General features: G+C 42.5%; 2 protein-coding genes and 1 non-coding gene across 5 annotated transcripts; 1 reads left to right on the top strand and 2 right to left on the bottom strand.

Moving 5' to 3' along the window:
• Positions 1-4,585: 4,585 nt before the first annotated feature.
• TERF1 (telomeric repeat binding factor 1) lies at positions 4,586-41,765 on the top strand. Of its 3 annotated transcripts, XM_066378885.1 has the most exons (11): positions 4,759-4,885; positions 5,763-5,850; positions 8,851-8,946; positions 18,323-18,444; positions 20,955-21,041; positions 22,917-23,066; positions 23,784-23,896; positions 27,665-27,724; positions 29,553-29,644; positions 32,545-32,651; positions 40,926-41,765. In XM_066378885.1, exons 2-11 carry the CDS (start codon positions 5,820-5,822, stop codon positions 41,100-41,102), a joined length of 1,035 nt encoding a protein of 344 aa, XP_066234982.1. In that variant the 5' UTR covers positions 4,759-4,885; positions 5,763-5,819; the 3' UTR covers positions 41,103-41,765. The 3 variants fall into 3 exon arrangements, with proteins under 3 accessions (XP_066234980.1, XP_066234981.1, XP_066234982.1); XM_066378883.1 differs by lacking the exon at positions 5,763-5,850 and having other exon boundaries at positions 4,586-4,885; XM_066378884.1 differs by lacking the exons at positions 5,763-5,850; positions 8,851-8,946 and having other exon boundaries at positions 4,586-4,885.
• On the bottom strand, positions 5,900-6,029 carry LOC136401650 (small nucleolar RNA SNORA17). Its single transcript, XR_010750667.1, has one exon. It is a non-coding gene; the product is annotated as a small nucleolar RNA SNORA17 (small nucleolar RNA).
• On the bottom strand, positions 41,199-74,030 carry SBSPON (somatomedin B and thrombospondin type 1 domain containing). Its single transcript, XM_066378886.1, has 6 exons — positions 73,721-74,030; positions 59,483-59,677; positions 50,393-50,483; positions 48,728-48,904; positions 45,560-45,685; positions 41,199-41,937 (listed from the first exon to the last, which is right to left on the bottom strand). The coding sequence occupies exons 1-5, from the start codon at positions 73,932-73,934 to the stop codon at positions 45,568-45,570; spliced, it is 795 nt and encodes a 264-aa protein (XP_066234983.1). The 5' UTR covers positions 73,935-74,030; the 3' UTR covers positions 41,199-41,937; positions 45,560-45,567.
• Between the last annotated feature and the right edge of the window lie 51,331 nt (positions 74,031-125,361).

Here is a 125,361-nt window from a genome sequence, read left to right as displayed (position 1 = left end):
GATAAATGCCTGCAAATGGCTCATCAAATAAGAAAAGGGTTTTTTTCAATCTCTCCCTTCCTGCACCTGGCTAGCTATTTACCTGCTTCCTCACAGATATGGGGGGAAGGATGGGAATCCAAATCTCCTTCCCCTCTTCACTTACAATACAATGCTATCAACCATCCTGACTTGGTGTAAATCACACAAGCACAAAAACCATATCCACAAAATCTCTCTGCACACCTAGCACAAATTAAGAAAATGCTCTTTAAGCTTTTTAGTAGAAGGAAGCCTCCTACACAGTATGTTTCTGAAAGCCAGGAAACTTTCACATTTCTTTCCTTAAAATATTAATATTAATTTTGTAGCTTTTGGTACTTTACTATAACACCATGTGGAAGAAGAGGCCACATGAAGAAAATCTCCAGCTGACACCATGAGAAGAGAGAGGCCCAGCCGGCCCACCAGACCCCCTGATAAGGTACAAGGTATGTGACCAAGGCTCTGTTGGGCCCTCCAGTCCAGGATAGCTGCCTCACTCAGCACCACATACAGCAGAGAAAGCTACCCCATCACAACATGTCTGAGTTCCTGACCTACAGATTTGTGAGCAATAAAATGGTTGTTGTTGTAAGTCCCAAAGTTTGAGAGTGATTTTTTTTTTACAGAGACAGAGAGAGAGTCAGAGAGAGAGATAGACAGGGACAGACAGACAGGAATGGAGAGATGAGAAGCATCATTAGTTTTTCATTGCGCATTGCAACACCTTAAATGTTCATTGATTGCTTTCTCATACATGCCTTGACTGCAGGCCTTCAGCAGACCGAGTAACCCCTTGCTCAAGCCAGCGACCTTGGGTCCAAGCTGGTGAGCTTTGCTCAAACCAGATGAGCCCTCACTCAAGCTGGTGTCCTCGGGGTCTCGAACCTGGGTCTTCCGCATCCCAGTCTGACGCTCTATTCACTGCGCCACCGCCCAGTCAGGCGAGAATGATTTTTTTTATACAGCAGTATATAGTTGATACATAAATACTGTGATGATGATTATAATTATGGCCTGAGGAATCATGCTACCCTGTATCTATGAGGCCTTGCATGTGATATAGCTACACCTCCTATCAAGAGTCAGAGGCTTGTGACTTCCTTTGACCAAAAGAATGTGGCAGAAGCAAGTCTGGGCAAATTCCAGAGCCCAGGTCATAAAAGACATTGCAGCTTCAACTTTGACACTTTTGGAACCCGGAGATCACCATCCTAAAAAAGCCTCGTCTAAATTAGTGGAGGGTGAGAGGCCACATGGAGGAGACAAAACACTCCAGCTAATAGCTAACACCATCCGCCAGAAGTGAGAGAAGCCATAGGACCCTCTACCAGCAGATGACTGTGGACACATGAGTAATCTCAGGCAAGACTGTCCAGGTTACCACTGACAAGATGAGCAACATAAAGCAAGTTACAACACAGGGGTGATAATAGTGAGTACCAAAATGAGTTGTTGTGAGCATTCAATGAAATCATCTATAGAGAATATACTCAGTAAATGTGAAGTTTTTTCCCCCAAAAGCATAAGATTTGTTTTTATGAAAAGTCTTTACAAGTTTTTAAATGAAGTCATATCTTTTAACGTCTTTTTATAAAAAAACAAACGAACTGAGAACAAAAAGTCCCCATTCCATAGTCCTTCAAACTTTCTTCGGGGAATTGTCAAGGAAGTGCTGGAGGATTCTAGACAAAATGGTCTAGGGCATTTTTACAGGACAGAGCTGTAAGAGGGAATACTACTAAGTAATTTAAAATATTTTGGGGGGAAAAACTTTAAGCTCTGTATTAAAACACAAAATTGCTGCTTCCAATTGCTTCTTAAACTAGGATTTTTAAAACTTCAGACTTCCAGCCCTGGCACAATAGTCCAGTTGTTTAGAAAGTTGTCCTGATATGCCAAGGTCACAGGTTCGACCCCAGGTCAGTGTACATAAAAGAATCAACAAATGAATGCATAAATAAGTGAAGAACAGATCAATGTTTCTCTCGTTTCTTTCCTTTCGCTCTAAAATCAATCAGTAACTAAACATTTATAAATACTTGTTTTATTCTGATGCTATACAATAGCAACATTGATATACTAGAGAAAGTACATAAACATGGCAATAATTTAAGTGTTAATTTTGACTTTTCACTGTATTCCAGTGAATAGAGTGAAAGATTTCACTGAGGTGATATGGCAGGAAAAACACAGAAAGAGAATTAGCAACTCTAACAATTAAACAACAGTCATTGAAGATTGAAAATTTGATGAAAAGATGTTATGTCTATTCATCATGAATTTGTACACTGGGAATAATGGGCAGAATAAAGGTAAATGGTCCAATTTCTTGGATCATAATGAAAATAGTTTATTTTAATTGGATTAGGGTTTTTTTATTGCTTAAGTATTATTTCATACAAATGAGATTCAACCAAATTGTCAAGATGGTAAATTCAGAGTGAAGCATCTTTTTAAATAAGAATAAATAAGATGAGAATTCTCTACAGCCAGGGACAACACCATCATTCTAGAATATTTTTTAATAATCATCACACAAAATAATAAGAAAAATAAATGTTTACTCTCAGTTGTCTTAGTCAGTTCAGGCTACTATAACAAGATACCAGAGTCTGGGTAGCTTAAACCATGGAAATTTATTTCTCACAGTTCTGGAGGCTGGGAGTCCAAGATTAAGGTGCTATCTAGTTCAGTTCTTATGTTCTCACATGCCAAGGGGTGGGGGGAGGAGGGGAAGGGGTAGAGCAGGGAGAGGAAGCAAGTTCTGTCCTTAAAAGTTCAAATTACAGATTCAAGAGATAAGAAAATGACTTATTTTTTAATTCATTAACTTTGGTGATGGTTTGTTATGCAGCAGTAGGAAAAAAATTATTATAAAAATTTGTAACTTTTGATATGTTATAATATAGCAATTCTGAGTGAAAATAAAAGCCATCTTCAATTTCTTACAGTAATTTTCCCCTGGGGCAATTTGCTACTGAAAAAAAAATTCCTATTAAGCATTATAACTATATAACATATAGTTTGACTCTTTAAAAATAACATTCTTACCCTGATGAGTGCATTCAAACCTTACACTTATTTCAGAAGTGTTATGAAAGGGTCAATAATTGTGTTTTTATATTCTTCCTATACAATCTTAGAATTCCAGTTTATGTTTACTGTGCTATTTTCACCAGCTTAAGAACTGTATAAGTTCTTCATGTAGAAGTAACTTTATAAGTGAACACTAATGTACTGTCATTAAAAGAAGGGTCTCGCCTGACCAGGTGGTGGCGCAGTGGATAGAGCGTCGGACTGGGATGCAGAAGGACCCAGGTTTGAGACTCTGAGATCACCAGCTTGAGTGTGGGCTCATCTGGTTTGAGCAGAGCTGGACTGAAAGTTGCTGGCTCAACCAGGGGGTTACTGGCCCTACGGTCAAGGCACACATGAGAAAGCAATCAATGAACAACTAAGGTGTTGCAACAAAAAAATAATGGTTGATGCTTCTGTCCCTGTCTATCCCTCTCTCTGACTCTCTGTCTCCGTAAATAAATAAATAAATAAATAAATAAATAAATAAATAAATAAATAAATAAGGGTCTCCTGGAAGAGCCCATTGCCACTCAAAGACTATCCTCCACACACATGCTACTATCTTTACCAGGTAAGAAGGCATTTGAGAATAAAGTACAGAAATGTTTTATCAAGCACATAATACAAGATAATCTGATAAAAGAGTCCCCATTTCTGTCTTTCTCTCTTCCCTCGCACTTCCTGCTCCAGTCAAGTGTCCTCAGTTATTTCTACCTACTAGCCTCAGATCAACCTAGACAGAAAGTAGTATATGTATATATAATTGATAGGTTCTCAGGCCCTCATCCCACCTCCTGTTTAGCTCTTTTGCATATTGGAGTTGCAGGCTGGGTTAGTAAGAACGATTTTCATAGTTGTTTTTTTTAAAGATTGATAATCTTTGCAAGGTTGAAGTATGCTATATATTTTCTTTCTGCTATATATTCTACCAAATATTTCATTGCATAGCGACCTCTACTGGGAAGAATATCACAAGGGCTGACAAAATAAGCCAATTTAGTGAGTTTAGTCAAGGCATTGTTTGATTTAGCAAGGCAATGCTGGTCAAATCTGTTGTGTAAAATTGTTACAAACCAAATGTACTCTGAATATTTTTATTTTTAAAAAGATTTTATGAAATATTTCAAACTTATGAAGTACAGAGAATAAAATAAACGCATACCTGCCACTCAACCTTATCAAATCTTAACATTTTGCTGTATTTACCTTAGATCTTTTTTGCATAAAACAATATACAGTATATATATATGCTGTATATTTTCAAATATATATATATATTTGAAAATATAAAAAAGCCCCCGCTAGACGGGCCAGTAATTGGTTCGTGCTGTAGGAGGCAGCAAGTTTAGGCCAATCAGAAGCCAGGTTCAAGCCCATCGTGGTGATTGGTGAATTCACGGCGGAAGAGCCCTTTTGGTCACCGCCTCCGCCCTCCAGCACGAACCAATCGCAGCCCGGCGCTCGAAGTGGCAAAACCCGCGCCAGCTATTGAACATGGCGGGATGCGGTGCTGGAGCGTTCCCGAGCTGCAGGGGCCTTGCAGACGGGGCGGATGCGGGCCCCTCGGAGGAGCGGCTGTGGGAAATGGCGAGAGATGATCAGGAGCAGTTTGACTTCCAGATTGAGATGGGGGTCCCCGAGAAAGAAAAGGACGCGGGCCTGGTGGCGGAGGCCGAGGCGGTAGCTGCCGGCTGGATGCTGGATTTCCTCTGCCTGACTCTGTGCCGGGCCTTCCGCGACGGCCGCTCCGATGACTTCCTGCGGGCCCGAGACAGCGCGGAGGGTGAGTGCCGGGCTCCCGGGCGGGAGGCTGCGCGGCGGAGCGGGAGTGGGCGGGAAGCCGGGCGGCTGGCGGCGGGGGCCTGGCTGGCAGCGCTGTCCCCCTAAACGACCCGCAGGACAGCCTGGGGACCGCGGCTCGGGTGGAACCGTTGGCTGGAATCTCACATCCTCCTACTGTGAGCTCAGTTTTTCTCCGATTCTGTTTTTCTGAGAAAAGTAAGAATAAGACCCTCTTTAGAGGTGATACGGGATTAAATGAGTTAAAATGTACAAAAGCGCACCTAAGGCGGTGTCTTAATTCCTTTTCTCTCTTTTGGCGCTTATCTCGGTTTTTCTTTGGACTCAGGTGTTTTCAGTTACCTTGTGAGCTACCTCATTCGGCCTGTAGCTCAGACCTGAGGGCTTCAGAGTCCAAGTCACTGTCTTGAAATCTGCTGCCTAGACATTTACAGCCCGTGACTGGTGAACAAAGACATAAATCCATAGAGAAGACCAGCCTGGCTTATTGAAAGGTACCAGGAAGATGTAGTCCGTTTGCCTGCGCGCATCAAAGCCCATTACGACAGGTTTCTTTTTATAAAGTGGCCCAAGCCCAAAGACAGATGAGCTTAATGCTCAGAGACCTGGCTCCGGATGGCTTCCAGGGGATGGGTTAGATAGGGGAAACATTTTTAACCGTGGTAGCTAAAGGAGGTAGGGTCCTGGGCTCTATTTGACTTGTAGGTGCTTGTAGAGGGTGTTTGAGGAGTGCAGCTGGTCCTGATGTCAGCCGAGCTTGGGTTCCTCTGGTTTCCCTGCTTTTCTGGGCCTGGAGCTGAAACACACTGGAGGCCTAGCTCTTATCTCTACTTTGACTGAAACTCTGTTTTTGTGGTCAGTGCTTTGTTCCTAAGGTTATTTGGCGATGACCACAGCCTCATTGTCCTGGCGGCTTAATGATTAAGGGAGTGGAGTACAAGGGAGAAGGTGAGTGAGGTGCTGGGTGAAGCCAGTTTTTGTTTTTGTTTTTCCTCCATGTGTCAGACTCTCCATTATCCAGATGGTCAGGGCCAGAATGCTGAATGTAAACAAGCTTCTCTTCTCTCTGCCATCTGAAGATGCAAATATGACATAGCAGCCACATCTGCAGCACTTCTAGGGGCAGTGAGGCCAGTTTGAAACACAAGAAAAGAAAGGAGAAAAGATCCTATTCAAGAAATGAAGACAGATGCTCTGGTATTTATTGCAGAATTAGCACTCAACTTATTGCAGCTAGATGTAGCCCAAGCTAGTGTGTTTTTTTCCAACATAGTATTTAATAGAAAATTAAATAGTTAAGAAACCCATATTGACACATTTCATTTTCATGCCAATCCCATGAGTTAGGCAAATAATCTTAGTTTATATAGAGAAGTAAATTGTTAAGCAACCTGAAATATTGACAGCTTTTAAACTCTTTTAAGGGAATTCCCAGACCCATACGTTATGATCCAATTCAAGAACCTTTCCCCATTCCTTAAGTGTGGGCTTTTCATGGAGATTTTCTTCTGAAGAATACAGTATGGAAGGGGGAGAGAGTAATTGTACAGTAGAGAAATCTGACAAACTACCTCATCTAGGTAATAATCAAGGTCACCATCAATAGTGATTGTTGACAGTATGTCCTTGATATGACGAAAATGGAACTACCTCTATGGTCTTCCTCACCAAACCCCTTAACCCCAGTCTAATCATGAGGAAAAAAAAAAAATCAGACAAATAAGGCAATCTGAATAATGCATGAACCTTAGGTAGTATATCAATGTCAGTTCATTAATATATGCCATACTAATGTAAGATGTTAATAGTAGGGGAAACTGGGTGGGAGGGTATGTGGGACCACTACTGTCTTCACAATCATTCTGTAAGTTTATAACCATTCTAAAAAATAAATTCATGAAAAACATAAAACCCCTTTTCAAGGTTCTAGCTCAAGACCCAAGAAATAATCTAGGCCACTTCCATTTTATTCAAGTTAAGGGTACAGAAACCCAGAGAGAGGAAACTTTTTCAAGTTGCACTGCTAATCAGTGGAACATAAGCAAATTGTGAACATAGCTTTGCCCCTGTATTCCAATTTTTGACTGAAAGGACTCCCTTTCTCTTATAGAATTTCTTTTACTATACTTTTTAATATTGTAAAAATATACTACTTGAAGCTTTCGAGAAAATTCTTGGTTCTTTCATTCCAACTTAGAATTGTTCTCATACCCTCTCTCTTAGATGATGCCTTTTCCAGGTTACTTCTAACCTGTCTCCTACCATGAGAAGCAGTGTGGGGCTGTGATTAAGAGTATGGACTCGAGAGTAAATTGTCTGAATTTGATTCCTGGCTCTGCAGCCTCATAGCTGTAAGACCTGAAGCAAGTACTTACCCTTTTGTTACATCAATTTCCTAATTGTAAAATGGCGATAATAGTAGTGTTTACCTGATAAGGCTATCGAGAGAACCAAGTGAACTGACATGTATAAAGCAAGGTTTCCCAACCTCAGCACTGTTGACGTTTTGACCTCCTAATTCTTTGTTCTGTGTAGGCACGAGGTGAAGTGGGGGTGGGGCTGTCCTGGGAATTGTAGGATGTTCAGTAGCTCTCCTGACCTCAACCACTTGGTGCTGTTAGCATTCCTTCCACTCATGACAAAAGGCTTCAGACATTGCTAAATATTCCTTAAGGCACAAAATCACCCCCACTAGAAAATGCCTGGTGTAATAAAGTGCTTAGAGTAGTGCCTGGTGTTAAAATAAGTGCTCAAATATAGTTATTGTCACTGGTCTTTAGATCTTCTCTAATGTATTTTTCTGTCAGAAGTGTTTGAAGTCACAGGTATGGAAAAAGCAAGTAGGCAGGTTCAGTCAGAATAGGTTTATATTGTTTTGCTTTTTGCTGAGCAGGTAGGAAGACCAATTTGTGTCTTTGACTAAAACCATCGTGAGGGACTGGGACAGGCTGGCTATCTCATTATTCAGTCATCAGTCCCTAATGCTGGCTAGAAGGAGGAGGTGTTCAGGAAATGTTGAATGTGTTGTTTAAATTTTATTTAAATTTTGTGCTGTCTTTGAAGCCTATTATATATGGCTATATTTGACTCAGATAATTGCTAGTATAGTGTAAGATTATGGCATTTTAGAATTGAAGAAGTTTACTTATTTGTCTTATCTGCTTGGAGGCTTCAGGACTGGTGTTTTTTGGGTTGTTTTTTTTTTCCCGGTTTTTGCATACACCTTGTAAGCCCTAGGTGTGAAGTATAATAGTACCTTTAGGTCTTGAAACACAATTTCCTCAGAGAAGCCTTCCCTGATATAATGTTTGTTATATGCTTCCCATAGCCTTCTATACTTAGCTTTTTCATTTCCTCCACATTTTACTTTAGTTGTTCAGTCATTTGTCGTTCACTGCTACAGGGTTATAAGCTCACCCAGATCCAGGATTATGGCTTACCATTGTATAGACTCACTGGCTAGTGGGACATCTGGTTGGGCATTCAGATATTAGGGAAATAGTATAAACAAATGTGTTTTTTAATGCCCTGGCTGGTAAAATATAGCTTTGTAAACTGAACAGACTCACACTTAACTGAAACCTTGACAGAAACAATATAAAATTTTTCCTGTAATATTAGGAATTTTAAGGACTAAAACAAGCTTCCAGATAATGACTTGACACATTTATAATTTGAATCTAAACTTCCCTTTTTGTTAGTTTAGCGTGCTACCTGTGAAAGTGCTTTTAAATATTATTCTACATGTTAAACATGTAGTTTTATTTTAGTGTTTATTGCTGTTTTTCTGATTTTTTCAAAATTATAAATGAAAGCATATGGCTCTAAATTTATTGTAATTTTTGCATGATGTTTATAATATGTTTTCTCAATAAACCACATAAGCACTGTTTGGTCAGGGTTTTTGGTTTTGGTTTTTTTAATGTTTTAATATTCACTTTTTTTCAGCTATTATTCATGGATTACCCAGTCTGACAGCTTATCAGTTGAGAACTGTATACATTTGTCAGTTTTTGACAAGAATTGCAGCAGGAAAAACCCTTGGTAAGGAGGTGTTTTTATCTTATATTGGGAATATTGCAGTCTATGTGTCAAGGTGAGGCAGTGTGGAGAAGCAGATAGAAGCTGCTTTTTGTTGATGAGGATTTGCCCACATGTATGAGTCATGGACAGCTCCACACAAGCATGGCTGAAGCAAGTGAAAGAAATCCAGTCCATTTTCTTAGAGCATCCGCTTCTGCTGCTGCTGCTGCTGCGGGGTTCCCTGCTCCACAGACTCTACAGTGGAGCTTCTCATGTAAATTTGTGTGGTGACTTTTGTGGAAGCCTTTTGCTTGAACTTCACTTATTTATATAAAGGAATCTGGTTTATAATTATGGTATCTTTCTCCCCTGTTCCCAAAGTTCATTTTAGATTGTAAGGGGCATTCCTAATTCAGTTTATCAACAATGACTGATATTACAACATGGTCATTTAAAGGACCTTTTGATGCAAAATAATTACATATTGATATTGTAATTATCAAGGTTTATAAAAGACTTTCCCAATATTCCCAAGAAATAGGCAGTACTTACATGAAACTGCTTACTTACTGACATGTTGTATTACATAAAATCCCAGTGTGGCCCTGGCCTGTTGGCTCAGTGGTAGAGCGTCAGCCTGGCGTGCAGGAGTCCCAGGTTCGATTCCTGGCCAGGGCACACAGAAGCACCCATCTGCTTCTCCACCCCTCCCCCTCTCCTCCTCTCTGTCTCTCTCTTCCCCTCCCGCAGCCGAGGATCCATTGGAGCAAAGTTTGCCCGGGCACTGGGGATGGCTCTATAGCCTCTGCCTCAGGTGCTAGAATGGCTCTGGTTACAACAGAGCAACGCCCCAGATGGGCAGAGCATCACCCCCTGGTGGGCATGCCGGGTGGATCCTGGTCGGGCGCATGCGGGAGTCTGTCTGACTGCCTCCCTATTTCCAACTTCAGAAAAATACAAAAAAAAAAAAAAAGAAAATCCCAGTGTGTTGGCCACTCTCATGGCCCTCACTAGTCCAGCTCTGGCTCATGTATGCTTTGTGTTGGGGTGAGGTTCAGTCTGGACTCAGTGCCAGGCCCACCGATGGATAGGACTAGAGGCAGAGAGACGGAATGGATGTGAGGGAGACGGTAATCTGGTCCTGGGCTGAAGAAGAAAACAGGCTGATGTGGCCACAACTGGAGAATTTCTGACCATGCAGACCATAAGTTAATGTGCTTGTTAACAAGTTGTTTTACAATTAAATGTGAGAAAATACTCTAAAGTGCCCGGCTATGCTTCACATATAGCAGTTGTTCAGTGTATCTAGTTTCTCCCCCTACCTTTGCTCCCCCAAAAAGGGTGGAGAAAATCCAGACATTGTGTGTCGTCCCAAATTTAATCTTGAAATTCACCAGGATCCTGTTTTAGGTGTGTCTTTTTTTCCTTTTTAATTGAATTTATTGGGGCGACACTGGTTAACAAAATACATATTTTAGGTGCACGATTCTACAACACATCATTAGATATAATAGGCCAGTTTAGTTATCAAGAATAAATATATTTTACTGTAATAGACTTAAGCAAGACAGCATTTTAAATTTTATTTTAATTTCTATATTGGATTTTCAACTATACACAATCTTCTGCATTTTTTCTAGTGGTTACTTAACAGCAGCACTGCCTGATAGAAATGTATTGTGAATCTTGTGTGTAACAGGAAGTTGTATAACAGCTACGTAAGTAAAGTAGGAAAATGAAGGGCTGAACACGATGCCCCAACAAATGACATCCAGAGAACAGCAGGTGTAGTGTGCTGTATCAAAGTAGACTTCAAGACAAAAGAGGTACCAGGAGACAACAGTGGACCCTTTACCATGATGAAGGGGACAATGCATTAAGTAAATTAGAAAAAAGTAGGTGGGATATAATTTAACCCAATATTTCTAAAATAAATGTGTCAACATTCTCAACATATTAGTATATTGTAAAACATGTTGATGAGATTTTTTACCTCCTTTTTTTGGTGGTTTTTTGTTTTGTTTTGTTCTGTTTTTTTGCAGTAAGTCTTTGAAACCTAGTGTGTATTTCATGCTTAAAACACATCTCAGTTAGGACTGGCCATATTTTAACTGCTCAGAAACTGCATATGACTGGTGGCTACCATATTAGCTTTAGTCTCCCGCCACACAGAGCTTTAAAATATGGCAAACGTGCCTGACCAGGTGGTGGCGCAGTGGATAGAGCTTCGGACTGGGATGCAGAAGGACCCAGGTTCGAGACCCGAGGTCGCCAGCTTGAGCGCGGGCTCATCTGGCTTGAGCAAAAAGCTCACCAGCTTGGACCCAAGGTCGCTGGCTCCAGCAAGGGGTTACTCGGTTTGCTGAAGGCCTGCGGTCAAGGCACATATGAGAAAGCAATCAATAAACAACTAAGAAGTCGCAACGTGCAACGAAAAACTAATGATTGATGCTTCTCATCTCTCTCCGTTCCTGTCTGTCCCTGTCTATCTCTGCCTCTGTAATAAAATAAAAAAAAATAAAATATGGCAAATGTTTTGAAGAGGAAATGTTGGCTTCTCCTTCATTGGGACTTTATATCTCTCTTTTTAAAAAAAATGATTTTAGAGAGAGAGAGGAGTGGGAGAAGAGAGAGAAATAAAAAAAAAATTGATTTGTTGCTCCACTTATTTATGTACACATTGGTTGATTCTTGTATGTGTTCAATCCCCTGCATGACATGGGATCGAACCCACAACTTTGGCATTTCACGGTGAACATCTGCATCTCTAGGAGATTCCCCTACCTTTCCACCCAACTTTTTCCACTGCCCCAGAACTCGGCAAATGTCCTGTGGGCGAAAATACCCTGTGTTTTCAGTTTTCCTTTCCAGCCCACCAAACTAGCCCCAAGAACACCACCAGAAGCTTTTCTCGTGTCTCTTACCCCCAGTAAGCTCTCCCTGCATGGAGTAGACTGGATCCTCAGCCTGAACAGCAGACGAGTGCAAGGAAGAAAACAGCTATGGCCGTCAGCTCACTGCAGGACTCTCGCGCGAGCTGTAGCTCATCAAGTTCTCATTGCTGCCACAGCTGCCCCATGCCTGGAGCAACATAACTGCAATTTATCCCATTTTTTCTAGTTGCAGTGAAAGTGTCTTACCTGAAAGTGAAGGTCTACACTATAAATTTTTTTAAATTAAGATCTAATGTCATTTTTTCTGTGTCTCACAGTTGTAAGAAGGAAGGTAGATTAGTGAGAAGGGTTAGATAATGTCAGTCAGGAAGACTTACTAAGGAAGATGAGTATGAACAGAAAGCAAGCAGCTGTGAAGTGAATAAGCACGAAGTGTTAGGGCAGTCGCCTTTTGCACTTTGATTTCACTGCTTTGCATGTACTCTGTTCATACCAGCCATCTTGTTATTCCTGAAACACATCTTTGTTGAGACACAGTAAGTAGTTTTTTAGGGTTCTTCTGGTGTCTGCTTATACCACTTGCTAGCTGTGTAATCTCTGTAGATGTCAGGTTTAATAACAAGGTTAATAATACTGTGTACTCTGATAAATTATGGACAAAGGAGCTACTGCATGTTAAGTACTTAGCACAGTGCCTGACACATAGTAGGGCCTCAATAAATGTTAACTAGGAGTGTGCATATTTTTGTGCACCTCTGCCTTCTACTCTTTCATCTTCTGAAATGTTCTCTTCACTTGACTATCTTCTCTTTATTCTTTTCTTTTTTTCTTTTTGCTCTAGAGAGAGTGAGAGGGACAGGAAGAGAAAGAGATGAGAAGCATAAACTTGTTGTGTCACTTTAGTTGTTCATTGATTGCTTCTCATAAGTACCTTGATTGGGGGGCTCTAGCCAAGGCAGTGAGTGACATTGGGCTTCAAGCCAGCAATTTTGGGTTCAAGTCAGTGACAGGGAATCATGTCAATTATCCCATGCTCAAGCTGGTGACCCCACACTCAAGCTAAGATGAGCCCGTGCTCAAACCAGCAACCTTGGGGTTTCAAACCTGGGACCTCAGTATCCCGGGTCGATGCTGTATCCACTGTGCCACCACTGGTCAGGACTCCATTCTTAATGTCATAGTTAGGATAGTTTCTCTTTCATGAAGGGTTCTCTTCTAGTAACCCTTAGAGCTCTGTGCATCAAATACACCAGCCTCTCCTAGAGAGCTCTTAGAAAAGAGATGCATGGCCTCTACCCTGTACTAATGAAGTCAATCTCTGGGCTCCTCAGATGATTGTGAGGTATAGGTAGGGTTGAAAACCACTGCATAATATAAGGCAAATGTAGGTTTACAGTTGTGAGTATGCAAAACAGTTTATTCATGTATTATTATTTGTTGGTTATATAATTTTTCATAAAAACAACTGTAAACTGACTTTCAACCATCCTATATAGTTCTAGTAAAGTACCAGTTAGATTGGTTTGTCTTCATGTCTTCCTTTGTAGCTAGCATGTATGTTCTATAAGGGCAGAAACTTTCTTCTTCATGTTTGTATCCTAAAAACCTACCACAGAGCCATAAAGACATTTAGAATATGAATAAACATTTTTATATCTAAAAAGTTGATTAAACAATCAGGATAGAACCCCAGGAAATAAAGTAGGAAAGGTTGAATCTGCTGATATTAAATTGCACAGTCCCTCTAATTTTACAAAGGAAAAAAGGATAAGCCATTTACAATCCTCTTGAGTATGTTTATTTTTACATAGTTGCTGTGGAACTACTAATGTACCAGGAACTATAGGGATTGAGAGGAATATAAGGAATATACTATGTTGTTCCTGTACTCAAAATTAGAAATACAGTCATGCTTTTTAGAGTCAGGTTTTCTGCCTTCAAGACTTAAATGTTTATAGGACTGTTCAGATAAGTATAAAAGACTGCAAAGCGTGACAAATAGGAATGGTGGAATTTCCCAACACTTAGCTAGAGTAACAAGGGTTTCAGGAAGGTAGAGTTTGCTCTAAACCTAGGAAGATTGATGGATTACATCAGCATGTGAAAATAGTATTCTAGACAAAACAAAATCATTAGTTATGAGAGGAATAAACTAGTTTACCTGGATAGTATAACTTTTTTTGTTGTTTTTATTTATTTATTGCCTTTTGAATAGTAGAACTCTTGATTTCCATGCTTAACTCCGCAAACGTGCTTCTCACCCAGGCTTCCCATGTTAGTAAGTGGCAGCACCATTTATCCAGTTGTTTAAACCTGAGAGTCCCTGGTTTTCCCTCACAGTCTACATCCAACAGCAAATCCTGTTTGTTCTACATCCAAAGTTCTGAAACAGGTGTTTACTTCCCACCTCCATCATCTCTGATGACATGCATCCCACATGTCCACTGCTCTTAGCAGACTGGCCTCCTGTCTGTCTTTTGAAAACCAAACTGCCACTCGGGGGACCTTAGTCCTTGCTGTGCCCTGGGGAATGTTTTCTGTAGATCTCTGCTGCTTCTGCTTCACATTATGCTGACCTCAGCTCCTGTTACTTCCCCAGAGAGGCCTTCCCTAACCACCCTACTTGAGGGTCTCTCCCGCATCACCTTGATTCCTAGTACCCTTTCTTCCTTACTAGCACTTATTACTCTGACATTAAATTGTTTGTCTTTGCCATTAGCATTCTGAGCATCCCAAGAATATGGCCTTATTCACTGAGACATTCTCAGTTCTTAGTCAAGTGCTTACACATAGTGAGATAGTGAATGCTCAGTATTTACTGAGTGAATGAATCACTGGGGAAAAATTATTTTTTCATTTTCTGTTGCATGAGGTTTTAGAACTTTTTCTATATATTTCTGTATTGCTGATTCCAAATCTGAAGTCCATTTTTTGGTGCATGCTCTAGTTTTTATGCAATTTTAATTTCTTTTTGTTACAGTTAATGGCATGCATTAGTTTTTAAATTGGAGTTAAAGGGCAATGACTCTTGGATTGAACATAACCACAAGGCAAATAATGTTTTACAAATATCACTTTTACATAATTTTAGTTGTTTTTAAATGTAAAAAATTATCTGATTAAAACACCCTCTTATTTTGTTTTAAGATAGAATCATGGCTTCTTTGAGTAGGCGTAAATGTAAGAATAGTCCTGACACCTTCTGTTATATATGTGGCTGTTACACACTTCAACGTCAAAGGCGCAATATTTCATCATTTGTGACACGTGCATATATTGCCTATTTTCAAGTTCCCCTTGGTGATCAAGACAAGAATTGGGCTCCTCATATTGTGTGTCATAATTGTGAGGAAATGCTTCATGACTGGACAAAAGGAAAATCCAAAGGAATGCCTTTTGGTATTCCCATGGTTTGGTGTGAACCTAAGGACCACAGCAGTGACTGTTATTTCTGTCTGATCCATACAAAGGGCTTTGGCAAGAAAAAACGGCATATGATCGCATAATCTAATATTCCTTCAGCAATACGACCTATCCCACACTGAGACACTCCCGGTTCCAGTTTTCAATGGTTTTATTTCTTCTAAGGATGAAGAAAGTGAACATGGTGATCAAGTGTATTTTGATAAGATGCATGAGGAAATGGTTGTAGAATCTGAAGGGTCTTCTTCTGATGCCAAGCAGTCATTAACCTCTCAGCAGTTTAGTCAACCTGAATTGAATGACTTAGTAAGAGATTTGGGCCTATCAAAGAAAGCAGCTGAGTTTATTAGCCTCCGGGCTTCAAGAAAAGAATGTACTTCACCGGTTAGCTAAAGTATCCCATTTCAGGAAACGTGAACAAATTTTTGTGGACTTTTTTTCCGAAGACAAATACTTTGTTTACTGTCATGATATCAGTAGTCTTCTCAGCCAGCGAGGTGTTACCACTTACAGTCCAACAGAATGGCAGCTATTTCTTGACAGCTCTAAGCGGAGTCTGAAATGTGTTCTATGCAGCGGTTCCAATTGGTTATTCAACTCATCTGCGAGAAGATTATAATGACTTAAAAGTTGTCCTCGACTTTCTGAAGTATGAGGAGCATAACTGGATCATTTGTGTGGATCTTAAAATGGTAAATTTCCTGCTAGGACAACAGAGGTTTCACGAAATATCCTTGCTTTCTGTGTTTGTGGGACAGCCGAGCTCGGTAGAAACTCTGGACACAGAAGGAGTGGCCGAAACGTGAAGCTCAGGAAGTAGAGATTCAAAATATTGTGAATGAACCTGTAGTTAATCGAGACAGGATCATTTTTCCCCCATTTCATATCAAACTTGGCTTAATGAAGCAGTTTGTTCAGGCTTTGAATAGAGAAAGTGAATGCTTTCAACATATTATTTCTGCTCTTCCTGCCTTGTTTTTTGAGAATATAAAAGCAGGTGTATTTGATGGACCTCAAATTTGAACCCTCACACGTGACGAATTTGCCAGGAAGATGAATAAGGAGGAGAAAGCAGCATGGCAGTGTGGCAGTTACAAAGAACTTCCTTGGCAACAAAAAAGCAGAAAACTATGAACTTCTGGTTCAAAGGATGCTGTTGGCTTTCTGCGACATTGAATGTAACATGAGCATTAAGATTCACTTCCTGAACAGTCACCTTGATAAGTTTCCCAGAAATCTTGGAGCTGTTAGTGATGAGCAGGGAGAACGCTTTCATCAAGATCTGAAGACAGTGGAAGAGTTTTATCAGGGGCGATGGGACAGAAATATGATGGCAGACTACTGCTGGAGCATCAAATGAGATTGTCCTCAACAAGTACACAAATGCAAGAGCTACAAACGCAAATTTTTGCCTGAATAGAATTTAAATAAGTTTTGCACAAATTTTATGATTAAAATAAGTGTTTTAATATTTTCTATTTTGAAATTGTAGACAAATTCTGATGCAGTCATACCCTTTAGTGTATTAGTGTATTTACTGCATTATATAAATTATTATATTTTCACAAAGATGATACCAAGAAGACATGCTACTTCATTATGTTAAACTAAATGTTGAAAATTTTACAATAAGATGAAAACCAAAATCTTGAATTGCAAAAAAACTGTTGCTTACAGAGAAAAACTAGTATCAGATTTGAGATCAGCACACTTGAATTAGATAAGAACAAGTGTTTTTGTGGATGCAACAAAAATTTTGTTCCCCAGTGTTATAAGTGATATGTGTAGATTATAGTGAAGGTTCTGAATGTCAGATTGAGACATTCATGTATAATTTGCTAAGTAGTTACCAGCCACAGCAAGTTTTTTTTTTTTTAACCATGGGTTTTTTTGTGTGTGTTTTTTTAAGATTTTATTCATTTTAGATAGGGGGGAGAGAGAGAAAGAGGGTGGGGGGCAGGAAGTATCAACTCCCATATGTGCCTTGACCAGGTAAGCCTGAGGTTTCAAATCAGCAACCTCAGCTTTCCAGCTCAATGCCTTATCCACTGCAACACCACAGGCCAGGCCTCAGCAAGTCTTTGGTCAAAATAACCTGGTCAGAATTGTTTTTAAAAAGTTTAACAGTAATATAAATACTGTCTCATTAAATAGTCACATAAATCCTATGAGATGGGTGAAAAAAATGAGGCTTAGAAAGGTGAAATAACTTTCAGCACCACGCAGGTAATAACAGAGTCTGGAATAAACTTTAAAGTCAAGATTTTTAAATCACTATACAGTGTTTTACAACAGATTAGATATGGAGATGAGAAAGGAACAGTAACATAGTACTCTTTAGATTTCAAGCCTTGGTGACTAAATATTCATAGAGAAATAACTTTCTTAAAAGATCCTATTTCAAACATTCACAAAATGTAAAACAAGGATCTCAAGTAGTATATGGAAAAATCAAATTCAAAATAAACTAATTTCATGTTATAATGCAGTTAGACTTATGAATTATTTAGTAAAGAAAAGCTTTAAATGTTTTGTGAACTCATCTAGATTTTTCATTATTAAAGTTGATTTTAATAAGGAAATTAACTTGAAAAATCAGATCACTTCCCTGAACTGCTATATACAAGAGTGTCTGGCAGGTAGTATGCACTCAGTAAATATTTAAAGAAATGAATTTTTTAAATTGACAAAGTAAGATTATTCTTTGCTTTTTTTTTTTTTTTTTGAATCAGTATTATTAAGTGAGAGACAGAGAGACAGACTCCCACATGCACCCTGACCAGGATCCACATGGCAAGTCCCCTAAGGGGCAAGGCTCTGTCAATCTGGGGCCGTTGCTCCATTGCTTAGCAACCAAGGTATTTTGGTGCCTGAGCCAAGACTCCCACCTGGGGCCAACTTGCTCAATGAGCCATGGCTGTGGGGGTGGGAGGGAGCAGATAGGTGCTTCTCCTGTGTGCCCTGACGCAGAATCGAACCCAGGACTTCCACACACAGAGCCAGTGCTCGACCACTGAGCCAACTAGCCAAGGCCTCTACTTAGCTTTCTTAGTTACTTATTTTTGTTCTGGTTTTAAAAGATGCACAGTTTGAAACTGATGAACGAATTACACCCTTGGAATCAGCACTAATAATTTGGGATTCAATTGAAAAGGAACATGACAAACTTCATGAAGAAATACAGAATTTAATTAAAATTCAGGTATGAGTGCTACTTTGTGTTTATAATTATCTATTACTTTGCTAGAAAATAAAAATATAACATCTAAAGAAATTAAGAGCCATTCTAATAAAAGTTGGGGCGTAAACCCCTAGTAAAATTTAATCAAGTTTTTTAGAAATTTGACATTTGGTTTACAGTCTTTTGTTATTGTTATCCCCAAACCCCTGGGGACTGGACATCACTTAAGAATCTTGAATAGGGCCATTTGTGGCTTACAGTCTTGACATGAGTTCTAAGAGCTGGGATTAGTGTTTGCTACCTAAGTGTTCAGTGCCCACACTTTGGAAAATGTGTCGCATCTACTCACAAAAATTAGGGGATCAGGGAACGTGCAGATACTCCAGTACTTTCAGCCTTCTGTATAGTGCATTTTCACCAATGAAATAAAAGTTGGTTTTGCATCTCATTTACGTAATCAAACAACTGTCTTTGACTTGTCATTTGCTTTTCTGATGTTCTTTAATAAAAATCAAATGCTTTTTTTATTGCTTCATATTCATTTTGCAATATCCTCTAATTTTTGTGAACAGTATATTTAAAGATCATCAAGCAGTTTTGAAAAACTTGTGATCTGTGCCTTTAATTATTATTTTTTTAATGTTTATTGATTTTAGAGAGAGGAAGAGAGAGGGTGAGACACAGGGACATTAATTCCTGTATGTATCCTGACTGGGCATCAAACTGGCAACTTCTGTATTTGGAATGATGCTCTAAGCAACCGAGCTGTCCAGCCAAGGCTGTGCCCTCTCAATTATTATTTAAAGATTATAAATACAAAAAAAAGTAGAACATTTGATTTTTTTTAAATCAGTGGATCAAGAGAATGTAAAGTTTTAACTATGTAGAGAGAATTTTGGGAGTAGCCTACTAAAGAGTGATAAGTCAAAAAAAGTAAAAAATATGAGGAGGAAAAATATGTTTTGCTAAGAGGAATTTTGTTAGCTAGATAAACTTTCACATTACAAAAGAAATGTTTCACTGTTGAGTAGGAGAGAAAATCCAAGTGGTGATGCTCGTTCCTAAGAATTAATTATTGATAGTACAGTGCCTGTTGAGTAGATTCAGACCTAAAGAGAATGGGCTGGAAAATGATTGCTTCTTTTAAGAATTTCAATCTAGAGCAAAGAGATTTGTCACTTTATCTCAATTTGAGGGGGCCTCTGGAGAACAGGCCTTCCTTAGCATACCAGTATAAAGTTGAGTGGGTTACCATGAAATGTGTGGCAAACATATAACATTGCTTACTATTTGCCAGGCACTATTCTGAGTACTTCCACATATAACTCTCAAACTTTCACAACCCTATGTATGAAGCAGGTACTCTTATTTCCACCCTTTCGCATAAAATGAAAATGAGACACACGAGGTAAAATAATTTGCCCAGGTTTATAAAGCTACTTAGAATGGAACTGGTGGTCCCTTACCTTACCACATATAATATCAAAAAGGCCAGTTTATGAAATGAATATTGAAAAGCATCTGGATTCCTAGTTTTCATTAGAAATTTTCCAGGCATCCTATCTAGCAGATATTATACATATTATAATCATCATGAAGGCCATCTACGTCCCCTCCCATTTCCTTGTTATCAGAATATTTAAGTGGGTCCTAAGTATATGTAATGTAGATTCTAATTTATTAATACCTACCTTTTATTTGGCCTAAATTAGAGATAAAATGCTGTGTATTTATTGGTATATATGAAATTTTTCATGTCTTTTTAAACCACAGTTAATTTTTGAAAATATTTTTATATAATTTATCAAATCAAAATTATTAAACTATAAAAAATGTATTCTATAGGCCCTGGCCGGTTAGCTCAGTGGTGGAGCGTCAGCCTGGCATGCGGGAATCCCGGGTTCGATTCCCAGCCAGGGCACACAGGAGAGGAGCCCATCTGCTTCTCCACCCCTCCCCCTCTCCTTCCTTTCTGTCTCTCTCTTCCCCTCCTGCAGCCAAGGCTCCATTGGAGCAAAATTTGGCCCGGGCGCTGGGGATGGCTCTGTGGCCTCTGCCTCAGGCGCTAGAATGGCTCTGGTTGTAACAGAGCGACGCCCCAGATGGGCAGAGCATTGCCCCCTGGTGGGCATGCTGGGTGGATCCCGATCGGGCGCATGCGGGAGTCTGTCTGACTGCCTCCCCATTTCCAGCTTCAGAAAAATACAAAAAAAAATGTATTCTACATAAAAATATTCTAAATAAAGTTCAGGCTTATCTGCATTCCTTTTTTAAAATTTTTATTTATTCATTTTAGAGAGAGAAAGTAGAAGAGAAAGAGCAAAACATTGGTTTGTTGTTCTACTTTTTTATGCATTCATTGGTGATTCTTGTGAGTGCCCTGACCAGAAATCAAACCTGCATCCTTGGTGTATCAGAACAATGCTAACCAACTGAGCTGTCTGGCCAGGGCAGCATTATTTCAATATTAAACAACAGTTCAGTCTTTCAAAAAGCAATCTAAGGTATATATTTGTCATCCTATCTTTTAGGCTACAGCTGTTTGTATGGAAAGTGGCAATTTTAAGGAAGCAGAAGAAGTCTTTGAAAGAATATTTGGTGGATCACATTCTCACACGGTAATTGTTTAAATTGGAATTGGAATTTTAGAACTGTTTCTATGGAATGAAGAAAAATGAAAGAACATGCAAGGAGAAAAAGAATGGTAAACAGTATAGAACTTTGCTGTCCGGTAAAGACAATGCAAGTCACATACATGATTTAAAATTTTCTAGCCAAATTTAAAGTAAAAAGAAACAAGTGAAACTAATTTTAATAACATTTTATTTAACTCAATATAGTAAAAACCATTATTTTTAACATTTAATCAGTATAAATCAGTATTAATGAAATGTTTTGCACTCTTTTTTTTGTACTATGTCTTCGAAACCTGGTGAGTGTTTTACAATTTTGTCTAAGTTCTGGGCTCAGTAGCCATGTGTGGCATTGGGCTATATCAGTGGTCGGCACTGCAGCTCGCGAGCCACTTGTGGCTCTTTGGCCCCTTGAGTATGGCTCTTCCACAAAATACCACGTGCAGGCGCTACCTCAGTAAGGAATGCACCTACCTATATAGTTTAAGTTTAAAAAATTTGGCCCTCAAGAGAAAGTCCAATCGTTGTACTGTTGATATTTGGCTCTGTTGACTAATGAGTTTGCCCACCACTAGGTTATATGTATACTGTATTGGGCATTGCAGGTATGGAAGAATGCATTATAACTTGCTCATTATTCTGTAGGTTTCTTACATGATCATTAGTCATTTTTGTTTGTGTAATATTAAGGTCAAATATTAAAAACAGTGCTATTGGAGTAAATTAAGCTTTTTCAAAGAAAAGATAGTTTTACATGTTTTCTGTGAACTTTTTATTGAACAATAGCATACTCCTAGTAGAGTACATGTATCATAAATGTATAAGTAGGTGTGTTTTCACAAAAGGAACACAGTTTTATGATGAGCCCCTAGATCACGGATCAGAAGATCACCAGCACCTTCACCCTCCAGTCACTGTCCCTCGCACCTTCTCAAGGCCACCGCTGGCATGACTCGTAACATCCAAGATCAGTTTTTACTTGTTTCTGGACTTTCTATAGTAGAATCATATAGCAAGTTTGTATTGTAAGATTGATCCAGGGTGTTCCGTATAACAATAGTTTGACCATTCTCATTACTTCATTTTAGGAGTATACTATAACTTATCCATTGTAATGTTGATGGACGGTTGATTCATTTCCAGTTTGGGGTTATTACATTCCTTTATACATGGCTATTGTATGGAGCATATATGTGTGTTTCTATTGGTATGTACTTAGAATAGAATTGCTGGGTTATAAGATATGAACATACTGAGTTTTGGTAGAGGCTACCAAATAGCTTTTCAAAATATTTATGTCAATTCCTCCATGCTGCAGGAGAGTTCCAGTTATTTCACAGACCTTAGCTGGGGTTTTCATTTTAGTCCTTCTGGCAACTGTGCAGTGTTTGATTTCTGTTTCCCAGATGAGTAGATATATGCAGAGTTGGGGGGGGCGATCACCTTCACCCATTGAGGGACTGAGCCAAGTTGAGGGTTGGTTGTAGTTTTAATGAGGCTCAGTCTGTCTCTAATTTGGTCCTGTTCCTAGGGTATCACACTCCATATTGCAGCAGAAAGCCTGATACATTTATTTGGTTCCCTGCCCCTACTTATAAACGAGGGCTATAATTGTATAGATGGTGTCTTAGATCTTAAATTTTGTAATGGACATTCATATTTATAATAGTTTAAGTTCTTTTTTTGTGTGTGAAATATAAGATTTTTTTTAATTCAGAAAAAAATTGTGCCATTTAAAACATGAGAATTTTTAAAGTCTCAAGTATGTGTCTTTGAAAGTGGTCTTTTTGATTTAACATTTGACAATTTCTAGTATCTTATTTGCAATTTATATGTTAATGTTTCTTCTGTTTTCTCTAGTCTTTGCAAAGGAAATTGCTTACAATAATCTCTCAGAAAGATACATTTCATTCCTTTTATCAACATTTCAGCTATAACCTCATGATGGAGAAAGTTAAGAGTTATATAAATTGTGTGCTTGATGAAAAATCATCAACATTTCTAATGAAGGTATGTATTTTTCAGAAAGACTGGTAGACTTAGGAGAAATTGTTGGACTAAAGAAGAATACTTGAAATAGAAATTCTTTAAAAACAAATCAGAATTTTATTAAGTGATTTTGTAGAAGAATGTGTCAAAATGTTATAGTTAGTGAATTTAAAGAGTTTATCGGTGATCTTTAGTATTTTTACAACTTTTCAAAATAAGAGTTGAGATATTTCAAAATAAAAAGGGGGGAAACTTAGATTGAGTTAAGAAATGTTTAATTTAATTTTTACAGAAAGTTTTAGCGTAGTTTTGGAAGTAAAATTAGACTGAAGAAGGGCCTTTAAAATGTAACATTTTAGCCTCTGTTTTGGCCTCAAAATTTTTAACTTAATATGTTACAGTGGAGCATTGATTAATTTACAGTAGTTTTATTTTAAAATATCTGGAATTTTTACTGATTTTTTTCTTAAGTAACCTTTTTTCTTCAATTTGCCACAAGAGCATTGTATGTAGCATTCATTTACAAGGAAAGACCTCCATGATGCTATACAGCGGGCAGGTAGCTAGCTAGCCCAGCTGCTGGTGTGTCACAATTACTGGGGAACTACAGCATGGTGCCTGATTGGCCTGTGGATGGATACTCTGGTTATGACTATCAGAGAATTAGAAGTTTAATTTACTGCTCTTTATTTCAAATGGCTTAGCGCATTCCTTTCTCTCCCAACGCCCTGTTTTAAGGCAGCAGCAAAGGTAGTAGAAAGTAAAAGAGCAAGAACGGAAACTTATCAAGATAAGCCTGATAGTGATGATACTGACATGGAAATCAATGCTAATTTGGATGTAGACAACAGGTTTGTAAGTCCATTGATATATTTTGTTGTCTTATGAATGCAGCATCTTTATGTGAAAGTGATAGTAGTGAGCTATTATTAATAAAAGTAATTGGGCAGTGGGTAGTATACTGTATTGCTGATGATTAACATTGGTGATTTGGAGTAAAGTTATTTCATGGCTTATGCAAAATTCTGTTATATGTGCTGAGCAAAAACAGAGTGAGAAAATACATAATTTAAACAGTGTAATATAATTTGCCATTCTTGGGACGTGTGTTCTGGAACAGTGTTATGGTGGAAACCTAAGTGATCTGTGCCCCTTAGTTTTCAGATCCCACTTGCCCTCCTGATGTGACTGTATTAAGCAGGGGTCCCCAAACTACAGCCTGCGGGCCGCATGCGGCCCCGAGGCCATTTATCCGGCCCCTGCCGCACTTCTTTCATTGGTGGCCAGTGAGAGGAGCATAGTTCCCATTGAAATACTGGTCAGTTTGTTGATTTAAATTTACTTGTTCTTTATTTTAAATATTGTATTTGTTCTCGTTTTGTTTTTTTACTTTAAGATATGTGCAGTGTGCATAGGGATTTGTTCATAGTTTTTTTTTATAGTCCGGCCATCCACCAGTCTGAGGGACAGTGAACTGGCCCCCTGTGTAAAAAGTTTGGGGACCCCTGGTATTGAGAGTTTTCCTAGTACTTAAGGCATTGTCCATTCGTCTTCTCTAAGGGTAAGCTTGCTTTGTCTAGTGCTTCCTCCAGTGCTGGGGGGAACCGCTGTGTCAGTCCGTATTTAAGAGACAAGAGTTCAGTCTCCAAAGTTATTTCTTCTTTAAAGGTTTACAAGGGTGACTTTTATAGAATTGATTTGTGCTTTTGCTTTGGCTTTAGAAGCTCACCCTGTCAGTAATATAAACTCTACCAATGTAAAATCTTCTTTTCTATTGAAGCTATCACCTATTCCCTCTATTCTCTAATCCTTAACCGCAGGTTAGATAGATACCCTGTGGTCTCTGGTGGATGTATTTGGCAATGGATGTAAAATTACCGTTTTTTCTTGTGACCGTGACTTGAGTGCTGAAGGTTCCCCATCTTAAGTACTTATCTGGAGTTGGGGATTGGAGTCCAAGTTAGGTGAACATGGCTTTGGTCACACCTCAAGACTGAGCTCAGCAATCTTTTAATTTCTCCTGCCCCTGCTTTCAGAACATGATCTGCTCCTCACTGGTTCATATCCCCAAAGGTGGTTAAAGTCTTAGTTCTCGGCCCTGGCCAGTTGGCTCAGCGGTAGAGCATCGGCCTGGCATGCAGGGGACCTGGGTTCGATTCCCGGCCAGAGCACATAGGAGAAGCGCCCATTTGCTTCTCCACCCCCCCCCCACTTCCTCTCTGTCTCTCACTTCCCCTCCCGCAGCCGAGGTTCCATTGGAGCAAAGATGGCCCGGGCGCTGGGGATGGCTCCTTGGCCTCTGCCCCAGGCGCTAGAGTGGCTCTGGTCGCAACGAGCGACACCCAGGAGGGGCAGAGCATCGCCCCCTGGTGGGCGTGCCAGGTGGATCCCGGTCGGGCGCATGCGGGAGTCTGTCTGACTGTCTCTCCCCGTTTCCAGCTTCAGAAAAATACAAAAAAAAAAAAAGTCTTAGTTCTCATTGACTTATTTTTTTCTAAGACTCATTTTGAGAAATACAGATTTTATTTTTATTGATCAATTATTTCACTTTGTTTAGGAAATCAAAGTAGTAATACTAAGACCTAATATATTCTTGTGGCCCAGACTTCCTGCCCAGTGTAATACTGCTTTAAAATAAAATTAAAACTTACTGTGATTCTTGTAGTGAACACATGTCCTACGTCCGCCTCATGTACCACCCACTTATTTCAAATGTCTCCTAGACACAAAATAAATCAGTGTGTAAAACAATTCCTGATGTTCTCTTCTGCCCTCTGTACTCTGACTCTCCTTCACCTCACACATCTAGTTATCTCCCCAAGTGTTATGGATCCCGTCTCAGAAATATCTCTCTAACCCATGCTTTCTTGTCATTAATGTTATAAATTATGACTTAGCTTGTACTACACAAATCCATCCTTGGCATGACATCAGAGTTGGCTTCCCATGAGAACAAGTCTGTCCATATCACCTCAGTTTCATCACCTCTACCGACTTTCTGCTTCTAACTGGATGTCTTAGAATTGATTGGCCTGACTTATGAGGCCTTACATAGCCCCTTGCTGCTTTTTTCATAAATAACTTTGTTCCTAAGTATTAACCCCTCTCTGTCCACATAGATGGTACTTTCTAGTGACCAGATCTCCCTCATCTTGAAATATTACAGGCTCTTTTATGCCTCGACCCTTGCTTCCATTTAGAATTTCTCTTTTTCTATTTCCTCCAAGACAAGCTCTTTCTTGCCATTCAAGGTCTAGCTCAAAGGTTACCTATAAGAAGTCTTGTTAAGCTCTCTGATCAGAGTTGTCACTTCCGTGCTCCCATAACATGAGTCACACCTCCTTAAAAGGACTTGGATAGTAGCATACCTCTTTGCTCACTAGATTGAGAATTGTTTGGAGGCTCTTAATTAGCGTTGTATCCTTGGTGTCTAGTTCATTACCTCACACACAGAACTTGTAGTGCACTAGACACAGAGACAAAAACTAGACACAAAAATCAAATCCATCCTGGAAGCAGATAGAATCAGAACTGTGACCACAAGATCAGGCAAATGCTAGGAAGGATGAAGCCCTCGTGTGATCAGTACTAGATAAAAGAAATGTTTGCTCTGATAAAGTTTATAAACTATTAGAGGCTGTAGGAATGATAGATGTGAGACAGAAACAGTAGCAGACATTACATAATTTGCTGGTTTATAGATGGGCTGCTCTGCTGAAAGACTCGACATGGACATCTTCAGGGACTGGGAGCACTGCACGGAGCTGTGGAGGGCGGAGCCTAAGAGGAAATGGCGTTTCAGGAGAGAGCGCTTCAGTGCAGCTGTGTTGGTGTGAATGGTCGTGCTGTGTTTGTGGAAGCTTGTTTTAACTACCGCAAAGGAGAGGGATTTGTAAAAAGTTTGTTCAAGACTGGTAGAGAGGACAAGAAATTAAACTTGAGTAGGAATAAAGATCCATGGGAAATTTTTGAAAGACTGACATTATGAACACTTGATTACAGCATTGATTCTGCTTAATTGTGTTTGGGAAGCTTGATTTACTATCCTCTACTAAGTGTTTCTGGCAAAAATTTGCCATGTTGCAATGGTCAATATATGTCCTAATCTTGCCAGAGTTTTTTTCCCAAAGATTTTTTTTTTTGTATTTTTCCAAAGTGAGGAGCAGGGGGAGGCAGACAGACAGACTCCCGCATGCGCTCCATCAGGATCCACCTGGCATGCCCACCAGGGGGCAATGCTCAGCCCCTCTGGGGCATTGCTCCACTGCAACTGGAGCCATTCTAGCACCTGAGGTGGAGGCCATGGAGCCATCCTCAGTTCCCGGGCCAACTTTGCTCCAATGGAGCCTTGGCTGCAGGAGAGGAAGAGAGAAATAGACAGAAAGGAGAGAGGTAAGGGTGGAGAAGCAGATGGGCACTTCTCCTGTGTGTCCTGGCCGAGAATTGAACCTGGAACTTCCACATGCCGGGCTGACGCTCTACCACTGAGCCAACCAACCAGGACCCAAATATATTTTTTAGGAATTGAAATTTTTAATAAATTGACTGTGTGGAAAGTACTATTCTTATGAAATGGTTCTTTTTATTACATTCTAATAATTTTTTTCTTCTTTTAAAAGTGTTAATGACAGACCATCCACAGTAACTGAATCCTCACAGTGTACACTATCGTTAATGAGGTAAGGTGAATTGACATTTTTCTTTACTGTTTTTTAATGTCTTTTAAGCAGTTCATGAAGACCTAGCTAGGGCACAGTAACTACCACAAAAATAGTATGATTTAAAGCAGGGATCCCCAAACTATGGCCCGCGGGCCGCATGCGGCCCCCTGAGGCCATTTATCCGGCCCCCACCGCACTTCTGGAAGGGGCACCTCTTTCATTGGTGGTCAGTGAGAGGAGCATAGTTCCCATTGAAATACTGGTCAGTTTGTTGATTTAAATTTACTTGTTCTTTATTTTAAATACTGTATTTGTTCCCGTTTTGTTTTTTTACTTTAAAATAAGATATGTGCAGTGTGCATAGGGATTTGCTCATAGTTTTTTTTTTATAGTCCGGCCCTCCACCGGTCTGAGGGACAGTGAACTGGCCCCCTATGTAAAAAGTTTGGGGATCCCTGGTTTAAAGAATATTGCCAGGTCCTACTTACCACAGTACACAAGACCCTGACATGTCCTGAAATTCCAAAGTGTGAAGACCTGCCTCTGGGAGCCTGGGTGGTTCACGTTGTTTCTACACGGCCATTGCTGGAATACACGCGGAGGGAGGACTGAAGCTGAAAGCACGGCTGTTTAGTAAATTCTTATTCTGCCATAGAAACAAGATTATGCTGCTGGGGCCAGAGTGGGTGCAGCTTACATTTCTGAAAAATGTCCCAAATTCTGACTTATAAAATTACTTGGAAAACTATATATAGCTTACTAGAAATGCTACAACAGATAATATCACATGTCCAGAGAGTTGAAAGTCAGCATGAGTAATTTCAGAGTTAGAACAGTCGGGATGCTGAGTGGAACCACATGTGGGGTGGTTGACGTGGTGAGAAGAGCTCACTGGAAATGAGAGGTTGAGAGGCCAGGGTGGTATATGGGTTATCTGTGGGAATGCTGAGTAACTCATGATAAAGCAGCAGCTAGGGGTAGAGAGAGGTCAGTGGGCAACAGGAAGTGCTTGGAAGGTTGTGATGGACTAAATAGAGGTGCTGGTATACCTCAGTGACTCGAGTCCTCAAGGGCTAAGGTTTCTATGGAAACAGGATCCTGAAAGTGGTGTTCATTAGGAAATGAAAAGGATAGAGACCCCCTCTGGGACCCTATTCATGGAAGATGGAAGATGAAGTCAGTCTCTACTTGAGAAGGCCACAGAAGAGAGGAGAGCCACACGTGGTGAAGGGGCTGAGAATGGCGCTCAAAGGGCACAGCGGTTTTGAGAGGAACGAAAAGGGTTAAGGTTGCATAGAGCACTTACAGGGGTGAAAGTATGGATTTAGGTGATGATAAAATAGTTGCCTAAGCCTAACTGAACTACTTTTTTCATGTTTTGCTCCTTTATAAAATTGGAATAATAGTAATTTTGCAGGGTTGCCAAAAAATTCTGCCACATCCTGTTTTCAAACAGCTTTACCTTTTGAAAAAAAGCTTTTTATGGAACTTATGAAGATCATCAGTGATATCTGCATTGTGTGTAAAGGAATTTTGAAATTTCTGTTTGGGAAAATGAACTTATCAGCCAGAGGTCTAGGGATATTTTTTTCTTGATCTATCTAATGGGAAGGCCAAAAGGATCTTGATTTCTGAATAGATGAGATGGAGAAAATAAGTGATGGGAAAAAGGGAAGTCTGATAACAAAAGTTTAAAGAGGCCACGGGTTAGGGTGGGACACAAAGCAAGGTGAGCACCAAGGAGGCAGGGCAAAGTAGGAGAATGTCTAAGAACGGGTAGAGCACCTGCCTTTGCCGTAGCTTTTCTAGCCTGCAGGGCCAGTCACAAGTTTTGATGTTTCATTAGGTCTCACAGGAATCTCTTCTCATCTAAGTCACAATATGGCTGCCAACACCAAGATCTTAATAAAAAAGAAGAAAGAGCAAAAACTCTTGAAAGTGAGTACTTTTATTAGTTTTAGAAGTGATAAGTTGACATGTTTTCTAAAGCAAGAGAATGCTTGACTTCATCATTACAACACACAAACACGCACTTCAGAAAATGGAAGGCGAAGAGATTAGATGCCTTGACTTCACAGTTAGTTAGAGGTGGTGGCTGAGTTAGCTAGCTGTTCTGACTGCTTTCGCTGTGGTCAGACACTCCTTTTCTGCCTTAACTTCATCTAAAACAAATACAGTTGAATCATGCTATGCACGGTAGTCATGGTCTGTAAAGTCTCTGAACACTGAATTAGAGAATACGGAAACATTACAGGGAACACGCAGTTGGGTCTCTTGGAGCCTCTAGTCGCAACATTTTTGTCACCTGATCAATATATAGCCTTGTTTTATGTGTTTCTGCTTGAAAACATCTTATTTAATATGTATTGTCTGTTCATTAACATTGAACCCATGGCCAGCAGCACTGTAACTCCTGCCTGAACGGAGCACATATAACATGCTTTCTCTGTAAGGAACACGTCTTACACTTAGGAACTCTGGACAGCATTTCCACAATACATTAGGGCCATTTTTAAATTAAAAATCACAAAAATATAGCACTAAATAGACAATTTAAAGGACAGATATTTATAGAAAATTAAATTTAACAGGGTGACATTGATCGATAAGAGTAGATAGATTTCAGGTAAACGTTTCTATATTATTTGAACTGTCGATTATGTTGTATACCAGTGATTCCCACCCCCGGGGCGCGGACTGGTACCGGTCCATGGGCCATTTGGTACCGGTCCGCAGAGAAAGAATAAATAACTTACATTATTTCCGTTTTACTTATATTTAAGTATGAACAATGTTTCATTTTAAAAAAATAACCAGATTCCCTCTGTTACATTCGTCTAAGTCTCACTCTTGACACTTGTCTTGGTCACGTGATACATTTATCTGTCCCACCCTAAAGGCCGGTCTGTGAAAATATTTTCTGACATTAAACTGGTCCGTGGCCCAAAAAAGGCTGGAGACCACTGTTGTATGCCCATCACCATGTATTTGGCCCTCTTTACACCCTTCCTCCCAACCCCTCCCAGCTCCCCTCCCCATTCACTCAGGTCCTCTTCCCCCTTTCCCATGTTCCCCTCCCCCTGGTGACCACTTCACTTTTATTTATGTCCATGAGTCAGTTTTATATGCCACCTATGTGTGAAATCATACAGTTCTTAGCTTTTTCTGATTTACTGATTTCACTCAGTATAATGTTCTCAAGGTCCATCCATGTCATCATAAATGTCACTATGTCATCATTTCTTATGGCTGAGTAGTATTCCACTGTATATATGTACCACCTCTTCTTTATTTAGTTTTCCATTGAGGGACACTTTGGTTGTTTCCATTTTTCATGTCTTCACCACTGTGAATAATGCTTCAATGAACATAGGTGTGCATGTGTCTTTACATACCAATGTTTTCAAATTTTTTGAGTAGATGCAGAAGAGGGATTGCTGGGTCATATGGTAGTGCTATTCTTAATTTTTAAAGGACCCACCCTAGTTTCTTCCCATAGTGGTTGTACTGATTTGCATTCCCATTAGCAATGAATGAGGGTTCCTTTTTCTCCACAGCCTCTCCGACACTTGTTATTACCTGTTAAACAAATGTTATTTCTCCTTGTAACAGATGATGAAAAGGCAGGCTCTGGGAGGTGAGATAACTTATTTAAAGATGTATAAAAGAATCAAGATTCAAAACACACCCTCTGATTTCCCAGTGCTGATCTTTGCACTGTACTCTGCTATTTCACGATTCAAAGGGGAAAAACGTAAAACACATCATAGAATTCTTCTTTAAAATAGCTAAAAATAATGCCTGACCAGGCGGTGGTGCAGTGGATAGAGTGTCAGACTGGGATGCGGAGGACCCAGGTTCAAGACCCCGAAGTCGCCAGCTTGAGCACGGGCTCATCTGGTTTGAGCAGAGCTCACTAGCTTGGACCCAAGGTCGCTGGCTCGAGCAAGGGGTTACTCAGTCTGCTGTAGCCCCACGGTCAAGGCACATATGAGAAGGCAATCAATGAACAACTGAGATGTCGCCAAAAAACCCTGGTGATTGATGCTTCTCATCTCTCTCCATTCCTGTCTATCCCTCTCTCTGACTCTGTAAAAAAAAAAAAAAAAAGACCTGACCTGCAGTGGCACAGTGGTTAAAGCGTTGACCTGGGACGCTGAGGTTGCCGGTTCAAAACCCTGGGCTTCCCTGGTCAAGGCACATATGGGAGTTGATGCTTTCTGCTCCTCCCCACCTTCTCTCTCTCTCTCTCTCTCTCTCTCTCTCTCTGTCTCTTCTCTCTAAATGAATAAATAAAATAATTAATTTAAAAAAATTAAAAAAAAAGATTCTCAAAATAGCTAAAAACAATAAATAAGAATTTCATGGTTAAAAAAATAACCTTTAAAAATACATTTCTCTTTGGCCCTGGCCGGATGGCTCAGTGGTAGAGCGTTAACCTGGCGTGCAGGAGTTCCGGGTTCGATTCCCGGCCAGGGCACACAGGAGAAGTGCCCACCTGCTTCTCCACCCTCCCCCTCTCCTTCCTCTCTGTCTCTCTCTTCCCCTCCCGCAGCCAAGGCTCCATTGGAGCAAAGTTGGCCCAGGTGCTGAGGATGGTTCTATGGCCTCTGCCTCAGGCGCTAGAGTGGCTCTGGTTGCAACAGAGCAACGCCTCAGATGGGCAGAGCAACGCCCCCTGGTGGGCATGCCGGGTGGGTCCCTGTCGGTCGCACGCGGGAGTCTGTCTGACTGCCTCCCGGTTTCCAGCTTCGGAAAAATACAAAAATATATATATATTTTTTTTTCTTTTTCTTTTAACACAAAACAGTTTTTGATGGCAGTACTTCTACTTGTAGGTAGAAGAAAGACAAAGGGGAACAGATCAGCCACTGGAAGCAAGAGAACGCATGTTTTAGAGGATCAGCCAGAAACGTCTAAAAATCATCGGTCTAGAAGAAAGCAGGTATTTGTTTATTATTTTTAAATAATACTGAACTGGAAGTAAAGTCGTAACTTGAATAATTGTGATTATTTCACATTATTTCTTTTTAACCCTAAGAAACCTTGAATATAAAATGTTTCTTCTTGGCTAACTTTGATTTTGCCATCTTTGATTAATTGATCAGTTTGTCTGTTCTTAATTTCAAGAAAATAGTTCACCCACAGTGTAAAAATAGTCTTGAGTTGGCTATTGAGAATGACATTTATTTTTAAAGTATTGTGATACTATGATAGAATCAGTTCATCAGGTGTAAGGTGAGACTTAAATCCATATATATATCCTTGTATATTATATTTTTCTGATAGAGGTTCAATTTAAATAGGTTCTTCTGTACTTTAAAAAAAAATGAAGGTCCCACATGATGTGGATTTTTCTGTTCAGAAAGTTCAGATGGTCAGTTTGAAGGCTCACTTCATTTATTTCCCCCGCAGTGATGTTAGCCTGTGCCATCTGTCCAGTGTCTGACACCATTGTGTCCTGTATTTGTTTGGTTTTCTAGTTGTTCACTACAGGTGACTAAGTCTGGTCTTTGTTCTGTCATGGCTGGAAGTGGAAAATGATCCTGCACCTTCTTCTTACTCTGCTGTATTAAAGCTGATTCTTTTTTTCTTGATAAGCTTTTTGTAAATGGTTCATATTGAGATGTTAGAGCTAGGGTCAAGTTCCAGGCCACTGGGAATATCTCCTCTAACTCAAATTTATTTTGGCCTTGCCTCCTCCCACCATGAGCATAGCAAGCAAAGGCTACATTTGCTTCACTTCCTGCACATACTACTAATATCTATGATTCCTTATTTAGTTTTTTTATTATTAATTTTAATTTATTGTGTTAACATGGATTCAAGTGTCCCACTCAATATAACAGCCTCTCCCCCCACCCACGTGTCCCCCATTAAACCCCCTTTACCCCCTTTCCCCTTCCCTCTGGGATTTGCTGTCCTGTTATTTGTATTTATGTGTTATGTGTATATAATTTCACTAATCCCTTCACCTTCTCTGATCCCATGCCCTCATCCCCCTTCCCTCTGACAGCTGTCCCTCTGGTCCCTGTGACCCCGCCTCTGCCTCTATTCTGTTCCTCAGTTTACTTTGTTCATTAGATTCCACATATAAGTGAGATCACATAATATTTTCTTTCTCTGCCTGGCTTATTTCACTTAGCATAATCTCTGGGTCCGTCCATGTTTTATCACTACTGTTTTTAGAGCTGTTGCAGGTTGAGGGAGGCTTTTGCTGTTGCAGACCACAGAGCTAGGGTGTGCACTCGGGCTGTGTTTCTTACTTTGGAACAGTGCACGCCACAGGCTATCTGAAGTCTGGAAGCAGGTGGCCATGCCCTGTTTCTTCACTTACCTTTTGTCAGTTTTCACTCTTGTATCCCTTTCACCTAAATCATAGTTCAGGTCTTCTGATTTTATTAGATTTTAGGATTTTTTGTTTTGTTTTTGCTATTGGGTGAATTCCCAAGAGAGAATGGGGAAATGCTGACCTTAAGTCACCAATAGTTTTCTGTATCTTTGTCTTTGATTTTTTTGCACTGTGAAAAGATGTGCCAAGGTGTAGATTTTGGGGGTATTTATCCAACTTTGTGTTCTCTGATCATCCTGGATCTGTTTTGGTGTCTGTCAGTACTTTTGGAAAATCCTCAGCCATGTTTACTTTAAATCTTTATTCTATGCCTTTTCTCTTTTTCTGGTGCCCCATTATGTGTATGTAATACCTTTTGTAATTGTTCCCCGGTTTTTGGCTATTCTTCTTTTTGTTCTTCACTTTTCAATTTGGGAAGTTTCTGTTAATATAGTGATGGTGTGAGGCCGCTCTTTCAGCTGACGTAACTGTTGTACAGGAGCCCAAATAATGTGGTGGGAATATGGAGGAGAGGAAAAGAAGCATTTGTAGTTCTGTGGTTGTCTCATTCTCTCAGTGAGCCTATGTCACATGCACTTTTCAGCTTTTATTTCCCCCTTTTGGGAGAAACAGGAAGGCAGGGGGGCTGACATTGGGTATTTTTCTTTTCCTACATGGAAGGCTAGAGAGGATGGGAGTTGGGTGTTTCCATGGGTCAGTTAGGCAAAAACAGCTTCTCTTGAGGGCAAGCTTTTGTTCTTGAGAACTGAATGCCCTGGGTGTATCTCATTTTGGCTAAGCTTTCCCTCCCCTGCTAGAGCAGTAGGAGGTCTTCCTCCCATCTTTACCTTGGTGGAGATGAAACTCACAAAACTTTGTTGGCTCCACTAAGAGTGGGACCCTGGAATTTTTTGATTTACGCTTGTCCACAGTGAGCCTCCATCAGCTCATCCATCACAGTGAATGTTTCCCCAGTACTAGCTACCCTGTGCCCAGCCAGCTCTGATTTTCTGTGTCCACGCTTCTGTCCCTAGTTTTCAGGGCAGCACGTTGCCTTGTGACATTAATTCTCTGATAGATCTAAGAAGAGTTGTTAACTTTATTCAATTTCTTTTTTCTTTTTCTGAAGACTAGACTGATATTTCCAAGCTCTTTACATAACTGCTCCAAAAACTAGAAATCTCTGCCTCATGCTTTTAATTGATCTTCCCCTGTTGTTCTTCTGGCAACAATTCAAAATGGACTAATTTATGGATATATTTGAGTTCTAAAGAGAAGAGAGAGAAAGATAAAAAGTGGGGGAGCCGGGGAGGAACAGGAAGCATCAACTCATAGTAGTTGTTTCTTATATGTGACTTGACCAGGCAAGCCCGGGGTTTTGAACCAGTAACCTCAGCATTCCAAGTCGTCACTTTATCCACTGTACCACCAGAGGCCAGGCAACTACATAATTTACAGAATAGAATATAGGGGATATTGTCTGTCACTGTTTACTATGCCAAAAACAAAATTCTGTAGCTATCAGTGGTGTCTAGTTATATTTTCATCTTTTTGGTGGGACAGCTTGTTTCAGATGAATAACAGATTTTGTCTAACTTTGTATTGAAAATTTTGTGTTAAAAAATTTTACTACACTAATCTGTGCCTGATTAGATGCTTTATTTGCCTGTTAAACAAAGGTATTTCTGCTTGCCTTATCATGATTTTAAAAGCCTGCCTTTTGTAAATTTATTCAAGAAGAAAAGTAAATGCATTTCAACAAGGACTTTTTTCCATAAATCGTATCTAATGGGAATTACTATGAGCACTGGAAAATCTAAATAGATTGATCAACACTAAGAAGATTGAAACAATTATCAAAAAGTTAAAGTCCAGGACCAGATGGCTTCACTAGTGAATTCTATCAAACATTCAAAAAAGATTTAATACCTATCCTTCTCAAACTATTCCAAAAAATTGAAAAGAGGCAATACTTTCTACCTCATTTTATGAGGCCAACATTACCCTGATAACAAAACCTGGAAAGAATAATACAAAGTAATAAAATTACAAACCAATATGTCTGATGAATACAAATGCAAAACTCCTAAAATACTAGCAAATCAAGTACAATAATACATTAAAAAAAAATAATACAGGCCCTGGCTGGTTGGCTCAGTGGTAGAGCGTTGGCCTGGCGTGCAGAAGTCCCAGGTTCGATTCCCGGCCAGGGCACACAGGAGAGGCGCCCATCTGCTTCTCCACCCTTCCCCCTCTCCTTCCTCTCTGTCTCTCTCTTCCCCTCCCGTAGCCGAGGCTCCATTGGAGCAAAGATAGCCCGGGCGCTGGGGATGGCTCCTTGGCCTCTGCCCCAGGTGCTAGAGTGGCTCTGGTCGCAACAGAGCAACGCCCCAGAGGGGCAAAGCATCGCCCCCTGGTGGGCGTGCCGGGTGGATCCCGGTCGGGTGCATGCAGGAGTCTGTCTGACTGTCTCTCCCCGTTTCCAGCTTCAGAAAAATACAAAAAAAAAAAGAAAGTAATAAAAAATAATACATCACAATTGTGGAGTTCATTCCAAGGCCACAAGAATGGTCCAACATACAAAAGTTGATTAATGTGATATACCACAATAACAAAATAAAGAATAAAAATCATATGATCATATCAGTTGATGTAGAAAAAGCATTTGACAAGATACAACATCCACTTATGATTTAAATACTCAAACAAAATGGTTATAGAGGCCCTGGCCAGTTGGCTCAGTGGTAGAGAATCGGCCCGGCATGTGGGTGTCCCAGGTTTGATTCCGGTTGGGCACACAGGAGAAGCGCCCATCTGCTTCTCTACCCTTCCTTTTCCTCTCCTCTCTCTCTCCCCCCTAATCCCCCGTCCTACAGCCATGGCACAGACAGAGAACAGGAGAAGAGAATTGAAGTCCCAGAAATTAAAGCACATATATATGGACAAATAATTTTCAACAAAGGAGGCAAAATATCGAATGGAGAAAAAAGAAACTTCTTCAATAAATGGTGCTGGGAAATTGGAAAGCCACATACAAAGAATGAAACTAGACTGCTGTTTGCCACCATACACAAAAATTAACTCAACATGGGTCAAAAACCTAAATATAAGACCTAAAACAAAAAAATACATAAAAGAAAACATAGGTACTAAACTTACAGATCTTGGTCTTAATGATTTTTATGAATTTGACCCAGTGGCAAGGGAAGCAAAACAAAAATACACTACTCACAAAATGTAGGGGATATTATATCGCTTCATATTTATTTTGAAATATCCCCTAATTTTTGTGAGCAGTATGAATGGGACTATATCACACTAAAAAGCTTCTGCACTGCCAAAGAAACCATTAACAAAACAAAAAGGCAAACAACTGAATGGAAGATGTTTGCAAACAATACCTCTGTTAAGGGGTTAATACCCAAAATATATAAAGAACTCATATAACTGACCAAAAAACTAATCCAATTAAAAATGGACAGAGTACCTGAATAGACATTTCTCCCAAGGAGACATACTAATGGCCAACAGATTCATGAAAAGATGAAGAACTTCACTAGCTGTTAGGGAAATTCAATCAAAATGACAATGAGATGCCACTTCACACTGTTAGTATGGCTGTTATAGACAAAACAAGAAATAACAAGTGTTAGAGAGGTTGCAAAAAAGGAACCCTCATTCATTGCTGGTGGGAATGTAAATTGATATACTCACTATGGAAAACAGTATGGCAGTTCCTCAAAAAAATTAAGAGTAGAGCTAGCATATGAACCAACAATCCATCTTCTGGGTATCTACCCAAAAAACTCAAAAATTTTTATTCATAAAGACATATGTTCATTGCAGCATTATTCACAGTGGCCAAGACATGGAAACAACTGACTCTTCCTTCAACAGATAATTGGATTAAGATGTGGTGATATATATATACAATGAAATACTACTCAGTCGTAAAAATAGATGAAATACTGCCATTTATGACAACATGGATGGATCTTCAGAATATCCTGCTAAGCAAAATAAGTCAGACAGGAAAAGTTAAGAACCATATTATTTCACTCATATGTGGGATAAAAACTCAAAGCAACAAATGAGTAAGCAAAACAAACAAAAACTCAGAAACAGACAACAGTATGGTGACTACCAGAAGGGAAAAGGTAGTGGGAGAGTAGTAAATGGTAAGGGGTCAAGTATATGGTGACAGAAGGGGACTTGACTTTGAGTAGTGAACACACAATACAGTATACAGATGATGTACTATAGAATTGTACACCTGTGAAACTGCTGTATAATTTTATTAGCCAATGTCACCCCAATAAATTTAATAAAAATTTTTTAAAAAGCAAATGTGTACAGTTAGATAAAGTTTTTAGGTAGGAAAGAAAGTGATGCATTTTAATTTGCTGTGTGCTCTTCGTATTTTGGGAGGTAAATGGGTATGGCTAAGATTGTTAGGATTTTTTTTATTGATTTTCTTTTTTAATTTTTCAAGAAAAACAGACAAAAGAGAATAGCTTAGCACAGTGGTTTTCAAACTTTTTGAAGTCAAGGCGCATTTAAAATCCTACAAATAATTGTAGGCACACTATATACAAATTTCTGAAAAATATGTTATAATAATTAAGTCAAATATTAAAGAAAAAAATAAAAAGTCCAAGTGTGCTTTTATGGTAATTGAATGAAATAAATACGATAAAATTAAATTGATTCTGACATTAAAAAACACTTTTATATTACATTTTTTGAATTATGCTTTTTAGAATTCATATAAAAGTGGGGTTAAAAAATAAAATAATGACAAAAAGTTATCTTTATATATATCTATATATATATAGATAGATAGATAGATACATTCTTAGTAAGATTTAGTAAATTCGGCAGGTAGGTCTGGTGCGAATGTGTTAAGTTTTTTCATTCTTGTGTTTATAAGAAACATGAGCCTGATGTGTCCTCGCAATTTCTTCAATGTTGGGCATATATTTGAAAGGCAAACTCTCATTTCCTTGTCAATATAGTGGTACCTTGAGATACGAACAGACCAACATAGGACTTTTTAAGATACCAGCCGTGACTCGGTCTGTATTTTTGTTCGAGATCCAAGCGAAATTTCGAGATATGAGCCATGATTCGGGAAGCTGCCACTAGTTGGTGTGTTGGCGCACAGGTCTAGTATCGGCAGTTTGAAATACAAGTTGACTGACTTATGAGCTCAGTTACAGAATGAATTAAATTTGTATTTCAGGGTACCACTGTACATGGAAGAATTCCTCATTTTACTCTTAATTGTGTTGAGTGCAGAAAACCCCCACCATACATATCATCTTAACTTTACACCAAACAAAGGATAGAAGAAACTTGCCTCCAGTCTTTCCGGGAAACATGGGGGGTAGTGTAAACAATCCAGCACCACAGCTTAAGAACCTTTTGCAACCTAATCAGGCAAGTGAGGTGGGGGGTTGGGCAGACTGTCAGTTTACAGCCAATTCCCTATACCTCTGTCCCCCAAAAATCTAAACTCCAAAAACCCTGTTGGTTTTTTGATCCCCAACAGGCACATATTTCTCTGGAATACCATAGGGGGCACACTTTGAGAACCACTGGCTTAGCATAAAGGACAGAGGGTTTTTTTATGTGCTAAAATATTTCATCTTAAACTCTTTCTTAACTATGTGTCATTATGAATAAACTATAGTACAGTAATATAAATGTATGAAATGACATGAAGAGCTTTAAAAAGAGTAGACTCATGAAATTTTCTTGCCCATGTTTTCTTTCTGATCTGGTGCTGGTGAGCCAGTTGTATCACTCATTCAGCTCCACATACAGAAAGTAGGAGTTAGCCTCTAATATTTATTTTTTTAATTAGAGAGAGGTAGGTAGAGAGCTGTCCTATATGTTCCCTGACCAGGGATTGAACTGGCAAGGAATTAGCCTCTAAACTTTTTTTTTCTCTTTTATTGAATTTATTGGAGTGAAATTGGTTAATAAAGTTAATAGGTTTCAGGTGTACAATTTTAAAACTTAAAGAGTATAGTTATTAGCCCCAGCTGGTTAGCTCAGTTGGTTAGTGTCATCTCAATACACCAAGGTTACAGGTTTGATACCCTGTCAGGTCACATACTAGAATCAACCAGTGAGTGCATAAAGAAGTGGAACAACAAATGGCTATTTCTCTCTATCTCTCCCTCTCTCTCTCTCTCTCCCTCTCTCTCTCCCTCTCTCTCTCCCTCCCTCCCTCTCTCCCCCTTCCTCCCTCTCTCTCTCCCCTTCCTCTCTCTCTCAAATCAATAGTTTAAAGAGATTCTATTTATGGTTTGTTCTTTAAAGAATTGTTTCTGTGGCCCTGGCCAGTTGTCTCAGTGGATAGAGCATTGGCCTGGAGTATGGACATCCTGGGTTCGATTCCCAATCAGAGTGCACATGAGAAGCCACCATCTTCTTCTCTACTCCTCCCTCTCCCCCTTCTTTCCCTCTTTTCTTCTTTCCCTCTTTCCCTCTTACAGCTAGTGGCTCGATTGGTTCCAGCATCAGCCCTGGGCACTGAGGATAGCTTGGTTGGTCCACACATCATCTTCAGGTGCTAAATATAGCTCAGTTGATTTGAGCATTGGCCCCAGACGGGGTTGCCAGGTGGATCCTGGTCAGTATGCTTGCAGGAGTCTCTATCTCCCCTCCTCTCACTTAAAAAAAAAAAAAAAAAGTTTCTGTGACTAACTTCTACTTTTTATCTACTTTTGATGGATGTTAACTAGGCTTATTCTGGTGATCACTTCACAATATATACAAATATTGAATCTTGTACAGCTGAAATTGGTATGTTATTTGTCTGTTATACCTCATTAAAGAACATAATGAGTTTTTGTGAATAATTTCTTTTTTTATCTAAAGGCATGGCTTTGGGAAGAAGACAAGAATCTGAGATGTGGCGTGAGAAAATATGGAGAGGGAAACTGGACTAAAATACTATTACATTATAAATTCAACAATCGAACAAGCGTCATGTTAAAAGACAGATGGAGGACTATGAAGAAGCTACAGCTAATTAACTCGGACAGTGATGACTGAAAGTGTAAAAGCTTGATAGGACAGTTATATATTTTGATTATCGCCCTTTTTTTTTAAATTTGGTCATTGATATATCTTAAAACTTTTGCTTAAACCATTATATTATTTTTCTGTGACAGTCCTTTAAGTAATATGATGATTTGTACTGTAAGACTAATATGGCCCTGGCCGGTTAGCTCAGTCAGTGAAGAGTGCATTTTCCCATAACAACAAATTTGCAGATTTGATCCCCAGTCAGGGCACACACGGGAAGCAACCAATGAATGCAAAACTGAGTGGAACAAATGAATGCTTCCCTTCCCCCTTCCCTCTCTTTCCTTTCTTCTGTCTCTTTTTTAAAAAAATAAATAAATTTCCATTTGAAACTTAAGTAGTAATGCCATAGGACAAAATTAGTAGTTAACCAAGATTTGCTTCATGTCTCATTTAGGTACATTTGAGTTTTGTTCCAGTATTAAAACTTTGATGGGCCTGACCTGTGGTGGCGCAGTGGATAAAGCGTCGACCTGGAAATGCTGAGGTCGCCGGTTCGAAACCCTGGGCTTGCCTGGTCAAGGCACATATGGGAGTTGATGCTTCCTGCTCCTCCCCCTTCTCTCTCTGTTTCTCTCCCTCTCTCTTTCCTCTCTAAAAAAAAATGAATAAATAAAACTTTGACAAAGATGGTTTTAAGTAAAGTTTATTTATAACTTGGTGCCATAAATGTCATTTTCTCCAATATTTTTGTTTATTATCTTCAAAGAAACTTCAAACTCTGGGCTGATTTCCACCACCACCCCTTTCTCATCTGTGTTACAGACTTAGTCTCTTGTAAGTCCTATAGTCGCAATGGGACCTGGGGAAGGAGAGAGGGTAAATGTGTGTGTCCAGCTGTCACCTTGACCTAAAAGTTTCACTTCTGTTTCAATCTGTTCTTCAGCCAATGGCTTATATACCAGGACGGGCAGGTCTTTGCTTTCTGATCAACTTGCAGTTATCTGTGTGAACCTTCACTAGAGAGCAGAACCAGGTTTATTGTCTGTCATTTTTGTGCATACCTAGGTACAATGGCTGATTAAAATATTTATCCCAGAACAGCTAAATTTATTGCTATTGCTGTTTATTCCTTCTTTTTTTTTTTTTTTTTTTTTTTTTTTATGGAGACGGAGTCAGGAATAAACAGGGACAGACAGGAATGGAGAGATGAGAAGCCTCAATCATTAGTTTCTCATTGCGCATTACGACACCTTAGTTGTTCATTGGTTGCTTTCTCATATGTGCCTTGACCGCGGGCCTTCAGCAGACCGAGTAACCCCTTGCTCAAGCCAGCCACCTTGGGTCCAAGCTGGTGAGCTTTTGCTTAAACCAGATGAGCCCGCGCTCAAGCTGGCGACCTTGGGGTCTCGAACTTGGGTCCTCTGCATCCCAGTCCGATGCTCTATCCACTGCGCCACCACCTGGTCAGGCGCTGTTTATTCTTAAATATAATATTCTCAAGTAAGAACATCCTAAGAAAGACCCTAAAAAGAAAATAGGACGATTATAATTCATCTTGTTCCTTTTTGTACTACTATTTTCCCCCTTCCCCGCCTTTTTTTTTACTTTTTTAAAAATGATCACCATCCCTAGTGATCATATAATTTTGAATATATTTTTGTTCAAATTATTTTCCACCTATACTTTTGAAAATCAGTATATTAAGTAATTCTGGGGGCCGTAAATCATTGCAGAGAGCCTGTGGACAGGACCCTGACTCTAAAGCACTCATTAAAAGGATTCTGAGCCTGACCAGGTAGTGGCGCAGTGGATAGAGCGTCGGACTGGGATGCAGAGGACCCAGGTTCGAGACCCCAAGGTCGCCATCTTGAGCGTGGGCTCATCTGGTTTAAGCAAAAGCTCACCAGCTTGGACCCAAGGTCGCTGGCTTTAGCAAGGGGTTACTCGGTCTGCTGAAGGCCTGCGGTCAAGGCACATATGAGAAAGCAATCAATGAACAACTAAGGTATTACAACGCGCAGCGAAAAACTAATGATTGAGGTTTCTCATATCTCTCCGTTCCTGTCTGTCTGTCCCTGTCTATCCCTCTCTCTGTCTCTATAAAAAATAAATTAATTAATTTTAAAAAAAAAAGGATGCTGAGCCTGACCAGGCAGTGGCACAGACTGGAACACAAAGGACCCAAGTTCAAAACCTCGGGGTCGCTGGATTGAGCGCAGGCTAATCCGGCTTGAGTGCGAGCTCACCAGTTTAAGCATAGGATCATAGGCATGACCCCATGGTCGTCAACTTGAGCCCAAAGGTTGCTGGCTTGAGCAAGGGGTCACTCGCTCTGCTGTATCCCCCCAATCAAGGCACATATGAGAAAGCAGTCAATAAACAAACAACTAAGGAGCCGCAACAAAGAATTGATGGCTTCTCATCTCCCTTCCTATCTGTCTGTCCCTCTCTGTTTCTGTCACACACACACACACACAAAGAAAAGATTCCAAAGAGGTCCTACTGTGATCTTTAACTTTGAAAATAAAAATTTTTGCTTCTTCATTAATCACTTGTACTACTTGTTTCAGTTCTGATCTGTTTCTTTGGCTTTGCTAGAATTAATAGCATTTCAAAACCATTACTAATAGTTAAGTCTAGCCTATGAAGTTCTTCTCAAGAATAGACATTACAAAAATAAACTATAACATAAAACTAATGAATGTGCATTAAAAACAAAATATATAAGGTGAATAATTGATTTTATACAATTCAAATATTTTAAGTGTTAAAACATTGAACCTTAAATCATAGCTTTATTGCTGTTGGTGATCATATTTACACCTGTCTGTTCTGAAGGTGTTCCATTTTGTTTTGGTGAAATTTTATTCATTCTCTGACCAGTCCAAAAAAATTGGGTATTTTTAAAATCAAACAAGTAATGAATTTTTAAATATGTAGACAGAAAGTTTATTTACAGTTTTGTAAAAATTGTAAGTAACATTGAAAATTACCCAGGTATATTTTCAAACACCTTGCTTTACAAATGTTTAGAAATGGTCTTTAAAATGTTGATAATGAATCTATAGTTGAATTTTTAACCTTGATGAGACATAAATTTTTTATTATTAAGTTCTTAAGAATTTAATTTACCACAGAAACAACTCTGACAGTTAAATGAATACTTAGGAATATTGCTACTCTCAGCATTAAATATCAGGAACCTTCCATCGCTATCATGCTTGCTCTTGTCATTCTGTCATTGCGTGGTAAGTACCGAGAAAGATGTATTTTAGTAAATCATTTGTTAGTGAATAATATTTTATACAAATAAATTGAAGGAATTTCATATAGCTTCAATCTTGAGATTCAGTTGTCCAAAGAAAACATCCTGGATTTCAGATCCATTTCAACAATGGAAAGGGCTCAGTTCTTCCAGCTCCCAGCCTGGCAGTCGGCTTCCGGCGGGACCGAGTCCTGGGCGAGAACCGGGAGCATCTGGCTGGCTTTCGGGCCCGTCATCCCAGATGCCTGCACAAGCCACTCTGTCGCTAGGTCACTGATTTCCCAATCATAAAATAAGACTAATATTCTTTGTGTATGTGTGTAAGATCGGAGTGTTTGTAGTAGAACCCCAGCCTTCAATAATCTGTTCCTCTGCCTTCCACTCCAAACATAAGAAAATGCTATAGAAAAAAGTAGTAAGTTCCTTCACCTAAACCTAACATTGGACTCTGAAAGGTTATTTTAGTTAGCCTCAGAAAATAATCTTAGTAGAGTAGCCTTGGAAATCATCTTAGATGCTGATGGTAGAATTTTCAAAATTAAAGCAATTGTTTTCAAAATTTGTCATTATGAAAAATATAATATTTAAAGGAACTCCTATTGATCTAGAATGGACATTTCATCTTTTCAATTAACTGAATATTTCTTCCTCAAAAAAGTATTTTCAGCCTAGCTATTGGTTTTTTATTACAAAATGCTTACTAAATCTTAACTTTTGTCCTGTGGAGACATATTTGTGACAATTTGCTTGAACGTAATTATTTCTGAATTTGTGGAATAAAATATGGGGAATATGTGAGAGTACATATAGCTGTACATTTTTAAAGCGAGAAGTTTGAAGATGACAGAAAAGGAAGAGAAAAATACAAGTTTCATAGAATGACAACTGACTCAGCAGTACACGGACAGACCGTGTCATAATTTTGGTGCACACAGACGTATTTTGTGGTATGTGGGCCACCTATTGAATGAGCGGACTCTTGTGTGGAAGGTCAAGGACACAGAGCCACAGGGGACTTTCAGGTGCATCCTCAACTCTGTAAATAAAAATAAAGGTGCTGCGTTTCTTGAGAACTGGCCCCAAAATGTTCTTTATCCACGTCGAGTGTGGGAGTGACATGTGTTTAGGAACATGGCCACACAATTTTTGAGGGTTTATGAAGCGTTGGGTATGACTTGATAATAGCGTGTTTATAAACAAATTTTGAAATACTGACCTCACAATCTATATAAATATAAAACTGTGCACAGCCGGACACAAACAGTGGGCTACTCGCCGAACTTTTTTCCAAGTTCCTTGACATCGAGGATTGCCAATCGCTTGCCAGTGGAGAGTCTGATTTCTGAAACAATATTTTGAAAATGCTTACACATTAAAAGCAAGCCAAAGAAAATTCTAATTTACAATGTATACATTGAACGTTTTTTATTAAAGGATAATCATCATACATGGAGATTTGAAGTATATTGTAAATTGAAAAAAAAATTTTAATGATCACAGTTTCCCTTCTTTGGGTTCTATCAGAACAAGTTACCAATTATCACTGAGGACAGCCTATGTTGAGAGAGTAGTCTAAGGTCACTGTATTCGTTTCTGTCACTTGATCTGAATATATGAAATGCTACATAAAGAAAATGGCTTCTTCTTTCATGTATATTTAAATTAGAGGGGTCTGAGCCAAATCTCTTTTATTCTTTCCAGCTCTTTAGTTCCATAATGAAAAAAAAAAAAAATGGGAGCAGTGGAAAGAGCATAGCCCATTTATTGAAAGTATTATTTTTAAAGTCACTGGAACCTCAGTCAGGGTTGAAGGTGCTTTATGGGTGAAAATCAAATTATAAATTCATTTCAAGTTAAAATATGGATGAGGTACTCAGAAAAATAATTCTCGATATTAAGTTTCTATTTCATATGAATTCCTTACTCACTTTACTGTTCATACAGTTCACAGTGTACTCAATACACAGGTTGTTAGGCACAAGTGACTAATAAATGAAAACTCAGGTTATTAAGCATTAAAACATGCTATGGGAATAATGAGTAACTGGAAAGGTCCATATTCCACTTTCTAATCTGTGTTTTTACCAGTTCCATCTGACATACTTAAAGCCATAATCCATGCCCAGCATAGTCTACCCTTCTGATAGATGAGTACAGAATAGTTGTAGCTTTTCGAGATGTTAAAATGTTTCCAGGGTCAATTCTTTCAGACAGTCTACAAATTTATGCCGATTTATGAGCCCACAAAGCCGGGCCCACCGCTATCTCAAGTGTGATCTCATGACTACACTGAGTTCTGGACCTGCTCTGAGAATGAGTTGCCCAGGTAGTTGCCCAGGTAGTGGGTCAGTGATCTATGACCCAGGGACCAAATCTAGCCCATTCCCTGCTTCTCTGTAGATATTTTTAGAGTGGAAAGAAAATAATAATAAATTCAAATTTCAGTGTTCATTAATAGAGTATTATCAGAACAAGGCTCATCAATTTACAGAGCATGTCTGGCTGCTTTTCTGCTATGACTAGTTGAATACCTGTGACAGACTTGTGGCCTGCAAAGCCAGAAATATCTGTCCTCTGTATAGGGAATCACCCATTTCACCTTGAACCCACTATGCCTTGGATTGGGGAACTTTAGTTAAAAGCCCTGAGTGAATGTCTCTTGGATGCAAACACCAAGTGTGAGTGAGTGACCTCTGTGCAGACACAAAGGAATGCATGTGAACAGGCTTTAGAAAATTAGCCCTCAATGGTTTAAATCTGTGGTTCTCAAAGTGTGCACCAGTGCACACTGGTGCTCTCTAGAAGATTTCCAGGTGCGCTCTATGGTATTCCAGAGAAATATGTGCCTGTTGGGGACCAAAAAACCAACAGGGTTTTTGGAGTTTAGATTTTTGGGGAACAGAGGTGTGGGGAATTGGCTGTAAGCTGACAGTCTGCCCAACCCCCCACCTCACTTGCCTGATTAGGTTGCAAAAGGATGTTAGGCTGTGGTGCTGGATTGTTTACACTACCCTCCATGTTCCCCAGAAATACTGGAGGCAAATTTCTGCTATCCTTTGTTTGATGTAAAGTTAAGATGATATGTATGGTGGGAGTTTTCTGCACTCAGCACAATTAAGAGTAAAAAGAGAGGAATTCTTCAATGTATTGATAAGGAAATGAGAGTTTGCCTTTCAAATATATGCCCAAACATTGAAGAAATGGCTAGGACACGTCAGGCTCATGTTTCTCATAAACACAAGAATGAAAAAACTTAACACATTTGTGCCGGGACCAGCCAAATTTACTAAATCTTACTAAGAATGTATCTATATATATATAAAAAGATAACTTTTTGTCATTTTTAAAATTTTTTAACCCCTCTTTTTTTTACGAATTCTAAAAAGCATAACAAAAAATGTAACAAAAATGTTTTTAATGTCAGAATAAATTTAATTTTGTCATATTTATTTTGTTTAATTACATATAATTAACTACATATAAAGCACACTTGTTTAATTACATATAAAGCACACTTGGACTTTATATTTTATTTTCTTTAATATTTGACTTAATTATTATAACATATTTCTCAGAAATTTGTATATAGTGTGCCTACAATTATTTGTAGGATTTTAAGTGTGCCCGGACTTCAAAAATTTTGAGAACCACTGGTCTAGATTGCCTCTTCCTTTGTGCTTGTTAATTAGCAAAAGAAAAGAATGTTCTGATCAAATTAGCCCTTTCTCCTTGTCAGCAAAACGGCCATTAATCAGTCTTCCCCTTGTCACCTGATACCCCTCCGTTGTAATCCTGTTACCTCTGTTCTGCTTCTGATAAAAGCTAAGGGAGAAGTAGACTTGGGAGGTCTCTCTCTGCCTCCCTTGGCAGGCCTCCCTCTCTCTTTCTCTTGACATAAGTTTGTGTCTTGTGTAGGTTTTTTCCACGTGACACTAGTAGTTCCCAGCGGGCAGGAGTACTACACCTCTGGCCCTGTACAGAAAATGTTTGCTAACCCCATACCTAGGAGAGTTTTCAAAATTCACCCCCCAAAGATTTGGATTCAGATGGGACTCAGAAATCGGCATCCCAAGGGATTCTAGTTCAGGTGGTCTGCGGAACACTCTTCTGGAGCAGTCAGGTCTTGGTGGTCATTTAGGAGCTGGGCCTGAATCCCAATATCCAAATTCAGCCCCTCATCCCTCATCTCTAGTGAAATCTCCAAGTTCCACAGTGTGAACAGGCCCCCGGTCTCGAGTGGCGAGGAGGAAGGAAGCGTCTCCTCACTCACTGACTTGACCTCGAATCATGCGCTGGTATGCTCCACACACCAGTCGACATGTCAAGGACAAATCTCCCCAAATGAGTGGCAAGAAAAGTCCTTCAGCCTATTTCCCCGCCTTACCCATCAGAGTCCAGGCCGTCCCCAGAGCAGCGGAGGCTCACAGAGTTCATAGCTGGAGGCTGACAGTCGACACACACTGTGTACCCCTCTCGGAGGTACTGCATCCATCGCGTCAGGGGGCGGTTCTCCATGGCACAGTGAGGGGTCAGTGATTCGGTCTTGAACTCCATGCAGTACCTACAGCAAAAAAATGGAACAGTTTCACTTGCTGTAATTAGAGGTGGCCTAAGGCTATAGTAAATCTTAAAAGACGCCTGCCATCCCCAAGGACATCTGACGGACTGGAGAAGATAGTGCGTGTCACAGAATGACTGGTAACAGTTCTCGTTTGCTGAACTCTGACACTGTCCAGGTGACAACTGCAATGGAACTTGAGGTTCTTTTCCAATCCTTGGTCAACGTGGACCGGTCTCCTGTCTAGCCTGACCACTACACTAAATTATGTATACATACACATTTCAATAGGATAATAGTCCTTGTAACTGCTGACATTTTAATGAATTATACAGACTGAACTAAATGGAACTGCCTGAGCCTCAGAACGTGTCCCAGGAGGGTTTGTCCTTGAGGCCCAGGCCAGCAGTGGTCCCACAGACCTTCCCAGAGTCCTTCCTCTACCTCCCACCCTCCACCCCCACCCTCCACCCAGCTCACCTGCATGGATGTTAGTTTTGACTTGAAGTCAAACATCAAAGTTAAACTGGGCATCACAGATAAAAGGAAAAGGGAAGCTAAGACATTATTCTGTGACAGGCTAATGTCACCTTACACTAAGCTGTGGGAAACTCTAACACTGTATGGGACTAGACTCCGAGAAGCTAAGGTATGGGTGGTCACTTCAGAGTCTTGTTCTTAAAAGCAACACAATTTGATCATTCTTCAGGGAAATAAAACAGTAAAAACCCTAAATGTCGCATTTTAGGTTTTAACTATGCAGGCTAGCTTTTTTATCCAGAGAATTATGTAATAGGTTAGATGGAAGGTGTTTATAGCATCTGCTTCAAAGATCTCTACCAGTGGTAGGTGTCATTTTAGGGGCACTTTAAAGTTTGAGGTAGGAAATTCCATGATGCATTAACTTCAGACAGCTTAATGCAGATCCCTACCTCTTCAGTGATAGCTGCTAATTAAATTCTCAGCACCATGTGCTAGGCATTGATATTCTCATGTTTCAAGAAGAAAAAGCTGAGGGCTGCTAAGCAGCAGGGTGGGGACTCGCACGTGCAGCCACCCGGTGTCCCTATTCTGACAGCAGCAGAGTGGACTTCTCGTAAGCACAGAGGGTCCTACCCTCCTATGGCAGCCTGAATAGACATCCTCAGTGCTCAGGTGTGGGCCAATTTCAAATTCACCAAGCAGGTGCTGCTGGAGTCCAGGGTCCCATAGAGAGTGTGAGAAGAGCATCCTTAGTGTGACTGGCAGGATATCATCTCATCTTTACACAGCATGTTTCTTCTTGGAGATCAGACACAGACCTCAGAGACAGATAAAGCTTTAAAGCCCAACAAAAACAGGGAGACAAGGGCTTTCCCAGTTTTGTGGGGGAGTCATTTTTACCAAAGGCAATAAGCAAGTCACAGGAAAACCCAGCACCCCAACTTGACCTTTGTGGGTTGACTTGCCCATGCAAGTGAAGAAAACATAAGTTTTTAAAAATCAAATTACCCGGGATCCTCTGTGGCTGTAGACCACTGCGGGGAGACGGCTTGTCTGGTTCTCTCCTTGTTGAATGCAGAGGTAGTTATGAAGGCAGGCACTAGAAAACAGAACAACGTTGAACACATGTAGCCTAAAATACTCAAGAGTGACGTTCCCAAACTTGGTTTCATACCTGTCTAAAGCTCTCACTTCTCAAGCCAAAGGTTTAGGGCATGCCATCAGGGAGTGAAATGGGTCTGCAGTGTCCCAAAACCCAGTTGCTAAAGATTTGGCGCACACAGAGAGTGGGGACAGGATTGCAGGCTGTGGACCAGCAGGAATAGTAGTAACCCTGGAGAGAGAGGTCCACGATGAACAACAGCTCAGGGGAAATAAAAAATAATTGGGGTGGGGGGAGCCAAGGAGAAAAGTAAGGTAATATAGAAAGGGAGATGGTATTTTTAAAATGAAAGGTAGAGAAATGGAGAAGAAAAGGGCAAGACAGGAAGAATAAAAGTACAAGAAGGGAGAGAGAAGGAAGAAAAAAGAGGAAGAAGACAAAAGAGTGAAAAGGGGATGGGAGGAGGAGAAAAGATGACCAGAGAGAGAAGAAATGAGAAAGGGAAAAGACAGAAGCAGCAAAGAAAGGAACTGTGAGTGCTTCCCAGGTCTTCAGTAATCTCAGCCTGGAAGCTTTGCTGCCAACTGCATGGCCCGGGTGTGGCTGCTGGGTGCCAGCCAACACAGCACTCTCCCCATGCCCTCCTGAGGAAGGAAACTTCTAACTGGTCCTCTCCTCACCCAACCCCACCCCAATCCTGATGCTCTGGGTGGGAGAAAAGGAGCCAGGAAGTCTTTCTTCCCACCTCTGTTCCTCCTGTTTCATCTCTAAGTCCAGGGAGACGCCTGTAACATTTTGATTCCACTCTGCTCTCAACCTAAGACAGGTTTTTCCTTGTCCATCACTGTGGCCCTTACGCATTTACAAACTTAATAAGTATGTGTGCAGAGGGTCAAGGAATAAATGGAGTCACCAAGTTGCCCCCAAGGCACATGGGTCCTACTTCCCCACAGTTCTTCTGTTCTTACACTGAACCTTGCAGCTGAAATGGCTCAACAATCCTTTCTTCCTTTCATTTTAGAAGCTGGACCAACCCAGGAAGGGTAGATTCCAGTTGATGTTGGCTCCTGGATGCCAAAGTCATCATCAACATGAACGAAACGGGAGGATGCTGGGTGCAAAACTGGTGCTTCAAGCCTGAGCATTTACTTTACCTGGCTCCTCACCGCCACAAGGTGGCAGCCCTAATTCTGCTTTAGATTTTCCTAATGAGCCATTTTTATATTACTAGGGAAAACAAGACAAGAGGGGCTTAATTCCTAGCAGCCACTGGCCCCCAAGAGTTGCAGGTATCATTCTTGTCTCCTATGGTTAAGTGCCTAATCACTCGAGTAAAAAAGTACCGACATCTTGCATTTAAGTCCTGGAGCCCCAGCTGAGTGGCTCTTCCTTGCTGCGTGAACGTGTTTAATAATTTTCCAAAGAGAATGTGTTACGCTTTCTAAACGTGACCATGGCTTTGGAACTTCAAATTCCACAATCAAGTGACTGCATGTAAGTGAGGACCCCACCCGCCCCGTTTCTAGACCTAATTATCAGAAATACAGACATCTAAAGGATTTTAGTTTTCCATGGACTGTTTTCATTTCTGTTCTTTCGATGAATTGATGTGTTTATTCGCTAAGTGAAGAACGCGTAACCTTATACCAGGCAAACTATAACATTTTTGGGGGGTGTTCTCTTACTCAAAACATGTACTTGATCCCCCAGTTTGTCTTGCATGTATCATCACAGAAGTTCAAAGGCATAAACATGAATGCATAGCTCAGGAACAAAGGTTAGGAAGGAGAGGGCAAGTATATGACTATTGTTTCTGATCTAAAATCCCAAGGAAAAGTTTTAGAATAACAAAAATAAAAGCTAATAACCATGCACTTCTAAGTTCCCAGGCAGAAAGCGAGTACTTTTCATGTGTTACCTCATTTAATTCTCACACCGCTCTCCAAGATAAGACACTATGATTCCCCCATTTCACAGATGGGGGAATAGCAGCACAGAGAGGGTAAGACTTGTTCAATTAGGGCAGTACCGGGCCATGTCTCCAAACCACACTCCCTACCGCCGGGCTCCATGGTCTCTACGACAAGGCCAATCACAAAGTCTCACTATGTTATAAAAGCATATTTCCCATTCATCACACTCTGCCTTATTTTTCCTTTCTGTCCCTGATCTGTAATAGGAAATGAGATCTAAAAGAAGAAGGGGAAAATGTTTAGCCCTTCATTGGGAGACCCCGTAGGTCGCGAGAAGGGCAGGACCGGCTGAGGCTGTGGACCAGGAGCTGAGGGAGACGGGGCCTCAGTGTGCATAGACTAACACCTGCCTAGGATGGCGCCTTAGACATCGGTATCCTGCTTGGTTAGGAAAAATATTCATTTTGTGTTACTGATGGTCACAAAAGCTTTGTTAAGAAGTATTCTGATGAGGTTTTCTCATCAAAAAGCTGAGGCTCCCTGAAGTTAAAGGGAAAATAAATAGTAAATGACTGAGCAAGGGCCCCAACACAGAAGGTAGCTTCTGTTTTTATAAAGCCCACTCCTCATGGTCAGTGTCCAGCCTGTGTGGTCAGGCCCTATGATAAAAGCAGGCCGGTAATCCTGGGCCCTGTGTCCTGTGTGTCCTGCTCCCCTCAGCATTACTGAGAGGACGCCTTCCCCTCCCATGAGTCCTCAGTAAACAGACCAGGAGTCACATTGCCAGCAGGTCCCTGAACCAGTGCCATAATGTCCCCCACAGATTTCATCGTCATTACCGAAGCGTGGTAAGTAATTTAGAAATTATTTTTACCTCCAGTCCCACTTCTGCTTATGTGTGGAGGCGCATAGCTGGGTGCCCAGCACAAAGACTCAATAAACGCCAGCATCCCCTCCTTTCCCCCTCCTGGCGACAATATTCAAACGTAATGGATTCTTTGTTCACCGGCTATTTGCCAACTTTCCTGGCATCCCATCAACTTACCATTGTTGGGTTTTACAACTTCCACCTCTAAAAGTGTGGCACCGCACATACGTCCTTTGAACATGAAAGTAAATTAAATTTGCTCAGAGAATTTCATAAAGCCCTCTAATACAGCAGGGGGTCACAACAGCAGACTTGGAACCCTTGGTCTGTGGGTTTCATGTCAAACAGAATAGGAAGAAAATGACCAATGGCACCAGCCCGGAAGCACACAGTTTATGATGCACATTCGTCTCTGTGCAGGAGGAAAACGCATGCAAAGAACTGTGCAGAAGAGACAGTCCACATGGCTTTTTGGGTTTGTTTGTATAATAAAAATATAGTCAAAATATGCATTAAATGAAACAGGAAAAATGCAATGGCTACTTGATCATTAATAAGAGTGCTGCGGTGATCATGTTCCATTCACTGGCCTCATAGGGCCTTTATATTGCTACTTGGCATTACCAGAATCCGTAATTGCAATTCTTTTTAATTTATTGCTTTTACAGAGACAGAGAGAGGAAGGGAGAGAGACACACACACACAGAGAAAGAAAAAAGAAAGAAAGAAAGAAAGATAGAAAGAAAGAAAGAAAGAAAGAAAGAAAGAAAGAAAGAAAGAAAGAAAGAAAAGAAAGAAGGAAAGAAGGAAGGAAGAAAAGAAGGAAAGGAAAGAAAGAAAAGGAAAGGAAAGAAAGAAAAGAAAGGAAAGAAAGAAAGGAAATAAAGGAAGAAAGAAAGAAAAGAAAGAGAGAGAGAGAAAGAAAGAAAGAGAAAGAAAGAAAGAAAGAAAGAAAGAAAGAAAGAAAGAAAGAAAGAAAGAAAGAAAGAAAGAAAGAAAGAAAGAAAGAAAAGAAAGAAAGAAAGATGCATTCATTTGTTGTTCCACTTAGCTGTGCATTCATTGGTTGCTTCCCATATATGCCCTGACCAGTCATCTCAGGTCAACGCTCTGACTGAGCAAATCGGCCAGGGCCTTGTCATTGCAATTTTAGCCCTAACAATAACACTTAACAGCAAAACAATATCAAGTGCAGAGTGGAAACTGCGGGGGGAGGGGTGCACAAGATTTAGAGCCATGAGACCCAGGTTTAAATTCTTACCAGAATTTACCCTTCATAAATGCTGCCACCTCTCTGAGCTCCTGTGTCCTCATGTGCAAACCCAGGATAATGATGAGTTTCTACCTCCATGACAGGCAGCATAATTTATGGCCCTTGAAAGATGCCCACGTTCTAAGCACCAGCATCTGTGAATGAATACGTTATGTTCCATGGCAAGGAGGAATTAAAGTGCTACCCAGTCGATCTTAAAATAGGGAAAGTACCCTGGATTGCCCAGGTGGGCCCCGTGTAATCACAAGGGTCCTTAAAAGCAAGAGAGTCAGCAGAGAGTCCTAGAAAGACGTGACAATAGAGGACAGGCACAGGAGAAAAGGCAGGGAGAAGGAACAGGGACGGACCCCGATGAGGGAGAAGGCAGAGGCTGCAGCCCTGCCGACACCTTGTTTAGCCCACAGAGACCTGTTGGAGTTTGGACTTCAGAAAGGCAAGCTTATGCATTTCGGTTGTGTAAGTCACTGAGTTTGATGCCATTTTTTCATCTTTAACTTCTTGAGGTATCGACCAAAGGTGACACAACCACAACCTCAGTGTTTTTCTCTGGAACATGCTTTCCGAGAATGAATCTCTTCACTTCAGGGTCCTTGGCCACTTTGTGAGGCTAAGATTTTCCCAGACAGTAAGTCCTGGTTCCACTGGGTGAACTGCTCTTCCCTCCATCTCTCTCAGCAAGAAGCAGCCAGACCGCACCTCCAACATGCTGCTGGAAACCTCAGCTAAACATCCACGGTCACTGCTCACAAGTTCCACTCTCCACACAACTGCAGGTCACAGTTCCAATCAGCTTTCCGCCCCTGGTGACAGGAATCTCCTTGCTGCCGTGACAAGGCGAGGCAACAGCGTCTCTCTAAGAGCCTTAGAAAAGCAGCACAGCCCTGCGGACTCGTCTGGGTGTGGCCAGAGAGACCCGTGTTGGCCAACTGTCCCCCAGCATGGTTGGACAGAAAATGTGTGGTACTGTCAGCCACTAAGTTGGTCATTTGTCCCTGCAGCCATGGCAGACCCGTGCACCCTCTTACTGGGTTGCTCTGAAGACTGAACCAGTGATGTCTATAAAGGCTCTTTGCCACACAAAGATGAGGGGACAGTGTGTCCGGTAACAAAGGCTTCCGCTCAGTGAATCGGAGCTCTGGGGGAGCAGGAGATGGAAGCAGGGACACAAGTGACCACAAAGCAGGGCTGAGAGCCCCCAGGTAGAGGTGGGCGCCCCGTCCAACCTGCACGTCCACCACGGTGCTCAGTCACCACCCTGAGTTCCGACTGCCTGGGACACATTTGTCATTCACTTTTGCACCGCACTGGTATCACAGATGCTCAGAGAATCTCCATAAAACACACACTTGAAGGAACAGAAGCTGGGGTAAAACTGGGCTGAGGGGGCCGGGAGAATCCACCCCCTTTGGATTTTCACATTATAGTCTCTTATTTCCCCCGATTTCCTCAGGTGGTCCATCACTTCCAACATGGATCCCACAGAACGCTAGTGGCTCAGTGAGATGCCCTGGGCAAAAAGGTCATTTAATCAAGTAAGGTGGGAACATACTCCCTACCATCTCCCTCTTGTAGAATGAAAATGCATTTAGCATAATAAAGAGAGGTTCTTGGGTAGAGAAAATGGTCTGATTTTCCCCATGTTTTCAGACTCAGCCCCTTCTTTGCACTTTGGGGACTCTGCCATCATGGAGGTGTCCCTGAATGACCCAGCTCTGAGGCAGAGGCTGAGGGAAGAGCCGTGGCACCGTGCTTGGGCCAGAGCAGTGGTTCTGGTGCCCTGGTGAGCAGCACAGCCCCCTGGAGGCATTGTCACAACGCAGAGAGCTGGGTCCAGCTCCAGTGACTGTGGGTCTGGCTGGGGCTGAGGAACCTGCATTTCCAACCAGTTCCCAGGTGACGCCGAGGTTCCAACCAGTTCCCAGGTGACGCCGAGGTTCCAACCAGTTCCCAGGTGACGCCGAGGCAGCTGGTCCAGGACTACACTTCAGAACCACCAGACTGGGATAGTCCTGTCCTACCTGACCAACTTGTGACAGGAGTCATCATTTCCAAGACATCCCTGTGCGAAAGTGAATGTTGGGGACCAAAGCCTGGTCTGTGAATGGCCCTACCCCAAATAAAGATTTCTACTCTCTTCCCAAAATGAAAATTTTTACTTGACCTTATTGGGAAAGGAGACCATTAATCTGTCTCCCAGGGGGTTTTTTCAGTCTCTAACACCTTCTGGGCAGGTGCTGCTTCTTAAAATCCAATTGTGGTGTAAGGTGAGCAGATTCATTTGGGAATTCAGGGACTCAGGGAAACAGGCCTGTGGGCTCTGCCCAGTCAGAGGACAGAGGGGTGGACAATCAACAGGCAGAAAAAAGAACCCCAGGGGCAGGGTGTGGGCCAATGCTCCCTGGTACCCTTGGCCCATGTTCCATGGCATTCTCTTCATGGACCTTTCTGTCCCCTCTCCTGGGAACTGCAATGTCCTATGAGAAAGCCATCCAGGGTCTGTGCCAGCCAGGGGCAATACTGAAGAATTGAATATGCTCAGGGATGACTTTCAAGCAGCCAAACTTGGTCAATGAATGGAGCACTGCTTTTCCTGACAGACCCACTGAGTCAACAAAAAAGTCCATCAGGTCCAACAAGGCCCTCCTCCTGAGCCTTACCTGCAGCTCAATGAGCGGGATGTGGTTTTTGTTCTACACCCGTTTCTGTGAGCACTACGTATTTTCCCACGAGCTTAATAATACGGCTGTGTCCAGGGGAACCTCCACCCTGGCCCTGCCTTCACCACACCAGGAAGATCTTTTCAAATCAAGCTCTGATCACATCGGCCCCTGCGGAAAACACCCGAGCAGCTTTCCAGGACTCTTAAGATAAAGGCCAGAATCCTAAACAGGGAGCTCCAAGGCCCTTCATTGGGAGGGGTGAGGGGGTCCCTTTTCCCCTCTCACCTTACTCTCTGTTCCCCACCCCTGGGCCTTCCTTTGGCTTTCCAACTGGCCTTGTGCTTCCCTGTGTCATATAAATGAGCCAAAGGTGCCCGGAGAATGTTTACTTCCTCACGGCAGGCTGAAACTGATAGCTTTAAAGCCTACAGTAGGCAACAAGCTCAAATTTTTCTACAGGGGATTGTTTCTTTGTGACAGAGACAAAGTCAGAGAGAGGGACAGATAGAGAGAGATGAGAAGCATCAATTTTTCATTGCAGCATCTTATTTGTTCACTGATTGCTTTCTCACATGTGCCTTGTGTGTGTGTATGTGTGTGTATGGGGGGCTACATCAAAGCCAGTGACCCCATGCTCAAGAAAGAGATGTTGGGTTCAAGCCAGCTACCTTGGACTTCAAGCCAGTGACCCCTGCGCTCAAGCCAGTAACCCCATGCCACGCCACACCGGTGATGTTGTGGTTTCAAACCTGGGTCCTCCATGTCCCAGTCCGATGCTCTATCCACTACGTCACTGTCTGGTCAGGCTACCTCCAATTGTTTTACAAGTAGCCAAACAAGCAGGTTTTTAGCCATTGAGTCTTGGCCTGCCTTGCATATCCTGTGGAACTACACCCAGCATCTGCTGGCCACTGATAAGCTAAAGCCTTGTTGTATAAGACCCCCAGCTGTTATGGCCCTTGCCCTTCGCCGAATCTGTGCCCCAGACTCCTTGGCCAAGTGCTCAGCTGACATCACATTGACACAAAAGCCCCGGAGGATAACTCCTTCCCTTCAGGATGGTGGTCCCCACACCACAGCCTCTGCACTTCCCTGTCACGCAAGCCTGCTCAGGGATCCTCCACTAAAGCTTGTGTGTTCCTGCCTGTCCTGGTCACGTGTTTTTCCTAGATCAGCCTGCAACCCCTCATACCCTTTCTCCCCCACTATCTGGTTCACCGTGCTGGTCTCTTAGCCTCACTCTCAATTCTCAGGGAATTCCCTCACCTCCTAAGACCAGGGGAAATCAGCTTAACACACGTTCATAGGTCCACACCTGTCATGTGGCCGGTACCAGTTGGACTACATTGCAGGTGTAATTTCTGAGAGTAATTTCCCAGGATTATCTAATGGTCTTCTCTAGCTCCGATTAAACATGACAGTGGGCACCATGTTAACTTTTCTCACCATCGTGCCCCTGGCACCTGCCAACGCCTGGCATCCGGCAGACTCTGGGCACACATCTGTGTGTGAAATGGAAACAGGAACACAATGGCTTGACAAGGGTTGTGCTGACCTGAAATTTTCCAGTTTCCTAAGTAAAACATACGGTCTCCGCTCTGCAGAGAACCGGGGCTTTGCTCCCTCAGGTTCCCTCCAGACAAGGCACTGGCACTGGCACTGGCCCTTTCGCTTGTTTCCTGTGAGCACAGGCGCCCCGCTCACTAAAGGGGCCGCCTCCTGGCCCCTCCTCCGGCCACCCCACACCCAGAATGACCTTTTCAAATCACAAATCTGATCGCATCAGCCCCAATCCAGTTGGCATCAGAGGGGCAGCGGGTGTTTTAAGAGAATAATTCTATCCTTGTTTAGAAATCGATAATGTTTTGACTATTCTCACGTGCGTGTGAGTGTTCCTGATTAAACAGGAAATTAGAAAGGCAAAATAGTTATACTTAGCAGACACTCCCTCTCCTGCGTGAAATCTCATCACCTTACCTAAAGTCCTTTGTCACCAGCTTGATTGAGTTTGTTAAAACCCAGAGTCCATGCTGGAGGAGGCGGGGCCAGCACTGGGTTATAAACACAGGGAGGAAACAGCAGGGCCTCGGGGGCTGGGGGACATAATACCGCTGACTGGTCATTTCTTTATCAAGCACTTCCTGAGCTTCCTATCTACTCCCTGCAGTCCCACCCATCCCCTCTCGTGGAACTTTCCGTGCTTAGCACCTGGCTGGCTCTTAAGGGAACCGGGGATGGAAAGTCACCCTAGACCGCAGGGGCAGCACCGCACAAACTCCTACCGAAGGCGTGCCCACAGTCCTGGCCCTGCGGCATCGAGTACTCCAGGCAGCCAGCTCGCTCCTCCAGTGCCGGGCAGGGCGCCCCGCCGTTCTGGGGCTCCTGCTGCACCAGGCGCCTCCGCACGCGGGCTGTCGGCTTGCACTGGGCGGCACAGCCACTCCAGGGGCTCCACTCCCCCACGATGCACGGGCGAGCTGAAAAACAGCACCAGGGGACTGTCACCCAGGTAATCTGGCGGGCAACCCCCCCCCCCCCCCACACACACACACACACCCCGCCCAGTAACAGTGGTGTCCAGCACAGGTGAACTACGCTTTGACTGAGCCCTGCGTCAGGAGGAAGGTGGTCTCAGCAGGGCGGGCCCAGCTGACACTGGCTCCACTGCCCTGATGGCTCCCAGAGGCAGGAAGGTGGGCCTGAGCCAGGGACACACCTGAGTAAAGAGACCATGCCTTCATGGGACTTCCTCATGCTCCCCGGGCTTAGATCAGATCTTTGCTTTGGTTTTTCTTTGATATTAACTTTATCCTCCCCTGGCCAGTATGTTTTTTATTGTAACAGGAACACATATTCATTGTAGTAAACGGAAAAAAGAAAAAGTATAAAAAAGACATTGTACTTCACCCACCAATAATCCCAGTGAATTTCAGCGAATGTGTCTCCAAAAGTCGCAGGTTTAGGGCCACATCAGAGGACCCTACACTTCAGGCTGTTCCTTGAGGCACACTCTAACCCTCCATGGTTCATCAACTCATAAACAATGAGAGCTGGGGTTTAGAGAGAAGCCACCAGGGCTCCCATAGGTAAAAAGCGTCATGGTCACTGATGATCAAATAAGTTTGTAAATATGATATATAGGTTTGCTCGCTTTTAGTTTGCATTGGGTGTGGGGGACAGGCTGTAAGCAGGCAGGGTCGTTATACCTTAAGGCTTAGCTTTAAGACTTTCCCACCCTAAGTGACTTTGTATCAGACTTCCTTGTTTGTATATTGATTAAAGGTTTTGATTTCTACACTATAAAGTGGGGCAGACCAGGAGCTTGCTCTCTCTCAGTTCCTGAGATTAGCATTAAAGGAGAGAACAGAGAAAAGAGAGCAGAGAAAGGCCATGTGGAGGAGAGGAGAGGCAGCCAAGATGGCAGAGTGCTGAAGGAGAAGCCAGTTAGTGCAGAGTTTGTGTAGAGAGAAGGAGATGGGGAATGTTGGGCAGATAAAATGTATTATGCTCACTTTGTTAAAGATAACACGAGGAAGCCGTCGCCCAGGTGGTATTAATGTGTGTTGGGGTGGGCTAAAGGCAGGCGGAATCCTTGTAGCCTGGGGCTTGGTTTTGGGATTAAGCCTTTCCTACCCTTTTTGATGTGGGGTGGTGCAATCCAATCATGCCTCAGAAGGTGACTTTGGGTTGGAGACTTCCCTACTTTGTATATTGGATTAAAGGTTGTGAAGCTACACTATAAAATGGGGGCAAAACGGGACTTGGCTCTTGGTTCCTGAGATTAGCATGAGAGAGCAGAGAGAGTAGAGCCAGCAGCAGGAGGAGGCCACGTGGAGGAGGCCAGGAAAAGCAGCCAAGATGGCGGAGTGCTGAGTGAGATGCCAGTTTGTGTAGAGTTTGTATCTGGGAGAAGGAAGGAGATGGGGAACTGAGGAGAATAAGTCTGGTGAGCTAGAAACCTTTGATTCTAGGAAACTCGGATAAATCAGTAGCTTTGTGAGCACTGAATGTGATTGGGTTTTGGAGCCCAGTGTGTATTTTTACTTGCCCGCCGGGTGCAAACTAGGATTAAAGACTATGGCCCACCAGCTTTTGGCTCCACTGTTTCTTTACCGACTGTCCGAATCCAATGCGAACCTGCACGGGCCAGAAGGCTGCTGTGATGGTGGCCCTGGCCACGGCTGCTGGCTTTACAGGGAACAAAGGTAAGTCTGGTGAGCTAGAAACCTTTGATTCTAGGAAACTCAGATAAGTCAAAAGCTTTGTGAGCACTGAATGAGTGGGTTTTGGAGCCCAGTATGTGTTTTTACTTGCCTGCAGGGTGCAAGCTAGGATTAAAGCTAATGGCCCACTAGTTCTTGGCTCTGTTGTTTCATTACCGTCTGTACAAATCTAATGCAAACCTGCATGGGCCAGGCGGCTGTGATGGTAGCCGCGGCTACTGTCTTTACAGTCACCATGAAGGGACAGAGTCAGAGCTAGAGTCTGACTGGGACATGCATTCTCTGGCCATGACTGTGAAATCAATGTGGGGACATGTTGGGCAGATAAAATGTATTATGCTCACTTGGTTAAAGATGGCGCCGCTGCCCACGTGGAGGCCGTCGCCCAGGTGATATTAATGTGTGTTGAGAATCCTTGTAGCCTGGGGCTTGGTTTTGGGATTAAGCCTTTCCCACCCATTTTGATGTGGGGTGGTACAATCCAATCATGCCTCAGAGAAGTGACTTTGTATCAGAGACTTCCCTATTTTGTATATTGGATTAAGGGTTTGGATAGCTACAGTATAAAATAGGGGCAGAACGGGACCTTGCTCTCTTAGTTCCTGGGATTATTAGCATTAGAGGAGAGAGCAGAGAGCAGAAGGAAGCCACGTGGAGGAGGCCAGGAGAAGCAGCCAAGATGGCGGAGTGTTGAGTGAGAAGCCAGTTAGTGCAGAGTTTGTGTAGGGAGAAGGAAGGAGATGGGGAACAGAGGTGAATAAGTCTGGTGAGCTAAAAACCTTTGATTCTAGGAAGCTCGGATAAGTCAGTGGCTTTGTGAGCACTGAATGTGAGTGGGTTTGGAGCCCAGTGTGTATTTTTACTTGCCCGCCGGTTGCAAGCTAGAATTAAAGAAAATGGCCTATCAGTTTTTGGCTCCATTGTTTCTTTACCGACTGTCCGAATCCAATGCGAACCTGCATGGGCTGGGCTGCTGTGATGGCAGCCCTGGCTGCTGGCTTTACAGGACACACTTAACTTCCCCACTTCAAGTCCTGATGAGTCTATGCAAGGACTGAAATGAGTTTAATTGAATTATTGAGGACTTGAAATTGGATAAGTACAAAAAGGTAGAAGATATGTGTACTTCTGAACTAAAGGTACCCCCTTTCCCCACCCTCATACGTGCAGAGTCTATACCAAGAAAGCACCTGTTAGTTGTTGGGAAGATAAAATATATTATGCTCACTTTGTTAAAAATAGTGCTGCCCACATGGAGGCCATCACCCAGGTGATATTAATGGGTGTTGGGGGCGGGCTGTGGGCGGGCAGAATCCTTGTAGCCTGGGGCTTGGTTTTGGGATTAAGCCTTTCCTACCCTTTTTGATGTGGGGTGGTACAATCCCATCAAGCCCCAGGTAAGTGACTTTGTATTAGAGATTTCCCTATTTTGTATATTGTATTAAAGGTTTGGATTTCTACACTATAAAATAGGGGCAGAACGGGAGCTTGCTCTCTTGGTTCCTGGGATGATTAGCATGAGAGAGCAGAGAGATCACAGCAGAGAGCAAAGAAAGGCCATGTGGAGGAGGCCAGAAGAAGCAGCCAAGATGGCAGAGTGTTGAGTAAGAAGCCAGTTAGTGCAGAGTTTTTGCAGGGAGAAGGAAGGAGATGGGAAACAGAGGTGAATAAAGTCTGGTGAGCTAGAAACCTTTGATTCTAGGAAACTCGGATAAGTTAGTAGCTTTGTGAGCACTGAATGTGAGTGGGTTTTGGAGCCCAGTGTGTGTTTTTGCTTGCCCGCCAGGTGCAAGCTAGGATTAAAGACTATGACTCACCAGCTCTTGGCTCCGTTGTTTCTTTACCGACTGTCCGAATCCAATGCGAACCTGCATGGGCCGGGCAGCCGTGATGGTAGCCCTGCCTACTGGCTTTACATTAGTCAAATAAGATTGCAAATATGATGTATATGTTTGCTCACTTATAGTTTGCATTGGGTGTGGGGGACAGGCTGTAAGCAGGCAGGGTCCTTATAGCCTAAGGCTTAGTTTTAAGACTAAGCTTTTCCCACCCTTTTAATACTAAGATCTTTTCAACATCCTTCTAATACTAAGATCTTCTCAAGACTAAGCTTTTCCCCACTCCCTTGCCTTGACTGTCGCATGATGTGGGGTGGTGCACTCTCCTGAGGAATCCTATTTATGCCTCACATAAGAGGCTTTGTATCAGAGACTTCCTTATGGTATTTATAAACTGGCTTAAAGACTTTAATTTCTACACTATAAGATAAGGCAGATGGGGGGGCACTCTCTCTAGAGATCCTGCCATCAGCATTGCAGAGGCAGCCAAGATGGCGGAGTGCTGAAGGAGAAGCCAGTTTGTGCAGAGTTTGTGCATTGAGAAGGAGATGGGGAACAGAGGTGAATAAGGCTGGTGAGGCCTTTGATTCTAGGAATACTTGCATGAGTCAGTGGCTTTGGGAGTCCTGAATGGAAAGGGAAGTGTTTTCTCACTGTGTGTATTTCTCGCCTGCCGGATACAAGCTAGGATTAAAGGTAATGGCCCACCAGTTCTTGGCTCTGTTGTTTCATTACCGTCTGTCCAAATCAAATGTGAACCTGCATAAGCCAGGCAGCTCTGATGGTGGCCGTGGCTACTGGCCAGACAGCACCCTAACTTCTTTGAAGCCTCAGTTTGGACTTCGGACAGTTTGCAATTGAAAACTCACTTTGCCTCTCAGCCCACTCTAGTTCAGGGTGCATGGCTTTGGGAAGACAAATCATTTGGCAGCAAGCACATGGCTACTCCTGACATAAAAAGGGTCACACTCAACATGAATACCTGTAATTCAAAATTTCAAATTGTTTTAAAATATGTTTTTACTAATCATCTAAAAATCTCATAGGTATCACATGACTCATAGTAAAGAAGCAAGAATGAGCCATGTTCGAGTTTGTTCCCATATCTGCCATTCACACAGAAACTCAGTAAGGGGTCATTTCCTGCTCTTGTCATCTCTTGTTGACCCCTCCCTCTTTATCTTCAGGATCTCCTGAGGAAACTGGCCCGTAGAACCACAGGCATTTAAAAAGACTGCCAAGCTAAGAGGTGGGTGAAAAGGACTTCTGTCCTTAATTTTTTCAATAATTCTCTTCCTGCCCAAATCTCTTCATCTCTATGTCTAGCTAATCCTGCTCTCATGTTTGGACTTGAACAACACTTAATTTTTCCACTGATTTGAGAAAGAGAAAGGGGGAGGGAGAAGGGAGAGAGAAAGAAGGTTCAACTCATTCCACTTCGATGTTCCATTTAGTTGTGTACTCTTTGGTTGCTTCTCGTATATGCCCTGACCAGGGGTCAAACCCACAATCTTGAGGGGCTGGAATGACACTCTATCCACTGAGCGACCCAGCCAGGACCCACTTTAAAAAACAATACTCGTTTTAAAGATTAACATGGTAGAATTTTGTAATATGGCCTTGCCTTACGCGCTCTCCATGTGGTAAGAGATGACACTGGGGAGAGCTGTATGGCTGAATTGAGTCTCCACTATTTCTTCTGCAATTGTGTCTCTTGTCAAATGTTTATTTGGTTTGACCCACAGTGAAAATCCTCAAATTACAGAATAATTTAATCAGTTGTTGTTATTATTTGTTTCGAGTTTGTCCTCAGCAAAATGCTATGTCTCACTTTTCTGATCCAGGACTTTTATAGCCTCGGGAAGAGGCGCAGAATGCCCTGTGTCTCTGAACAAGACTATGCTGATGGCTGCACAGTAAGACAAGAGGAAAGGGGTTTCTGTAGGATTATAGTGTTCACAAAAGCTGTTTCATGAAATAGTTAGTGTTGGGAGATTAATCTGAGGTCTTTACTCTTATTCTGCACACACATAAAAATCTATTCTTGATTAACTTGTGACCTTCCAATGATATGTGGACTGTAAGACGTTATAGATCACAAGCGATCTCTGGTTATGGAGGTCAGGGGAAGTACCTGTTAGCATGAGTCACATATTACACTGCATGACACACATTCCCTTTTGAACTATTCCATGAATGGTCTTGTCTCCTGTTGGTCAAGTAAGTTTGTAAATATGATATATATGTGTGCTCGCTTATAGTTTGCATTGGGTGTGGGGGACAGGCTATAAGCAGGCAGGGTCATTATAGCCTAAGGCTTAGTTTTAAGACTAAGCCTTTCCCACCCTAAGTGACTTTGTATCAGAGACTTCCTTGTTTGTATATTGGATTAAAGGTTTTGATTTCTACACTATAAAGAAGAGCAGAAAAAGGCCACATGGAGGAGAGGAGAATCAGCCAAGATGGCGGAGTGCTGAAGGAGAAGCCAGTTTGTGCAGAGAGGAGATGGGGAACAGAGGTGAATAAGGCTTGGTGAGGTACAAACCTTTGATTCTAGGAAAACTCAGATAAGTCAGTGGCTTTGGGAGGCCTGAATGGAAAGGCAAGTGTTTTCCCACTATGTGTATTACTTGCCCGCTGGGTGAAAGCTAGGATTAAAGCTAACGGCTCACCAGTTCTTGACTCCGTTGTTTCATTACTGTCTGTCTGAATCAAATGCGAACCTGCATGGGCCAGGCGGCTGTGATGGTGGCCGTGGCTACTGGCTTTACATCCCCCTCCCACTACATATATCTAATTTACATCTACCCACAGTGTATCAAGATACCGTTTTCTTCAAACCTGACTTTCCCAATCTTCACATTTCATTCACTGTTACTGGGGCCCGACAAACTGTTACCTAGTGAGCAGCGTGCTCACCTTGGACACCAAGCTTGTTACAGCTTCCTGATGTCTTGATAGTTAGGATATGATGACATTATCTCACTCACTTTAAGGGACAGAGGCCTAGATTTAATGGGTGCCAGGAAGTTGGCAAGCCCTTTTTTTCTTCTTCTTTGTTAAACTCAATGTAATGTTCAGGTTGAGTTCCCCAGTAGCAGATTCTGAGACATGAATTTGGATGCAAGCCATTTATTTGGAAGGTGCTCCCAAGAGGCACAATAAGGGAAAGCAGAGCAGAAATAGCAAGGAAAATATGGTGGAGAGACCAGAGGTATGAAGCAGACCAGGCTCTCCTGGGGGCCAGGTGGGCACCTCCACCCTCAGCTCCCTGGGAAGTGAGATCAGGGGAAGACCCCGAGTAGGAGGAATGATCGAGACTTTCCTGATGCCCCAGCATTCTGGTTACCAGAGATCCCTACCACGGCCACAGGGAGAAAGGCCAAGAACAGAAAACTAAGTTACATATTTCAGCAACGACTGTGAATAAGAGCAGGGCACATTGTCATGTGTCCTCATAGGGGATCCAGTCATAGCCCCACACAAGGACCTTAAAAGATATACCACTGATCTTTTTAAAAATAAATAAATGACTTTTTCAACTTCCTCAGTGGTTTGCCACTGAATTGAAATGAAATTGAAACTCCCTACTGTGTGTGACCCCTCCTACCCATTGCCTCTGTGCCAAAGTCCAGCTGGCCTCCTGACCTTGGAAGACACCACATTCTTTCACCCTCTGGGACCTTTGTTGTGTCTTTGCTCGGGTGGGAATGTCCCGCCCACACTGGGCATGGCTCGGCTCATCCGCTTGGACCCAGATGAATTACTTCCTCTTCAGGGAGTCCTCAGCCTGCTCAGCCCACTTAGCTAAGCTATCTCCCGGGCCCTACACACACCCCTCACAGTTATTTCCTCTCTTGAGATTCGTGTTCCTGACTTTCTTGCATCTCCATGATACATAATTACATATTTAATTTTTTTTGTCCTTGTTTATTGTTTCTTGAGTTTTTCACTTCATGCTTAGTGCTTGGCATTTGGTAGGTTACTCAAAAAGTATTTGCTGGGTCAATGAATGAATGAATGATATGGCATTGGGAAAGTTCCTCCTCCTTCCTAAGTAATGTTCTACGTTGAAACAGACTCTGCTCTGCTCATGTCATTAGTTAGAATCCAAGGCATCGACAGAGACCCCAGAGTGGGGAGGACAGGAGAAACTCCCAGACAGACAAACACAAGAGATCGTTAACCTGGCCCAGCGCTGCCTGTGCCCTCCTGGCCATGGCGGCCCCTAGGGGCTGCTGGAGGGAGCGTGGCTCTCTGGGTCTTCAGGCCTGGGGACCCCAGCTGCTCCTGGCAGCCGCATGTCCTTCCAATCCTTTTTAATCCGTGTGTATCTCTTGCCAGTACCACATCTGGAACGTAACGAGCTTCTTGAATTTTTATTATCTGTGGCGTAAAATGGTTTTTCTTTTTCTCTGAGCCAAATTTCCCTCACTCAAAAATTTCAGAATATGGTGCAAAAGATATCTGTGTCTATCTTATCAGTGCTCCTCGAGGACTCCCTGTTTCAGCAGGCCCCTCCCTCCAGCACAGACTTCAGGCTGGTGACTCCAGCGTTTGGGCCCATCTTTCTACAGACATTTCCACTCTCAAAATTACTGCTGGACTTCCTCCAGTGTGGCTGCCACAGTGAGACACACTATTCTCAGTCTTTAGGTACTAAAGAATAATTTAAAAAAAAATTTTTGATGATGCCAAATACACACACAGCAGCAGATTGAGCTGCAGCCAGAGCCCTTCATTGCATATAGTTTGGATTATCTCTTCTTCCCAGAAGGCCTCGCTCTTATTCCCATGGAGCTGCGTCTCCCTGGGTCATCACAGACACTCAGGCCTTCCCTCTGTAATCTGTGCCTGCTTGGCTAGCTGCCACCTCAAAGTTCACGGCCACCCACGATCAAGTGCCTTCTCCCTCAATTGTTAAGTTCAGATAGTCCTAATCATTCCTAAGGAAATGTTCTTTTTACACTTTGCCCAAAGCAGTACCATTTATACATGGTTTTTGCTACCTGACATTCTATGGAAGAAAAAGCAAGCCCCTTTATCCACACACCACACACACATGTCCCACGGTGACACAATTTTAAATGTACGTTGCCTTTCTGCCTCTCCTTATGTGTATCCCTATCTTTGGAACCTTGTCAAAACTTTTATGAAGGTCAAATGAGATGACACCTTGTAAGTGACCATTTAACCCTGCCAATAAGATGATCAAGTACTCCTTTCCTTTTCCAGAAAGCACGTTGCCTGACCCCCAGTCAAGCTTTTCCCCCCTTTCGAAACATTAACTGGACAAGTACAGGAAATGTTAGCAAGACAATGAAATGGGCTGCCCCACTAAGAAAAATGGACTTTTATGTGCCATGTACACCCAGGGAAAAGGGAATGTAAATTCAAAAGATGACGCTTTTTCTGGGTAGCAAGTTTCCAGGTGGGTCGTTTTCTTCTTTTGTTCATTTCTGTATTTTCCAAATTTGCACAACATATATTTTGTAGTTGAGGAAGGAAAATATTATTTTTCAAAGGGCACGTGGATACGCCCAGGGGCGGCGCCCTCTGCAGCCACAGAACCGGCCCTGGGTGGGAGGAAGGCTCACGGAGTGCGATGCACGTTACCGAGCAGCACCCCGACGGCCATCGAAGGACTGCAAAGGAGCAGGACACACTCTTTGCCCTTGAGGGGCACACACTCGAAGAAGACAGGAGGCTCCCCCACTCCACTGGGGTTTACCTGGGGCCTGTGCTGCCAAGCACACAGCTTCTCATAAAACCTCATTTCTCCGAGGCACCAAAAACATAATGTTCAAGCATGTGCGCTCTGGGTCCAGAGCTCCTGGGTTCAGACCCCCTTACTTATTAGTGGCGTGATGTTGGAGAAATCGCCTACCCTCTAACCTCCTGGTTCCCTGAATTCCTCAACTGTACAATAAGATCAAACTGAGGAATATTGACATGCCTTGTTTTATTGCATCTTACTTTATTGCTCTTTGCCAATAGTGCATTTTTTTAAAAAAAATTGAAGGCAAGACCCTCCATCAGCAGAAAGATTATGGCTCACTCTGTTGTGATACTTCACTGCGGTGGTCTGTAACCGACCCCACAATACCTCCAACATCTGCCTGTAATCTAAATCAGTTTAGAGCTGCGAGGTGCCCACAGGAGGACCGAGCACAGAGTAAATGCTGGGAAGACCTCGGCGTTACCCTGCTGGACCGCACGCCCAGGGCTGCAGCCAAATCCTGCAAGCTGCATACTGGTGCCAGGCTCTGCTTGTTCCTGCAGAAACACAGGCAGGGAAGCCGAACGCCGTCTCTCTCGGCCGCTCTGGCTCCAGCAAAGCCTCAACTCTCTCAATCATCAAAGACTGCAACATCCTTCCTTTGGCGAGTTCGGAGCCCGTGTTTTCAATTACGGTGCCCGACCCTCCTCCAGATATGATGTCAGCAGATTTGGCCAGTTGGTTCCCGACGTTCCTTAGAAATCTAGAAAAGATTGGCCTGTGTAGGCTACTAAGTCTTTGTCCCTCTCCACATGGGTTAGTTTTCTTTCCTTAAGTTGCTTATCCAAGACCACATGCACCTCACTGTTTCCATGACCTCAGAATGAAGGATCAGCACTAGGAGCCCTGCTGATGTATTGGAGACAGGGTGTTCTGAGCCTGATAAGCAAGTCTTCCTTCCAAAAAGTTCCTCCAGGGCAGGTACCTGGATCTGTTCCCTCCTCCTCTTCTGTTCCCTCCTCTCCTGTTCCCTTCTCCCCATCCATAATCAGGCCAAAGGAGAATTTCCTACCTTTTTTTCAGGGGAGGACGTTGTGATGACACATGTTGGAATTGAATCCCATGCCATCATCATCATAATTTCTCTGATAATTAGTTTCAGGATAGATTTTTTTTTTACAAAGACAGAGAGAGAGTCAGAGTGAGAGACAGACAGGGACAGACAGACAGGAACAGAGAGATGAGAAGCATCAATCATTAGTTTTTTTCGTTGCGCATTGAGACACCTTAGTTGTTCATTGATTGCTCTCTCATATGTGCCTTGATCGCGGGCCCTCAGCAGACAGAGTAACCCCTTGCTTGAGCCAGCAACCTTGGGTCCAAGCTGCTGAGCTTTTGCTCAAACCAGATGAGCCCGCGCTCAAGCTGGTGACCTCGGGGTCTCGAACCTGGGTCTTACGCATCCCAGTCTGATGCTTTATCCACTGCGCCACCGCCTGGTCAGGCAGATTTTTTGGGTTTTTTTTTTGTTTGGTTTTTTTTTTTTGGCAGCTTAGTCATTGTACAGATCCAGTAATTTATTGGCAGGGGCGAGGGGGAACCTTTCTATTTAGAAAAAGAAATTTCAGTTTTTCATCTCTTAGGCACACCATAAAAAAAGTGTGTTTATCGGATGAAAAAGTCAGAAGGAACAGCAGTAGGACATGCTGAGTTGTGACACAGTTCCATTTTCTGTTCACATGTGTAATGCTGTGGCTGAGGCCAGGCAGGTCCACACTGAATTGGAGCAGACAGTAGAGAAACTGTGGAGCCAGAAAGTGTTGGGCCTTTCTTGTTTAATAGAACCTCACAATGGCAGACAAGCACACAGGCAGGGAAAAACTGCTTCTCAGGCAAACAAACAGCAAAACAGCCCCTCACAATGGCGGGCAGGCCTTCACCATCCACAATCTACCCTGAGCGCAAGCACTCGTAGCCTTACATAGACTATCCACAGGTGGCGCTGCAGCCAGTAAACCAGCGAGCAAGACTAACACAGCTGTTTTCCCAACAACATGTCATGTCATTTCAGTCAAAAAGGCTTCTGAAAGCATCAACAGGTAACACAGCATTGAGTGAGAGACTAAGAGGCAGGATGGTTCTATGTCTGTAGAGTAGCCAGGGGCTGCACTGCTAGCCTTGAATTGCCTGGGAATAAATAAATAATAACTACGCACAGAAGTGGCCAATGGCGCCTGGAATCAGGCAGCCTGGGTTTGGCTCTTCCCTTGTCCCTTCATGGGATCTTAGTGGTGAGAGAGCCCCTGACAGTCTCTTTTCCCAAACAGCTGTGAAATGCTAATGCAGGCCAACCCCACCTTCTCCAAACCCTAGAGTCAGCTCAGTTGTGACACCTGCCCAGGGCTGGGCTGACTGAGCATCTGAGCTCCGTGGTGTCCTGACTCTCACCCTCAGCTCTGAGGAGCCAGCAGGCTCCGTCTCACCCAGTAGCCAACTTCCCGATTATTTCTATTTTCTTCTTCCCTTCCCAAAAATCTCCAGGTGCAGAGGACTTACGGACAAGGAGCGTTTTCGGTCCTGAGTCTTCTTCCACAAGGCTGGCTATCTTTCTGAGTCCTTCCAGAGATGGTATGTCGTCTGCTATTTCTTGCTCACTAAATCCCCACACCAAAATGATAGGCCTTATAAAAAACATTTTTACTTTCTGGATTGAAAATACGGGATTTATTTTTGACCAAATAAAAGAGTTTGAAGATTTTGTAACTGCCCATGGCGGCGTTAGTGCTCCTTAGAAAGACAGTTCTCGGAACACTGGCCCTGTCTTTCCCCATCCCTCTCTGCACCCGACTGGAGGGATTTATCTGTGCTCACCAGGTCTGTCCTGTTCCCCAGGGTGGCCTCAGGGCCTAGCCTGGAGCCTGGCACAAAAAGCCAACACTGCTGCCAGTGCTGGAATCCTCCTAGAATTCCTTTCCCCTTTAGAGGCCTCCCGCTCATTCTCCAGGACTGGGCTTGCCCATCACTTCCTCTGGGAAGTCTTCCTTGAATTCCTCTGGTCTTTGGCGTTTTTCTTCTCTAGCCTCCAGGCTCCTTATTTTGGCACTAAGCATGCTGCAGGTGGTTTTGCATCTATGTTTCCCTGCTTGACTGTGAACTTCTAGGGGGCAGAGACTGTACCTTCAATCATTTCTGTGTCCCTGTGCTTCCCACAGTTCGGAGCACATTACCTGAACTACAGGAATTCTGCCTTTACCTTTAAAACGCAGCCAATCCCCTCGTGGGAGATGGCTGAGAGAGAGAGGCTGCTGTGGTAGACAGGCTGCACGTGGAGATCCAGGGAACTGAGGAGAGCAGTCGTGGGCAGCATGGGCTACTGCAGGGGGGCTGGGACAGCTGGCCCAGCGCACTGCATTTCCCAAGTAACTGATGCTTCACCTTTTATTTGTAGTACAATGCCCTGGGCTTGGAGCAGGAAAGGGAAAGACGCTTATCAAAAACAAGACCAATATTGGTAGGTAAATCATTAGCTTTCGATTGGGTCAAAAAATCTTAATGTTTTTCAAAAGTGTTCTTTCAGCAGCAGGCCTGGGAGACCATCCCGCATGGGTTGGCGGCCTGTCCCTGCAGAGAGGAGGCGGACGGAGTACGACTCTCTGCCTGGCACCCAGGGCTCCAGGGAATGACACAGCCTTGCAGCTCACTCTCCCAGAAAGATGCTGAGGACCCCGCAACACTGGGATCCTTGAGGTCGAACCCTACCATCTGTGTGGCTTGTGGGGGTGACCTGATACAGAAAGCAGGGCTACTTTTATTCCCAGACCTGGCTTCTCTCAGGTACACCTTGTTCCTTAGGACTAGACTTACCATTTCTCCCTTTATCTTTAAATTAAATCAACATTTACTGAGCCCACACCAAGGGCTGTAATACTGTGGGGAATGAAAAAGACTGACCCTAAAGGAAAACCAGCAAGACGAAAACATAATAGGAAACCTGCAGTAAACATCTCTATCTAGCTATCTAGATAGAACTGAATTCAGAGAGAGATGGAACCCTCCTGGGAGAAACAGTTGCATGTGCTCCAAGCAGGAGTCCCGAGGTGAAAACAACGGTGCTCCTCCGAGAACTTGTTATACATTTGGAAGTCTCTTCCAGAGCAAGCCCTTGGCACAGTGGGATCATTACACATTTCTTCCCTCATCACCCCTCACCACCTCTAAGATCCCTGAGGCTTAACAGAGTGAAAGTGGTGGAACCCGGCCCAGGGGCGTGCCCCAGGACCTGCTAGCGCCATCTCTCCAGGCAGGAGATGGCCCTGTCAGCTGGAGTTCCTGAGAGGAAGAATTCATCTGTCAGGGGTGTCAAGAACAGAGGGCTGGTTCCAGAACCTTCCATCCAGACTGGGGTGGGAGGGGTACTTTGGGGAGGTATGTCTCGGTGCGTGGGGCTGGAGGGACCCCAGGTAAAGAGCCAGGGGTGCACAAAGGTGGTGAGGCCGGATGACCCTGGGCAGATGGGGCTGGATGGAGGACTCCAAGATGGAGTAAGGTGCATATGGATGGAAGGGTCTGGAGGACCCTAGGATGGAAGGAGACGAGCTAGGATTGGGCTGGGATGGGCCGGGATAGAGAGACTGGATCCGCCAGGATGGAAGGGATTGGGGGCTGCGATCCTTGCTGGGGGACCGTGTGCCCCTAGCTGCGGGCGAACGGCCGGCGCCCCCACCCGACCCCTCCACCCACCTGGGCACGCCCGGGCGTAGTCGAAGCAGCAGTCCCCTGTGAGGCGGCAGGCTTGGTCGCAGAAGCACGTCCCGTAGACCCTGTCCAGCCTCCAGCCGCGAGCGAAGCAGGCGGGGTCCCGGCCAGGGCAACAGCGCCCCGCCTCGGCGCAGCCACCCAAGGCCCCGGGCCACAGGCGCGCCAGCGCGCACAGCGCCAGCCACACGGTTCTCATGGCCAGCGCTCCGTGACGCCGGCGACGCGCAGACTCGGGAACTAGGGCTGACCTCCTCGGAGAGCGGCAACCTCAGAGCGGCCAGCGCAACTAGCGACGCGCAGCCCGGCCCGGCCCGGCGCGGCCCTGCCCCGCTCGCGGCCCCCGCCCCCCGCGCCGCCCCTCGTCGCGGGGCGGGTGCTGCGGCCTCCCGGGCCCAGGTGGGGCGCGCTCTCCACGGGGCGCCCCGCAATCGGCGCTCGGGCACCGGCTCCAGCGCGCGGGGACCGCCTGGGAGCGAGTGGAGAAGCAGGTGCTCTGGGATCTCAGGGCCCAGCAGCCCGGCTCACCTTTCCTGGCCCCAAACTCGGCTTCCTAATGTCTGGGGACACGTTAGCGATTGGGCATTGTCACCGTCGAGGCAGGGGACGAAGTGCGCTCCATGTGCAGCAAGCTGGTCTCAGCAGTGCAGTGCAGTGCGCGCGGGTCACCCCGACTTAGCCCAGGCACGCCTTCTCTGTATTTATTCTACTTATTTCGGGACACCAGTCCCCGCGGCCACAGAGGGGGGGGGGATACCTCAAAATAGAGATATCAAAAACAAAAACACCTTCCTAAAAAGGAGGGTGGTATGGAGAGTTATTAGGAGAGTAAATTAATTAAATGAATAAAGTAAAACCTCTACAGTATACAAAACAGACAAAAAAAGCCCTAAGTCCGTGGAGGGCAGAGTAGGCAATGAGAAAAGGTCAAAATTTAAGGGAGAGTCCAGCTATTTTCAAATGCTATAAGTAGTTAATTGCCACATGTGTCTCAAATGAGGAAATTAATGATAGACGCGGTTGAGGTTAGCAGGTATTGTGCCAAGGTGTAGCTGATATTTCGCTATATGCTATTTAATAATTACGATGCATACATACGTTGAGGAAACACTTGTGGAAAATTTGAACTGAGAAGGAATATACTTATATGACTTAGTAGAAAACCTCAATTGATTTTTTTTTTTTACCATAAAGGCTCATTTTAAATATTTTTATAAAATAAGTGGTGTTAGTTGTGCATTAGTTTACTGTGCCTGTTATAACAATCACAAAGTTAGCAGCTTAAGGGAGGAGGGGAATCGAGATATGAGCAAAGAAGTATCCTTTTTTTCTGCAGCAATTTTTTTTTTTTTTTTTTTTTGTATTTTTCTGAAGTTGGAAACGGGGAGGCAGTCCGACAGACACCGGCATGCACCCGACCGGGATCCACCCGGCATGCCCACCAGGGGATGATGCTCTGCCTGTCTGAGGCATTGCTCTGTTGCAACCAGAGCCATTCTAGCGCCTGAGGCAGAGGCCATAGAGCCATCCTCAGTGCCCAGGCCAACTTTGCTCCAATGGAGCCTTGGCTGCAGGAGGGGAAGAGAGAGACAGAGAGGAAGAAGAGGGGGAGGGGTGGAGAAGCAGATGGGCGCTTCTCCTGTGTGCCCTGGCTGGGAATCGAACCCAGGACTCCTGCACGCCAGGCCAACGCTCTACCACTGAGCCAACCAGCCAGGGCCTCTGCAGCATTTTATAACGTGATTTTCCTGCCTGAGGAAAATGCCACTTTGCCTCACTGAAGAGGCAATTAGTGAATGTGACAGGAAGGAGAAATGAAATCTGAACTGGGCTCCTCTTTCTGTGAAAGCAAACTTCCTCAAAGAGATTCTGCTCAATGATGCCTTAGAAGAAACAGCTCCCTCTTTAAGTGCTTGCCTAACTCTGCATACACATTTTCTTGTACCTGTCTTTCCAAATATATTTTCTGCACTTTTTTTGTAGTTGTTAACCAAAAATTATCCTGGAAGTTTTATTGCAATTTATATTCTTAAATCATTTTAAACTACTGGGATTTTTGTGAGAAACCATAAAGTTTTTTGCATCTATCTAAGAAATCTGATTCATTTACAGACAATTTTTTTTTCTCACACAAAGGCTTCTCAAATAAAATTTTCATTAGTCTTTAAAGCAGGGGTCGGGAACCTTTTTGGCTGAGAGAGCCATGAACGCCACATATTTTAAAATGTAATTCCGTGAGAGCCATACAACGACCCATGTACGTTACGTTTTATCCATAAAAATTTGGTGTTGTCCAGGAGGACAGCTGTGATTGGCTCCAGCCACCCGTAACCATGAACATGAGCGGTATGAAATGAATAGATTGTAATACATGAGAATGTTTTATATTTTTAACGTTAGTATTTTTTTTATTAAAGATCTGTCTGTGAGCCAGATGCAGCCATCAAAAGAACCACATCTGGCTCGTGAGCCATAGGTTCCCGACCCCTGCTTTAAAGAGAAAAATAACAAATGTAGAAAATAACTACAAAAGTAGGAAAACGATGCAATAATCAAACATTAAACACAAGGAAAAATGAAATGAAAAAGATGTAATACATTATGAGAGTTGTCTTATAAACCCTAATCACAGGTAAAGTTTGACCAATGTAGAACACAATCTTTTTCCCATCGCCTGGAATAACATAATCCTACATCAAAAAAATTCTTATTATTATTATTTTGTGATTATTTACATAAATAAAAGTCAGGGTTGAAAATTTATTTTTGTTTTCCTCTCTAAGTCTCTCTTACTTTTTCAATTTATATTATTAATACATACTTTTTTATCTTTTGTATTTTTAGTTCTTGGTAGTTGGTACCAAATAGCTTTTTCAGCAAATAATACCGTGTGCCTTTTACCTGCATTGTAGGTGTTATTAACCGCTTTGTACTAACTCATTCATGTTATTTATCCCTCACTTCTCCCCTCAGGCTGCCTTTTGTATGGAATGCCTTTAGCTAGACTTCTTCTGTGATGCCATAAGATTCTGGAATTGTTCCAGAAAAACTGGAAAGGAAAATGATTCACTGACAAGTTCAGTTTCCAGAATAAAACATGAAAGGAGGAAGAAAGCAGAAGATGATCTCTAGTTTAAGAGAATTGAAAATACAATGGAATATGCTTGCTCAAATATTATTTTGTGTCACTTCTTTTTTCTTATCCCCAGACAAAACCACAACCAAAAAGCAAAAATAAAAAAAACAAACACTTGGGTTGTGGGGGCTGGGAGGTGTCCTGCTGTTATGCTCTCTGACAAATCGCCTCAGGGTCTTCACCTCAAACACAAAACACTACCTCTTCAGACTGCTGCTGCGAGGTGTCTAGAGGAAAGAGGTGAGGTGTGTAAACTGAGCACGAAATGGGAGCTAAGTAACTGTGTATCAGTGTCCAAATGTCTACCTCAGCCCCACTCCGTAACTTAAACCTAAAGCCAGGTAGAAGACAAGCTTAGTTTAATAAGTGTGCAAAGTTGGGGAGAGAAGAAAGTTAAAAGAAGAAGAAAAAGCCACAAATAAATAATTACTACTTCAATGCCCAACATAGAAGAGAACATGTTTCTGCCAAGTCACTGAAAGAAACAGTCTCAGGTCAGAGCTTGCAGTGCACCTCACAGGAAGGCGCCCCTAGTGGCCGTTGCACATGAAGCAGTTTCTACCAGATCTGTGCCAAGTCAGGGGGATACTGACATTTAAAGCAACTGAATTCACATTCTCACTGGAAACTGGTAGCAGTGAACTGTAACAATTAGTCACTTTGTTTCCTATGTTTAATAGATGTTTCCAGAACAGAAATCATCCCAGTGATTGTGTAGGTGAATATAGGAAGTAATCAAAAGATACCGCCTCCCCCCCCCCCCCAGTGTTGTCGTTAGAAGCTGTCCAAGGCTGGTCAAATCACAGAGGGGGAGTGAAGGGCTTTCTGCCCATCAGATTTCAGAATGCAGTAATGTTAAAGGACCCCCATTTTGCAGAGGACAGAGATTAGACATATAGCTAATTAGTGGCGAAATCAGACTAGAATGAAAATTACTCGTTCTAAAACAGTGCCAAGTTCTTCTTATGACTTCCATCTCGGTGGTGGTGGTGAGATGGTAATGGAAAGTAAGGACAAGAAAGATTAAGTGCTGTACAAAATACTGTAACTAGTATATGTGGAAATGAAAATAACAATAATTTGAAAAAACAAAATTGGATACTAAAGGCATCCAGGATGCTGTTGGGAATGTAAAGGGACTCTCTTGAGGCTGACAAACAGAATAGCTGAGTCTTAGGCAGGTTTTCTGGGCATTTGTCAGAGGTAGAGTACTGCATGGATATCAATACCATCAATATTTTGTTGACGATCAGATACCTTTGATTGTTAGATTCATCATTATGTAATATTAAGGTAGAGTATAGTGTTTGTGGGATTTCAGGATTGTCTTCGTCCATTCGGGCTGCATAACAAAATACCATAAACCGGGTGGCTTATAAACCACAGAAAAATTTTCCTCCTGTTTTGAGGCTGGGAAGTTCAAGGTCAGGTTGCTGGCAGATTCGGTACATGGTGAAGGCCTGCCTTCTGGTTCATAGCCAGTGCCTTCTAGCTGTAACTTGATGTGGCAGAGGGGGCTGGGGCGTGCTGTGGGGCCTCATCTGTAAGATCGCTAGTCTCATTCATAAGGGTGCCAGTCTCATGACCTGAGCATCCTCCGAAGGCCCCACTTCCTAATCCCATCACCTTGGGCATTAGGTTTCCACTATGAATTTGGGGGATACACATTCAATTTGCTGCAAGAATGGATCTCAGTTTCAGAGTTGTTAAAATATGCATCTTAGAATGAATGAAAACTGGAGTGAGGTAGCACTTTAACCACCTGACCTTACAGATAATCTTATGAGGTGGGTGTTGCTAATTTTCTCATTTAGTTGAAGGGGAGGGTCAGAGAACCTCAGTGACCTCTCCAGTATTCCAGGGGCTCTAGCCCAGCCCTCTCCAGGCTGAAAGTCCAAGATGGGTGAAGACCATCCTTCCTTAGGGAGACTGAGGTCTCATGGAGATGTTAGACACGAAACCGACATGTAACAGCCATCAAATGCTGCAGCGAGTGGTGGGGAATCTGACCTACTGACACGAGCTGGGCAGACAAGCAAGGATTGAATCTGGGTGATAAAGACTAGGACTGGGTCACCAGTAGGCCCTTTCCTTGTTCCCTAGAAAGTGCAGGTTTAGCACCCAGGAAAAGTTTGCATCTCTTTTGGGAAGGTCCTGCCCTTGATAGGCTGATACTTATTTATTTAATAATGTCTAAAGTGCAGGCAAACCCCCAAAGATGCTTGCTTAAGATTGATGTGCATAATGTACCTTGAGAGATTCTTCCGGCAACCTCAGAGGCAGCAGTCGGGGACCGCACCACTGAGGTTTAAGCTGCTGATTGTGCATCTTTCACTCTACCAGTTAAATAACCATGAAGTGGATACAGAGGGAGTTAGGTAAATGCATCGGTAGCCTGCAAAATAGTCATTCTTTTTCTAACAGCCCCCCTATTTTCCGGAGGGAGCACCCCTTCTCTCCTTTATGTGACAGCAATTCATTTTGGGTACACTAACCTCACTCCCAGCTCCAGTGATGGGTTCCGAGGATTAATTCTAGTGCTAGCCATAAACTAGTCCAGAGACTGGTCCAGGGGAGCCCAAGATTGGGACATCTGTCCTGCAGGTGATTCCATTTCACATTCGCCCTTCCTGGATGTGACGGAGGACATGTGGGGCTGACACCAGCCCGAGATCTTCACAACAAGCCAGGAGGGCAGCACCGGGGCGACTCTTGAAGTCAGTCCCTTTACAATCCCCTGCCCCAATAAATATATTTATACCAGTTTGTTGCAGTTTTTCTGGCTTAAAACAAAAGCACCCAACAGAGGTGACATGGAAAGTCAAGAGTGCAGGTTTGAAAAGGGAAGTAGGCCCTGGCCGGTTGGCTCAGTGGTGGAGCGTCGGCCTGGCGTGCAGGAGTCCCAGGATCGATTCCTGGCCAGGGCACACAGGAGAAGAGCCCATCTGCTTCTTCACCCCTCCCCCTCTCCTTCCTCTCTGTCTCTCTCTTCTCCTCCCCGCAGCCGAGGCTCCATTGGAGCAAAAATGGCCCGGGTGCTGAGGATGGCTCCATGGCCTCTACCTCAGGCGCTAGAATGGCTCCGGTCGCCACAGAGCGACGCCCCAGATGGGCAGAGCACCCCCCCGGTGGGCATGCTGGGTGGATCCCTGTCGGGCACATGCAGGAGTCTGTTTGACTACCTCCCTATTTCCAGCTTCGGAAAAATGCAAAAAAAAAAAAAAAAAAGAAAAGGGAAGTAAAAAGGAAAAGAAAAGGGAAGTCCTTTTAACTGTGGCTCTATTACTTACCAACGATGTGATGTGGAATAAGTTATTATAAACTCTCTGAGCCTGAAGATAAAGAAGAAAGGATTAAATAATGTTTGTTTGTCCAGTCTGGTTCCTGATATATAAAGAGTTGGTCATTCATGGCAATTATTATATTTGTTCTCTGGGCTTTAACACAAAAGCATGCTTTAAATTTTAGTAAAAAAAAAAATTCCTTTTCATAAACTACTGTGCCAGGTTCTACGGTACAATGAAAACAGCTCTGCACTGGGGTCCACAGACCTGGCTTCTAGATCCTGCCAGAGGCTGATCTTGAGCAGTTCATTTAAGCTTTCCAGACTTCGGTTTCTCCCATATAATTTGAAGGTGTGAGCCAAGAAAACCTCTATGGACCCTTTTAGCTCAAAAATTCTAATATTCAGCTAAGTAGCAGCATGAGTCCTGAGAGAAGTTTCACTGCTTTATTTGACCCTAATGGTACGTTGTCAGTAGCACAGTTGAGGAAGTCACGTTGCAGAGTTCAAGCCTCTCCAAGTTGAGATCCCAAGGGTCAGTATGGAGACAGACATACACGTCCACAGATTAATTATAGGCTCATCATAATGCTTGCATGGACATATATCAAACATGGTGATTATTGAATAATGACATAATTTTTTAAAATCTGATTTTGGAATCAGGAGATGGGAAATAAGCTTTTGTCTCCATAATTCACTAGCTGTATGAGTTTGAGGAACACATTTTAATATCTCTGTGCTCTAGAATCTTAGCTATAAAATGAGGAACCTTGAGAAGTTCTATAAGGTCCCCAGCAGATTCAACACTTTCTCTGACTATAATCTAGTACAAGGATAGATGGTAGACAAATTATGCCTATTTTGATATACAGCCTGTGAGCTAAAGGAAAAATTTTTTAAAGGTTATTTTATGTCATGTGGAAATGAAATGAATTTCAAATTTCAGTGTTTATAAATAAAGTTTTATTGGAACACAGCCATGCCTATTTGTTTACATATCGTCTATGGCTGTTTTCAGTCTACAAGCTCAGAGATGAGTAGCTGCAACAGATAAGAACTTTATGGCCTGCCAAGCCTTAAATATTTACTGCTTGGCCCTTTATAGAAGATGACAAGGTGATTCCTAGTCAGTGCATCCAGCTCTCACATTCGATGAACTAATATACATTAAACACTTTGTAAATGACATAGCATTCATCCATATAAAATGGAATTCTGAAATTACAAAAGTCACAGCCAGAAAATCCATGCCCTGCAAACATTGTTTATGATGGGCGAAGCCATGGATAGTGCCAAGTTAAGCCTCTGCTGCTAGGAAATACTGCAGAATTTTAAGCAAAGCTTTAAAAAAATGAGAACTAGAAAATCATCTGGATGACATTAAAGAAGTCATGTAATTTGCTCCTTTTACGGTGAAATAACCTTCTCTGCTCCACAGCGGGGATCTTTATAGCAAATTGTTCTTTCTTCCTACATGCAAAACTCCCACAAAGTCAGCAAAGGCCACAAAACCCTAAGAAGTGCCTGCCACACAGTGAGCCGAGCCAGGAAAAATGAGCCTCTCCAAGGGAGAGGAATGTTCCTACCACATCTAGTTCTAAGGAGCAAGTGGGAAGGGAGTATGCCCGCTGATGTGCCTGGCAACCCTGTGTGGGTGTGAAGGCAATCCATGGCTGCATATTAAGACTTTGACCTTGATCCTAGACATTTGCTTGAGAGAAAATATGTTCTTTGCACCATAAGCCTCCAGATACTTGCTTATTTATAGAAAATAATGGCGCTACCATTTCTAAAGATGTTTGATAGCAGGAACTATATTAAATACTTAATGTATATCATTTTGTTGAAGTTTATGAGGCAAGTATGACTATTTATTTTTTGACAGTTAAGGAAATTGAAGTGTGATGACATTAAATAGCTTGCCCAAACTAGAGAGTCAAACCTGTTCTGTGCAATTTCTTTTTTTATTGTGTTGTGTGCCCATCACCCAAAGTCAAATCATTTTCTGTACAATTTCAAGTGTTTACATTTTTTCAACTCAGAGAGCTAATTATATTATCTACAACTGGATTTATATTAAAAATTTTATAGGGCCTGACCTGTGGTGGCGCAGTGGATAAAGCGTCAACCTGGAAATGCTGAGGTCGCCAGTTCAAAACCCTGGGCTTGCCTGGTCAAAGGCACATATGGGAGTTGATGCTTTCAGCTCCTCCCCCCTGTCTCTCTCCCCCCCCCCTCTGTCTCTCTCTCTCCCTCTCTCTCCTTTCTACAATGGATAAAAAAAAAAAATTTTATAGGCTTTTTATGATAAATATCTTGACAAATAGCACCTAATTAGACCATTAAAAAACCGAAGACATTAAACCATGTGGAATCATTTTCTATTTTGGTTTCTTAAATTCTTTTTTTTTTTTAGTTACAATTTTGTTCTATAATGAGAACTTTAAAGGTTTAAGTTTTGAGCAACTTTCAAGTAAACAACATAGTATTATTAATCCTAGTCACTATGGTGTACAAGCAGTCCTGTATTTACGTGATTTATTTTAACAACCGGAAGTTGGTAACTTATGACCAGTTACTTATTTCATCCACCTTCCATCCTCCACCAATCAGTTCTTAGCGTCTATGAATTCAATTTTACTTTCTCTTTTTTAATTTATTTTTTAATGACAATTGACATACAATATTATATTAGCTTCAGCTGTACTATAGATTACTTAGGCAAACGTACCTTATGGAGTGATCACCCACTAAATCTAGTACTCATCTAACACCATTGTTTTGTTTTGTTTTTAGATTCTACACATAGAATGAGACCAGATGCTAGTTGTCTTTCTCTAACTTATTCCACTGAGCGTAATGTCTCAAGGTCCAGCCCTGTTGTTGCAAATGGCAGGATTTCCTTCTTTTTTGTGGCTGAGTAATATCTCATTGTGTGTACATATCACATCTTCTTTATCCAGTCATCCATTGATGGACACAGGTGGTTTCCATGTCTTGACTATTGGACCTAAAGCTGCAATGAAAAAAGGGCTACACAAACATTTTTTTTGCGTTAGTGTTTTTGTTTCCTTTGGATATATACTGAGATATTAAGTTGCTGCGTGATATGGTCATTCTATTTTTAATTTCTTGAGAAGCTTCCATCATGATTTCTATAGTGGCTGCATAAATTTTCATTCCCACCGACAGTGTACCAGGGTTCCCTTTTCTCTATATCCTCACCAGTCCTTTTTATTTGTTTTTCTGATGATAGCCATTCTGACAGGTGTGAGGTGATACTTCACTGTGGTTTTGATTTGTATTTCAAACAGTTCCTTAAATTCTCAAACATTCAATTAATGATAGAGGATATTGAATTGGGGGTCAGAATAACTGGGTTTTAGGTTTCTGTGGGGATTTTTTTGCTACTCCCTACTTGTGCTTAAATTCCAAAGTATATTTTTCTCATCTATAAGACAGAGACAGTAAGATCTACCTGATTATACCACTGGGCTCTTGTACAAAAGTGCTTTGTAAACACATTCTTATTTCTTGGTCACTGTTGGTTATTTGGTGTGTGTGTGTTGTTAGTTAATATTTTAAGAAGTAAACAAGAATATGCCCAAAAGATCAAGTAGATGTTATAGGGGCTTTGTATATACCATTAGTTTACAAATGTAATTGTCAAGCAATGTCTTTTTTTAGTAAGCTTAAAAGGATAAAATTATTATCACTGAAAACAACCATTTTCTCACTTTATGTAGGATGCTATGCAAGGAGAAAGGCACAGCCACAGTCACAAACTCTCTAAGAGTTTGTGCTTTAATCAGATGTAGCAATTGTTTAAACCACACCCACATGACCACACTGTACACCTATCTAGATTATAACCATCAGAAGTATTTCCCCTAAGCCTCTCTTCACAGACATCCAAGAATTGCAGAGGATGCTGGGCACAGCAGTCTTCAAGTCCAGCCATCACTGGGGCCTGGCTACGCTTCTTTCAATTATCGGACAAATTGGAAAAAACCACTGGTTCCTCCTTCCACCCAGAAGCTGTTCCAATTGAGGATGCCATCTGCTGGCTGGGTTAGGGAATTGATCAATGTCCTCTCGTCTCTTCCACCAGCAATCTCCTCATCCCTCTGCATCAAACAGCTCACAATTCCGTATATTCCATCTTAGAAAAGCATTCTTTTCCATGTAGACACACGTTCTCTTTCATTTCTAGATCAATTAGTTAGGGATGCTGTAACAATGTACCACAAAGTAGGTGGTTCAAACAACACACAGTTCTTGGAGTCCAGAAGTCTGAAATCAAGATGTCAGCGCTTTGCTCCCTGTGAGGATTGTCAGGGAAGGACTTGTCCCAGGCCTCTCTCCTGGGCTTGTAGATGGCCGTCTTCATGTTCACATGGTGTTCTTCCTCCATGTGTGTCTCTGTGTCCAAATTTCCCCTTTTTATGAGGACACCAGTCTTCATATTGGATTAGGGCCCAACCTAATGACCTCATCTTCACTTAATTAATTATATCTGCAATAAACTTATTTCCAAATAAGGGCACATTCTGAGGTTCTGAATATTAAAATATGAGTTTTGGAGAGGACACAATTTAACCCGTAACAACTCCCTTCTCCTCTGTTCCAAGTTGCTCAGATACCTCGAGGCATCTTTTATTTTCATTGTCTCTTCTACCCCCCCCCCCAACCCTATCAGCTTGTGGATTATCCTATATGTGATGGAAATATTGTATCTTAGAATGGGACAGTTAGGAGAAGGAAGGCCATGAGCTTTGACATGGACCCTGACCTGGATGGAGATGAGAGAAGCCCCTAAAATCACTCAGGCTTCCTCTTCAGGGGGTCCTCACATCCTTACCCTCCTTCATTTAAGCTAATTTATTTTCTTTTTCTTAAGCATCATCATCCAAAATAAATATTTCCTACACAGAATTTTCCTGTTTCAATTACTAACATTTCATCCATATCATATTCTGCTACATTTCCATTGTCAATATGTAGTGTTTTAACTGCTATGAAATAAATTGAAGTAAAAATCCTTATGAGATGATAAGTCTCCCCCACCTCAGTCATCGATCCAATTCTCTTCTTTTCCCCTTCTTCCAATTTTTGTTCTCTAAGTATTTACTTAGTAACAGTTACATGCTGGTCACTGTGGTGCATATGAGATACAAACACAAGTGAGTCATGATGTCTGCTTGAGGGGGCAGACAGACATCACTAACACTCTAAGCCTTGTAATAGTGGTATGTATAAGATGATATGAGCCCTGGTCAGTGGCTCAGTGGATAGAGCATCGGTTTGATTCCTGGGCAGGGCACACAGGAGAAGTGACCATCTACTTCTCTCCCCCCATCCCACTTCCCCTTCCTTCCCTCTTCCCTCTACCCCTCCCCAGTGGTGCAATTGGTTCAAGCATGGCCCCAGGCTTTGAGGATAGCTCAGTTGGTCTGTGTGCTTCAGACTCAGGTGCTAAAAATAGCTTAGTACTTGAGCATCAGCCTAAGATGGGGTTACTGAGTGGATCTCAGTTGGGGCACATGAGGGAGTCTGCCTCACTATCTCCCCTCCTGTCACTTAAAAAAAAAAAAGATGATACAGCAGCACAGAAGATAGAGTGATTATGGTACTTAAGTCTTAAGAAGTCATCAGCCCCTATCCATCCAGGCAGAAGAAAGGACAGCATCCTGGGTAAAGGTAAAATTTCTTAGCAGGTTGAACGATGAGTGAGTAAGGCATTTCTGCAGAAGAAAAGGGCATTCTCACACATTGTGGGCAAACTGGAGAGAAAATGGAAGCTTCGATTGGGAAATCAGGTGAAAGAGCCTTTGAGCAGTCTCCCATCCAATCACTCGTCTCCATTTATGGCTCTGGGTTAGTGTGAATTTGTTAAAGTCCCAATTATCATCAGGTGATGGATGCCATTTTTTTTTCTTTTTTTTTTTTTTCTTTTTTTTTTTCTGAAGCTGGAAATGGGGAGAGACAGTCAGACAGACTCCCGCATGCACCCGACCGGGATCCACCCGGCAAGCCCACCAGGGGCGACGCTCTGCCCACCAGGGGGCAATGCTCTATCCCTCCGGGCGTCGCTCTGCCATGACCAGAGCCACTCTAGCGCCCAGGGCAGAGGCCAAGGAGCCATCCCCAGCGCCCGGGCCATCTTTGCTCCAATGGAGCCTTGGCTGCGGGAGGGGAAGAGAGAGACAGAGAGGAAGGGGGGGGTGGAGAAGCAAATGGGCGCTTCTCCTATGTGCCCTGGCCGGGAATCGAACCCAGGTGCCCCGCACGCCAGGCCGACGCTCTACCGCTGAGCCAGCCGGCCAGGGCCTGGATGCCATTTTTGACCTCAGGAACACCACATTGCCCAGTGAAAATGAGTGACATTATTTCTAAATTTGCTTTAAAAATGGCAATTTAGGCCTCTTCATCCACTTACAGGAGTCAATAGAGTCATCCAACCAGTAAATTGTCAACACGCTATTTCATCCACCCTGCAGATCACTGTTATGTGCTGCAGTGTGACCAGTCACCTGGAGAAACTTGTAATTTTCTAATGGTAGTTCGTTTCACATCATTTCCACTTGTACCAAGTCTCACATTCATTTGGGAGTGAATTATTTCAGCATTTACCATACTCTCACCAAGCTAAACCTGGCTTTAGAATTCTTCCTTTGAAAGAATAGTTGCAGAATCCTCATTTTTTAGAATGAAAACTAGAACCATTTGATTATATCGACATAAAACAGAAGCAACACATTTATTCTGTTAGTTTGCAATCTGTGACAGAAAGATTTGGTCAAGATTGTGCACACAGGTCCTCTGTGACCATTGAGTTTCTCACTTTTAATTCTCATCTATTAATATGAGGTGAATAAATATATTCATGGCCCAAGCTGCTCCAACCAAATCTTACCCCATACCCTGGAATGATTTCTTGCCCCAGATTAGTGGTGCAGGCCCAGGAAATTTTTGACTCTTACAGCTCAGAGAGTGAGAGATCATATTCTCCAATAACATACTTTTACAGTGAGGTAATGAGGCCAGAGGGGTTACAAGACTGACAAGATTATGCAGAATCCAAACCAGGAATCAGGCCCCCAGGTGCTCATTTTGCAGTTAGTGTTTCCCATTCTTTTTTAAAAATATGTTTAGCCCTGGCCGGTTGGCTCAGTAGTAGAGCGTTGGCCTGGTGTGCAGAAGTCCCGGGTTCGATTCCTGGCCAGGAGAAGCACCCATCTACTTCTCCATCCCTCCCCCTCTCCTTCCTCTCTGTCTCTCTCTTCCCCTCCCACAGCTGAGGCTCCATTGGAGCAAAGATGGCCCGGGTGCTGGGGATGGCTCCTTGGCCTCTGCCCCAGGTGCTAGAGTGGCTCTGGTGGCAACAGAGCAATGCCCCGGAGGGGCAGAGCGTCGCCCCCTGGTGGGCAGAGCATTGCCCCTGGTGGGCGTGCCGGGTGGATCCCGGCCGGACGCATGCGGGAGTCTGTCTGACTGTCTCTCCCCGTTTCCAGCTTCAGAAAAATACAAATAAATAAATTAATAAATAAATAAATTAATTAATTAAATAAATAAAAATCTGTTTAGCCCTTTACCTCTTTCTCCATGTTAAGGATTTTTATCTTTATCTAAAAAATAGGGGATCAGTAATGGAGGGGATAGATAGCGGTAGAGGGAGGCTTGATTTAGGGTGGGGAACACACAATGCAACATACGGATAATGTGTTATAGAATTGTACATCTGAAACCTGTATAATTTTACTAACCAATGTCACCCTAAAAAATTCAATAATTTTTTAAATTAAAAAAATATAAAGAGACTGACCTGTGGTGGCGCAGTGGATAAAGCACTGACCTGGTAAGCTGAGGTCACCGGTTCGAAACTCTGGGCTTGTCTGGTCAAGGCACATATGGGAATTGATGCTTCCTGCTCCTCCCCTTTTTTCTCTCTCTCTTTCTCTCTCTCTGTCTCCTCTCTAAAATAAATAAATAAAATCTTATTAAAAATTTTAAAAAAATAAAAAGAAAGGTGATCAACAGAGGAATTTTAAACTGGAATATGACTAGATGATAGATAGATAGATAGATAGATAGATAATAGATCTAGATTTAAATATTTAAAACTCCCTAAAGGCACATAGAGAATGAATTGGAAAGAGCCTTGTCATAAATATGTTTTATGGTGTTTTCCCCGATCACAACTCTGAGTGACCCTATGTGCCTCTTGAAGCTCACCAACCCTGGCCACAGCTGAGGGTCCTTGGAAGGACACCTTTCTCCTGGGCAGCTGGGCAGCAGCTATGACAGAGTCTTCCCACATAGAGATGGACTGGTGTACTACTCGCTATCCAGAGATTCCAATTGAGTCGTCTGGGTTGAGACCCCAGGAATCTGTATGTTTTAAAAAGCCACAAGCAATTTCAATGATTGGCCAGATTTGGAAACCAATAATCTAAGGAATTTGAATTAAGAGACACAGAAATAATTGTCATCTGTGGTAAATACTGGACCAGAACTGTTATGAGGTTAGGGCCTGAGATCATTAGGGGCCAAATGCCAAGTGAGTGATTAAAAGATGTTGTTTGAGGGGCAGAGGAACAAGAGAGGCAGAGAAGGAGAGAGGGTTTCTGCTCCCGAATGTCCAACTGCTCAAGACCTGTTACACTTCATTTCATGTCCTCACAACTCTGCAGAATATTGGATCTTTACAATGATCCTTTCTCCGGTGTGTGTGTGTATACACGCACTACGTTCAGTAGGTTTCTGGTCCTTATTACTGGACCATCAAATGAGTGGGAGAAAGTCCTTATCCTCAAAATATTTTCTAACTTTCCTTTCCCACCACTCTTTATTCTCTCTCATTTCCTCCACCCCAGCCCATACCTTTGTCAAGGCCTTTCTCTCTTCCCACAAACCTGTTACAGCGAGGGTGTTACTAAATTCCTGACAACAGCTGGTGTGAGATCTACAAGCAGGCACATTTCCGTTGGAGAATCTTCCCCAAATTCTTTCAGCATAATGAATAATATGTCTTGGAAAGTGTACGGGGGGCAGAGCAGAGAGAGCTGGAGAGGAAGAGACTTATGATGGACATGTTGGGGGTGACTGTCACACTTTCTTTTTTTTTTTTTTTTTTTTTTGTATTTTTCTGAAGCTGGAAACGGGGAGAGACAGTCAGACAGACTCCCGCATGCAGCCGACCAGGATCCACCCGGCACGCCCACCAGGGGACGACGCTCTGCCCACCAGGGGGCGATGCTCTGCCCCTCCGGGGGGGGGGGGGTCGCTCTGTTGCGACCAGAGCCACTCTAGCGCCTGGGGCAGAGGCCAAGGTGCCATCCCCAGTGCCCTGGCCATCTTTGCTCCAATGGAGCCTCGCTGCGGGAGGGGAAGAGAGAGACAGAGAGGAAGGAGAGGGGGAGGGGTGGAGAAGCAGATGGGCGCTTCTCCTGTGTGCCTTGGCCGGGAATCAAACTCGGGATTTCTGCACGCCAGGCCGACGCTCTACCTCCGAGCCAACCGGCCAGGGCGACTGTCACACTTTCAATCACACCATGTGGGTCAAGATAAGACAAGTCTACTTAGAAGCCTCTGACTTCAGCATTTACTCAGACCAAATCACATTCATGAACAGAAACTTTAGTACTGACCTTCTCAAATAACTCTGATCTTAAAATCTTGTATTACATGATCTGAGAGTTAACTTCTTGTAGAAAAAGCTAAAGTAGACAAGTAGAAGATTCTATTCAGAACTGGGTCAAAAAGAAATAAGTTACCCAGTTTTGACCCAAGTTGCACACAAAGTGAGAAAGAGAGAGAGAGACACAGGTGGATGAAGAATTTCCACCAGAATGTTAATTTCCACCAGAGATTGTTTTTAGAGGAAGCGATCCATGTTTTTATTTTGATTTCTGTATTTGCTTGCCCATATTTTTCTTAATGTTTTGTCATGAGCATCACATTTGCAATACTATTGCATTTGTACTATAAGAAAACCAAAGAGTAGAAAATCATTTTCCTAAGAAAGAAAGAAAAGAAGCTGCAATAAACATGGAGGTGTGTATATCTGCGAATAAAGAGGATAATCAAGGGCAAAGGACGTCAAACATGTGGTGACAGAAGATGATCTGACTCTGAGTGGTGGGCACACCATGCAATATACAGATCATGTATCATAGACATGTGCACTTGAAATCTATATTATCTTATTAACCAATGTCACCCCAGCAAAATGAAAGAAAAGGAAGGAAGGGAAGAGGGGGGGGACTTCAGAAATGCTGCTGGCGTTGCTTAGATCTCAGGTCAGTCCCGGTGCATGTTCTGTTGACTTGCTCTGCAGAGTGATGGTTTTCCGAACTTTGCCTGTGAAAGGTGGTAGCAACATGCACCACCAAGACCAGAAGAAAGGAGAGAAGCCATCTGCACGGGGAGAATCTGTTCTTCTGAACAGAGGATTTACTCAATAGGAAAAGAACTTTGTTCCTGTTTCAAGTTTAAATTAGAGCTGCAGCGATATTGAGGACTCGATGAAAGGACCGTTCAGGTCAACTTCAAAGCGTAACTGAGATGTGGGATCTGTCAGTGGTGAGCATGCCCCGCCTCACCTCCACCTCCTCGCCCAGACTCTCCCAGGCCCGCCCAGTGCACTCTGGGTGTTCTCCTGGGATTTCGCTGATGGACTCAAGATGGGCAGACTTCAAACATGCTGCCTTTTTGTCTTCTTCTTTCTTCCCCCACTTGCTTATTTCCTTATTTACTCTTCAGTGATCACTCTGTTTTCTTCTCTTTTCATCCAAGAGGCTTGGATGAAAAGTCCTTAAGACCAGAAGCTGCTGTGTACACACAGGGTGTGATTCTGTGACTCACAAATCCATTCCTGGGCAACCAAGGGTGGGATGCTTTCCGTGGGTTCCTGGCCCTCGCTGGGGTTAACCAAGAGCTAACTTCCCATGAAAAGCAACGTTGAGTCATTTAGGCTTATAAGAATCCTTTTAATTTTGTTTTCAAGATTACTTCAAGGATCCCTAAAGGACTCTTACATTTTTCTTTAGAAAATTAAATTTATTTTAATATGTTGGATACCAATAAGCCTAGAGTGATACCAGACAGGTCAGATTAAATAAGCTTTATAATTATCAAGCTGCAATTTAAATTCCAGGCCTCAGAGGCCAACATTTCAGAATGGGCATTTCCCTCCTTAACTAATAACAGTAATTAACAATCGTGTTTGCTTTTAATGCACAGAAAGCATTTTTCCATTATCTTAGGTGAACCTTTCTACAACTCTGCACAGGAAACAGGGCATGGGTTGTGTTAGCTTCAGTTAACAAAGATGGGAATCAAAACTAACAGGAGTTAAGTGACCCGTGGAAGGTGGCCTCTGCACAGGACTGAGGTGCATTTCTGGCCCAAGTCCAGGACCCTTTCCCACACCCACCACCACTCAGCTCCATTCCCAAAGGGAGAGAAACTCCCTTAATGGAACTTACTTGGCCGCCTATGGGCACCATGGTTAGGATGTGCTCCGGAAGAACTTGGAGGCTCTCTGAAACACATTTCCAATAAAATTGTACATTTTATGCTCAATAATTATTTACTTAAAATTAAAGTGAATCCTAATATTTTGATAACTCATTCCAGAATAAATTTTTAACACCTGCAGTCTTAGAGACATGATATAAAGTATATAAATTTATTTGCGTATTTTTATTATAAAATATTATGATAGGGTTGTTATGAAACTTTCAAGCATAATAAGATAATAGAATATAATTTTATGGGAGAAGTGAGATGGAAGTACAAATTCAAGAAAGCAAAGTAACATGGCAAATTTTCTCACAGTTAGAAAAGAGTTTATCCGTGTATAACAGATAGACGGCAGTGGTTAGAAAGTGACTGTGGTATTTGTCTTTCAGTGACTATATTTAAAAGAATAATATAATAGTATTGTTTTTAAGTACCAATATTTATACAACTGAAGTTGCATCTTTTGCATCAAATTATATGACTGGCAAAATATTTTATTTTATTATTATATTTTTGTATTGGCTGTTGTCTTTTTTTAAATTTATTTATTCATTTTTAGAGAGGGAGAGAGAGAGACAGAGAAGGAGAGAGAGAGAGAGAGAGAGGAGAGAGACAGAGAGAGAGAAGGGGGGAGGAGCTGGAAGCATAAACTCCCATATGTGCCTTGACCAGGCAAGCCCAGAGTTTCGAACTGGCGACCTCAGCATTTCCAGGTCAACGCTTTATCCACTGCGCCACCACAGGTCAGGCACGCTGTTGTCTTTTTTTTCTCCTTTTTTTTATTGTTTTGAGAGATAAGACAGGAGAGGGCATCAACTCATAGTTGCCACACTTTAGTTATGCATTGATTGCTTTCTCATATGTGCCTTGACCTGGAGGCTCCAGCCAAGCCAGTGACCCTTTGCTCAAGCCAGCTACCTTGGGATCATATCTATGACCCCACGTCCATGCTGATAACCCTGACTTACGCTGGCATGTCTGCACTCAAGCTGGTGGCCTCAGGGTTTTGAACTGGGAACCTCAGCATTCCAGGTCAATGTTCTATCCACTGCTCTATCTACCACTGGTCAGACTGTTGTCATTTTTTATTAGACAATATTAGGGAAAAGAGGTCAGTACCCTGACTAAATAGTTAGGTATTATATGGTTTTGGTTGGTTGCTTTTTAAAAAATTTTCATTGAGTTTATTAAGGTGACATTGGTTTATATAATTATACAGATTTCAGGTCCACAACTCTACAATACGTCATCTGTATAATGCATTGTGTGTTCACTACCCAAGTCACATCTCCCTCCGTTACCATCTACTCCCCACAGACCCCCTATCACCTCCCCTCATCCCCCTTTCCCTTCTGCAGGGGATTCAACTTCATACTACAATTGTTGTTGCATCCTTTGCATCAAAATATTTTAGATGTCAAAAATTTTTTAAGCATGAGGATTACAAATTTTTCAACATCGTTTGGAGGTTTAAAGGGACAGAAAAATATTTTATTTTATTTTTTTGTATTTCTCTGAAGCTGGAAACAGGGAGAGACAGTCAGACAGACTCTCGCATGCGCCCGACCGGGATCCACCCGGCACGCCCACCAGAGGCGATGCTCTGCCCCTCCGGGGGGTCGCTCTGCGGCAACCAGAGCCACTCTAGCACCTGGGGCAGAGGCCAAGGAGCCATCCCCAGCGCCCGGGCCATCCCCGCTCCAATGGAACCCCGGCTGCGGGAGGGGAAGAGAGAGACAGAGAGGAAGGAGGGGGTGGGGGTGGAGAAGCAAATGGGCGCCTCCCCTATGTGCCCTGGCTGGGAATCGAACCCGGGTCCCCCGCACGCCAGGCCGATGCTCTACCGCTGAGCACGCCAGGCCGACGCTCTACCGCCGAGCCAACCGGCCAGGGCCCAGAAAAATATTTTGAAAATCATTCAATTAGAGCACCTGTTAGCTTCATCCAAAGATGGGAGGGCCTGGGAAAGGTGCTTATCTTAACAAACTACTTGGTGGGAGAAAAAAACAACTTTCAATGCAATAATACAGATTAATCTCTAATTTAGGGATGAGAATTCTGTGAAATAGATTGCATAGAGAACACAAAGGCATGAAATCACACAGCTAAAAAATGGCAGAGCTAAGATTTAAACCCAGTTAAATGGGCATCAGTAGAGCTAAGATAAGGTTAGACTGAGGGAGTCCTCAGCTCAGATTTTTTCCCTGTTACTGTGTCTAAAAAATGGTTCTCAGGTCAGTTTATACTCCAGAGTTCTATTAAGCTGTTAGCTCAGGAAGATGAGCTACTCTGTACAGAACTGAAATGTTCTCAAGAGAGTAGCAAGCATGCTGAGAGTCTTAAATTTTTACCTGTCCAAATAGAAAAGGTGTTGAAAAAATATAAGCACTCTCTAGGAGTAAAATGGGGAAATTTCACCGTAAAACTGTATGAATTTCCACTAATAAATGGAATCAGTGACGGAGGACACGTGAGGGATAGAAGTCCCGCTTCGGGAATGGCATGACCAAGCACTCAGTGAAGTGAGCCCTTGGACGTCCATTCCCTGTATTTACATCAGAAAAATGGGTTAACCTGCTGGATGACTCATCATCAGGTGTAACCTTAATGAAAACCAGGATACCAAAATTTGTTCATCAGGGAATTAAAGAAAAAAACTTTTAGTGGTCTGTTCTATATATGTTTTTAACACAGAAGAAAAGGCTCAGCAAATTACACTGAGTAAGACTTTTTCGTAACTGGATTCATTAAGCACAGGATGTGCCCAAACTTTGTCCGGAAAGTATGTGCCATAGTCTTTGAAGATGTTATTGGCTCAATGAAATGCATTAATAAACCTGTAAACATGAATATGTTTTAACATGAATCATAAACACGAGCTACACCCTAGTCTCCCAAAGCCTTCATTCCCCCACCTACTCCCATTCCTTTATTTACTTCCTATCCCTTTCTTTTACTGGTAAGTCTTTTTCTCCCATTAAAAGAATAGAGGTCTATAAGAAACTGTCATGAACTAAAGAGCGAAATACTAGAAAAAATGGAGGAATTTGGGAAACAAAATTGATTTGAGAGCAAAACCAGCAAAGAACAGTTTCAGAGCAAACTGCCCACAGGCTCAGGTTTGATTCCATGGTTCCTGTCTGATATGAAATAGACTTTGTCAATTGCTAATCATCTAATTCATAGACATGGATTTTTGAACTATCAGTAGACCTGGAACAAGTGGATGTTTGACCAAGATGAGTATCAGAGACAATCTATGAACTTCTCCACGACAGCTATATAAATGAAGCTCAGAAAATGGGGCAGAGAGCAACAAGTTTGCTTGCATTTTATATAATTGCGTGTTATTCCACTGGGCATGTTATCAAATGATGCTCTTTCAGAATCTGTTTCATTGAGGGGCGGATAGATAATGGGCATGGGAAAGCTGTTAAGAGATCACTAGACAGAGAGTTAGGAAAGATGTCCCAGCGGAATAGGATTTGGAAAAGGATCTGTAAGGAAGAGACAGGCTGATCAGGCAGGAAGGATGTGGGAGGCTCTTTCAGCTGCGTTGGGGGCGGACAACAGAGACACCCTAGGGAACAGGGAGAGGTCAGGAGTGTCTGCTTGGGAAAAATGAGAGAAGAAGCCCAACGAGGTGCAGAGGATGAGTCTGTCGAATGCCACAGTGCACAAATGCAGAGAGGGGAGCAGATGGTGGGGTAGAAAGAGAGTTGTGGTCGGATCAGAAAGCCTGGAGAGGGAGACTGTTCCGGAATCAGCATTTTGGCCTCAAAAAACCAAAAGCATTGCAGTACAGAGAGTGTGAGTAGAAGCTAGCAGATGACGCTGGCAAGGTCTGTCCTTTGAAGCAGTTTTTGGGGGATTCAGCAGATGCTGGAAGCCTTTACTACAAAGTAGATCTAACAGGCTAAGTGCCATTCCCTTCCCCATGACTGACTCGGTTGGCAACAACAGAAACAAAAGACCAATTCATAAAGCAGGGCTCTCAACTGGGGATGATTTTACCCCACCCTTGGGGACATTTGGCATTGTCTGGGAACATTTTTGGTCGTAGGGATACTGCTATTGACATCTAATGGGGAGAGAATGGGGATGTTGTTGACCACCCAGCGATGCTCAGGACAACCCCACAACAAAGACTCATCCAGTCTAAATGCCAGTAGTGCCACAGCTGAGACACTGGTGTCGTCTGATCCTTGTGCTCCACACTCAGAACACACACACACACACACACACACACACACACACACAAAACACACACACACACACACACACTGAATTTAGGAATCCAAGTCTGGGTCCAGGTGTCAAGGTGTGGAGCTCTCACCTGGGGGCCACACAGTGACTGAGCAATAGCTGAAAATAACAGCTGCCAATTTGGAGCACACATGCAGGGCACCATTCTTTATTTGATCTCTCCAGAGCCCTGTGAATTAGGTCATCTCAGTCCAACTGCACAGGGGAAGAAACTGGGGCTCAGTTAGAAAACAGCCAGGGTCACACCGCCAGCACCTCAGCGGTTCAGCCAGGGTTTAGACACCAATTACATAGACCCCTCCCACACAAAGCCACGTTTGTTTGATGAGACTGTTTCAACCTCCATGGGGATGTCATAGCCATTTTGACCCGGAACACTTTGGCGTGGAGAAAAGGGGCATTAAACTCTCAGCTGTTTTGTTTCACTGACATTTTGGTCTGTTCTGGATGCTCACTTTTTGGATTGCCTGAGCGAGGCTCAGAAATATCTGTCACTTTAGGTTTTATGAGGTAACAAAAATAAAGTGGCACAAAGTCAGTCTGACCTTGGCTCTTCCTCTTGAACCACCCACAGCATTTCTTCCATCTAAGGCAGGGGTCTCAAACTCGCGGCCCGCCGAACAATTTTGTACTGATTTTTTTTTTGTTTTCAACTGCAGTGAGAAAAGTGTTGCGTAACAGTTGCCTTTTGTAGACCTAGTGTGGCCCGCCGAACGGCTGTGATCTTGCTCTGCGGCCCACATGCTGAGTTGAGTTTGAGACCCCTGAAAGGTCACCCCCTTTTTTCTTTTTCATATCTAGCAAGGCGTTCCATCCTCCTAACTACTCCTGGCCCTTCTCTGTGCCCTGTTAGCACCACAGACGTTATTAGCCCAGTGCCACTACTTCAGCAAGCATCTCACGATGCTTGTATTTCTTCATTTCAGCACACGTTACAATGTGAGACAATACTGTTCGTTTCTCTGTCTCCCCTGCAGGACGAGGACCTCATATAAGGCATGGACTATCTTTCTCATCTTTGAAATCTGCCTCCTGGCACGTGGCTGACACACAATTAATGTTTGTGAAATGACTAGTAGAAAGTAGGCCTCAAACCCAATGTTTTGATGATTCAGGAGGCCTGGTTGGTGCTTTCATGTGGTGCTCTTGTTCCTTAAGAGTGTTGGCACAACCCCTCAAAGCCAGAGCTCTACAGAAAGCTAGGCTTTCGCTGCTGTAAGTGTGGTCTTTGCTATCAGCACAACAGAGATGAAGAGGGTCACAGCATTTGTCAGAAGAGCAATTGATGGAGATACAAATCTTCTCTGGATTTGCTTCTATTTTTTTCATTCTTAAAATTCAAAGTGACAAGCTATGTATGTGCATGATATATATTATAATTTTTTATTATAATGCTTATGCATGTTTACATATTATAACTTTAAAGATTTTATTTATTGGTTTTACAGAAGGAGGAGAGAGAAGGGAGAGGGAACTAGAAGTATCAACTCATAGCTGCTACATTTTATTTGTTCATTAATTGTTTGTCACATATGCCTTGACCAGGTGAGCCCAGGGTTTCAAACTGGAGACTTCAGGGCTCCAGGTTGATGCCTTATCCACACGCCACCACAGGTCAGGCTATGTATTATAATTTTAAAATAAAAGTTGATTTAAGTAAAGGAGAGGAGAGGGAGAAGAGAAAGAAAGTGTCATTCTAACCGTACGACGCCTCATTGTTTCTAAAGAAAGAGTATGGTTATAACACTGAACATGGAGGTAAAAAGCAAATCAGTGTGTCCTTGAGCCTGTAAGTGAGGCCTTTCTCTCTCTCTCTTTCTTTCTGGATTGACTTATACAGTGCAAAGTACAGAAAATGGTTTTCCGTAGTTCTTGGCTAGATAATCACCCTGGAAAAGGATTTTGGAATGTTAGTGATTGCAAGAGATTGTTTATTTCATGACTTTCACTCAAACCAAGCCCACATCTCTCTCTGAAGTATGTCTTATTTTTAGAGTTTATAAATCAAATGTATTGTAGAGATGGAATGCACCACAAAAGGCACTCCCAAACAAAAAGTCAGCCTTATTCATGAGCCCTTATGCAACAGAAACAAAGTGTAGCCACTAGGACTTTTCTGTACACGAGGCTCTAATTTTAGACCCTTTTTGAGATATTTAATGTGTTACTTCTTTTTTAAAAAAATAGAAATCTGCCTATAAAGAAAATTTAATTATTTGAGCAAAGATGTAAGCAGAAGAGACAAAAACCAGCACTTAATTCTTATTCATTCCAACATTTGACTCCACAAGTTTTAAATATTTAAGCCCATTGGAATATACCAATATTCTAAATGAGCATAAACATGAGAATAAGCAGAAAACAATTCATTAACATTGGATCACCTCCATCTATAAAAAAGAAAGCGTGCATGTGCCCTTGGCCACTCGCTTACCCTCTCTGTGCCTCAGTTCCCCTGCCTGAGAGATGAACAAATTGAACGATGTCTTTTTTGGTCCCTTCCTGGTCTCACACGCCATGGTTTCCTTTTTCTCATTCTTGAGTCTACTCACTCCCTCTTAAGTTATCCATACTTTATGTAACACTGATCCTACAGCCATCTGAAGGGGTTTTGTTTTAGACATGAGTCCAATGGACATCTTCATCTTTATTGTTTTATTTTTCAGTTACAGTTTGCGTTCAACATTATTTTGTATTAGTTTCAAGTGTACAGCACAGCAGATAGACATTCATGTATGTTACCAAGTGTTCTGCCCAATAATTCAAGTGGCCACCTGGCACCATGCAGAGTTATTATAATATTATTGACTATATTCTCCGTGCTGTACTTTACACTCTGATGCCTATTTTGTAACTATCAACTTGTACTTCTTAATCTCCTCACCTTCTCACCCAGTGCCCCAATGCCCCTCCCCGCTGGCCTCTGTCATTTTGTTCTCTGTGTATATGTTGTTTCAATTCTGTTTGTCCTTATATTTTGTTCTTTAGATTCCACATAGAAGTGATATCACAGTGGGAATCTTTAAGTCAATGGGATAAAAGAACCAGCTTCCAGGGGGCATCAAACTGCGCAGAGAGGGAGCAGCTCTGCCACACTCGACCGCTGATGATCGGACACTAGAAACGTGATGGGAAATCTTCCCCGTGTCTTTGCTGATGACATCCCAATGCCGAGAGATCTTTTGGTCCTTGTCCCCCCACCAGGAACCCCATCTACTTAGGACCTTCTACTGCCCGTGGCCATCCATATTCTCACTTTGACCTTTGGGCTTGCTGCCACTGCAGATTTATTCCTCTGTCCTGGTTATATCTCACACAAATACCTTAAAATAGTGGTTTTCAACCTTTTGACACTTGGAGATTGGTGAAAATAGAAGAATTATTTCAGGGACCGCTAAGGCGGAAATCATCCTGAGCATAAGAAGCGAATTCGACTAAGATCATTAGATTTATAATCCTCACACAACATCAGGGAGGTTACCTCTTGCACAGACCAGCAGAACATTTCTGGAGGACTGACATTTGAAAAACACTGCCTTTAAAACACTGTCTGTGGCCTTCATATGCGTCCTTTTGACTTTATTTCTTGAAAAATGTTTATGCCTGTTAGCTTTACTGGTTGTTTGGAAATGACAGTGTCCAACAATAATCTTAGAACATCTTGTTTTTAAACATAATCTAACTTTTTTTTTCAAATCTATGTGTTTCAGTTTGACTTAATTTACTCATCTGAAAAAGTGGGAGTCACAACTTCTGCTTCCTCACTCAGATACACTAAGGTAAAATAAGATATATAAAAAGAGGTCTGAAAAGTTTGCTAGTAGGTATGATATCAATGTAAGATACTATTCCACAGTGAAATGAATGTTTGAACAATCTCCAACAAATATTTTTAAATGTGCGTGATGCCTCTTTGTGTTGGGTGTGCTGATAAATTATAGCTTTTAGATCTAAATTAATAGAGCGGTGGGAAAGAATCCACCCTCTCCTGCGTCTCCACCCCGTTCTCCTACCCGAAACCTCTGGCGGCCCTTTGTAGTTCTGGATGATCTGATTTGGAATTCATTAGTAATAATTGATGTGCTCTCTGGAATTTGTTTAAACAGTTAATCGTGTGGTGAGTAGCTCAGCCAAAAAGGGTTGTTAAACAGGCCTGCCAACCTGGTGGAACTGAGGTTGGCAAGAACCGAGTGCTTGGTGCCTGAGGCTTTAGAATGCTCCCTTCAGCTCCACCCCTCACCCGAGGGGGGGGGCTGTCTGTCATGGGGGCAGCTTGGTCTCCTTGTCATGTTTGTTTTAAGAGCTCCCTTTTGGCAGAGTGATGAGGAGAACAGCCAAAAACATTTGTACTTAGATGACTACAGGTGATGGGGCCACACTAATTTGTAGAGCTAAAAATGAGCATTTAAGAAGTTTAAAATCTGGGGGTAAAAATTGTCCACACAGGCAACTCTAAACAAAGTGGGGAACATTACTCTAAGCCAGCTCTAGGGCAAGGGTTCCTCAACATTTTAGGTGTCGTGGACCTCTACAAGAACCTGATGAACACTATTGATAGATGCATGCAACACATATGACATCTGTATAGATGTGTTCATGTGTGTCTGTCTATATGTGTACATATCCACTCAGCACACCATGCAAGGGGTCCATAGACCTCCAGAGATGCATCCAAGCACACAGGTTAAGAAGCTCTGGCAGCCCTGGCTGGTTGGCTCAGTGGTAGAGCATCGGCTTGGTGTATGGACGTCCTAAGTTTGATTACCGGTCAGGGTACACAGAAGTTACCATCTGCTTCTCCACCTCCTCCACCTCCCCCTTCTTTCTCTCTCTCTCTCTCTCTTCCTCTCCTCCTGCCATGGCTCGATTGGTTCAAGCACATTGGCCTTGGGCAGTGAAGATGGCTCTGTGGAACCTCTACCTCAGGTGCTAAAAATAGCTCAGTTGAGAGCATAGTCCCAGATTGTCAGAGCATTGGCCCCAGGCAGGGGTTGCCAGGTGGATCCCAGTCAAGGCACATGTTGGAGTTTGTCTCTCTATCTCCACCTCCTCTCACTTGGCAAAGAAGAAGAAGAAGAAGAAGAAAAAAAAAAGAAGCAGCCCTGGCAACAGTGATGATAAAATAATAAATACCATGTCACCATGTCACTTATAAATCTTGTTAAAAATAACAGAAAACTCATCTTTTATATAAGCCCCATTTACATTATTAGATTCAATGGGCATAGAATTACTCTGTCAAGATGTTATTAAAGTTTCAAAATATGTACTCTCAACTTCTGGACTTGATGGGGATCAGTAACAAACACTCTGTGGCCTGGCGTGGCCCCAATAGCAGCTAGCCCTGTGTTAAACTATAGCTCCTATTGCCTGCTCAGGGATATCACACCAGAAATTTTCTTCTGTCTCTCTTGAACCATCAGGTTTTCCTTCTCCACTAGACAATGGTCACTGGTATTCAAACACACCATTATGAGCCCTGGCCAGGTAGCTTAGTTGGTTAGAGTGTGTGTCGTCCTGAAAACACCAAGGTTGTGGGTTTGATCTCTGGTCAGGGCACATACAAGAATGTGCCAATGAATGCATAAATAAGTGGAACAACAAATTGATGTTTTTCTCTTCCTCTCTCTTTTCCTCTCTCTAAAATCAATTATAAAAAAATAACAATAACGGCTAATCAAACTCAGTTCAAACTGACTTAACTGCAAAGGGAATTTATTGATACTGTGTCTACTAGGTCCACATAAAAACCTGTTCAAGCATTTTAAAAGCTATTTTTCCTCTAAATAGTTTAGTATACTTTTCTAAAAATTAAGTTCAGTTTCTTATATAACAGCTATTTCGCTTAGGAAAGTGTAATGGTAATTCCTTAATACCTTCCAATACTCTAATTCCCTCCAAGGACCTCCCTGATATTTGTTATAGTTGGTTTAATTAGAATTTTAAAGAGATTTATACATTGCACTTGTTTGCTCTGTATCCTTACTTAGTCTCTTATAATCTTCAACAGTTTCTTTCCCATCAACACACACATATCATTTTCCCCCCATGCTATTGGCTTGTTGCAAAGATGGGTCAGGTATACTGCAGAAGGTCCTACATTCTGAATTTCTTCATTGGCTTCCGTATGGTCTTAACTGGATCTTCTAGCTCCTGTACTTACACTGAAAGACCTAAGGGCTTGATTAAATTTGGGTTCATACTCTTTGGTAAGAATATTTGATCATAATGCAATGGATTCATAGCACATAACATTGGAGGCACCATGTGAGAGCCAAATTGACGAGGGGGTTCAGGTGGTAATAACTTCATCCCTCCTTATAAAGATACATTTCTCCACGTATGATCAGCAAATGTTCATGGGTTGATCAACAAAGTATTATCAACTCTCAAAGGAGGTTGCCCCTGCTAACACTTTATGCAACTTCTCCAGTGGAGTATCATTTCTTTTAACTTCCCTTCCCAAACACATGTAACATCTCTGAATTGATTCCAAGGGCCAGTCTCCCCCATCCCCAGAACTAAAATGGATACAGTAATTCCTGGACACACCTGGGCAGCTTTACTTCCGTGAGAACTAAGTTGCTGCTGTGTGTTACATAAGCCCCTAGTACTCTTCCTCAAGACCAGAGAACCTGGCAAATCTTCCAAAGATTGGTGACACTGAATGTTTGGTTTTTGTTATCCACAAAGCAATGATAGTTGTTAGAAGCCCAATATTTTTCCAGTTTTCTTTTTATTTCAGAGTTGTGATATTTGCTCTTTTTCATCTTTCTCTTTTCCTTGTCCATAGAACTTGAGACTATGTTTTTTTTTCTTTGCTAGCAAACAAACTTTATCACCAGGGAAATAATCTCTTCTGTGAGTGCTGCTCCCACAGCTTACAAAATAATAGAGGATATTGTGAAAAGATATGAGAGGACTGAGTGTAGATCTTTTTTACTACACATCTTGGGCCAGACAATTTTTTTTTTGCTAGTATTCACTCACTTTTAAGTAGTTAACTTCCTTTCAGAATTCTAAAAATGTGCCTTTTCAATTTTGTTACATAAGTTATGATACTATAAGAGTCATCAGAAATTGTGGTTTTTCAATTGTGTTATTAAAAATAACTTAAGTAACTAAGAAAATAAAAATAACAGTGCTATTTATAAGCCTATGACAAACAAATCTATATAAATAAAAATGTAAATGTTTGTTCAAAATCTTAACTCTCCGAAATTTCTCCACTGATTGCTTTGAAATTTTGACATAATGTTGCATTCGAATATGCGCTCTTTTTTATATATGTACTATTATATAGATACAGATGTCACACCTGTGACAGGTAAAAACATGCTTTTTTAAAACAGCGCCATCTGTTGGTCATAAAAGCAACACACGCTATACTAAATATTTTATGATTCTATTTCAATGTTTCCAATTTATGATCCATTTATGTGCAGCCAGACTTGAGGAAGCATGGTTGCGAGCATGGTGATCGTGTTCTGCAGCTTCAGATCTGCTTCTTTCTCAACAGAATGAACGCAACAGGCTGAGAGTGGCTGAAAGACGTCAATGAGAAACAGCAGATTAGTGTCAAACATGACTCCGTGCTCAGCAATCACGCAATTACAATCACCTTGCATTCCGGTACAACCCAGCTGATGATTATAGTTTGAGCGGCATGTTCTCATCGGCACTATGACTGAAGTGTGTCCTTATTGCAAGACTCTGAAATTTAATGGAGAAATGAAAGGAATGTGTTGCACCCCTGGAAAAATTAAACTGCCTCAACTTGGAGAACCGCCAGAGCCATTAAAAACCTTGCTTGCCGGATATACCACCAAATCAAAGCATTTCCTATCTAACATCAGGAAATAGAACTCATGCTTCCAAATGATGTCATTAGGTGTAGAAATCGTAACAGCTCAATTCATGCCAACTTTCAAAGTGAAAGGATAAATTTACCATAAAGCCAGCTCCCTGCTTCCGTTCCCAGATGGTCAACATAAATTCCTACGAAAGTATTTCATCGGTGATGGCAATGATGAATTTTATTTATTTATTTATTTATTTATTTATTTATTTATTTATTTATTTTTCTGAAGCTGGAAACGGGGAGAGACAGTCAGACAGACTCCTGCATGCGCCCGACCGGGATCCACCTGGCACACCCACCAGGGGCGACGCTCTGCCCACCAGGGGGCGATGCTCTGCCACTACCAGAGCCACTCTAGTGCCTGGGGCAGAGGCCAAGGAGCCATCCCCAGCGCCCGGGCCATCTTTGCTCCAATGGAGCCTTGGCTGTGGGAGGGGAAGAGAGAGACAGAGAGGAAGGAGGGGGGGGGTGGAGAAGCAAATGGGCGCTTCTCCTATGTGCCCTGACCGGGAATTGAACCCTGGTCCCCCCACACGCCAGGCCAACGCTCTACTGCTGAGCCAACCGGCCAGGGCGGCAATGATGAATTGAATGCACACTGAAGAATTTGTACCGGCATAAAAAGGTCCGTTGTTTCCCAACTGCAAGAGATTCTTCACGAAAAAAACAATTTAGTGCATTTGTTCAAAACAGCAATTGACATGATGCCATCTGATACACACAAGATTGTTATTCATGCTGACAAAATGGCTGCTGGATAATATGTGTGAAGATTCAATGTTCCAACTATAGACAAAGTGGCAATTGTTATAGTCAGAGATCAATTCCAACCTAGAGATATTGTTCTTCATTGGAGAAACAATCAATTGACAAAACTTGCAGAAACTCATTGATGCTACAATGCCCTGCAATATCCAACCATTTTTTGTGATGGTGCTAATGGATATTACTTCAAAGTTAAGATGATAAATCCAGTCAGTGGCGAAGAAACAAATATGAAATGCAGCACAATGAACTATAGTGTGTCCGTAAAGTCATGGTGCACTTTTAATTGGTCACAGGAAAGCAACAAAAGACAATAGAAATGTGGAATCTGCATCAAATAAAAGGAAAACCCTCCCAGTTTCTGTAGGATGATATGGCAACATGTACGCATGCTCAGATGATGACGTAACACCATTTATACAGTGGAGCAGCCCACGGCCATGCCAGTTGAGATGTGGACAGTACAGAGGAAAGTTCAGTGTGTTCTGTGGCTCATTAAATTTGAATCCATGACCAAAGTACACCGTGAATATCGGTGCGTTTATAACAAAGCACCACCACATAAGAATAACATTACTCGGTGGGATAAGCAGTTGAAGGAAACCGGCAGTTTGGAGAAACCCCGTTCTGGTAGGCCATCAGTCAGTGACGAGTCTGTAGAGCAGGGGTCCCCAAACTATGGCCCGCGGGCCGTATGAGGCCCGCAACAGCCTTTTACCAGGCCCCCGTCGCACTTACGGGGATTCAGCTGGTTCCCTGATTCATTTCAGTTGTAAGCGCTCTGGCACTTACAATTGAAATAATGCGCCTGCCGCTATACAGGAACTTTCTTTCCTGTATTGCGCTCGGCGCTCACTGTCCTACCTAGATGATCACGTCGCTACGTTGTAGTGCACAACGTGCGTGTCTAGGCCTGACAGACTGAAGACCGAGGTGCCGGGTCCACAGCGCAGCAGCGGCTGCCGCACTAGGTAAGTATATTTTTTATTTATTTTTTAATTGGATTTTAAAAATGGACCTACATTGTGAACAGAGACCTGAACCTACATGGGAGGCAGAGACCTGGATCTACATGGGAGGCAGAGACCTGGACCTACATGGGAGGCAGAGGACCTACATGGGAGACAGAGAACTGGACCTACATGAGGGGCAGAGACCTAGATCTACATGGGGGGGCAGAGACCTGGACCTATATGGGGACAGAGGGCATGGACCTACATAGGGAGCAGAGGGCATGGACCTACATGAGGGGCAGAGGGCATGGACCTACATGGGAGGCAGAGACCTGGATCTACATGAGGGCAGAGACCTGGACCTACATGGGGGGCAGAAGGCATGGACCTACATGGGGGGGGCAGAGGGCATGGACCTACATTGTGGGCAGAAACCTGGACCTACATGGGAGGCAGAGGCCTGGACCTACATGAAGGGCAGAGAGCATGGGACCTATATGGAGGGGCAGAGAGCATATATATATTGGTATTTAACTATTATCAATTTGGAATCCCTAGGAAACCATGACGTCAAGAAAGAGAAAAATTGACTCAGAGTGTATATTCAAAGAACAGTGGACTTATGATTACTTTTTCATGCAGTATAAGGAAAGAGCTGTGTGTTTGATATGTCAGAATATAGTGTCTGTGTTCAAAGAGTATAATTTGCGTCAACACTATCAAACTCAACATAAAGATAAATATGATTGTTTGTTTGGAGATGTGAGAAAAGATAAAATATTAAAACTGAAAAATTCATTGTCAACTCAGCAAAATACTTTTGTGAAGCAGAAGCAGCTAAATATTTCATCACTGCGAGCAAGTTTTCAAGTTGCCAAGCTAATAGTGTGCGCTGGCAGACCATTCATGGAGGGAGAATTTGTTAAAGAGTGCCTTCTTTCTGTTGCCAAAGAGATGTGTCCAGAAAAGGCAGACTTATTTAGTACAGTTAGTCTTTCAGAATCTACAATAACACGAAGGATCGAAGAAATGGGGGACAATTTCCATCAGCATTTGCAAAACTCTGTGAGAAAACTTTCTTATTTTTCCTTGGCACTCGATGAGAGCAATGATGTTTGTGATTCTGCACAACTTCTAATTTTTATTTGTGGGATGAATGACAATTTTGAAGTCACAGAAGAGCTTGCTGTACTGCAAAGCATCAAAGGAACAACTATGGGAGAGGATATCTATGAAAAGGTTTCCCAAACTGTGAAGGATTTGGAGCTGGACTGGGCTAAACTACCCAGTGTGACAACTGATGGTGCGCCTAGTATGGTGGGGCCTAAGAAAGGAGTAATTGCTCGCATTAACCTAGAGATGGACAAACTTAACCATTCTCATCCAATAGCCATACACTGCCTCATCCACCAACAAGCGTTATGTAGTAAATCACTGAAGTGGGACTCTGTTATGAAAATTGTGGTACGTTGTGTTAACTTCATTAGAACTAATGCACTAAACCACAGGCAATTTCAGGAATTTCTGTCTGAGCTAAATGTGGCCTATGAAGATGTTCTGTACTACACCGAAGTCTGTTGGCTGAGTCGAGGGAGAGTTTTGAGACATTTCTATGACTTACTTCCACAGATTACAGCTTTTATGCTTTCAAAAAACAAAGAAGTACCAGAGCTCAATGATGCAGAATGGAAATGGCACCTCGCCTTTCTGACAGATGTAACAGAGCTACTCAACAGTTTCAATGTGCAACTTCAAGGAAAAGGGAAGCTCATCTGTGATATGCAATCACATGTAAAAGCATTTGAAGTAAAATTAGGCCTCCTTATTAAACAAGTGAAGGAGGAAAATTTCTGCCATCTCCCCTTAACTCAAAATCTGTTAGTGGAAAAACCCTTGATTGCATTCCCAAAAGAAGTATGTGTGGATTCACTGGAAAAGTTGCAAAACGAGTTCCAATTTAGATTTAAAGAGCTTCATCTCCATGAACAGGACATTCAGCTTTTCCGTAACCCATTTTCTATTGACATTGAAAATGTGGATTCAATTTACCAAATGGAACTGGCTGAACTGCAGAATTGTGACTCTCTGAAAGACGCATTCAAGTCAAACAACTTGCCTAATTTCTATGCCTCTCTCTCATCAGAGACATATTCTAATATCAGAAACCATGCTCTTAAAATGTCAACAATTTTTGGCAGCACTTATGTCTGCGAACAGACATTTTCTAGGATGAAAAATTTAAAATGTCCAACCCGATCTAGACTAACCGATGAACACTTGCATCATTTGTTGCGGCTAGCAGTGACAAATATGGAACCGGACATTGACTATCTGATTAGCCAAAAGCAAGCCCATAGTTCCCACTGAAATGTTGGTAAGTTTGTTGATTAAAATTTACTTGTTCTTTATTTTAAATATTGTATTTGTTCCTGTTTTGTTTTGTTTTTTTACTTTAAAATAAGATGTGTGCGGTGTGCATAGAGATTTTCATAGTTTTTTTAGTCCAGCCCTCCAACTGTCTGAGGGCCAGTGAACTGGCCCCCTGTGTAAAAAGTTTAGGGACCCCTGCTGTAGAGGCTATACAGGATAGCTACATAAGGAGCCCTAAAAAATCTGTGCATGAGCCCACATTGAACTGCACTGAATAGGTGAGAAACTGAGAGAGTTTTCCTTTTATTTGGTGCAGATTTCACATTTCTATTGTCCTTTGTTGCTTTCCTGTGACCGATTAAAAGTGCACCATGACTTTACGGACACACTGTATTATTCATACCGATTGATGATTTGAGAGAATGAAGACAATCACATTTTGAAATGCCATCAATTGTTTCACCAATACATCGTAGATATGCAAAAATCAAAACAGAATGTTTGATATTCATCCATTTGAATCAGACCAAGCTTCGCTCTGAAGAATACGTTCATTTGTGAGATGCAGTTGTAAATGACGGTAATACAACTAACATTGGAAGACTAACGATTTTGCCATCTTCATATACAGGCAGTCCACGTCATATGCATGAGTATGCTCAAGATGCAATTGCATATGTTTGTCACTATGGGCATCCAGACCTATTCATTACATTCACATGCAATCCAGCTTGGGACGATATACAACAGCTCTTACTTCCTGGCCAATCGCCAGTGGATAGACATGACATCACAGCACGTGTTTTCAGACAGAAGCTTAAATTGCTGATGAATTTCATGGTAAAACATGAAGTGTTTGGGTCTGTGAGCTGTAAAAAATTAATGAGCAATGTCGTAGAAGCAACAATCTTGACAGGACCTTTTAAAGGTGAAGATATTCGCATTCCTCCCATTCCTATGATTCCAATGGATATGTCATTTCAATTTAAGAGATTGCAATTCCCAATTCGATTGGCATTTGCAATCACCATCAATAAAGCTCATGGCCAATTTTTAGAATTGTGCGCTTTAGATCTACACACGGATTGCTTCTCACATGGACAATTATATGTTGCATGTTCTAGACTCAGCAAACCAGACAATCTCTATATCTGCACAGACAATGGAACAACAAAAAATATTGTATACCACAAGCATTGTGACATTAAACATATTAGAAATGTGTGCTTTCTCTTTTCTTTCTTTTCCATTTAACCAGACTGAGCCACAGCAACACGTGGCTGGGTACAGCTAGTTTACTATAAATCTTTAATAATTTCTGACATTTTAAAAATACATAAGAATTACAAAATTTCAGTTTTGAGGTATCTTAAAGTTGTGGAGTCTAACTATCCATCTTTTTACATCAATATTATTCTGTGTTAGTTTCAGGTGGACAGCATAGTGATTAGACAATTATATATTCTCATTGTCCATCTTATTCGTGGCTCCCAAGACTCTCCACCAAATAAAGGGTCAAGCAGCCTCTGCTCTAGCCCTTCCCCAGACCAGTACCTCCCTATCTAATGCATCCCCTACTTACCTATTGAGCACCTGCAGTGTGCCAGCTGCTGTGATAGGAGCCCAATGTCCTTGAGAGACACCTTTGTGGGTACAGAGAAGAAAAGGAGTGCAGATGAGGATCAAGATATCCTTGAACAAAGTGAGATGCTTTTTGATGCTAAAAGTTGAAACAAAAGATGCAACAGGCATCCCACTTCCCCATACCAATAGTTGTTACAACAGAGTTCCATAATTGGTCTTACTTTACGTCCTGAAAAATAGCATTTCACCTTTTGGGTAGTGTTACATTGACCACGTTCCCTATGGAAAGGTGTCATGATCCAAGTCCCACAGTGATTAAGATGACACTGAACACAATGGGTTGTTTTCCCAGTTTCTGTTCTCTTGGGTCTTCATCTGGTCTTATGAACAATAATAACTCTGGGGACTTTGTGATTCCTGAAAGCCAACTGATGGTCAGCGCGTCTATATCTCTTTCTTCCCCCATGATAACCCTGAGTATGGGTGATGGACACCACGAGGTAACCTGCAGAATGGCTGTCTCAGACCCTGTCAGCCAGGGAGAGAAGGAGGTGGAGGGAGAGACTCAGACTGCTGTCACTGAAGGGAGGGGAAGAACAGACAACTGCTGTCCGCAGTGCTAACCACTCTGGGACAGCCCTGCTCCTCTCAGGCTTAGGAAGCTGTTTTTGTCCCAAAGGAACAGATTGCTAATCCTTTTCACTGACATGGAAGGTTGTGGCTCCCAATCGTCTGTCCATCAGGGGCTATTTCCTTTCTACTTTCTTTCTCTTTCCTTCCTTTCTTTTCTCTTTCCTTCCCCCTCCTCTCTCTCTCTCTCTCTCCCATATTCTCTCTCCTCCCCACCTCTATCTCTCCTGTGGATGAAAGAGCACCCTGGACATTGCTCTAGGGACTGAGATAAATCTAGCAGCAGCCAGAGGAGGACAGAACACAAGGCAAAGTTTCAGGAAACCTGGATAGTCTCCCCAGCTTCATCATTAATATCTGTGACAGACAGGATGAGAAGAAAGATGTGAATGTGCTTTGAAAAATAGCCCAGAGTGCATTATCTATTCTTCCCCAGCTACCACTCAGCGTCAGGCTGTGGGCACCCAGGATAAGTCACCTGTGGTTGTGCCTGGCGTTGGGTCAGAAACTCCATTCAGCATATAGAACTCTTTGAGTTTTAAAGTTTTGTTAGAGGAAGAAACCCTGGAAATTTTGTGCCATACCAGACACGCAGTGAAATCTGAGAACACTAATTCCTGAACTGGGTTTAAAATCAAGATCAATGTTGTCATTCAAAAATCACTCTTCCATTTCGCTCCATGCCAAGGGTCACTGCCACGTTGAGTGAAGGGCTACTGACCCAGCCAATCCCATAAAAAACATAACCAGACCAATGTTATCTCTAATTACATTCTCAAATGGGCCACGACTGATTTCTCTGATATGGACCTATCCCAAACCCATGTGACGCAGAATTAAAGTGATTTTTATGAACTTCCATGCGCATGCTCAGGGTGATCATTGCTTCCTTTAGACCCACACACTCAAGTCCTCTTTCACTTTGGGAATTCTCAAGCTAATAGCACAAAGAAGAGTCTAAAAAACACAACCAGACCTTGCAGAGGCTGAACGACCTGCTGGGCTCAGGGCTTCCAGGAGAGAAGCACAGTGGTCCACATGTGGCTCCAAATCTAGCAGCATCAGTGTCTCCTGGCAACATTGCAGAAATGCAAATCCTCGAGTCCCACCCAAGAACTACTGATTGGAAACCACTTAAACCCATTTCTTGCCTCCTATTCTGAAAAGCCAACTTTTCTCAGCTGGCTTTTAGTACCAACTAAGTGCTAGAGAGGCCAAATGAGCCGCACAAAACCGCACTGGTTGGTGAAAACCTGGAAAGGTCGGACAGCATCCGGAACTTCTGATTTCTATGCCAGGTGCTGGTTGTCCAGGAGGATTATGGGGTTGGGGCAGCCAGAAGAAGCTTTTGTAAAGGAAAGAGAATGGGGGCTGGTATACCAGGTAAGTAGTCCAATGGGGAGCAGTGTTGTCATAAAACTTCTAAGCCACTGATAGCTGTATGCTAACGTGGAAAGGCTTTTTTGGGAAAAAGTAGTCTCTTTCCTTCTATAGTGATAGAAGCAAGGTTTTCTTCATCCCGCAGTTGGTAAGATGTTCTGTACATTAAGGTCACGAACCGTTGCCCCACTGGCCACCCAAAGGACATTGTAATGGATTCAAAGGATCAGTGCTTAAGAGTTTGCTCGTTTCTGGAACAGGCAGGTTACTGTGGCAAGCCACAGCCAATGCCTAGCAAACTCAGATCTGACAAATTCCTTTGATGATTTGCATCTAACATTGAAATACTCTCTGTAAACCCTGAGATTACAGGAGAGTTTAGAGAGCAATGAAGGAGGGAAACATGTGCATTAGATAAGACAAAAAAATACAAGGTCCCTCTCCTTAATGTGCATTTTGTTCTATTTTGGTTTGCTTTGAGATCCAAACAGTATTCTTTACTGGGGAGCAGATGTTCTCTGGGAACTGGGAATTGTAAGTTCAACCTACGGGTCATTTGCTGTGTTTTCGACACACAGAGTCAAAACAAACAAAAAGGCCTCCTGAGAGTCTTCCCTTGTGACAGCTCTCTCCAGGTGACATGAAAGGAACACAGCCTTCCTCCCCAGCTGAGCGCTGAGCCTGGCCGGGCAGCCCCAGGGTGCTGTGCAATGTGGGGGCTGGAAGCATCCACACTCTGACAGGATGGGATGACCCCCAGAGAATGGTGGGGGTTCACAAAATGTGGGGTCTCTCTATAGGAAGCCTTTTATCAGTAAACACAATTCAAATGGGGATCCAGTAGACTTCAATCTTCTTCTTTTATAGGAAGAATCTGATAACAAACAAGTCTATATTTGCCTTGTTTTTCACAAACTCTGTGGTAAAACTTCCTGAATTCCTGTGTGTTTCTTCCATTGGGCCATCTCTTGCATCACCTTTTGAGTATATAGATCTCCTTAAGGAGGTTGCTGTGACTAATTGAGGAATGGTAACTGTATGATAACACGCCTGGAGAATTCAGAAGAGAAACTTAAGAGTGGCCAGGATGGTTTCTTCTGAGAAGCTTAAAAAGTGCTGAAAGGGACTCTTATGTCGGCAGTCTGAATGAGAGCGTTGGGCCAGCTCACCTGGAGTGGATCACCTCAACCGATAACCCCAGTCTCCTTATTGTGAAATGTTTTTGAAAGAGTAAATTGGATTAGGTCACTGATCTCAACCTCATTTTCTGAGGCCAGCATTATCCTAATTTCAAAACCAGATAAAGACACTACAAAGAAAGAAAACTATAGGCCAATATCCCTGATGAATGCATATACCAAAATCCTCAACAAAATATTAGCAAATCAGATCCAGCAATACATTAAAAAGGTCACACACCATGATCAAGTGGGATTTGTTCTGGGGATGCAAGGTTGGTACAACATCCACAAATCAAGTAAACATGATACACCACATAAACAAAATGAAGGATAAGAAAAATACATAGTCATATCAATAGAATGATAAAACACATTTGACAAAATCCAGCACCCATTTATATTAAAAATTCTCAACAAAGTGGGAGTAGAGAAAACATACCTTAGCATAATAAAGTCCAGATATGACAAACCCACAGCCAACATCATACTCAATGGGCAAAACTACAAGTATTTCTCTTAATAACAGGAATAAGACAAGGATTTCCACTATTACCACTCATAGTCAATAAAGTACTAGAAGTTCTAGCCACAGCAGACAATTAGAAGAAATAAAAGGCATCCAAACTGGAAAGGACCAATTATACCTTCATTATTTTCACATAATATGATACTGTACATAGAGGACCCTAAAGATTCCATCAAAAAACTACTAGAACTGGCCCTGGTTGGTTGGCTCAGCAGTAGAGCATTGGCCTGGTGTGTGGAGGTCCTGGGTTTGATTCCCAGCCTGTCCACACAGGAGAAGCACCCATCTGCTTCTCCACCCTTCCCCCTCTCCTTTCTCTCTCTATCTCTCTCTTCCCCTCCCACAGCCAAGGCTCCATTGGAGCAAAGTTGGCCTGGGAACTGAGGATGGCTCCATGGCCTCTGCCTCAGGCACTAGAATGGCTCTGGTTGCAATGGAGCAATGCCCCAGAAGGGCAGAGCATTGCCCCCTAGTGGGCTTGCTGGGTGGATCCTGGTTGGGCGCATGTGGGAGTCTATCTCTCTGCCTTCCTGCTTCTCACTTCAGAAAAATACAAAAACAACAACAAAAATAAAAACTACTAGAACTGATCAATGAATTCAGTAAAGTAGTAGAATACAAAAGAAATATCCAGAAATCAGTTGCATTTTTATACACCAAGAATGATCTATCAGAAAAAGAAATACACACACACACACACAAAATTCACAATTACTTCAAAAAGAATAAAATACCAAGGAATAAATTTAATCAAGAAAGTTTAATACTTGTACTCAGGAAATTTTATAAGACTCTGAAGAAAGAAATTGAAGAAGATACAAAAAAGTAGAAGTATATACCATGTTCATGAATAGGAATAATTAACATCACTAAAGTTTTCATATTACCCAAAGCAATCTATAGATTCAATGCAATTCCTATCAAGTTACCAATAATGTATTTCACAGAAGGAGAATAAATGTTCCAAAAATTTATATGGAGCCACAAAAGACCCTGAATAACCACAGCAATCTTGAGGAAAATAAAAACAAAGTTGGAGGCATCACATTACCTGATATATAAAGGCCATAGTAATAAAAAGAGCATGGTACTTGCAAAAAACAGATGTAGATATCAATGGAACAGAATAGAGAGTCCAGAAATCAACCCATGCCCATATGGTCAATTAATATTTGACAAAGAAGGAAAGAACACACAATGGGGTAACCACAGTCTATTTGGTGTTGGGAAAATTGGACAGATACATGCAAAAATAAATAGACCACCTTCTTATGCCATACACAGAAATAAACTCAAAATAGATTAAAAACTTAAATATTAGACACAAAACTATAAAAATCCTAGAAGAAAACATAGGCACTAAAATCGCCAACATTTCTCGTAGCAATTTTTTTTTCAGATATATTTCCTCAAGCAAGGAAAATGAGAGAAAAGATACACAAATTGGGCTGCATCAAACTAAAAAGCGTTTGCACAGCAAAAGAAACCATCAACAAAATGAGAAGAAAACCCACTGAATGGGAGAACATATTCACCAGTGATACATCTGATAAGGGGTTAATATCCAAAATTTATAAAGAACTTATAAACTCAACACCAAAAAATAAGTAAGTAAATAAACAATCCAATTAAAAAACAGGCAAAGGAACTGAATAAACACTTTTCTAAAGAGAACATATAGATGGCCAATAGACATATGAAAGATTCTAAATGTCACTAATCATCTGAGAAATACCAATTAAAACCACAATGAGGCATCACCTCACACCTGTCAGAATGGTGCTCATCAATAAATCAACAAACAGTAAGTGCTGGCAAGTGTAAGGAGAAAAGAGAACCCTCATGCACTGTTGGTGGGAATGCAGACTGGTACAGCCACTGTGGAAAGCAGTATGGAGTTATCTCAAAAATTTAAAAATTAAATTACCTTTTGACCCAGTGATCACACTTCTGGGAATATATCTTAAGAATCCCAAAACATTAATTCAAAAGAATCGATGCATCTCTATGTTCACTGCAGTGTTATTTATAACAGCCAAGATCTGGACATAGCCCAAGTTCCTATCAGTACACGAGTGTATAAAAAAGCTGTGGTACAGTTACACAATGGAATACTACGCAGCCATAAAAAGAAGAAAATCAATGGACCTGAAGATCATTATGCTAAGTGAAATAAGCCAGTCAGAGAAAGGTAAGTACCACATGATTTCACTCATATATGGAATCTAATGAACAAAATGAACTAACAAGCAAAATAGAAATAGACTCATACATAGAAAACAAGCTGATAGCTGTTGGGGGGGCAGTTGAGGGAGGGAGGTAGAAGGATAGAGCAAAAATGAACAACAAAAAACCCCTCGTAGACACAGACAACAGTGTGGTGACTACAGGGGTGGAGTGGGGAGGTGAAGGCGAAAGGGAGAGGAGGGATAAATGGTGATGGACGAATACTTGACATACTTCAACATAATAAAGGCCACATATGACAAATCCACAGCATACACAGTACAGTGTAGAGATGTGCTGTAGAATTGGGCACCCGAAACCTGTATAATTATGATAACCAGTGTCACCCAAAAAAATTCAACCTAAAAAAAATAAAATTATTCATGTACCTCTGTCTAGTTTTTCTCTATGCCAATTTTTCAATGCATAATAAGAAAGTTTTATAGCCATCTCAAACCCAAACACAAGGAAAAGCCCACCGTCAAAACATATTATTACCCCTTGTTCATCTCCACACTATTATCATGGATCCAGGTGTCTGAAAATCACTGCCGATGCTCCAGTCTTTATGGTCTCTGCATGGAAATTTCTTTCAAAATCTTACATACTTCACTTATTTTTAAACATGTTTTAACATTAAAACATAATACAAATACCCTCAACTTTGCCATAACTTGAATTTCCCAAACATTGGGAATAATTTGAAGCTGTTTCTCTATTATTTTTTCCATTCCAATATTATTTTCCCTTTTTCTCTTCAGGAAGAGATTAAAGTTATTTTCCATTTCGTGACTTGGCTGATAGTAACAGGGCATTTAAAAACAGATGCTAGAGACACAATACAATAAAAAAAAATAAAAAATAAAAAGAACAGACTACCAGAGAAAGGTTACAAAGTGGAAGGGTGGGAGGGCAGGGGTTAAAAGACCACTTCCAGAACAGATCCACATTCACTGTCTAATTACATCATCACGTATCCAAAATGAAATCACTTCCCTCCAAGAAGCAGGGACCAGGTGACAGCCCAATTTTTAAGGGAACAGGTGAAAGGAGACACCTGGGTGCTGGCCTCAAAGACCTGAACACAGCAAGACTCAATTCTTTGGGAGGTGTGGTGCATGTGGGACACGGCTCTTCTGAGCTATGGTGACCACCTGAGGCACCAGTAGGCTCTGTGTGTGGTGGGGGGGCAGCCTTCTCACAGCGAGCTCATATCCACTGGATGAATAGCAACAATTACACGAATGATAGGCTATTCTGTTGGAAGTAGCCTTAGGAAAAATAAACAAAATCCAGCTGCCTTTCTAATATCTTGGCTCTTTTGTAGGAAGGAAGGGCTTAGATTCATCATTCTTTTCTCACATTAGTATATTTTAAAGATGTTTTTGATATATTTCTCGGATTTAGGCAGAAGAATAATGACACTATTAGCTGCAATTTCAGGGCACTTAATACATGCTACACATTTTGCATTTATTTTCTCAATGAGTGTTATTTTTCCTTTTACCAGGAGGCAAGGTTACACAGCTAATAAATGGCAGACCCAGGATCTGAACCTCCAGTTCATCTGACTCAAAGCCCTAGCCCTGACTACAGCCTGTGGCACTTGCCAGATGTTAAGCCCAGTGGAACCTGAGCATATCTGCTGAGGGTGGGGATGCATTGGCCAGGCCAGCCTTGGAAATAAGCCGTCACCAGCACCACAGCATGTGAAGGCTCCTAGATGCCAGCCACCAAGTCTGCGGCTCCACTCACTGTTATTTACTTACTTGATTGACACCTGCTTGCTCTAGGAAATCATTTTAAAAGTAGAGGCCCAGGGGCAGGGTGGCATCTTGTGCCATCTGTGTCCTCTGGAAAGCAGACAACCTGATGGGATGAGAAATGCAGGAAACTTATGGGGGAAACAGTGAGACCACAATGCCCGGACCTCCAACACTGCTGATGGCTCAGAAGGTACCCTCTGCATCCTTCAAAACACCTGCCAAAGCCTTTCCTATGATATGCACTGTTTTTTAACCTGTGTCTCTTCCCCAGGAGGGTAACAAGACCTTCAAGGTCAAGGGGCTGGTTGTTTGTCTCTGTTTTCCCAGAATCTGAAATATGTCCATTGACTTGGCCAATTGAGAGCAGTTTCGGTGAAGCGGTGGGGGTGGAATTCTGGTTGGAATAGGTTGAGGAATGAATGGATGGGGCAGAATTTAAAAGGGGGTTTAATCTCCATTACAGAAGCGGAGGGAACTGAATGTACATGCGGATGAGACAAACAAACAAACAAAAAGAGATAAATAAGAAAAGGTTGTATTTGACTTCGAACATAGATTCCATAGAAAACCTATCCTTCTTTCATAGCTCCAGGGAGTCTGTCCCCCAGCCTGCCCTCTTTGATGTGGCCTTAATGTCTACAGTCACAACTCCCAGGAAGAGAAGAGTCACAGCAGACACCCAGAGGGGATAAGCCCCTGCTCTGTGATTAAGGGAGAACTGACTAATACAAATGGGGCCTAACAGCACCAGCTTCGTGACAGCAAAGCTCTGCAGATAACAGATAATCATATGGTGCATCATCCTTATTCCTGTGACAAACAGAAGGTCTGGACGTTTGCAAGCCAATAAAACAGTTTCAAACCTTGAAGATTAGTGTACTTGAAGATTTTGGATGAGTGCCATTCAGAAAGTGTTCTCTTAGTTGGAGGTGTCATTATAATGATGATGTTTTGAGTTTGGGGGAGGGTGTAGTATTTGGAATGTCAGCCTGCCAAAGGGAAAAAGATTAGTAGCTGGTTCTAATCACTTCTGGAGACTATGAGGATTTTAGTTTCTGTGAGCCTTCTTTACTTTTTCTTTCACCCTAAAGTTAAATGAAGGGGTGAGTAAGGAAAAATGGAAAACAGAAACAAGAGAATTGGCTTGATCATAATAATCACAAAAGTATTTCAGGACACATCACTTTGCTTTTAAGAGTACGTGTGCATACATTATCTGATTTGACATATATTCATAAATCAGTGAGTCATAATTAGCTCAGGTGAGCTGTGACCGTCCCCAGGAAAGAGATGAGGAAACTGAGGCCCAAATAGAGCTTCACCCTTGGCAGCACCCTGTTTTTGAGAAAATGTCCCAGCCAGTATTTTCCTCCTGGTGTGTGCTGATCCTCCCTCCTGCCCTCCCTCCCTCCCTTCTACTTCCTTTTCCTTCCTTCTTTGCTTCTTTGTTCTTTTCTTTCCTTGCTTGCTACATCCTCCCTCCCCCTCCCTCTCTTCCTTCTTTCCTACCTTCCTCCCTTTCTCCCTTCCTCTCTCCTCCCCTTTTCCTTCTTTCCTTCCTTCCTTTCTTCCTTCCTTCCTTCCTTCCTTCCTTCCTTCCTTCCTTCCTTCCTTCCTTCCTTCCTTCCTTCCCTTCCTTCCTTTTTCCCTCCTTCCTTCCCTCCCTTCTTTCCTTCCTTCTTTCCTTTTTCCCTCCCTCCTTCCCTCCCTTCCTTCCTTCCTTCCTTCCTTCCTTCCTTCCTTCCTTCCTTCCTTCCTTCCTTCCTTCCTTCCTTCCTTCCTTCCTTCCTTCAGAAAACCTTTAGTTAAGCACTCTGCCAGTGTGATACTATGTTATAATAAAAAATACATACATGTATTTTTGTCTTGTTTCTGTTTCGTTCCTGAAATTGTTTGGGAGTGATAAAGGAGAAAGGAATGTCTTTTGTTATTTATCACAAGACCCTTACAATCACACCTGAGTTTATGTTAATAAGTTGACCTATAGAAGGTCCCTGAGGATGGAGGCTATTTTCCAAGGAAATTAACCACGTGATTAGAAGGTTAGACCTGCTAGCACCGCTCTCCCCACGTCTAGGAAGGGGAGAAAAGCTAGAGTCTGAGTTAATCACTAACAAACAATGATTTAATCAATTATGCCCACATAAGCAGGCCTCCATAAAAGACCCTAACTGATGGGGTTCAGAGAACTTCAAGGGGGTGACTGCATGGAGGTGCTGGTGGTGCACCCAGAGAGGGCACAGAAGCTCTGAGCTCCATCCCCCCACCCCCTCACCCCCGTCTTACGTCTTGCGCTGTGGTTGGTGTGGAAAACCCCACATTAGGTGTCAGTAACAGCAGCAGCAGTGGAGAAAAACGGTGTTTTCTTTTTAGTGAGGTACCACACAAGGCACAAAATCAAATCAACATCTTATTGTAACCTGTGCTCTTCAAATAGACCTCCTTCCTGAACTTCTATAGTCAGGAAGATGCGAGCTGGCACAACGGCTCAGGCCTTGGGCCCCGAGTCCACTTATGAGATCTTTGACCTTGGGCCAGCTAATTAAACCTGCATGCCTCAGTTTCCTCACTAGCAAAACCAGACCTTCCTCAGAGTGTTGTTAAGAGCATTATTACATGAGTTCCTATTTTTCAAGTCCCTACATGGCCCTCCAAAAACATCATTTAAGTATACGTTTAATAAATAAATGAGCTGGGTGAGCTCAACATTTTCTGTTTTATGAGAGAAAAATTATTCTTGATTCCCATCGTTTGGCAACTTGTTTACACAATTATACCCAATCTCCAAATACATGGGGGCGAGGCATTCTCTGTATTGCTTCTCTGCTTCCCACCATCAGAAGAAAATTTCAGAAAAGAAAGCATTTATGAGAACCCATTACAGATCACCAAACATCTCTCAGAAGGGCTCAACTCCAACGCCTACTTAAGGAAGAAAAGCCTGCCTTCTTCGGAGGATGCACCCTTTCTTCGAGTCCCAGGGGCATTCCCTATCTGAAAGATAGAGGCTCATGATTCCCAGAGACCACTTTTCGAAATCGTCGGACTGATTCCGTCAGTGTGGGCTGCTAGTGCGTGGGTGGGAAGATTTCACAGTCTGCTACCAATTCTTTCCAACTGCTGGAGACCAGGGATAGTCACTCATGGTTGCTTCCACTGAGGTCATGAGGTCAAAACATGATTATTTTTCTCTTGTCCTTACAAGGAAATCTCTAAAACTTTCTTTAGATGGGGAACCAAAAATAGTGACAAGGAGAAAGGGTTGCCAAAGAAGTGCCCTTTCTCCCTCCCATTATTTCATTTATAGTAAAAATCTTAAGTCTATGAGAGTGGTTTGGCACATTCCTCTCACTAGACTCTGTTTATTTCAAGTAAATTCATGCTGCGTTCACTCCATAGCTCTCAGGATAGCTTATGTTTAAATACTGACCGCAACCAATACACCTTTCCATTCAGTTTTACTTACCAATAATTTTTCTCAAAATGACATGCACCTCTTTCTATCTAAGCCAGACATCCCAGGATTTCCATTCTCTCTGAGAGGCAGCAGCGGGTAAAGCACACGGGCTCTGGGGGCGGAAGGCATGGGTTCAAATTCTGATCCCACCATTGGCTGTGAACTCGCTTGGACCATTGCTTTGCTTCTGAAATGAGTCAAAGATGATGATGGATGCAATCAAGTACATGGCTGAGATTAGTTGCCCATCAAAGAAGCATCTCCTTTTTCTATTCAAATGACCTGAGCCCTGGTTCTTAGCAGGGCACCGAGACTAAGCTACGAGATGACACTTCCCATTTTCCCTTCCAGGTTGGTGTGGCCGTCTGACAAAGTTGTCTGGTCAATGATACATCAGCAGGAATGCTGTGTGGGATTTCCAGAAAATTCCGCAATGCGAAGAAGATGCACCTTCTCCCTTGCCTCCTCCATCCTATCGTTTCACAAGTGGCTGAGATGGCTGACGTTGCAGCGGGCAACCTGGACTTGAAGAAGCCAGCCACATCCAAGGGAAGGATGAGATTAAGACGAGAGGGCTTTGGACCTCTGGTGGCAGTGGAGTCCACCTACAAACTCTGGACTACATCACTCTGGACTTCTTGTGTCACAAGTCACAAAAGAACTAAACTACTATCTTATTTAACATCCTAATTTTAAATGAAAACTGTCACTCTGTGACTCATCAGTTTGAAAAACAAGCCTGAATCTCTTACCTAACAGAAGATGCTGAGAGGCAAAATATATTGTCCGATAGCAGAACTTGGCGGTTTATTGTTGGTTTTGTAATAAACCTTTCAACTCCTGATTCTCCATCTTTGGCAAACAATGTGACTTCTCCACAAATGCCAGCCAGACCACCACGGCTCTGGCTTTTAAAAATATCCAAGGGAACAGTGAATTAGCCAAAGGACACCTCTAGGTTGCATGTCACTTGCTGGTCTGACAGAGCACAGCCACACCCCCATCACCAGCCTGCTGGAGGCCCAGGGTGGTATGAATGGATGTGGGGGCCTTATATATACACAGAAAAGAACTGCAGCCTTCAGTGCTGGCTCCTTGTTCTGCTCCAAGTTCCCACAGTGCTTTGCATCTGCATAACCAATCAGTGCATAGCAAATGCTACCGTGAATCTTTTCAATATTTGTTCTACCACTGTGTGCAACCTGAGTTCAGAAGCACATCCTTAGTGCTTCATAAACATTCGTGGAAGACATCATGTTTGTTTAGTGCTTTCCAGCTTCACCAGTCAGCATTAATTGGGCACCTTCTGCATGCCTCACACTCCCCAAAGCACCAGTGGGGAGCAGAGATGACTGAGACTCCCGGGCCAGCTGGAGGAACAGAAGTGCGAACAAACCATTACCATCCAACATCGTGCACGCTAGAAAAGAGCTCGGGGAAGTGTGAGGACAGGCTACCGATTTGGCTATGGCAGGTTCAAACAGACTTCATAGAAGAAGAGGCAGCCCACCCGCTCTCAAAGGAGAGGAAAAGCCAGGTGGGGGAGGGGGTTGCTCACACACCTGCCCTCAGTGGTGCTTCAGGACCTCTTGTGAAGTAGGCGGGACACTCACTAAACCTCCACTTTACATGAAGAGCTGGGAGCCAAACCCACCATTGTCGCAGGGGTCTCGCCCGGGAGCTGCCGGCTGTAAAGAGAATGAGTGGACCCGGAGCCAAGCTTGGCTCCTGCTCCAGGTCTCTCTCCACCCCCCTCACGGCCCCTCAGCAATGGCCACGGCCATGGGGTCGGGCCTGGAGGAGGTCAGGTGTTTCTTATTTGCTCAGTTACAATGAATCAAGCAACCAAATTCATTTAATTTACTGCATTTTCCCCTTCCATTTTTCATAATTCTCTCATTTACGAGGCCGGAGTTCTCAGTAATTCCCCTTCCAGGAATCTTCCCTAAGGAAATAATCAGAGGCAGACATAGATTTATGTACAAAAACTTTCCTTGCAGAGCTATTTATAATAATAGAAAATAGGAAACAACCTAAATTTCCAACAAAAACAGACCACTAGGCAGGCCTTAAACTTCCCTCCATATATTTTAATGACATTTTTTAAATGCTTACAATCAATGTTATTTAAAAAAACCCAAAAAACAAAAGAAAAAACAAAACAGTGCCTGACCACGCGGTGGCACAGTGGATGGAACGATGACCTAGGGCGCAGAGGACCCAGGTTCAAAACCCCGAGGTTGTCAGCTTGAGCGCAGGCTCACCAGCTTGAGCCCAGGGTCACTGGCTTGAGCATGGGATTAGAGATTTGACCCCACGGTCACTGGCTTGATCCCAAGGTCATTGGTTTGAGCAAAGGGTCATTCGCTCTGTTGTAGCCCTCTCCCCCAGTTAAGGCACATATGAGAAAGCAATCAGTGAACAATTAAGATGCCGCAAACGAAGAATTGATGCTTCTCATCCCCTTCCTTTCTTTCTGTTCCTATCTGTCTCTCTCTCTGTCTCTCTCTGTGTCTCTCTCACTATAGTAAAAATAAATTAAAAAAAAAACAGAATAAAGGCTTGTGATTCCAGTTTTGTTGGGTATGCACACCAATATATTCATAGAGAAAAAAAAGGTAAGGCTTTCAGTGAATGCTTACAGTGGCTGTCTTGGTACTGCTTGTTTATTTTGTCTGTTTTCCACAGTGCGTATTTTACCATCAGAAAAAAAAAAATGTTCACTAAAATGCCAAAATCATCAAGACAGCAGTAGCACAGAGACTGGGGAGAATGAGAGCTTGTTTTAAGGATTGGCCTGTGCAAACATGCCAACTGAGGCTGGCAAGTCTGAACTCCGCAGGGTAAGCCAGCAAGTTAGAGACCCTGGAAAGCATTGAGGCTGCAGGTCAGGGGTAATGACAGTGTACTGGCAGAATTCTGTCTTATTTAGAGGTCAGTCTTTTTTCTATTAAGGCCATCAACTGATTGGACAAGGCCCACCCACATTATGGTGGGCGATAATCTGCTTTACTAAAAGTCTACCGATGTAAATGTTAATCTTATCTAAAAAATACCTTCACAGAAACTTCTAAAATAATTGACCAAATACCTGGATACCATAGCCTAACCAAGTGACATATAAAGTGAATCATCACAATTACCCAAACACTTAAGATTTCTTGCCTGTGGCCCCCACTGTTTGAAGACAGAGGCTCTGTCTCCTTCTCTCCATTTCTGTGTCATGGTGGATGTTCATCTGGTGTTGGAATAAGTGTGTAGGTGAAGGAAGGGGTAAGGGAGTAAATTGTTAAGAGCTAGGCAACAACGTTACAAAATTATCAACTCAAAATGTCACAAATTTACATTCAGGACCCACAAGTCACTTCATAAAGGTTGGCCCCAGCCATCATAATTGCCTCAAACCCTATTCTAGACCTACTCGAAACTTGCCCTGAGCCCAGAGACCAGTGAGAACATCAGTACCCCTCCCCCAGCCTGGGCCAAGAGCAATGCTCAGTGGGCGGCAAGAGTCCTTTAGGACCAGTGATGTGGACCCGTGGGGTCCCCACTGGATGCCTCCAATGCCTCAGACCAGGCAGATGACTGTGAGGCAGCTCTTCACAGTGAACTACACCAGCACAGGGGCCCCGTTGCCCAGCTCTGATGAGAGAGTACAGCTTCTCCAATGGCCATAGACTTCTCTCTCATTTTTCAGCATGGGTTTTTGTCCCCTCTGGGATTCTCACTGATAGCTCCGTCTTGCCTTGGGCTAGAATCTTTCCTGAAAACACAGTGTTCCAGACCCTCTGACCCCCTCGGGTCAACCTCCCCTGGAGCCTCAGAAGGACCAGATGCTGCGAGCCCCACTAGTTCAGAACAGCCTAGGTCACTAAAGACATTTCAATAGCTATAATCACCAAAGTACAAGTAGCAGGAAATTCATGAGGCCCGTGAGGAAAGAAGAAGCAAGGAGCAAGGTTGGTGTTCCTTGTATTGTGGATGAAGAAAAACCTTCTGTTCAACATGGTGAATTTGTTCTACTTGGGAAAGTATTTTTTATTAAAACAAAATTCTACCATGGGGAATTAGTTCTAAGACACACATAGTTCACAAGGAAATTCAGACATCAGAGTCCTTACTGAGAGAAAGAGACTGTTTTCATTCCAGGAGGGGCTGGAAGCGGTGGCAGGTGGTCGTCTGAGCAAGTCAGGCCCCGGCAGAGGCAGATCTGAGGTGGGGTGAGGGGACCAGGCTTCCTCCACAAGGCAGTGGGCCTGTTAGGCAAGCCTGTCCCTTTCAAGCACAAAAGTGTTGGCGTGCATCTGGGTGGGGAGTGGGGGGAGTAGCTCTTAGTATAGCGGGTGAGAAACATACCTGGTGGGCAGGAGTCCCAGAAAATCAATAGCCTGGAAAGGATGGGTCATAGATGTTGTCTGATGTGATAACAGTGCACGTTAACGGGGCCCTTACCAACAGCCAGGCATGGACTCAAGTGCTTTGCATAGGTAATCTCACAGAATCCTCAGTGTCCCAGTGACATTACTTCTAAAATTCTCCCTACTCCATCACTAAGGAATCTGAGGCCTAGAGATAGGACACAACTCTATTTGTCCACAGTGCACAACTTGTAAGGGATGAAGCTAGGACTGGAGCCCAGTGGCATCATCCCACAAACGTCACTCTTAAACTGTATCACACACACACACACGTACACACACATACACACACACG

Source organism: Saccopteryx leptura, chromosome 3 (assembly GCF_036850995.1).
Source record: "Saccopteryx leptura isolate mSacLep1 chromosome 3, mSacLep1_pri_phased_curated, whole genome shotgun sequence".
Classification (NCBI taxonomy): domain Eukaryota; kingdom Metazoa; phylum Chordata; class Mammalia; order Chiroptera; family Emballonuridae; genus Saccopteryx; species Saccopteryx leptura.
This window is presented reverse-complemented; position numbering and strand designations above follow the sequence as displayed.

Coding starts and splice junctions, on each gene's coding strand:
- TERF1 (XM_066378883.1), top strand. CDS start 4,597: ATGGCGGGATGCGGTGCTGGAGCGTTCCCGAGCTGCAGGGGCCTTGCA. Junction 21,042..22,916: donor GTGGATCACATTCTCACACG/GTAATTGTTTAA, acceptor TGTTTTCTCTAG/TCTTTGCAAAGGAAATTGCT. Junction 32,652..40,925: donor ATCGGTCTAGAAGAAAGCAG/GTATTTGTTTAT, acceptor TTTTATCTAAAG/GCATGGCTTTGGGAAGAAGA.
- SBSPON (XM_066378886.1), bottom strand. CDS start 73,934: ATGAGAACCGTGTGGCTGGCGCTGTGCGCGCTGGCGCGCCTGTGGCCC. Junction 50,484..59,482: donor GGACTGTGGGCACGCCTTCG/GTAGGAGTTTGT, acceptor TCTGTTTTCTAG/TGCCTGCCTTCATAACTACC. Junction 48,905..50,392: donor ACAGCCACAGAGGATCCCGG/GTAATTTGATTT, acceptor TTTTTGCTGTAG/GTACTGCATGGAGTTCAAGA.